This window comes from Pleurodeles waltl, chromosome 7 (assembly GCF_031143425.1).
Source record: "Pleurodeles waltl isolate 20211129_DDA chromosome 7, aPleWal1.hap1.20221129, whole genome shotgun sequence".
In the NCBI taxonomy this organism is placed as follows: domain Eukaryota; kingdom Metazoa; phylum Chordata; class Amphibia; order Caudata; family Salamandridae; genus Pleurodeles; species Pleurodeles waltl.
In genome coordinates, this window is record NC_090446.1 from 1,326,593,101 (window position 1) to 1,326,737,279 (window position 144,179).

Here is a 144,179-nt window from a genome sequence, read left to right on the forward strand (position 1 = left end):
TGACTTCAGTGCTTTTTATGGAAAAGTATATGAGCATCCATGCACCAACGAAAACACGCAATTGCAAGCCAAACCTTTCAGCATTTTGGTACTGTAAAGACCTAGCAGACAATAAATGCTCTATCCTCAAACAGGAAATAAATTGGGAAAACAGAACTCCTAATGACCTCATGATACTGAAGTCCCTCTGCTTAACACACAGACAGCTCATCACATCTGCAAAGGAAAGGTACTGTACCTACACCATCAATAAAGCTGGCAACAGAAGCAGAGCACTTTTCAAGACAATTATGTATTGCATTCCTCTTCCTGACCCACCTAACCCAGTTTCCACAGACAAGTGCAATGCCATCAACCTACTTCAGTTAAAAAATAAAGGTAATCCAACACAGACAACACCAAGCCTACTTCTCCTCTTACATCCACCCTTCTTATAAAATGCATCAGAGATCAACCTTCAAGTCCTGTGTCCCTCATTTCTCACTGATATACTCAACTCCCTCAAATCCAGCCACTTCCTAGGAAGATGATGGGTTATCCTTGTCCTTCATTTGGGCTTTCTATGTGGAAGCTCTCTCCCCTACTTACCAGTAGCATGGCCTCCCACACTGAAGGCATCTTCCCACAAGCCCTCAAGACAAGGCAGAACCTCCCACTCCTAAAGAAACCTACTTTACAAAACGATAACCTTTTCATCTACTGCCCCATTACTCACTTACCATTTATCAGCAAAATCATTGAAAACTTAGCCCATTCTTAACTCTAATGTCACATTAGTGTTAACCGTCTCTTGCATGACTACCAATCTGGCTTCAGATAATGTTGCAGAGACTGGCACCTTACACATCCCTCCTGACCACGATGAAAATTACCCTATCTCCTGACTTTACAAGACCTCTCAGCTGCCTTTGATACCGTCAACCCTCTCACCCTCATCCACACCCTGGAGACTCGAATAGAATTCACTGGCAGTGTCCTTCTCTGGTTCTACTCCTGTTTTTCCTATTGCCACCAGTTTTATTGCACACGGGCACCTCCAGGTCCCAAACATTCCTCATCACCAGAGTTCCATGCTGTCTTCTGTCTTCTTCAACCTCTACATGGAGCCCTTTGAAGCTCTACTCACAAATAAAAATCATCAAGATTCACCAATATGCCAACGACAAATAACTCTACCTGAAAGTCTTTTCTGCTCCAGGCATCCAGAGCCTCAAACACTGCCTTCACATCATCCAGACCTGGATGTCCAATACTTACCTAAAGTTCTACCCAGCAAAGACAGATGTTCTGTTATTTGCCAAGAAAAACAAGCAAGATATAGTACAAACCTGGCTCAACCGCATGAATCTTGAGGGCTGCAAACCCCAACTCTTACAGATTCACTTTGGACTGAACTCACCTGACAGACTGCACTCAATTTTCATCTTGGGTACCAACCTCACCCTCAAGAAACACAAAGACAGACAGATACCAGCTCTCTCTTCTAAAGAAAGAGAAACGTTCTTCCAGAAAGCTACTCCAAAGCTGCTGTTCAAGCTCTCATACTCTTGTATCTGGAAGGTGGTAATGCCCTGCTTTATGGCCTCCCAGATTCCACACTGGTTCCCTTTAAGGACCCCAGTACGTCTCTCCTAGGGCCAGAAGAAATTAGATCACATCAGTGCTATGCTAATAGAACTCCATTGGCTTTCCTTACCAGCCCACTCCCACTTCAAAATCGGCCGCAGCATTTACCATGCCATCAGGACCAGCACTCCACTTATCTTGAGGACAAGCTCATCATCTCTGGTGGCACTTGACATACCTGAAGTCAGGCCACCATCAGACTGGAGACAAAGAAGTGTAAAAACAAACAACAAGGCTGAAGGTATTTTCCATCTATGCACCAAGGATCTAGAGCATCATTCCTCTATTTATCAGGACTGCCCCACGCAGTTTCCTTTTGGGAAATACTTGAGACACCTCTTTCAACACATCACAATGCAGTAATATTAGAGTTTACAGCTACCTAGCATTTAAATGTATGCTTGCTTTCGATCCTGTGCAGTGCTCTGCTGCCTTTTCAACTAGCTTCGAACGGTACAAATACCACATTAATGAATACACACATACATGCCTACACGCATACATACACTCATATATACAAAAATACATACATACATATATGCATACAGCGTTTAGAAGTAAACATTCACAGTGCCTATGGTGGCAAAAGGCACTGAGTCAATCTGTAATATTCTCCAGTACACAGTGCATCAGGCTAGCACAAACAAGAGTCTACAGGGTTATTGAGCAGCATATCCAGTGACAAAGGAAATGTTTGTGGGTCATTGCCACCTAATAATCTGTGTGTGTACAGTGCCCTTTTACAAATTCTGAGCACTGTAAATAACAGGTGTTTCTGTTACCCACTTTAATAGTACTGAATTTCTCAACCTCAAAATGAAGGAAGGCTAGTGTGCCTTACCGGACTTCAAACTTGTAACTGGCAGATTATTGTAGATGTAAGCAGAGAGGGTTTAACTCACTGAGTAACTTGCCACATTGCTGATATTGAAAAAGTTGATGTCAATGTGCATAATGACACATTCATATAATAAAAAAGGAAATCGCATCACTATTATCAAATTCACCCTTCATGAACTCTCCATCAACCCCAACACAGAAATACGTGGTCAGGCTGACTGTGAGACCTAGGCCCAACGTTACTGATTAACGGGTCACATGTGGAGTGGCACGTAGCCGACAGAGAAATGTGTAAACAATAAACGCAGATCAATCCCACAGACAGGCGCATCAACACTAAAATGGTCCATGGAGATTGGCCCCAATAAAGCAAACATGGCCGGAGGGGTGCGCGTTCTCAAAACAGTCAAAAAAAGGCAGATGCCACACAAAGTTAGGAACACTCAGCCTATCAGAACACAGCACACACAGTACACACAGTGATCATGTGCCCATCATGCCAGGCATCTGAACACGTTCCCCACTGGCCCTCATTGTGCCCATGCAAGGTCGAGGCACACCTGCATTTGTTATCAGAAACCTTATTTACTACTCCAAGACAACGGCCCACATCCTCTACCTAAATAATGCTAAATTGTTTTATGATGGCCAGAGAAAATGTATAAAACACCACTCAGATCGATTGTACTTTGAGACAGTCCTCAGGCCCCGTTTCTGTTACTGTTCTCCCGGCCATAGTTTTTAATTAAAACAACTGTTCCTGTTTTGCCAAATGCTTTTTGTCTTTTGTTTTTTTAAGGTAAATTCACATTCGAGCAACATTTTGATGAGCCAGATAGGAGCTGATTTGTCCCCAGACCCGACTACAGCCAAAGGAAGAAGACCCTGCCCGGACGGATTCATATTTGCGCAAAAAGGAAGGTGAGCAGATGCCACAATTGATTTGAAGTTCTGCTGAACCCGCAAGGCGGAGGTACGTCTTGAAGCTGCCATCAGAAGGGTAAGAAACTACATCAGAACCTTAGCCCCAGTATTTGGATGCCGCAATTGATTTGAAGTTCTGCTGAACCCGCAGGGTGGAGGTACGTTTTGAAGCTGCCATCAGAAGGGTAAGAAACTACATCAGAACCTTAGCCCCAGTATTTGGCATATGGCAAACTAAGAAGAAGTGTAAAAATTTAACTTGAGCACCCTGCCAATGACAGAAATCTGGCATGTTACCTATTTTAATGTGTCCGAACCGAGTAGTCGCAAGGCAGCCTTGGAGGTGTTCCAGTGGAAGTCACCTTTTTTCAATAGACAGCACGCTAGGAAAGGTGAATGTTGTTTGTTGCTTAGACCGCTGGGTGTAACACAGATGGTATGCTTGTCCCCTGGGTATGATATAGGGTTGAGGCCTCACTGCTTGGACCACTGGGAGAAACACAGATTGTATGCATGGGCCCTTTGTGTGACATAGGGCCGGCTTAGATATTTGTCACTTGGACCGTTCGGGGTAACACAGATGGTACGCATGGGCCCAGGGTGTGATATAAGGCCGGCACCTCAATCTTATTTTTTTAAGGGTTTTCTCAGTGCTACTGGGTTCTTAACACTGTTGGTATCTGAAAGAAGTGAGAGGTGTTGTTTGCCTGGACCTCTGGGTGTCACACAGATGGTACGCTTGTTCCCTGGGCATGATACAGGGTTGAGGCCTCAACGGTTGGACAGCTGGACGTAATACAGATGGTACACATGGGTCCTGGGTGTGATATAGGGCCAACACCTCAACCTTACTTTTTAGTCTAAAAGGATTTTCTCAGTTCTACTGCTTTCTTAACACTGTCGGTATCTGAAAGAAGTGAGGGGTGTTGTTTGTTTGGTCCACTGGGTGTCACAGAGATGGTACGCCTGACCCCTGGGTGTGATATAGGGTGTGATTCAGACGTTGGTGAAAAAGATATGGAATTGGGAGATTAAGTGTAGCTTGTGTAGCCAAGTGAGGCCTGTGGTTGCAGAGTTGTTCCTTTTCTCTGCATAAATTGTTATTATCTTTGTCCTGGAGCCGATATTGACAGACTATCAGGCTCACTTAGTCCTGTATAATGACCAGAACTTCTCCTGGTCTTAGGATAGCATGTGCTAGGAGTGGGCTACGGTATTTTTGACAAAGTATTAATTTTTTCCCTGTCAGTTTTATTCTTCATTATAGTTAAAAATTGATGTATCTTTGATATTGTGGTGCTGGTAAATGAATGCAACATATTTTGTCTTGAGTATTGTGTTTTGTAGATGACTCTATGTGTTGTATGAAAGCACTGCTATTTTTCACAATCACTGTTCAATACCAAAGTAAAGTTTGCTATTTGATGCCAAATGTAATTGAATTAACCATTGCACTTTCTCCTAGGTTGTGACCCTTCATATGCATTGCTTTTTGTGTTTGTGAAATGTTCATGGTGGTGCATCTGAAAATAATGCTGAGCTCATAGTAAAGTAGCTGGAACTAGCAATCCCTATGTATATAGTTCCCCACGACTACAGCAGAACCTAAAGCTCCATAAAACCAGGAAAGCTAGAGGTGTATGTGTCCCCTATAAAAAACTGCCCAACATATCATGGAGTTGGCACGAAAACACATGAAAACCAGATTCCCCACGCAGGCTAAAAAACTTAACATGATTTGCCACAAATGGCACACAAACACCAAGGCACATGTTTTCCCTGGCTAAAGGACGGAACCTTTGGCACTAACATAATCAAACACATGAGCAAGATAGACAAACTGATCCCAAGAGAGATAGTGGCCCAAGAGGAAGGTTGGAGCGTTGCACGGCCATTTTGTCACCTGCTAACCCACTAGACCGAGGTAAGAGACCTGTACAATAGGCCCTGGTGGGAGGAAGGATCCTTCGAACCAGAGGACATAGCCATTATGGAAGACTGCATCTGGCATGGAGGGGGAGATCCAGTCGCGACTCACTGCGCTCTGAAGGGGCGAGATGGGGCGGGTGTGGCACACGGGGCAGGGGGATGCGGGTGGGACCAACATAAAAAGAATTTTACAAATAAAAACTTACCTGCTCCACTGCCGCACTGCTCCTCTTTCCCTCGTCACTGCAGACAGGCACAGGCTTCCAGCCTGCCCTGCGGCCAATCCTGACGCTGCTCAGAGCAGCGTTAGGATTGGCTGGGAGCGCCCAACCAGGGTGCTCCCAGGCAGACTGGGAGCCTGTGTCTGCTCTCTCCAGCCCGGACACACAGTGCCAGGCTATGTTTGGTTGGCTTGAGACGGCCAGACAAATATACATGCGCACTGAGGGGACTACACAGTGCACTCCCCTCATCTCCATCATCCCCCATGGCCCCGCCCCTCTCACAACAAAAGGATAATAAACATAGTTTATTATCCTTTCGTTGTGAAAGTTTTGCAGCTTCTGCTTCTGGTGGGGGAGCTACGCTCATCCCAAGTGGAACTTCCCCTACATGCAGGATTGTCAACGGAGATGGGAACGCTATATTATGGAGAAACCAGTCGAGCTACCCAAAGCCAAAATATGCCTGCTACTGCAGAAAGGCACATCAGGGACCATCTATGTGCCAGTGCTCAGACAATGAAGAAGGGCTAAGGAGCAAATTGCCACCATTGTTGGATGGGGCAGAGAAATTGATCTCAAGTTTTGAGAAGAACACCTCAGGAATAAACCTAGCAATAGACAATGCCAAATGTCATCTAAGCAGTCTTATCGGAGAACAGACTAAAATGGTATTCGCCCGAGCTCACTTCCCAGCAATCACTCTGACAAACACAAGCATGACGGAGCCACATTCAATTTGTATAGGCACCAGATATGGACAGCCCTGAGGGAAATGTTACCTAACCACCCAGATGTAAGAGGGTTAATGGGAGGCACTATGAAACCTAGGAAGACTATAACCGATTTTCTGGATAGGATGAGCGATTGATGGGGAAAAGAGAAAGGAAGCCATGGAATGATATGGGCCCCCAGGTCGCACTCTTTTACAATGTCCTCAAAAGGGGCTGCCCTCCAAAATAGAAAGCGGATTGGACAGCATAGTGGGGCTAGATACCAAACCCTAGCAGGAGATATAAGCTCACATATTACACTATCACAAAAAGAAACAAGGAAAGGACAGGCAAAGACAGGAGCAAACCCAGAGAGACACCGCTAAGTTGGTCCAACACAAATTGAAAAAGACTGCCCTTGAGGGCGCCGCATTGGCTGCGAGCATGTAAATGGCACCAGTTCTGAAGGGAGCTCCACCGCAGAACCCCAAAGTGCTTCACCCTACCTATAACAGCAGAAACCAAGGAGGATGGCAGCAGCCAGACCTTAGAGATTGTTACTATTGCCACAGAATAGGCCACATGACCAACAGATGATGGCTAAAGGCATATCACAAACAGAGGTCGATGAGCCAGGGCCAGTCCCAGCAAAATCTCCATTCACAAAACCATGCATAAGGAAACCCGAATTCACCTTACACTCCTCCACAGGGAAGTCAGTCCACCGTCTCACCACTGCAACAGGAGTCAGGTAATTGGACAAACACATTGCAACAGCAACCACAGACAGGGAACCCAGCCCATCAAAGACCAGGGCCACAACAACAGCAGGGAGGGGTAACCGGGAAGTAACGCCTTTACACACACGCAGAACCTAAATGTGCAGTAAATTAAAACCCCCAATGCGAAGAATCCATTTCACATACACACCTCAAAAATCACTGTACCAAAGCTCAAAAGAAGAACCAACAAGACAACATTAGGAATTCAAGCCTTTACTTGTGTTCGGGAAGCTCAAGGCTGCTGTACTTGTTTCGTCGATTGGGTATCCTCACTAGAGTTTGCCATTCAGAGTGCCTGCAGGAGCCTAGTCCCCACTTTGCTGCTGATCCCCCAGAGTGGAGTTGGCTGGCCACGCCTAAGGGGGAGGGTAGTCTGACAAGGGGGGCAAGGTGGCTCCCAGACCAGTGCTTAAAAGCAGGCACCCAGGTCCCTGCACCCACAAGTCAAATGGGACGGGTTCCAATCAACAGGTTGAAAAGTCCCATACTCAGGCACCCAGCCCGGGACCAAAATTCCTTCATGGCGTGTGGTCCCAACAGCACCCCCAGAAAGCGGGTTGCCTCCAGCCAAATGGAGGCCTCCCCTTTTAGTTCCAAAAGCTCCAGTGTAGGGAGCCAGGTTTCCCATACGCCTTGGATAGTGAAGACTCCATAACCTCCACAGCACATGCATGAAACCCACCAGATTATGAAACTCTGCATGGTGCCGAGTCAGTAGAGGGGATTCACCAGAACAACCAGCCCTCCCTGTCAATTGCCATCATTTGGGCAAAATTTTATGAGTTTTTGGCCTTGCACTGGACTCTCCATGCAGCAGTATTTTGCCTCCTCCTTTCTCTCAAAGTTTTCCAAGTAACCTAAGCCTGCTCGCCGGGTCATGCCCCTTCAAAGTAATGAAAGAAGCACGTCACCAGTGAGATGTGCCTGGCCATAGCCAGGAACCGCAGGTCCAAACATACTGGAAAAAAGCTGGTCCGAGGGAGAAGGGGAACAGAGGAAAGAGAGTCCGAAAAGACCTATCAAAGGCGGAAATATGCTCATCCCATATCAGGCCTGGCAATGAGCCAATACATGACAATTGAAATAACAGATGATATGAAAATCTAGGGAAGCCCCCAAGACCAGTAAAAAGAAGCCCAAAGAAGTCTCTAGAAAAAGGGCGTAGTCAAGACACCTGGCGCCACTAAGGAGGGTCACATTGCATGCCACATGCCAGAACTAGAGGGGTATACATGTGATCTCATGACATGTTGCGATCGCCAAACAGCAATCAGTTGCGACTCTCCTCCTCTTCATATATTGCCCGGCACACATTTAGGGCAAAAGACACCTCCTGCACTGATGGCACCCTCATGCACACACCAGGATACTGGAGGGCTGGTGACACCCACAGAGTGCCAGTTAATAACTGAAGTTACCCTGATGCTCACGAGATCACCCTGTAAAAATGCTTTTCCGCCATAAACACAGTCAGTCGCGGAGAGAGAGGAGGCCCAACAATAACCCATTTTTAAAAAATAGATTGCACAAATGAAGTGTGGAAGAAACACACCCCCAACGAAAAGCACAGGAACCCCCCTAAAAAATTATTCGCAATAACACATGCAAGGATGCAATGTCTTCTAAAATAACAAACCAAACCTATCTCTTATCCAACAGGTCTGCAATCGAACCTTCACAGCGGACCATCACTTTTTCATCGACCACATCAATAATCCCAACAGGATCAAGAATTGCAAACTGCACTGTAAACTTGTTGTCTTCAACTGTCAAAACTAGAAAGAAACCCATCACCAGAGGACTACAGACATTTCCCCTGGATTTATCCCAAGACCTGCAATGTTCAATAAGAAATGTATCATTGCACATTTGTATACCTTCTGTTTATTATGGGTGCTGCCACATCCATTAATTGCCAAAGAACTGCCTAGTCAAGTTAAGTCCACCCAGAAATTGTTACAGCGCTTGCGTAGGGACCTCTCCCATGTCACTCATATTTACACTGAATCCAACACCAGCATTCCACACAAGCTACACTGCACCCTCTTACACAACACATGGTACCAACACATAACCGCTGTGGATTCCAAGACATCAGCCATGTCATGTTCACTGATACCAGATGCAGTAGGTGAAGACAGGCTTTACTTGTTCCTAGAGATAGCCTCTGAAAAAGCGAAATGCCTTCTCCACCTCTAACTATGTAGGATTAAGGCCAAAATAGAACAGAATAGAACCCCAAAGAGTAGTAGTATATCTGCCTCCAGAAAAGAGATACTTAGAGGTAGAAAAACCACCAAACCAATGCACGAACACATCGGCTCCCGCTTCAATCTGTGGTCCCAGGCTGGCCCTTAGTAAATCTTTGGCTGTCTTCCTTATAACAAATGGACCCCAGACATGGAGTTCCAATGAAGGGGACCCAACCATCTTGATAATATGAAGGGAAATGAGGCTTGTAAGGGATGGTTGAATAACAGCATAGATACCGAGCGTCAGGAAATCTGGTATACTGTGGTGGATAGATATACATGGCTAGAAGTGAAGGGGCAGCCCTTAGTTGTATGGATACTTACACTGTATTCCTTGTTTTTCAGAGGTAAAGGAACTATTCCACTGGGAACAAATGAAAACGGTGGCACAATCCTGCACATTCCAGACATGCAATGGAGCACTTGAACACTGATGGATACTTACTGGCAATGTGGAGAGTTTGCCTACAGTCAGCTTGTCCCCAGATGCATGGTGCTGGAAATGGTTCTTTGTGCAGTTATCCCAAAACTTTTTGCCTTCCTCCTCCTATTTTTCTGACCCTCTTTTTATTGGCCTTAGGACTCTGGGCACTTTACCACTGCTAATCAGTGCTAAAATGCATGTGCTCTCTCCCATATAACCTGATATAATTGGTTTACACCTGGTTGGCTTATTTAATTTACCTTTAAGTCCCTTGTAAAGTGGTACACCATGTACCCAGGGCCTCTAAATTAAATGCTTCTTGTGGGCCTGCAATGCAGATTGCGCCACTCATAGAAGTAGCCTTTCTATCTTATCTCAGGTCTGCCACTGCCTGCCTGAGTGCACAATTTACTGCCACACTGACTTGCAAGTCAAACTGCTTGCTAAGGCCTAAACTCCCTTTTTACTACACTTAAGTCACCCCTAATTTACGGCCTAGAGAGCCCTGTTGGCAGGGCGCTGTGAATGTAACAGGTAGGACAATTGTTTTTTATGTGTTCAATGTCCTAGTAGTGACAAATAGCCTATTTAGTTTCTCCCTACTGTGAGTGCTGCTCCTCTTGTAGGATTGCATTGGAAATTCCCTGACATATGTCTAAGTACTATCGTCTGATCTATAAGGAGTAGCATGGGCATGTTTAGTATGTTTGGAATGGTAGTGAGAAATGCTGCTTTTTGTTGAGGGTGGCTTTTTTATTACTATTTTAGAAATGCCACTTTTTGAAAATGGACATTTCTCTGTGCTTATAACTCTAGTGTTTTGCAGCCTGACTCCAGCCCACTTCTGAAACAGAGTGACAGCTCCACTTGGTGCATACTTTTCAGACAGCCATAACACAGAAGAAGCTGGATGTGACAGAAGAGGCATCTGCATACTGATAGTCATCCTGGGCTGGGGAGAGGGAGGGTCATTCACACCTTACATATCAATAGATTGTACCCTGCCCTCACACAATGGAGTGATTACCCCCTACTTATGTCTGGAGACAGGGCTGGGTTAAGAGGGTGTTGTGCTTCACTTGAAAGGGCTCTTTTGAAGTTACCCCCTGAACAAAGGCATTTCTGAGTATAAGTAGAGGGGCTGTAGCCCCCTGATTTAGAGAGTACTTTTGGAACTGGGACTGAATGTCTGCCTGAAGGACTGCTGGACTGCACAAAGGACTCAATTGGACTGCTCTTCTGTTGTCACCCTGCTGCCTGGTGTCTGCTGGGTGGCATAAAGAACTCATCAGGATTGCTTTTCTGCTTGTTGCCCTGATGCCAGTACTCCCTGACTTTGACATCGCTGGCACTGCTGGACTGCCAGGAGGAACAGCCATTGTCTACCCTGGTGTGCTGCCATCCCAATTGTTCTCCAAGGGGCCAATGCAGGGTGTTTATCCTTGAGACTCTCTGGCCCCTGCATGCCTCTGGTTCATTGCAGCCAGCGTGGGGTAGACATGGGTTCTTTGCCCTGTGTTTTTGGAGCATAACGACTTATGTTTCATAAAAACTAGCACGTAGAGAGCGTGTCGCTTTTCACTTCCTCATGAGTGACCCAGCACGTGAGGGGCGCTTTTCTATTCTTTTTTTACCCAGCGCATGATGAAGCAGCTTTCACTTTCGCCGTAGGGGGTGTATTACTGCAACACCAAGGATGGCCAGTAATTGGGATTCCCCCTTCCAGTGAGGGGACAGCAGCGTTCAGTGACTGAGGGGGAAGGGCAGTCTAGTGGCACCATCCCTTCTAGTTTGACATTATGACCGACCCTGTGGAAACCCCCAGTGGGGCCGCCTTCCATGTGAGGAAGCCACCGTGCTGAGGAGGAGACACGCCCTGGAGTCTGGTGGACAGCCGCTCTCCCTCACGGCAGCTTCTCCCTGAGCCAGGAACAAAAGAAGGGCTTCTCTTGCTGTTCTGTGTGATCACGGATAGCCAATCCCCATGAGGAGGACTGCCAGGATTGGGTGAGCCCTTTGGACACACCGGCGTCCCCTCCCGCACGGGAACTGACCGGCTGGTGCACCACTCGGGTAGTTGCCCTGCGGCATAGAATGCAGGCAGCCTAGATAGAAGTTGGGGACATGGTCTGCCCCCGCATCTGTACACGGGTGCTCTCCCCTCCCCCACAGAGAACTTCCCTGCCATCGGCAGGGGAAACCTTGGGTGATGACCCTGAGGAGTAGTGCGGGCCACCTTTAGGAAAGCCCTTCATACATTCAGAAGCCACACTATTTTATTCTAGGTATAAGGAGCCCTGACGCATGGGTGTCCTACCTCCACCCAACTCCCTAGGAAAAGTACTGTTTTCCTGCTAATAGGAAAGGGGCAGGTGTTCCTGTCATCATGATTGTGTACTGTACAATGTGGGTTTCTCTGTTGTATGTGTAATCGTGATGAAGGTGCCTCATGCACCATACAATGACTTTTGCTTCCGTAGTGGGAGGCATCTCCTGGTCTAAGTTACCGATTTGGAGTGCAGTCTACATAGAACCTTGCCTTATCAAGACCTTTGGTCCTATTACTACAGTTACGTCTTATGCTCAGGACCCAGGCTGCATGTATTTTGGTCATATGATCTTGCTACTAGTCTCGCAAATTCCTGCATTACCAGAATGATGAGTTCTAGGCCGGTCCTTGCATGTTATGCTCCAGGTTTATGATTTTGCTACCGTATCTGAGGTTTACAATGTTTTTGGTCCATGACCTACATTTAAAATATAACATTTATAATTGTATAATTCCCTGTGGAGTCTCTTTTGTGGTGTATTTAATTGTGTTGCTGGTGTGTGTTGTGCAAATGCTTTACACATTGCCTCAGAGGATAAGGCTGACTGTTCTGTGCCAAGCTACCAGGAAGTGAGCACAGGTTATCTTTGGTGTGTACCTTACTCACCCTGACTAGAGCGGTGGGTTCTGCCTTGCTGAGGTGCATATCCTAGCCAACCAGAAACCCCATTTCTAACACGTGGCCTCTGCTCCCTTGTCACCATACACACCCGATGCTGGTCATTCCCGGGGAAGATCTGTCAGAGTTCTACCAACACCCAATAAAGAAGAAGACGACACTGTTACTTCAGACTAGAGAAAATAGATCTGCTGATTATTTTGGCTGGGCTCAGTACAAGGACATTACAGAAGATTTCAGACTGTTCTCTGATGCACAAATATCAGCGGGAGGGTCCATACCTTTCTTCACTGTGCAGACAAAAGCGAACGCCTGAGGGTTACAAATAATAGGGTGGGAAATGCTACAGATGATGACCAGCACCTCGGTCTTAATTAAATCAAGGAAGAACTGAGAGCCATCCGCCTCCTGGTGATACAACATAGATATGCGTTGGACTTAGTGACTGTAATGAAGGGAGGGAGGGGTGTGTACAAAGATCAGTGCATATTACTGAACATTTATCCCAGGCAATGACATGGACAACAGGACTCTGACTTTTGACAACCAAACATGGCACCATTTACAAAGAGACATGCGTGAGAAGGTAGGTGCCCCTGAGCAGGGTTGGTTCATGAACTGGTTCCCCTGGCTCCACCTGTGGCTGACCGGTCTGTGCACGTCATTGTTGCCTGCTTTCATATTATTATTGTTTTTGTCCTGTTTCCTGCAAGTGGGGGTTTCCTGCTGTAAATAAGTCGTCCTTAAATTGGGCAGAATGCAAGTAACTAGGGAAGTAGTAAAAGCTGAAGAACAACAAGCCCTCAATAATGTGACCTGTCATGAAGTATAAGTTAGATTGAGCAGTTGAAAATTCAACTAGAGGGTGGAATGTTGATATTGAAAAAGTCGATGTCGAAATACACAATAATTAATTCATATATAAAAACTAAATCACCATTATCGAATTCACCTGTCATGAACTATCCATCAACCATGGTCAAAATGGCTCTGAGACCTACACCCGAGGTTATTGATTGACAGGTCACAGATGGGGTGGCACGTAGCCGACAGACAAACGTGTGAACAAGAAACTCAAAACAATCCACAAATAGGCGCAGCAACACCACAATAGTCCAAGGAGATGGGACCGATAAAGCATGCATGGCCGGAGGGGTGTGTGCATTCCCAAAACACCATAGAGTCAAATGCCACATAAAGTTAGCGATCACCCGCCCCTCATGCCGGACATCTGGACACGTTACTCACTGGCCCTCATTGTGTCCACGCAAGGTCAAGGCCCACCTGCATCTGTTATCGGAAACTTAATTTATGACTCCAAAGCAATGTCCCACACTCTTTACCTAAAAAGGAATGCTACATTGTTTTACGATGTCCAGAGAAAATGTATAGAACATGCTCAGATCAATTGTACTTTGAGACAGTACTTAGACCCTGTTTCTGTAATTAAACCACCTGTTACTAGTGTTTGCCACACACCTGGTGTCTTTTGTTTTGTCAAGGTAAATTCACATTAGAGCAATAACATCTAGTGCACATTGTGTCTGCCTAGAGTAGGCGCTGAGCTCATCACTCTCTCCTGCTGAATGGGGTGCACCTGGTCGCATGGGACACTGCAGACCAGATTTACTAACGCTTTGCACTGGGTTTGTGTTACTTTTTTTTAACATAAACCAGATACAAAGTGATATGCTAGGGTTTATTATTCAATGCAAATCGGGATTTGCGTTGGAAAGTTCCCCAAAGTAACGCAAAGCTTCACTGCTTTGAGTCATACTGCCTCTGGGAGGCGTTCCAAGGGAGGTATATGGATGTTTCCATGTAACCACCGACAGGTTTTGACTCAATTCCATATCTACAAATATTCATAGACAGGGATTTGTGCCAAAATCTCACACCTCCTCAAGGAAGGCGTAATGAGGAGGAAAGTTTTAATTTCCTCTCTTTTTTTCTACTTTGCATGTGTGCTGCATTGTACAGCACAGATATAAAGCAGGAAAAGTGTTAAAGGATAGTTTTTGTACTGGAAGGGTATATTTCGGCCTTGATATGCAAATGTCTGTCTTGTGCACACATGGGATCCTCCTCCTTATCCGCCCAACACAGTCTTGGCAACATCAACCCAAGCATTCTCCTCTCCTGGAGGCAAACTACACACACCCTCACAGAACATGAGCCAGCCATTAGCATCTCTAGAGGCAGAGCAGATGGGTCCGTGCCCCAGCTCCATTTGTTCTGGGCCCCATCACCAAGCTGCTGAGTGTCACAGAACAAAACAGACGTCCAACCTTGCCACAGACATTATTGTATGTATCCAACCACCTGTCACTGCCGGAATTTGAGAAAAAACATGTTTACACAAAGACTTTCAATATGCCTATGTGTATATCTATGTATATAAATATACACACACACACACAAAAGATCATATTTCGCACAGAGAGACATGTTTACTTAAAATGGGACTCTTCACAATCGCCCTTTGAGGTGGCCATACCCATCTGCAGCCCATTGTGTACCCTCTCTCTAATACTTCCTTCTGGAGAGGGTACAGAGCCTGGGAATATGAGAGGGTGAGAGAGGACTAATACGGCGGGTGGGAGTGATGGGATTTGTGGAGAGCTGGAAAAAGAGAGTGGTCAGAAGAGTGGACGGGAATGAAGAGATGATGAATTAAGATGCTTGACCAGCAGGTGAATACGAGATGAGTGAATGCATGGCTTAGGGAGAGGCGTTTCTAAGGGTGTACAAGAGAGGAGTGAACACAGGCAAAAAGAGGGGCGTGTGGAGGAAAGCCGAATAAGAGGGGGTGAAGCGAGGGGTTAGGAGTAATGGTTGAAATAATGGCGAATACAAGGGAGTGATGACTAGGAGCATTATGAAAAGAGGCAACGAGAAAGAGAGTAAAACATGAGTCACATGAGAGATGAAAGGTGAAAATATAGGTGTAAACAGAGAGTATTGGTAAAGGTTATTTATTTATCTACGCATTTTTATATAGCGCGGACATCATGCAAAAGTACTGAAGAAGGGACAGAAAAGACAAGGGAATAGGGAAGGTGAAGTAAATAAGAGGGAGGGGCAAAAATCACACGATCTGGTGGAAGGAGTAGGGTCATCTTTAACAGGAGGTTAAAATGAAGAGGGTGTGAAAAGGAAGAGCGAAGAAAAAGAAAAGAAAATAAGAGAAGAGGGGTGACTAGAGAGAATGTAAGGGCGATGCGCACAGAATGAGAGTAGGTGGGGGTGAGTAAGATGGATTATCTAGACAGAGAATGAGAAGGGAGTTTAGGAGGGAAGAATACATGTGAGTTTTGAAAAGAAGGAATAAGGGTGGAACGAAAACACAATGCTTATTTAATTCTGTGTGTGATATATAGTGCTCTAAATTACAAACGTGGCGCACAAAGTGGCACAGGATTAGCGGGTTCGCGAATCGCCTTTCTTGGCTGCTTCTGTGCCAGGCAGTAAGGGCCACATGTACGAAGATCAGGTTTTGCGACTCACAAATTGCGAGACTTAGCAACTCACAATTTGCGACTCGCAAACCCTTTTTGTGATTCGGTAAATAGATTACCGAATCGCAAAAATGGTTCTGTACATTCCAAAATGCTTTTTAAAGGGTACATGTGGACCTAGGTTTCTGGTCGCCTTGTGGGGCTCCAAAAAAACACAAGAACGTCAGGAGCTTCCTCTCTGTAGTTTTCTCATTAAGATTCAGAAAGTCGCTAAGTACCCTGTACTCATGTCTTAGTATGCAGGGCAGTGTCACCCTTGCTGGCCGGGCCACCCCTGGCACAACCTCGGCCGGATAAAGCGCAAGGCATAAAAAGGGCGAGGGCGAAGGGTGGGGGCAGGCGAGGGTGTGTAGGTTGTACGGAGGATGTGTCTGAAGGCGCAGGACCGGCCCCCTTTTTAAACAGGACTCAGCAGCAAGGGCTCTTCAGAGAAAAGGCACTCGAGAGCGCAGGGAGGCACCCAGAGACACGGGGAGGCCACGCAACGCCACCTCAAGATCCCCGAAGACACGAAGAGGGCACAAAGGGGCACCTCGAGGCACCTAGGGCAGGGCACCTCAAGACACCCCGGGCTGAGGGCACTCGCCAGCACCCGAGAAATCAGGAAGGAGCTGAGGAAATCCCCTTAAACGGCGAAGTCCCCGTCAAACTCGCGGTAAGGCTGCACACAGATTTTGTTTCTAAATGTGTTTTTAATTTAGCACCACGTGCTGCCTGGGCGTTTCAGGGCGCTCCGGTGCATTAGTTTTGGCTGTGGAAGACATTTGATTCTCGCATAATACATTAACTCTAACACCGTGAACATTATATATCTCTTCACCATCTCTCCACTCCTTTATTGCTCTTTCCTTCCACCATCTCTTTGTACTTTTATCTCTATCATTGACGGACCTGCTAATCTTAACTCAGTGCTGTAACAGAGGCGTGTTTTCCCCAAAACTGAACACTCCCTCCCCAAAGTATACCCCTCGAGGGACTTTAACAGAACCACGAGCAAGCAATTAAGAGAATAAATTAGTAAAAAAGAAACTGACACTGACGCAATGTCATTGCTTAGGATAGAAAGAAAGAAACATTGATGGCCGAGCTCAGAGGATTACGTTACATGTTATTTAGGACAAAGACTTGAGATAGTTTTGGTGGCCGACACAATACAAGCATTGGCAAAACCAATAGGTCTCGCCTATGTAACAGCTATTGGCTTGGCCAATGACTTTTAGCCATGCTGCACAGCAGTGTGGCTGTTGTTCTGCATTGGCTAAAAGTTAGTGCCATAGCGTAGAGGAAAGTATCTCAGAGGATAGTGGAGTAGTGTGGCGCAGAGTGAAGTGGAGTATAATGGAGTGACTTAAAGCAGTGTAGAGTGGATTCCAGTGGTATACAGTGCCATAGAGTGGAGTGGCATTGGCTGGAGCAGTGTAGTGTGGAGTGGCATAGTGTAGAGTGGAGTAGGGTGGTATAGCATATGGTAGGGTGGCTTAGAGTAGAGTGGAGTGTCATACAATAGAGTGGCATAGAGTAGAGTGGTGTAAAGTGGCATTGAAGTGACAGAGTAGAGTGGTGTAAAGTGGCACAGACTGGAGTGACATAGAGTAGAGTGGAATAGAGTAGAGTAGCATAGAGTGACATAAAGTGGAATACAGTGGCATTAAGTGGCATAGAGTAGAGTGGTATAGAGTGAAGTAGCATAGAGTGGCATTCTGTCAAGTGGATTTGGATTGAGTGGTGTAGCCAAGTGGAGTGGAGAGGCATGGAGTGGCATAGAAAGGCACTGTGTGAAGTGGCATTGCATTGTGTGGAGTGGCGTGAAGTTGAGTGGTGTGGAGTATAGAAGAGTGGGATAGAGTAGAGTGGCATATCATAGGGTGCCATAGAGTGGAGTGGCATGGAGTAGCATAGAGTGCACTGGCATAGAGTGGAGTGGTCTACTATGGCGAGAGTAGAGCGGAGTGGCATAGAGAAGAATGCTATAGTGTGGCAAAAAGTAGAGTGGAGCAGACTGGCATGGAGTAGAGTGAAGTGCGTAGAGTGAGTATACAGTGGCATAGAGTGGTGTAAACTAGAGTTGAATGGTGTAGAATGGAGTGGCAAAGAGTGCCGTAGAGTGGCACTGTGTGGGGTGGAGTAGCATAAAGCAGAGTGGAGTGGCATAGAGTGGCCTAGAATAGTATGCATAGAGTGGAGTAGAATAGAGTGCAATAGAGTGCCATTGAGTGGAATGGAAAGGCATAGAGTGGAGTGTCATAGAGCAGAGTGGCACAGAGTGATGTAAAGTATAGTGGCTTAGAAGTGGGTGGCATGATGTAGAGTGGCATGGTAGTATAGAGTGGAGTGGCATAGAGAGGAGTGGAGTGGAGTAGGGTGGCATAGAGTGGATTAGAATTGTCCAGATTTGAATGGGGTAGGAGAGACTGGCGTGGAATGGGGTGGCATTGTGTGGAATGGGAGTGCGTAGAGTAGAGTGTTGAGTAGCGTGGAGTGGTATAGAGTAGAGTGGGTTAGGGTAGTACAGCCACATGGAATTGAATGACAAATAGTGGATTCACAAGCAGTGGACTGCAGTGGAGTACAGTGGGGTGAAGTGGCATAGAGTAGAGTGAAGTGGCATAGAGTTGAGTGGTGTAGAGAGGCATAGAGAGGAGTGGCCTAGAGAGCTGTAGTATGGCATTTTGTGAAATGTAGTGGCGCAGTGGAGTGGTGCAGAGTGGTGAGAACTGAGTAGAGTGGGATAGAGTGGAGTAGCGTAGAATAGACTGGTGTTGATTTGTACAGTTGGTGGGGTAAGTAACCAAGCAATCAATCGAGATGGAAGAAAGGGTGAAAGCAACATAAATAAGAAGCTGTATGCCTGTGTTAAAAGTAGGAAAGCACATTCCACATCCAGGAATAATACTGAAAAGATGATCAAATAAAAATAGTGTTTTGCAAAAATATGAGCAAGAACAAAGTTGAGGAAGAACACACGTACTTGGTCCATGCTCCAAGGATAAGCTAACACAAGAAAGGAAGGGAAGTCTATAGGTGCTAAGCAACCAAAAGATTGAAAATGAGAGTGACAATGAAAAATATAAATGGTGTGCTGTGGGCGAGTTCTAAGCCCACTAAATTGTAAAGAATATGTCTCTCAGCAAAGTGCTTGAGGTATGTAGGCGAGACCTAAAAATATCCATAATGGTTTTAGAATAGACAGAGATTGTTTCCTGGGACAGAAAATGTGGGTAGATCACATACTTTTGAAAGAGATGCATTGTGTTCCTTCTCAATTTTAAAAGCACACTCATCTCAATTTTTAGGTCTTACTTTCAGACAGCTTGAGCTGGCTCTGAATTACAGACCTACTGTATCCAACATACTGTACCGTATACTTCAAGTGGATTTTGTGTGAGCCCACTCGAACCTCTGGCCTATTATGTTTTTCCTGTTTCAATCATTGGCATCAGACATTGTCAATTACACCTCAGTTCAGTCCACAGGTCCCTGCCTCTCTTACCTCCAACTGTTTTGTCCTTGTGCCTCCTATCTAGCATATTTGCATTGCAGTGCATTAGACTATTTTCTTTTCCTCTCTGTCTTGCTCTTTCTTAGCAGTGCTTCACCGTCCCCTTTCCCACCCTGAGCACTCGAGGCTCAATGTATGTGACGGTTTGCTGCCTTTTCCCCTTTCCCTTACCTTCTTGCAATGAGGCCCTGCTTTGTACCCCCAATCATCGCTCTGAATCCCACCGGCTCTGGCATTTGTCCACTAAATTGTATCCATTGTTCCACAGAAAGTCACCACGAGTGTCCTGCAAATGTGACCATCATTATAGTGTAGATTGATCATACCCTCGTCTTGCAATATGTCCCTGATGTATTACAATATATACCCAGCATTGTCCCACAGAATATGGCCAGCACGGTGCAATGAAAGGTGACCAATTATATACTGCAGAAGATTCCTACATTAGCAGTATGGAATGTGACACCGCATGGCACTAGCAAATGCGCCCATCCTTGTACTTTAAAATGTACCCATTGCACTACAGAACATGCCCCTTGTGGTACTGCAGAACATTCCCATTATATTTCTGAAGATAGTGTCCATTAAAATACTGCAGAACATGCCCATTATAGTTCACAACATAGTGCCTATTGTGGTACTACATAATGTGTCCACTAGAGTACCTGCCCATTATGCTACTGCAAATAGTATCCATTACGGTGCTGTAGAACATGTCCATTATGGTATTGCTAATAGTGACCATTATTGTGCTGCAGATGTTGCTTATTATGGCCCACAGAAGATGCCCCTTATGTTACAGCAGAAGGTGCCCATTCAGATACTTCAGAATGTTCCCATTATGGTGCTGCAGAATGTGCCCATCAGGGAAACACAAGATGTGTTTCTCTTTACCCTATCGGATGTCGATATCATTGGTCTATAGAATTTAGCCAGCAGTGCCCTAGAGTCTGGTTCCATCTTTGCCACTAGTATCTGGCCAACACTGTAATCCAGAAAACACCCATTATTTTTCTGCATCATAAGCCCAGCATTGTTTTTGGAGGATAGGGCAAAAGGTGTACTACATCATATGGAGACCGTATGATACAATGAGTCTATCGTTAATATTCTAAATTTTACCAGCAAATGTACTCATCTTAGCCCGAAGCAATTGGCTATTTAGCCAGAAATTATATCATGTGTTCTAATGCACAGAACGTTCAAGTGGTCTACTGAATGCAGCTACTGGGGAAAATGTTAAATAGGGCCACAAAATGGTGATATAGTGATTGGCGGGAGGGAAGGATTTATTATTTTGGTAAGAGAGAGCTGGTGTTGTGGGCCTGAGAACATGATGAGTTGTTTTGTTCCCCTATCCGTGGCGGCGAGAGTGTTCGAAACTGGGCAGCATGTCTAGTGTTTTAGGATCATGACCATAACTGCCTGCATCCCGTAAAACTCTTAAGGATTATCCAGGTAATCTTGCCAAGCCTCACCCTGTGGTGCTGACAAAGATAGCTTCTTGTGTGCACACCAGGTCTCGAACCGCTCACCATGGCTGCCATCTGGATGCCCCTCTCCTGCAATGCCCAATTCCCGCTGGGCTACTACTTAATATCCGCACAGTGCCTACCATCACCCACTGCTATTGCATTTTCTGTAGCTGTTATCTATGTGGCAGAAGCTTGCTGCACACTCTGCCCTCGTTGACTGGTGGAAGTATGTGATGCTTCCGCGGGTGCTATACTTGTTCCATGATGCTTACCCTTCTGCTGCATTTACTGTGCCTTTTTTGTGTGTTCAAGGGAAGCTTGCACTTATGATACCCATGCAGTGCCTGGTTGTGCGGTCAAACAGAAGCGTGCACTGCTGATTTCCATGTGGTGCCTGTTTGGTGTGCCCGAGTAAAGCTAGCACCGCTCTTGCTCACACGGGGCCTGCTCTGTACGCGGGAAAGGATCTTACTGATGTTTCTTTAGGACCTGTTCTGACAAACGAAAAAAAATGATTGGCATTGCCAGTGTTTGTTTGTTTGCTTGTCTTTTTAATAGTAGAGGGTGTAAAGAATGGAAGTGGTGAGGAGATCCTAGGACATGATCTGCAGGCTCATAGTTAAATCAACAAGGCTGGCACGGGCTGTATAGTTATCAGATTAAGGAATAAGATGCCCATGCAAGTGCAAACCATCGCATTGTTCCTCCCACTCGAAAGACCTTGGCCTACCCCTATGGCAATCAGTGGGTAATCGAAAGCACAGCCAGCACAATGTGTTGTGTCGGACTGGCCTGTACTGGATCCTGAGAGTGCCAGAAGGGATTGTCTAACAGGTCAGTGTGTTATCTGCTTTTCGGCTGTTTTATGGCCCAGTGTGTCGTTTTTAGGTCGAGTGCACAAGCGCTTTGATCTGTTGTAAGTATTGTGGGCTTTTAACCACGCCCACCACACACCCATCATTTTCACTCGTTTGGGGGCTTGCCTTTCAAAAATCTTTTATCATCATTGGTAAATGCTGTATGTTTGTCCCTCCTTGGGGACGTTTTGTTGCCGCCTTGCATGGATAATTGCACGACAATTGCACGATTGCCAGTACGTTTGACTATGAGCGAACTTCTTTTATTTTTGTGTCTCTCCTTCGCGCTCATGCTCATGGTGGCCATGGCACTTTGTATCGGCTCCCTTATGTCAACTGTTTTACTTTTCATTTTCAATTTATGTGGCAAGAAAAGTCCAGTTAGGACTTTATAACAGCTCTAACTCGAGCAAATGCAAGACCCATTGCATTGCAAATGCTTGTTTTTTTGTTGATTTACTTGATATCACCATTAACATCGCTTGCAGCAAGCACACATGCATGCAGGCTCCCCAAATTTTCAAAACACCTATACAGCATGTCTTAAAACCTTCTAAATGTTGCTGATTAGCATATGTGGGACACATTTAGAGCTATCTTACTCACTAATGGGTCCACTTTTACGTTGGAGCTCTGGTCTATTTTCTGTCCCAGCCTGACCCTGATGAAGTGAGATTTAGATGCTGCTTCGACTGATGCAAGACTTGCAGTAAAGTATTTTTTTCATAGACTGAACATGTGTTTATTTCTGGTACTGCATGCAGCTGACTTCTTCCTACCCACTGCCAGCTCCTGACACAGCCACACCTCATGAGGGCGCTCTGCCCGGCAGCTCAGGAGGGCCAGCACTTGTCTATCGAACTCTTGGATTAAGCTCCAACCACTCTCGTGGCCTTGGCATAACGACAACCAGGCCCTGCTGGCCAGCTGCTCCTTTCTCCCAGTTGATATTGGAACTCTGTAGTTTATACAACCTATGGGCTGCCACATGTAAGACCAACACGGGTCGGCCGTACAGGTCACTATCCCTTTCTAGTTGGAGTTTGACATGGGCTGTAGTCACAGCCTGTTTTGTCCCACTACTCTCACCCCTTAAAGGAGGTCTCAAGACTTAAAACCATCTGAAATTGCAATATTAATAATTGGAGTATTAATAATCAACTGTTGAGAGCCTTTCCCGATGTCTATGGCTACTGCTCATTTACCCCATTTCAGCTCCTCTTTTCATGAGGCCCTTGGACAGATGTCACGTTTCCTCTGATGCATCAGATAAAACATGGCATCTGTCCAAGAGCCTCATGAAAAGAGCATCTGAAGTGGGATAAATGAGCAGCAGCCATAGTAGTGATCAGGTAACCCATTTGCTAATTTAGAGTAAGAACTAATTCTGCATCACGAAAAAATGCTGCACATAAAAACTGAAACATTGCAATATATAGCACTAGTTATTCCCCATTGATAAGGAAAAAATCCCAAATGCTACAGAGAACTGGATGGCGTTATTTTTAATCTCACAATCGTATGTATCAAGAGTATTAGTCTCTTTTGAATAGTTTAGGCATACGGGAAGGACACGATCCCTTCCGCCTGGGTTGAATTGGTTACTAGTGAAGCACACATCAAGGTAAGACCTATGCCTCTTGGTGCACATGAAGGTATAAACGAAAATACATAAATCTTTTAGCCATCCATTTATATCAACTGATTAGTCATAGCATGGTCATACTTTTCTTGCATATTCCATGCGCCCCACTGTATTTATTCATCATGACTACAGTTTCCACGCATTACGGGGAAAAACCTTCACCAGGGAACTTAGATTAATAATATGAAGTCATACATATTTAAAAACGAAGTACAGAAAAAACAGAACTCATACAGTATCCCTAGAAATAACAAAACTACAAGTAAAGTTCAAATAAAACATTGTCAATTTCATGCAGGGCACAAAGATCACAACATAAAATCAACTCTATATTCAAACTGAAATGGGCCTGCTGCCATTAGAGTTTATGCACTTTGTTTACGGTGGTTTGTGGAATACAAACTCAAGAAAGACAAGAGGTGTGCTAGTTGCTTACCAGAAGGTGGAAGCAGTTTAGTATCGGCGCCTAGAGGCATCTGGGTTGGAATAGTAGGCACCAGGAAAACCGGGGGCCTGATTCACAGGGTAAACTTACACTTTTGTGGAAGTTGACAATTTTTTGATACCCACACATTTTACGAGTAATGTCTACTACTGCGGAGTTTTCTCAGTCTTGGCAGGACCTCTGCAAATAAAAAGATAGGACTGTCCTATTATTTTATGTGCGGAGTCTCCGTCACAAGTGCGAAGACTCCACATTAGTAAATATACTACTCGTAATATTTGTATGTGAATAGCAAAAAATTGTAAACTTACACAAGAGTGTAAGTATACCTTTGTGCATCAGGTCCTGAGGGTTGAAGGAGCAGGACGGTGTAGATGCGGTTCTGCCATGTTAAGATCACATGGGACGCGGTACTTTGCACTGGTCATATTGAACAGACTTCAGCAAAGGTGCTGGAGGGATCACTGCACGGCGCTGGAACAGTTGGCCATGTTGTGGGTACAATAAGTGAGTAGGGAAGTCACCAGACTTATTGGTGTAGAATGGCAATATTAACAAATCATAAGAAAACCGTCGTTGTATCAATGGGAGTATGGTCCATTGCTTGGACAGTGAGGCTTATTTAATAATAATAAAATTTGGGTTCATAAAAAGCAAGACAATTCCATTTGATCATGCATGCTGGAACGTTTTTCTATATCCAGATTTCCCTTCTAGAAACACTTGATTATTATCTCGGTAGTGTTTTCATGATTTGTTCCACAGCCTGGAGCCTTAACTCACAACATGGCAGAGATAATGAACCACACTTCGTTGACCACAACGTGGAGCATCCGCAATTGTGCTGCCCCATGCTCAACCACCTTCTTAAATTCTTCTGTGATTAAGCAGTTGGTGCAAATGAATGTTTAAAGATTTATGTTTTTCATGCCTACCTCTCTATGCACCAGGAGAGACAAGTTATGAACTAATTTGGAGTTCACTGCTAGTCAGACACTCCCAAGGTCATGCTTTAGAGCATGTCCATAAAATCTTAGGGGCATTTCTGGAACGGTATTACAATATTTATTTCCACAATATTCTAAAAAATATCCAGAGATTATGAGGAATACCGCAGAGAATCAGATGGTCCAATTAGTAAGGAACACCCAACTGATAAAGTTCCAGTGTGGAATTGAGAGAGGGGTATGCAACACGCTTTAAGAGATATGCAAGAAACAGTTAAAAAATTGGATACAAATGAATTAATGACTAGATAGAAAAAAGCATGCTGCTAAAATGATTTTCTACCAGTCTTGAAGATCGTTTGACTCTATAGCTAGATAAATAACCTGAGCCAATGTCCATGTAAATGGACACTGGTCACTTTTTGAATTGGTTTGGAATACAATTAAAACATATGAAGAAGATGGATGCTAAAATATGGAAGGCAGACAGATTGTTGACGTGTTCTAGAGGATTCTCACAACCTTTCTGATTTTTAATAGGACACCTCTAGGGATATTTAATTTAGTTTAAGTCCCTTCATGAGTGTTGCTTAGGTAAAGCCTGTAGGAAAGAATGGCTTAAGGAATTTGAATTTCGTTTTTTTCTGTTTCATTGGGTTCGCTGGTTATGTTTCTACAATTATCATTGCATACACTTCAATATTTGTGTGTTGTTGTGTAGTAAAATAATCGAAATGTATAGAAAATGAAAAGAGTAATAGATCGATTGAAATAATTTTGATGCTGCTTAATGGATGTAATGATTTATTTTTCCTTCATTATGGCAGCATTAATAAATACTGTTAACATAACTTTTGAAAAGGTATCATGGAATACACTTTGGATGAAGGTAGATCTTTATTGCAAGATTTTCTCCTTGAGGTGCTCAAGTTCTGGAGTTGATGTATGTAGTGTCATCAAGACTGTAGGCTGTTACAAATTGTGAATTACCTTGTCTCATAAAACTTTATATAGCTTCCTGACACTAAACAATATCTACTGTGGGGGATACAAGACTAATGTTGGAGAACTATAATTAACTGGGGGAGATGGACTATGTTGTTTGCCTAAAACCAGCGTGCTTTGAGTGCAGATTATCCCTGCTTATAGGGGACCCTTGACCTTTTACTTATTACCTTTTCAGTACCACCTGAAGCCACCCTTCCTCACTCAGTAGCTCTTCTGAAGAAACCCATGTGCTTCTACAAGTCTTGACCCAAAACTGCATAGACCAGAGTTGTCCACAAATGCTAGATCAATACCAGACTTTCAGAATATCCACATGCAAAAGATTTGCATATAGTGGATTGTCAGTTCTTATACAGATGCTCTGGACTGGATCTGGACACCAGTGCCCTAGTCATCTTCCTTCAGATTATCAATGTCCTACACTGGTTTTGACTGAGTCAATCTACAGCATGCCCAATACATGTCTAAAACCCCACACTCCTTCCACCTTTCTTTTTTTTTTTTACGCTACAGTGGCACCACCAATCCCCCACCCAGCGCCCCCTTTTCAAACTGGTTCAATAGTACCACTGCCCCAGTTTGCAAAGCCTTGCGCCACATTATATCTGTGCCAGGTATAATGTATGCAAGGTAGGCATCCCCCCGCAAAAAGCCCCGCAGAAATGACCCAGTGAAAGCTTCAAGACTTCCATGCGCCATTCTGAGCCGTCACAGAATCATTTTTTTAACGCCTGCTCAATGCAGGTATTAAAGTGATGATGTGCTGTTTTAAATGGGGCCCCCTTAGCATTGCTGGACTAGCGTCAAAATGTTTGACACTAGTCCAGCAATGCTAAGGTTTAGGGCCACAACTGACGCAATTGTGGACACAGTGCGCCATGGATCAGTGTACTATAAATACAGGGCTTCCATGGCGTCGTTAGGGCGGCGCAGGGCAGCACCAGAAAACTGGTGCATCAATCACAATGCGCCAGTTTCTTCTAAATGAGGCCCTAAATGGTTCCACACTGTTGACCTCGTGCCAAGCTCCCCATCCAGAACTATTCACAAATTCATTGCCTGTGTCATATCCTCCGCCAGGCATCAAACAGGACCCCGTGCCCTACGATTACCCTGAGAATCCTCATTAGCACTACTTCATATACAAGTGTACGGAGAGCCTGTCATCCCCTGTGCCTTGCCTTTGTGCTGCATCCTCTAGCGTCTCTCCTGCCTTCATCTGTTTGCAAATCTGGCACTGTAAGGTCATAGCAATGCAATACAGCATTATCCAGTGCCGTAAGTGGAATAAAGAGGGTGGTGTGTCTCCAAAAGGGGCGTGCCCAAAGAGGCATAACTCCGAATCTTTTCCAAGAGGCATAATTTATGTAATTAAGGTTGTGGCTTATGTGAGTTTTCTGTTACTGCATCCAGGCATAGGGAACAACAATGAAGATAAGCCAGATCTATTAGCTTTGCCTATGCTTCTTAGCAGTATCAAGCAAATGAGTAAGGCTATTTAGTTATAAACAATTAGATCTGAAAACGTTTCAGATCTGGAAATATGAAATTGTGAATTTAATATTACTAAATCTTTGGAATGTGTAGTGGTCTTCGGAGTCTCAGTCAATCCTGTGCCCCCCTTCACTACACGTTCCTACTCGGTCTCTTAGTCACTTACATCCGTTTTCTCCCCACAGTTTTCTGATATCCTCCATCTGCATATGTCACAGGTCATCACCTTTATCGCTGTCTTTTCCCTTTGCCCTGCTACATGTTCTTCCACATGTCACCCCCCTTTTCACCACACCCACTCTCACACACACACACCCTCTTTCCTCGCCTCTAAACAAAGCATTCTCTTCTCATTTGGCATGGTCCGTATTTCAGACATTCTTCCAAAGAATCGTGCTTACAGCTGGCAGATGTGTGCCCACCACTGTGCTCTGCAGAGAGGCCAAGGATCTGATGAGCCTCTGTGACTCAGTGACAGGCACTTTGGAAAACTCGCACTGCATTCATCCTCAAAACAAGAGATCATAATTGGGCCCCATCATGAACACTCACTCACAAGTTGAACACACTCATATACTTCAAGGCGACTCAGTTAACAATATTAGCTATACAAAGCAAATACTCTGAGGGAATGCAATATGAAGTGAAACGTAAACATGGAATACATAATACATCCATCACATGGTTTACCTTAATGGTTTTTACAGTCATTGTTGAGAAACTTACCAGTGTTTTGCTGTAAAGGCAAATAAATAAATATAGGAGTTAGTAGGGTCAGGTTTGACAGTCAGTTTTTAATTACAACTCGGTCTGAAACCTGGAAGGACCCTCCCTACTTAAAGTCCTGGAGCTGTATAAATCTCTGTTAACATAACTAAACATATCACTTCTGGAACCACTGTTTGCTCTAACTCTTTAACCATAGCCTGCTGCACCTTCTCCAGCTCTTTGTTCATTGCAGCCAACAGCAAAGCCTTGCTAGGCTCTCCGTTGCTGCCTGCTTTCTGTTTTCTCTTCTTACAACATGACAGAAACTTCCAGTGATAGTGTAGAAGAGTCCTGGGCCGATTTGAGGCATGGGGAACCTGAGGAATCGCCAGGACAGCCACCTCCGAGGGCCCCCTTAAATATGTATCTTCACTTAAAAAAAACAAAAGTTACAGGGACGCCATAGTTAGGCTCACATTTTAAATGTACCACACCATGGAAATTCCTGTGGCCATCCTCCGCCAAGCACAGCCAAAGGCCATGTGCGTTGTGGCGTTGGGTGGCTGTAGGGGATTGGCTGCAGGGCCTGGCCACTAGCCAGGCCCACGGCCATGCACAGCCTTTGGCCGTGTGCGGCAGTGGTTTTTTTATCGTATTGTAATGAAAATGACTTTACGTTAAAAAAAATATAAATTCACTGAAAAAAACAAAGGTTACAGGAAAGTTTAATTAGGAAAAAGAAATTGAAAAAACACAAATTCAGTTAAAAAAACTAAGGTTACAGGGAATTTATAGCTATGCTCACATTTTAAACATTCAAAACCATAGAAATTCACCTGTTGTAGTTAGATTTATCTCAAGTAACTATAATTTGTGCCCTAAGGTAACTAGAACGTGTACCCTCTCCATGCACTGCTAATTACCTCACAAATTACCGCACTCATGATAACTTTGATAACATCATTGATTATATCAATTTAATATTTGCAGTAAAATTTTTGACAGAAAAACTGTGCATGGCAGGGGCACGAGTTATAGCTGCCCTAGTACACAAGTTTTAGTTTACTTGAGATATCTCTAACAGGTGACTTTCTATGGTTTTATACATTGAAAATGTGAGCCTAACTATAACGCTATAACGTCCCTGTAACCTTTGTTTTTTTATTGAATATAAATATATATATATATATATATATATATATATATATATATATATATATATATATATATATATATATCATATCTGTGACTCCTGTTATTTGTCAACCTCTGAACGCTCAAGTGGCATGACAGAAAATTAACCTGATGAAGTCCTTGTGTTGCTGTTCCAGCACCACAAGGAGGAGGCTGGATGCCAGTGCTTCATGGCTACCCTACACCCCAATACATATAAGCTCCGTACTACCCCCGAAGTATCTCCCACAACGAGCTGACGAGCTACTCGAGGGCAGCCTCACTCAAGGGCAGCTTCACTCCAGCCCCACCTTACTACAGGGCAGCCTCACTCCAGCACCCCCTTACTACAGCACCGCCTTACTCCAGGGCAGCCTCACTCCAGCACCCCCTTACTACAGGGCAGCCTCACTCCAGCACCACTTTACTCCAGGGCAGCCTCACTCCTGCACCGCTTTACTCCAGGGCAGCCTCACACCAGGGCAGCTTCACTCCAGCACCGCTTTACTCCCGGGCAGCCTCACTCCAGCACTGCCTCACTCCAAGGAGCATCATTTCAGCAGCGCCTTGCCTGAAGGCAGCCTCACTGACATTGACACCCAAACCACAGCTTTACATGGGCAGATACTATCAGGTACTCCGCACCTGCCCTCCTTTAATTTGGAAGGGGTAGCACCTACACTTCACAGCGCTGCTCCATTGCTGTAAAAGAGAGGGTAACAGGACTTTCGGGAGCAGACTGGGGCAAGGAGTGCCTGCACTTCTATATTTCCATTTTAAGCAGCGACCATACCCTCCAACAGTATCTCACTCCGGGCCAAACCAGCTGGCCCCGTACACTATAAAGCGGGGGGTAACGCAGGCTCTACAGCCGCGCGGGGCGCCCTCCTTCCTCCCCCCCCCCCCCCTTCCCACCCAGCGGAGGGCCCTTTCCCATCAGGAGGCCCCTATTCAGCCCCTATTCAGCCCCATGTCTATAAATGTCTGTGAGATATGAGAGACCTAGGGGGCCCTTACCAGTTGCCAGGGCTATAAAGGGATCTTTGTCGGGACCAAACTCAAAGGCTCCATACATACTGTTAGGAAGTCTCTCATGCAGGAAGCATTATTTTCTGTAAAACGCGTCTTTTAGCGGGGACGTGGGCACTTGCCCCCTTTGAACTCTTGTGTTAAGGCACCAGGTACTACCACACTGAACGCCCTGGCGCGCGAGGCCTTAAGCTAATATCCGAATGTTTCTGACAGGGCTTCTCACATCTGCAGCCCTCCTCCAAGCCTCTTGCAAGCTTTCCCCCGAGAAGAGGACATCTCAAAAACCACATCCTGGAACCGAACAAACACAAGGCATAAATAAAAGGATATGTTAATCAGTGCACCAACCACGTGCACTCCATCATGTGAATGTGGAAGTGAAAGCGGGCTGCTGTTTGAGCGCATCTTTCTGTTGCAAAATCCCTTCAAATCGTCTGAGACGCCCTGCTCAATATTCAAGACTCCCCAATTTTTCTTTCCTCGTCGTAGCTCAAAAGACCATTAGGTTTCTATTTTTAGTGCAAGCTTCACCGTGTTGGTGAAAAAAATCTCGTGCAGTGCTGGGAAGGGGCTCACCTGCTAGAGTCCTGTCACACTGACAGCACATGGCTTGAGGCCGCACACTATGAAGTACTGTCAGTACACTTAACAGGCACTCAGAGAGATAGCTCACTCTGCTGGAGTTCTGTAGTACCCACAAGGCACTTATGGAGGAAGCTCACACTTCTTGAGTCCTGTAGTACTGACAGGTCACTCATGGAGGAAGCTCACTCTGGTGGGGTCCTGTAGTTCTGGTAGGCCACTCCCGGAAGAAGCTCACACTTCTTGAGTCCTGTAGTACTGACAGGGCACTCATGGAGGAAGCTCACTCTGGTGGGGTCCTGTAGTTCTGGTAGGCCACTCCCAGAGGAAGCTCACACTGCTGGAGGTGTATAGAACTGACAGGGCACTACTGGAGGAAACTCACACTGCTGGAGTCCTATAGTACTTTTGTTACACCACTTGAGGACTGTCACGCTACAATGCACTCAGTGCAGTGCTTGGAAAAAGCGAACAATGCTCGAATCCTATAGTACTGACAAGGCACTGCTGGAGGAAACTCACACTACTAGAGTCCTATAGTACTGTTGTTACACCACTTGAGGACTGTCACGCTACAATGCACTCAGTGCAGTGCTTGGAAAAAGCGAACAATGCTCGAATCCTATAGTACTGACAAGGCACTGCTGGAGGAAACTCACACTACTAGAGTCCTATAGTACTAACGTCGCACCTCCTGAGGGCTCTCATGGTGCAGTGCTCTCAGTGCACTGCTTGGCGAAAGCTTACCATTCTGATGATGTCCTATAGTACTGGCAGGGCACAACTGAAGGACTCTAATGCTGCTGGTGTCCTTTAGTGTCAACATCGCACCACTTCAGGATGCTCACTCTTCGGTGCAGTGGTTGGAGAAAATGTACAATGCTGCAATCCTGTAGTACTGACAGGATGCTGCTGGAGGAAGCTCACACTGCTGAGGATCTATAGTACTGACATCGCACCACTTCAGGACACTCACTCTGCTTGTAGCACTCTCAGAGCAATGCTGGACGAAGCTTGCACTGTTGGAGCCTTATGCAGCCCTGTAGTACTGACAGGGCATGGCTGCAGAAAGCTCATGAGGCTTGCATTCTACAATCCTGACAGAACAGTGTTGGAAGGGGCTCCCAATGCTCAAGTCCTATGGTAGTGGCAACACTCCACTTTCGGATGCTCTTTATGCTGGAGACTTACAGCACTTTGAGAGCACTGCTGGACGAAGCCTGCACTGCTGAGATTCTGTAGCACGGAAGAGAGCTGCTGGAAGGAAGCTTGATTCCTGAACCATTGGTGAGGCCTACTTTTCTGGTTTACACACTGTCTGAGTCCTATAGCACTAAAAGGTCACTGCGCTGAGACATCTCTAAATGTTGGAGTCCTATTGCACTGACAGGTACCTATCAGGGAAGCTGAGCTACTAATAGCTTATCCGTCAATTAAAAAGGATGTCTAAAGCTCGGCAAATCACCCGTGAGCGTCTAAAGGCGCTGTAGTTGCTAGCTGCTTGAGGTGCTCTGTTCATTGGTACAGCCAGGTCTTGCGTCCTTTCCTGAATTCCCAGAGTGATGAGGCAGTCCTAAAGTGCAGGGGAAGATCGTTCCAGGCTTTGGCCTCCAGGTGGGAGAAGGAGCGTTCTCTGCTGTTGCTGCATGGAATAGAGAGAGGAAAAACGCAGGAGTCTGATCAGTTGGTGCAAGGCTTAGAGCACTAGCAGGGCACTGGTGAGAGAGGTTGCCACTGTTACAGTTGCATATTACTGACAGGGTACTGCTGAGGGAAGTCCCTACTGCTACAGTTGCATATTGCTGACAGGGCACTGCTGAGGGAAGTTCCCACTGCTACAGTTACATATGGCTGACCGGGAACCGCCGAGGGAAGTTTCCACTGCTACAGTTGCATATTACTGCCAGGGCACTGCTGAGGGAAGTTCCCACTGCTACAGTTACATATGGCTGACCGGGAACCGCTGAGGGAAGTTTCCACTGCTACAGTTGCATATTACTGCCAGGGCACTGCTGAGGGAAGTTCCCACTGCGGTAGTTGCATATTGCTGACAGGGCACTGCTGAGGGAAATCCTCACTGCTACAGTTGCATATTGCTGATGGGCACTACTGAGGGAAATCCTCACTGCTACAGTTGCATATTGCTGACAGGGCACTGCTGAGGGAAATCCTCACTGCTACAGTTGCATATTGCTGACAGGGCACTGCTGAGAGAAGTTCCCACTGCTACAGTTGCATATTGCTGACGGGCGCAGCTGAGGGAAATCCTCACTGCTACAATTGCATATTGCTGATGGGCACTACTGAGGGAAGCTCCCACTGCAACAGTTGCATATTACTTTCAGGGCACTGCTGAGGGAAGTTCCCACTGTTACAGTTGCATATTGCTGACAGGGCACTGCTGAGAGAAGTTCCCACTGCTACAGTTGCATATTGTTGACAGGGCACTGCTGAGGGAAGTTCACACTGCTAGAGTTGCATATTGCTGACAGGCACTACTTTTTTATTTTATTTTATTTATTTAATGCGTTTTTATATAGCGCGGACTTTACCCGAAGGTGTCAGAGCGCTTCACAATAGGCAAAGTAAAGATACATGAAGAGAAAAATTACAAGTGTGCCTGTCACTACTGCCACTACTGCCACTACTGAGGGAAGCTCCCACAGCTACAGTTGCATATTGCTGACAGGGCACTGCTGGGGGAAGTTCACATTGCTACAGTTGCATATTGCTGATGGGGCACTGCTGAGGAAGTCCCTACTGCTACAGTTGCATTTTACTGACAGGGCACTGGTGAGAGAAGACGTCGCTGCTACAGTTGCATATTGCTCACAGGGCACTGCTGAGGAAAGCTCCCACTACTACGGTGGCATATTGCTGAGAGGGCACTGCTGAAGGACGTTTCCACTGCTACAGTTGCATATTGCTGAGAGGGCACTGCTTCGAGAAATCTTACAATACTGGAGTCCTGTAGGACTTATAGGGTACTATTAGAGGAAACCTACATTGGTTGACTCACATATTCCGCACAGGGCACTGCTGGAAGAAGCTCACACTGCTAAAGTAACACAGTATGCATAGAGCACTGCTGGAGGAAGTGTGCAGTGCTAGATTGGTGTACTAATTACAGGGCATTTCTGGAAGAAACTAATACTACTTGAAAGAAACTCACACTACTTGAGTTCTATAACACCAAAAGGGCACTACGTCAAGGACGCTCACACTGCAGGGGTCTTACAGCACTCTGGCGCTACTGGAGGAAGCTTACATTGCTCTAGTCCTATAGCACTGGCAGTGACTTAACAAAACTGGAGGGGTGCCCTTGCAAAGAACATGGAGAGCCCCCCTCTAGACTCACTCGGGCTAGGTGCTGTGCTGAGGTGTTCCCTGGTGTTCAGGGCCCCCCGCACCACAGGGGCTGCAGGAACCTTTGTTACACCACTGAGCACTGGGCGACCACTTCTGGAGGAAGCTTGCACTGCTCTAGTCCTATAGCACTGGTAGAGCACCACTGGAGGAAGCTTGCACTGCTCTAGTCCTATAGCACCGGGAGAGCACCACTGGAGGAAGCTTGCACTACTCTAGTCCGACAGCACTGGATGTGCACTGCTGGAAAGATGCTTACTGTCCTTGGGTCCTGAGTCATTGATGGGGCCTAGTTAGGTCGCAAGCGCTCTGACCTGCTGTAAGTCTTGTGGGCTTTTAACAATGCCCATCGCACGCCCATCACCTCCACTCGGCTTACCTTTCAAAAATCATTTGTTATCATTGGTAAATGCTTTACACTTGTCCCTTCTTGTGGCAGTTTTGTTACCGCCTTGGCCATCAACCCTGTTACTTGGATAATTGCAAGTTTGTCGATAGGTTTGACTGCGAGCGAACTTCTTTTTTCTTTTGTGTCTCTCCTTCGCATTCAGGCTCATGGCAGCCGTGGCGCTTTGAATCGGCTTGCTTATGTCAACTGCACTGGCAGGGAGGGCACTGGTGGGCAGAATATAAAAGTACCCTCAAAGATCTTTTGTCTTTGAAATAATTGCCATTTGCACATACAAGAGTTGTGTTATGCTTCATCAAAGTCGATGGCACGCGGGCAGAGAGACGCATCTGACACTGCCGCGAGGAACCTCGCACCACTGCGAGGATGATTGGGCCACTCCCCTGGCCATTGGCATGCCTCTGCTTCCTGCTCAGTCCGCGCGCTGCCCTCCTTCGCTCAATACAACCATTCATTGTGCAGCAGGCCAATCAGAAGAAAAACAACGCTAGGAAGCGGCAGAGCTCGAAGGGGGCCTTTGTGGGCAAGGGTCGTCATTGAATGGGGCGTTGCTGGGCCAGATCCGGCCGGGGACCGCCTGACTTCGCTCCTTATAAGGTTGCACTGGATTTGCTCTTGTCCCCAGTCAGAACACTGCACTAACCACGATTCCGCTCTCTGGGTGCTCTTTAAATGGGCCGGTACTCTCCGGTACTGAGTACCGGCACTTTTTTATTTTGAGAGGGAGAGTACCGGCATATCTCAAGAAAAACGTAATACTTTTAATTGGAGAGTACCGGTACTTCTCAGAAACAAGCAGGTACTCTATTACAGAGTACCTGCACTTCTATTTTTCCATTTAAAGCACTGTCTGTACTCACTGCCTCACTAAAGAAATACACCACCCAATTCACAAGAGAGCACCAGCTGAATCCAAAAAACATACACCTACATAGAAGTCTTCACAGAAACTCAAATCTGAAGAGGAGGGCTCTGGAATCGGAATTTGGGCGCGCACAAGAGTTTTGACCCGCCTCTAAATTTAGTTTTTTGGTGGTAATTACATCAGCCACTGTGTTTTCCAAGTACGATTTTCACCAGGGTAAAGCTGGTGTGATTTGTGCAGGCGAAACTACATCATTCCGAAGTTTTAGTCCCATGTAGAGTTGCGTGAAAACACACACTATTAACACATTGTCATGATACCGTAACATAGCCCAGCGTACATACTCCGCCCAAGGTATTGGGAGTAACCAGGCATGGTATGACCACCAGTGGAGACAACAGGACAACTGTGGTGAGGCCCTTTAGAAGAGATACGAAAGACAAATAGTCAAGAGACGCTTCTTGAGGTGCCGTGGGCTTCCGCTATTGTCACTGGAAAGTAGTTTCGCTTAAAAGTCACAAATTCCCTTCTACCAGGCAGTGCAAGGCTCACTCACCCGAAGCGCACTTTGACTCCCGTTGAGATCAATTCACTTTAATGGAGTCTCTAACCTCTGAGTCATCATTTCTCTGTTAAAACAGGAGAAAATGGAGCTTTTGTGCGCTCCTGGCAGCTTCCCGAGGCCTTATGGGTAATAGTGCCCGCGTGCGCTTCACATTGATGTTGAAGGTCTTTGGAGGCCACTTGGCCATACACAGGTCTATCAAACAGCTTTTTCATCACGGCTGCCATATAACAGGCCATTCATTGAAACTATGGAAGGAGGGAGGCACCATGTGCACCGAGGAGGGGGTTTTGAAACCCACAAGGGTTGGGCTGTTGAACATGCGGCCTTCCTTCTCTGCGGTCTCTCTTTTTAGCAAGGTCTCTGGGGGTCTGCGGACTTGCAGCTGGAATTTGTTGATGTTCGAGTGCGAGTAAAGAAAGTGTTCTGCTTCTCTGATCGACATTTTTAAAGTTGGGAGTCAATTATTTTAAAGTTTTGAATAAGGATCTATATAGTCTCAGATAACTTTGGTGTTCCTCTGGAACTCGACAAGAACATGCCCAGGCGCTGACCTTAGGTGGGTTTACAGAATCTGGGTGAATTGCCAGGAATCTAGTTCCAATACAAGGCGAATAGGACATTTAGAAAATCACCTGATACCTATGGAAAATTATATAGCTATGAGATATATCAACTGGTACCCACTGAAGAATTATAGGCGAGTGGCACAATCTGACGGTGCCCACAAAAGTGATGTAAGGCTGTAACTAAATAAAATGGTGCCCATAGAAGGATTGTAAGACTGTGTCAGACTGAGGTAGTACTTATAGAGGAATTAAAGACAAGGCCACTGGAATTATGTGGCACCGAAGTACCAAATTATGCAGCAGGGTTGAATAAATTATGTGGCAAGAAAAGGCAAATTATGCACCATAATGCAGCACATTTTGTGTTAGTCACACTCAAGTACAGAAGTCGGCAACAGAACGGCGACCCGTCAACCTTTGAGAAGGGCCTTCTACTACACAACACATTTTGCCTTGTTGTTAATAACTTTTGATCCATTTGAGCTAGAAACATCTTTTTTTGTTGAAATTTCCAGATTATGCAGCCGATGATAGATTATGTTGCAAATACTGTTATAAACAACTTTGTCGACCTTGACACCTTGACCCCTTGTGAATTGCTCATTACATGTATAAGGGCTATGATGTGTCTTTGTTGGAATGTGATTATTAGATGTATATATTTTGTCACATATTTGCCTTAGTCTGTTGTTATTGATCGTTTTCCCCCTTACATTTCTTTGTGTAATCTAATTGCTAATAAAATATATATAATTATTGTTTATTGGGCTGTGCATATGGGTATGATTCTTCTGCCATATGCGTATATATATTTTTTCAGCTCTTAATTAGGGACCATTGTTTCTTTAATATTTTTAAGTTGCAAATACGAGAAATCCATAATTTGTGGAAAATTCACTGGCTGCAAAATTGCATAATTCTAGTGGCCCTGGTTATTGGGCTATGACAGAATTGGCTGGAATCCATGGAAAATGTATAGGTATGTGATAGAATTGTCAGATGCCTGTTAAAGACTTGTAAGTCATTAACATTATTTGCTAGTCCAGGCGAAAAAACCTGCATGCCACTGACAGAATTATTATGCTATTATTATGTGTATGTGTAAAGCGCACTATCACCTACAAGGGTATCCTAGCGCTGAGCAGGTGTGTGTGCCAAGCCCTGTCTATGGTAGGTTGGATAATTGAAAAAACAGGTCTTCATCTTTTTTGCGGAATTCAAGAAAAGAGGAGGAGGCAGGCTGTAATGTGGAGTGGGAGCTTGTTCCATGGTTTAGGAGCGATGTAAGAGAATGTGCATATTTCTGATCTGGTTCTTTGTATGTATGCTAATGGTGCAAGTAGCAGTCCTGCGGAATGAAGGTGTGTGGGAGGCTGGTGGAAAGAAATACAACTGTCCAATAGCTAGGGCCTGATTTGTGTAGTGCCTTGAAGGTGTGTTTGAGGAGTTTCAATTGAGTGCGTTTGTGTATCAAGGGCCAGTGTAGTTCCATGAGGTGTGGTTCTCTGTGAGTTCTCGGTGAGAGGTTGAGGATGACTCTGGCTGCCGAGTTCTGGGTGGCAGGTGTGTTCTATTGAGTTGCTTGGTGATCCCAAAGTAGAGTGTGTTCTCAGAGTCCAATTTGCTGGTGCACAGGGCACGAGTGAGAGTTTTTCCTGTGTTGCTTGAGAGCCATTTGAAGATCTTCCTCAGCATCTTCAGGATGCAGTGATGGCGTTGACTTGTTCAGTCATCTCCAGTTTGCTGTCAATGACTATTCCGAAGTTCCCGGCATGGGTTCTGGATGTGGGTCCCAGTACAGCCAGGAACCAGCTGAGGTGCCATGACGAGGTGGAACTTGCCAAAGAACACTACTTCTATCTTGTCAGTGTTGAGCTTAAAACAGTTGGCTTTCATCTAGTTAGCAACTTTGGTGATGCAGGCAGTGAACTTGTCTCTTGTGTTGGGGGTTTTGAAAGAGAGGGAGAGTATGAGTTGCATGTTGTCTTCATGGGAGAGGATGTTGATGTTGTGTGCACAGATTACATTTGCCAGAGGGATTGTGTATGTGTTAAAGAGGGTTGGGCTGAGCGATGAGTCTTAAGGCACTCTACAGATGAGTTTGTGGGCTTCTGAGGAGTAAGGTGCCAGGCTGACAGATTGTGTTCTATCCTTTAAGAAGGAGCAGATCCAGAAGAGGGCAGGCCTTTGGGTGGAAATCTTATGCAGTAGTCTGATGAGGATGGGCTGGCTGTGAGACTGTGACAAATGCTGTATAATAACCTAGGAGAATGAGGGCTCTATCAAGGATTATGTGGATGTCACATGTGGCGGCGACAAGTGCTGTTTCTGTACTGTGGTTGGGCCTGAATCCAGACAGTGTGCTTTGAGGACCTGATAGTTGCTGAGGTGGTCAGTGAGGCGTTGGTTGATTAGTTTCTTAAGGACCTTTTCCGGGTATGGTAGGAGGGAGATGGAAAGCGTGGCTGGGTTAGCGAATGGTTTGATGTTGGTATGTTTCCAGGTGTCTGGTAATGTGGCTGTGTCGATGGAGACATCGAGAATAGATGTTAATGCTTTTCTGTTCAGGAGGAGCCCCTTGGTGAAAGTGTAGTGTGGGAAAGAGTCAGATGGAGCCACAAAGTGGTTGGTCTTCATAGTAGGAATAATTTCTACAGTGGTGATGGAAGACCACAAGGTCAGTGTTCGTTCATCGGCAGTGATGGGAAATTAAGTTACAACTGTGTCGGAGTCCAGTTGAGGGTTGAAGTTGTTGTATATGGAGTGAATTTTGTTACAGAAGAATTCAGAAGCTTGTTGCAAAGGTCTTTTGACGAGGTGATGTTACTATTATGTGCTGGAGGTGTGGTGACATTTTTGGATTAAAATTGGGTAGTGCTTAAGGAAAGCTTAGAGGTCTGTGACTTTGGACAGATTATAGTGCTGTGACAGAATTATCTGGGTGCTATGGAAACTGAATAGGATGATGATAGAATTGACTGTTCCCTAAAAAGTGCTGTGATAGTCAATCACTGGGCACTGCACGCAAAGGGGCCTTGGACCTCTCCTTCATAATCTATGAACAAAAGGGCCATCTCTCCTCTTTTCGTGTCTGGGTCACACTGCGCCCACTAAACAGGTATTTGTGCCAATGAATTGCATTTTAACATCGTGGTGCTGTGTTGGACTATATATTGCAGTGTATAGTGCTGAGTACATGTACAGCTGCAGGTAAGGATAGATTAATGGGAGAAAGGGAAGCGAATGAGCTAGGATATTGCTTAATAAAATGATAAAATAATCATTTTTTCGAAACTGATCATTTTAATAGATATGCCAATGTGCTGAGCAATTTATCAGTTAGTGTAAATTACGATTCAACCTCTATTGGTATCAGTACTATAAACCAATTAATACCAACTAAAATAATTTCGCCCATAGAGATGCCAGCCTCGGAACAAACAAACAACTCAGGTTCACTGAGCCACTGTATTTTAATGTGTAAAAGTGTAGGTATGGAAGGCAGAGTGACAGGCAGTCGCTGCTCGCTGTGCGTTAAAGGGTCTGGGCGGCGCAGCGTGTGGCAGGAGGGGGACATACAAAACAAATGGGACAACTTTAAAATTAAACAAAACAAAAACTTGCCTTACTGCAAGCTGCCGCTTCACACGTGCCGCTCCGCTGGCTCCACTTGCAGGTAAAGGCTCCCAGCCTGCCCTGCGGCCAATCCTAACGCTGGTCTTATGCTGCTAGCACCATGTAAGCAGCGTTAGGATTGGCTGGAGTTCCCTGGCTTGGAGCTGGGAGCCTCTGCCTGCTATCCCCAACCCAGCAACACAGTGCCGGGTTGGGGACAGCTCAGTGCGCCTGTGTGTTTGGCCGGCCTGAGACAGCTGGCCAAACACACTTGCACACTGAGGGGAGTGTTGTGTGCTCCCCTCCATCCCTGTCACACCCCATCGCCTTACCCCTTTAACAATAACACGATAATAAACACAGTTTATTTTTGTGTTATTGTTAAAGGTTTGCAACTAGCGGTCTTGACTGTGTCTGATAAGAGTACTTGGCAGTAAAAGATACATTGGTGTGCCCAGGATCACAAACCTTTAGCTGAATCTGGTAACCTGGTAACACAGACGAAAAAAGTGTCAAATATGTTATTTAGACCAGATGTTCTATAACTATTTTAACAATTCTTATGATTACATTAAGCTGTCGATTTTGAATAGAAAAAGGGATAGTTGCACTGTTTCAAAATGTCAGGGAGTAAGTGAGCCTACAGTGTAACAAAAACATTAAAAGCCAACTCATTGAATATATGAAAGTGATGGAGGAAGATAGTGCATAGAGAAAAAGGGAGATTTGGAGAACGAGTTGATGGGAGGAGATATCGCAAGTCATTTTCCCTTCTCAGACATTCGATCCTGCTCTGCCAGCCAGCCTTAGCGTCAAAGCCTAGAGCTCATCCACATATGAAAATCTCAAATGAGCTAGAATAAATGTATATATAATAAATCAGACGTGTATTTTGTGTTGCATGCTGAGATTTATAGTCTGGTTTAACACATTATAAAACCATGACTAAAATTCCCCAAATTCAAAGAAAATAGCTGGATCGAACGGGCTACTCATGCCTGAAAATAAGAACCCTGATAACTCTGTATTTAGGGTCAAGGATTTTTGTAGCATACGCACTGACATTTCGTCACCGGCAATTTGAGGCCTTGTTTTGACTTGGCATAACGCTAGCTCTGACTGTACTTGAAAGCTGTAGTTACTGGTTTACATTTTTGGTATATGTATGCATTTAAATATTTTATACAGCCCACAAGCCCGAGTACTAGAGCGTTGCTTACCATTAGTTGGCTTCATCAACATTCTCATATAATTTTTTGTTGGGGGTCAGCACGGGAAAGCTTCCCTTCCTCTTTGTGCCCTTTCCCCTCCTATGGAGCATGGCTTAGGTACTGCTTCTTTTCCAAGTGAGTGTCTTTCTTTTGCTCACACTTTCATGGCGAGAAAACAATTTTCTTTTGTGCAAGCATTCCATAAAAGGGTATCTGTTTGTAGGTCATGCCCTCCCATCCCATTCTTCCTTCCTCCGTGCCTCTTCCCCCACTCTTCATTTTCTTTTATATAGTGAGAAATCGTTCAGAGAGCATTGGAGCACTTTAAATATGCACCAGATTACATTACACAAGATCAGAGATATTTTTTCAGTGTTTTTATGCTACTTTTGTTGCTTGTCTCTTCCCCCTCCTGCTTGTTGCTTGCCCCACCCACCCTGAAAAAACACTGATCTATTGGGTTTGTCAATGGTTTTAGCCATTTTGCACTGCATTTGCATGGCTAAAAGCTGATTTAAAAAAAAAATTGATATGACACAGCTGAAGCTTGTTGGGCATGTCCAAGGCTTTGTAGGTCTTGCGTGCAACAGAGCATGCGCTCTTGCATGTGGGCGATATTGAATACAACACGGGGCTTGCAGCCCCTGATTGCTTAACTTGCATTGACTTCATTGTCATTCTTATTTACTGCCTAATAATAATTAATTAATAAAGAGCACTATGATACGGCAAGTGCTGGCCGTATGTTGGAAATTGTGGTACTGGATGAGGGTGTTGAAACCCTACTCAAGCATCATCCACAATTCTTGTCAGGGTGAAACACAAGCAAAACCCATATTAACCTGTGGTTAACCCCCTGGTAACTTAGCAAAAAGCAGAAAGGCTTAACTTAAAAGCAATGTTCACAGTATTTATGCAGCACATATTCAGCAAGAAAGTAGAAACACAACACAAGAAAAATTCCACACCAATTAGGAAAAATAGAGTAAAATTTAATAAATTATTGAGGGCAAAATTACCCAAATCCAATCGGTCAAACTGAAAATATGCATTTTTAAAGATTTCAGGTAAATAAAGCATCTAAAAGCACAAAGTGCCACTTGCCGTATCTCGGCGGCAAGACTGGATGAACACAACGAAGCACAGGCCGGATACAGGGACCAGGTTAGTCTAGCTGAAAGAGTTACCTTCACAGTCCACGCGAAGAATTCCTTTCTCGGAGGAAGAGGCCATAAGGAGCAGGGACAGCGTTATGGATGATCATTGTGTAGAACAAAGAGCAGGCCGTGCATCGCAGACAGTCGTCGCAGTAGTGCTAAGATCCTGTCAGGCATCGCTGATGGTTGTTGCTGTAGCTTTGCATGTTGGCGGTCATTGCGAGCTGTTGATGCTCTAGCACGAAGTGCAGTTGTTGCTCTCCCAGGTGTCATAAGTGGTTGCTGTAGTGCAGAGACGGGTTCTTCGTAACTTTGCATTGGCAGGCAGCGCGGGTGGCAAGATCTTGGCACGAAAAGGCCTGTTCGTGTTTGCAAAGAGTTCAAAACTTCAGGAGAACTCAATTGAGGCCACACCAAGGTACCAGGGTGGAGGAGCACCACTTGGGGGTAAGGATTTCACTCTAGCAAAGGTCAGCAGGGCTCAGGCAGTTCCAGTCTCCAGGTCACATAGGCAGTTGCAGGGAGCCTCTGGAGCTTGGTATGCCCCGGTTGCTCAAAATAGGAGGTCAGATGGCTGACCTTTTGATGCACTTCAGATGAAGTCTGAAGGTCCAGTCTTCTCAGCAGGCAGGGCAGCAGGCAGCAGAGTAGCAGGCCAACAGTCCTTCTTCTGTAGTATCCACAGATCCAAAAGTTGGGTAAGAGGGTCCATTATTTATACCTGGTGCCATTTTGAAGTAAAAGGTTCTGGAGGTTTCCAGCCCCTGCGCTGACCCAAACTTGCCTGTGGACACTGATGACTAGTGACAAGCCCTTTGTGATGTGCAAGTGTGGTAGTTGACAACTCCGCCCCCTCATTAAGTCAGAGTGGCCCATCCTGCCAACACCTATCTTCCCTTTGTCTCACTGTCTGGGAGCAATACACAAAGACCAACTGGCTGTTGCACCTAGTTAGGTGACTCAGGGATGGTCTGCAGGCACCAAACTTTTAGGGAAAAAAATGCAAAATGTCTGAAAGTGGGATTTTCAGATTTGTCACTTAAAATCCGACTTTACCATTAAAGAGGGCTTTACATTACAATTCTTTAGACACCAAACGCAAACTGTCTACCTACTCCCAATTGAAAGTTATCACTTATTAAATATAATAATAAAAAACCTCAATATTATCTTATTGGAGAGATAGGCTTTTCAGTCGTGATAAACAAACATAAGAGTTTTTCACTACCAGAACATTCAACCCTTAAAGGTACGTCTAACTTTTTAAATACACTGCGCCATAACTATGGGCGTGTAAGGCCTACCCTAGGGGTGACATATATATTAAAAAGAAAGGTTTAGGTCTGCCATAAGCTGTCAAAGTGCCAGTTTAAAACTGCACATACAGGCTGCAGTGGCAGGTCTGAGACATGTTTAAAAGGGCTACTTAAGTGGGTGGCACAATCAATGCTGAAGGCCTTATAGTAGCATTTACTTTAGAGGCACTGGGTACATGTAGTACCACATTACAAGAGACTTACAAATAAATTAAATGTGCCATCTGGGTGTAAGCCAATTTCACCATGTTCAAAGGAGAGAGCACAAACACTGTAGCACTGGTTAGCAGTGGTAAAGTGTGCAGAGACCTAAAAGGCAACAAAAACGGGTTCAGAAAAGAGGACGGTGAAGGCAGAATTTTGGGGATGACCCTGTAGAAAGAGGCAAGTCCAACACTATGCCTTTTTTATTTGAAACCTGTCAGCCATGTTGCACAGCAGCCACGCTGCTGTGCAACATGGCTAAAACATTGACAGAATCCAATCACTTATGTAGGTGAGAGCTATTGGTGTTGCTAACGCTTGTTGAATTTGAAGTTGTTTGAAGTGACACTGCAACTGACAGGAATAACAGATTGGGGGTAGTTCAGAGAGAGATGAAAGTGTGGGCTTTTAGATGTTTTCTGATCCCAGCACCCCCACTCTGAAAATGGGTAGTATATAGTTGAAACAGGCAGACAGGATAAGTCTAGAGGCCATGTGTCCTGGGAGACTCCTAGATTCCCCTGATGGAAAGTTTCTGGATTGTCCCCATGAATAACACAGCACAGATATCGCGCAGGTTTGGCAGCACACTGGCTTCTTGTAGCCTTTCCTTTACAAAAGGCCTGTGTATGGGAGCTGCTCCCCCGCGAGGCACGGAGACCCGCCTGGCCATGCACTGCACTGAGCTGCTGAGCCAAAGCACGCTGTAATGCACTGAATCAGAGACCGCTGCCAGCTTTGATCAAGGCCTTACGCACCAAACGCATATTTATACCTCTAATGAGCAGCGCATTGCTACCACTAAACACATTTTGCAATGGTAACAGCAGGCGTAGGTTCTGCGACTCCATGTGCCTGAACATCCCGAGGTCCTTTTAGCTTGTGACTACTGGCCTCATTTTCAAATATTTATTCAGTTACATTAACAAGTTTTGGCAAAGCCAGTAGGTCTAGATTAAAAATGAAAGTGCTTGGAAGCTTCCATGCTTGCTGTCACTTATTTATCTGTCCATGTGCTCAATAATTCTTCATCCTTTTACTCATGTATCCGTTCATTCACCCATTTTATGTATGTGTTATTTCTTTAGTACAAACCAAGCCAAAACTCGATGGAGTACTAGGGTACTAGGGGGATACTAGGGGGGTACTAGGGGGTACTAGGGTCAAAGACCAGCATAAAGTCAACAGGTGACAGTGAAGGTGGCTGGGCTATAGACAAGTAATGCATTGTGATGTAAAGATCTTTAAAGAGGTGAGTCTTCAACTCTCTGCTAAATATGAGCAGCATTGTGGCTGTCCTGATAAATATAGGATGTAGTTTCAGATTCTGGGTCCAGGGATGGAAAAGGCTTGCTATCTTGTTTTTTTCCTCTTCTTAGTCTGCAGCCTGATAGTGTCAGGGCTGCGGGTGTATTAGAAACCACCAGAGATGGTGAGCTTATCTTCAAGACAAGTGACGGTGCGGGATATGATGGCTTTGTAAACAATGCAGCTAGTTTTTGAAGATGGTGCAGGAGTTCCATCAGGATTGGGTGATGGGATGATCGTATTTCTTTAGGCTCATTCTTGCATTCACCCACTTACCCATCCACAATATCACAGACACAAACTCACCAATAAATAGAGGCACTTTCAATTATCTGCCAGACCTATTGACCTTCCTGCTAGTTTAAAATGGAGTGAGAGTGCTTCTAGTAGTGTGTGACTGCTAGGTTGTGAAGGTGTGAGAGTGCTGTCTGTAGAATATGGCTGCTGAGAGGAGTGTGAGGGTTTCTTCAGGTAATGTGTAACTGCTAGAACACTGAGAAGTGTGAAAGTGATGCCAGTGGTGTAAGACAAGTGTGAGAATGCTGTCAGAATTGAGGCTGCTAGTCTTTGATGTTTGAGACTGCTCTCTGTATTGTCTGGATGCAACTTTGTGAAGGGTGGGAGAGTGCTGTCAGAGGAGTCAGGTTCCTACTCTAGTAGTGATGTGACAGTGCTTTCAGTAGGATATGCCTGTTATTCTGTTTGGTGTGGAAATTGTTGTTGGTTATGTTAGACTGGTAGTATCTGAGAGATATGGGAACTATGTGAGGTATGCAAGAGTGCTGCAGAGAGTGTATAACTGCTTGCCTGTGAACGGTGTGTGGGCAGTGTCAGCATTTAGTGTGTTTTACTTTTCTGCCATAAAGGTCTTAATAATTCCCATTGTGTTTCTGTGGAGGCCCTGACTTAAGGCAAGCATTGACTTATTTTTTGATGGAGTACTCATATTCATGAAACAAGGCTGCAACATTCATTACTAAGAGACAACCTCTTCCTCCTCTTCGAAGCCTTGATGATCTGTTTTCCATAATAAAGCATCTCAACGATTGTACAATATCAGTCACCCAGACTGCAGGGGCGTAATACAGGCCCCAGCAGCATCTGAGATGCAGGGGGTCCCTAACCCTTCAGGGGACTCAAACTCTACAGAGGGGCCCATTGCCACCCAAGGGGAATGAAAATCTGTGAATATAGGAGAATGAGGGGCTGCTCTTCATATTCGGCAAGGGGCCCCTTTCATTTTACGTTAAGCCACTACCAGACAGTTAATTTATTCACTTTTGAGAACTCTTGTCCAGTAACTGATAGCATAGTTCCCCCTCTCACCAACACAAATCGCTGACACCCACATCATGTGTACAACTGGGTTTGTTTACTTGTGCCATCAAAGACCAGCTACAACAGTGAACAGAGTTCCACTCATTGACTTCAGTTCACCAAAATGCCAGGGGCAGCGGAAGTGACATCATGCGTCCTTTGGCCTCCACTTTCACTCACTCACACACACATACACATGCACACAAATTCACACTTACACTCTCTCACATAAATACTCTCCCCCGCAAGCATGCACACAACATACATTTAAAAGCATTTCTACTTACCTCAGCTGCGATGGAAGGGCATTTTCCAGCTAACTGTACCATATTTCTATTACACTAATGGTGAATAATATGTCAGTATACAATTGACAGAAAACAGAGAGAGTGGAGTCACAACTGACTTCCATAAGGACGAGCTACCTCTGTGTTCTTGGCACTGATTTCTGCCACCAATGTTGAAATGACATCTGCAGGCAATCGAGCACCATCAGATGTGCCACTTTGAAAGGGTCAGTGTGGCAATCGTTTATTTTTTGGTCCTATGGGTTGTGACTGGACCAAAAAAGCCAGTCAACACACTGGTCCTTTCAAGATGGGCCGTGTGCCTTCTACTCCTACCAGGGCCGGCTTTTGGGTGGTGTGAGCGGTGCGACCGCACCGGGTGCTGACCTCAGGACACAGCCCCCACTTTTGGCGGCAAGTCCAGGGGAGATAATGAGAAAAACAAGGAGGAGTCACCCACCAGTCAGGACAGCCCCTAAGGTGTCCTGAGCTGAGGTGACCCCTGCCTTTAGAAATCCTCCATCTTGATTTTGGAGGATTACCCCAATAGGAATAGGGATGTGCCCCCATCCCCTCAGGGAGGAGGCACAAAGAGGGTGTAGCCACCCTCAAGGACAGTAGCCATTGGCTACTGCCCTCCCAGACCTAAACACACCCCTAAATTCAGTATTTAGGGGCTCCCCAGAACCTAGGAAACTAGATTCCTGCAACCTGAAGACGAAGAAGGACTGCTGACCTGAAGCCCTGCAGAGAAGACGGAGTCACCAACTACTTTGGCCCCAGCCCTACCGGCCTGTCTCCCCACTTCAAGAAAAACTGCAACAGCGACGCGTCCCCCAGGGTCCAGAGACCTCTGAAGCCTCAGAGGACTTCCCTGCATCTAAAAGGACCAAGAATTCCCGAGGACAGCGGCCCTGTTCCACAAAGATTGAAACTTGCAACAAAGAAACAACTTTTAAAGGACTCCACGTTTCCCGCCGAAGCGTGAGACTTTCCACTCTGCACCCGATGCCCTCGGCTCGACCTGCGGAGAAACAACACTACAGGGAGGACTCCCCGGTGACTGCGAGCCCATGAGTAGCCAGAGTTGACCCCCCTGAGCTCCCACACCAACGCCTGCAGAGGGAATCCAGAGGCTCCCCCTGACCGCGTCTACCTGCTTCAAAGAACCCGACGCCTGGTAAAGACACTGCACCCGCAGCCCCCAGGACCTGAAGGATCCGACCTCCAGTGCAGAAGCGACCCCCAGGTGGCCCTCTCCCTTGCCCAGGTGGTGGCTACCCCTTAGCGCCCCCCCTAACACCACCATGTGTGCGTCATATTTAAAATACAGTGCACCATGGCGGTAGTTAGGGGACTAGCATCAGAATTTTTTAAGATAGTCTGGCACTTTGCAGGATTAGCATAAAAAATGTTGACGCCAATCTTGTAAAGCACCCAGAGACCCATTGTAACCAATGGAAGCCTCCTTTTAATGCCTGCTCTAAGCAGGCATTAAACATGCTGGAAACAAATGCCGCAAATAAACCTGACAGATTTCTGTGCATCATTTTTTTGGCCCCCTTAACGGTGGGAATGCCACCTTTGCATACATTATGCCTGGCACAGGTGTAATGTAGTTCAAAGAGATACAGACTGGCGCAATGCATGCATTGCGCCACTTTGTAAATATGGCACAGCATTTTTGGCCTTCTTACTCCACATTAGCGTAAAATAAATGATGCTAATGTGGCGTTAGAATAGCGCTATGGGTTCTTATATATGCCCCTTTATTGTAAGTGGCTAACTGAGTGGATTAGTAAAGCCAGCCTTTACATGTGCTTTAAAACACATGAATATGTGCTGGGTGGTAGTGAGTGAAACCGTGGATGAGGTCATGGGGTGGGGGGTGCCACAATAAACTGTCGCACAGGGTGCCACCAGTCCTAAAGCCGGCCCTGGCTCCTACCCCAGAGCCACCCCAGCTCCAAAGCAAACTCACACATATTCTGCAAGTAGTGAGCCTGACAGGAACAGCTGGTTCACTACCAAGCAGGATCATTGTCCTGCATATATACCTAAGAGCACATACTCGTGTGTGCACTGTAGAGCGCCATATTCACGCACTAGTTAAACCAGCACACTACAGCACTGTCCCGACGAACCACAGACATCATCCACTGAGATGAAGGGCAGTGGCTCTGAGAGAAGCCTGTAAGAGGTCAAAATAATCCATAACACAGTCATAGAAGAGGGAGGGATCAAATAAGGAGCTTGGTTGTTATTTACTGCAACGCACAGCCTCCAAGAGCCTCCTCTGATGCGTCATTGTGGTTGATGCGGTAGCAATGTCAGGAGCAGGGAATTCCCAGGGCATCATGCAGTGTTGTGCCAGCCTTGCTGTTTTATAAACAGCAGCGACACTGCGCCTCCTGGAGTGTGTGGTTCTGCGACAGGCAGTGCTGGGGAAGGTGCACCGTAGCAGTGTTGTGTCCTTAGGGAAGTGGACAATAACATTGCACCTCCATGGCAGATCATGTGGGAGCTGCTTTGGTGGGTTCCAGTGCAATTAGGGGCTACTGGGCCCCAGTTTTGAAAATCAAAGTCTTACTATAAGAGCCAAATTGAAAACCAAGCACCTCCTGCCAGCAGCTGTCCCTCTGAATAACAAGGTAGTGCAGTGAAAGACTTCATAGGAGAGGAGTGTGGCTTAGAAATTCGGTGCTCTGGATAGCTCACAATGAAACTCAATAAATCAATTTCTACCCAGTGATTTTATCTTTAGAAAGAAAAAAAATAATTGAATTCACATACAACTAAATACTACATAAAAAACTAATGTACTCAATAAAAACGACACTTTCTGAACCAAACATCTGTATAAGAAAGTGAGAGTTAAGCGATATGAAGTCCCTTCTTTTTGTGTTTGTCTTGGAGTTCACACTGTAAAAACCCTTCCTATTTTGCCAGAGTTTACAACATAAAATCTCTTAATATTGTTTTTGTCAAATAGTTTACAATCTGAAACCCGTTAGTATTGTGGTTGTCCGAGAGCTCACAATTTAAAGCTCCTTCCTCTTGTATTTGTCAGAGGTTTGCGCCATGCAAAGCACCTCCCACTGTGTTTGAGCAGAGTCTGCATTAGCAATGAACGTCTCTGTCACCTATGAGCAATGGAACTATTCCACAAACTAGCTAACGCCGCTGCTGCCCAAATAAATGCTGGGAAAAAAGATCACCAAAAGGGAAGATCCAAATCCCCTCCCTATCCACTGTTTATTCAGTGCCTGTCTATTTTTAGCCAGACCTAAAAATAGTCCATAATGTATTTACATACAAACGTCTTCCTGGCCCTCCATGGGTTCATGGAAAATTCGGTAATAGGAAAGCCAATGGTATGAAAAGGGGGCCCGGGGACTTTGGAGTGCACGAGGCTTGCAACCTTACTCGAAAAAGAGAGGGGCGCAAGGGAGCATATGACAAGACAGAAATGTTGGCCCAGATTCTTAAAGCTGCCAGGCAACACAGCACAGCGCCCAAGGATGCTGTGCTGCGTTGCGTGACAGGGAGAGAGCAGGAGAGCACCATATTCATAGAGATATGACTCTCACCTCCCCTCTTCCTAGCACCGGAGCTGATTTGTAATGCTGGGTGCCAGGCACAAAGCCTAGCACCATAGTTCTAGGGTGCGTGCCTGAGTCTACCATAGTATTTTGTACAGAAAGGGTACCCTTCCTGTACAAAATACTACGGCTAGACAAGTTTAAAACCTTTTCCTACTTTGTGTGCTGTACAGTGCAGCACACATACATAGCCGGAAAAGGAAGAAGAAATGAAAACATTTCTCCATTTAACGCCTGTTTTTAGCGGCTTTAAATTTTGGTGCTAAACCCTGTCTACTAATGTAAATAAGGTTTAGCTTCAAAACGCATAGGTGGTAACATGGAAACGCCAATGTAACGCCCATGTAACGCTCCATTGACACAAAGTAATGCAAAGCATCGTTTCGCTCTGCTTTACACTAATTTTCTAAACAAACCAACGCAAATACCAATTTGTGTTGGTTCGGTAATCCCCAAACAGGTTTAGCGTTGGTTTAGCATTAAAAAAGTAACGCTAGCCCAACGCTAAACCTCTGTGAATCCGGTACACAGAATTATGACATAATGCAACGAGACACTGACCTGACATAGATAGTGAAGTTTATGACCCCGTGTAAAGGGTGCTTAAACCCTTACACAAAAGGACTTTAAACCGACTCAGAAAGTGACGTTAAGACGTCACACAAGATGTTATTAACTCATCAGAAAAAGAGATGTTTACAGTGTAACACGAAGGGACGCCGATATTTTTAAGGAACGTTCCTGACGTAATACATCATGACATTACATCAAGGAACCCTTATGGCGTCACAACACGGAGCATTTTAGCATCACAGAAAGGGGGCTCCTGGCATCGCACGAAGGGACATCACCCAAGGGGAAGTTCATGACGGTATGTATAGGTAGTAATTTGATGTTGCTTACAAGCGTTGTAAGATCACAGAAAGGAATGTTTACGACCGGGTGTCCAAAGTAGGTGCAGGATGGAATGATCCTTGCCAGATCGTCAGGATTTAATTGTAACTAAAATAACATAACAAGTTGAAAGAGCTTTTTAAACCTCCCTGTAACACGAACAGCAAAGAACCTCGTACATACATTTAGTATCAAGGGCTTCATTTATTTAAAAAATATATACTAAAGTTTTTCTTCAATTTGTCGATTGTGTCACTAGAAAAACTGACTTTTATCCCAGCTTCCTTATTTGACCCTAATCTATGTTCCTGGCAATCACTCCAATGTCCTCTGACTGAATTCCTTTATTTGCTAAAGATGGGTTAACCTCTACATACGATGAGCATTGTACTGAGCGCTACATAAACATTTAGCATAAACAGCCTCCAACGCCTGGCAAATGCCCCAAAGTCGTGTGGGGTCCTTTCAGTCAACTGTGCCTGTTTAAACAACATCACTATGAATTTGGGGATTATGTTCTATTTTATCCTTTGAATATTTGGGGTTCTAAATGGCAGCCTTCACAGAGCTATTGGTGAAAGAGCCATGGCAGTGGATAGTGTCATACATGGCCGAGGCCCACTCGGCAGCTATAGGGACTTACATCTGAGTTGGTTTTATTCTGGGTATAGTTTTATTCTCCACCAAGTCTTCAATGCCCTCCAATTCTAGGTAGCTGTGTAATACAAAGAAGGCTCTCTTGCCAAAGGTGGTACGTGGAATTTGAAAATAATGCATAAGCCAATAATTCTTGTATTTGTGCTTCATTTTACCTTCTCGTTTCATTTTTTTTATTGAAGAGGGCAGAGGTCACCACCAGATTGTCTCTTGTCATCTGTATTATAAGTGCCGACATTGGCACACTCACGCTAAGGGGAGAGAAAGGCCCATTTGGCTCCGCCATTATCTCAATATGTAAAACAATGGGGCACATTTACAAGCCACTTGCGCCACCTTAGCACCGCAATAGTGTCATTTTTTTTACGCTAAGGCAGCGTGGACGTGGCTTTTCTGCTGTGCCGTTTTTACAAAGTGGCACAATACATGCATTGCGCCACTTTGTAAACCCTTGCGCCACATTCTGCCTGTGTCAAGCATAATGTATGCATGGGTGGGGGGCGTTCCGGCGCATGGAGGTCTGAAAAAATGGCACAGTGAAATTTACATTTCACTGCATAATTTTTTCCATCGTTTTTAACGCCCGCTCAGAGCAGGCATTACAATGACGCACCCATTATATTGAATGGACCTTCATGTGCTTTGCTGCAGTAGCATTAAAAAAGATTATGCTAGTGTAGCAAAGTGCCACAATACCGTCAGAAATGTTGATGCTATTTTGCTAATGAACACCATGGTGTGCCGTATTTTAAATACGGTTCAACCATGGTGTCTTTAGGTGCCAGTAAGGGGGGGGGCGCAAGAAAAGTGGTGCATCAACTATCTAAACATGCCCCAATAGCTCTTTCTTTTTTCCAATGAGCTATCTCATTAGCTGTTTTAGGTCATGGTAATTTTACAACCAGATATTCCCCATTCACCTGTGGTACCCAAAGTGGTCCACTTGATGAAACAGTGACATGCTAGGCCAACATTTCATAGCCCCCTGGGCTGCTTGAAAAACATGCTTTACATATGGGCAGCTCACCTCTGTGCTGGCTACACGCAGGGGCAACAGTGGCACATAGGGTTGCCATGTATCCCACTTAAGTGGCCTCCTGTCGTCCTCTGACTCCTGGCCCTCCACCAGCCACCAATAGGCACACCGCCACTTTCTGCCCTTCCAAAGATTCCTGAATTCAACCTTCACGGCCTTCTTTCTAGGTGTGCTGCCCCCAAACTTTTACCCTTTCACCTTCCAGACCCGCTGCACTAGAACGCATTACGCTTGGACTTCATCCTCATTCAATACTTCAAAACATCACTGAGCAACCATGTGATCCAATTAAAGAGAGAAGGACAAATACTCCTCACTTTACAGGAAATAAGTAGCTTCACACCAGTACCTATCCCACTCTCCTTACCCTTATCCTAAAGTTCATATCCTTATTTCCTCCAGCCATGTTTGTGTTTCAGCATTAGTTACTGGGTTTTTGTTGTCACTCTCAGCCACAGAGGTGGATCAATGAACCCATACAATGATCTGTTATTTGAGTCTAAACTCTTGTAACTGATGTCATGCAAAACGTTTCCGGTCGAAATTATGATGCTGAGAAATAAGTGAGAGCTGCCCACTAAACGTGGCATGACTCCCACTGCAAGAACTCTGCAGTTCTCTCATTGTACTGTACTTATCATCCAAATACTGTGTCTCTTGATGCTGAAATAATAGGTGTTACTACTCATGTCAATTATATCAACTTATTCTATAGACATTGTATGGCAGTGTTTTTGATGTTGCATGCTTAGGGTGTATGCCTGTCCTACATGTTGGGTGTGAATAGAAAACCCATCACTGCCGCACATCCCCACCACCACCATTTTCCAAGTCTGTTTATGTGCACAACCATTGTAAAAGAGAGGTCCAGAGTGAACCCCAGATATTGCACTGTAGAAGTTAGGGAGGTGGGAAATCTTCTACGTTTAGTTCTTCGAGGAGCACTGGGTAAAATGTGTCTGGTGCTTTGGTTTCAAGAGAAGGAATTCAGTTTTCTGGGAATGAGCTCCAGAAAGTTGTCAGCCACGCCTAGACTGGGGTTTTGCGAGGGTGATGTATATGAAAAAGATGTAATAGAAGATGATTTTAGGTAGATTTTGCAGTAATCTGCATATTGGTGCACAAGCACTCGCTATCCCTCTAATAACACTCTCAGCTGCTGGGGGGACAGATTCAACCGAGTGGGCGCCATGATGGGATCCTGAGGTACGCTGCAAGGCATTGCAACTCTCTGTAAATAGTGGCTGCCAAAATTCACCAAATGAGACCTGTATACTGTAGTCGCCTTTTCCCATATGGTACTTTCTGGCAACTTCCAAGCCTAGAGCTGTGCTAGCATCCTTACTGCATCCGGTTGTTTCCCCATGTTAAATGTTTGTCAACGAACTACGCGCTTTGCTGAGCATTCAGATGCATTGTACGCATGCGCACGAACAGGTCCACACTTTCACTTATCCCGCAGTCCCATAGCTAGGGCAAGGATACCATCAAATAGAAATCCACCAAATATCTGAAGACTAAAGTTCAAATAGTAAACCTATTTGTATTTGGTCCTAATTTTATCCTTCTGTCAGCTTTTGAGAATAAGCACAGAAGGAGCCTACTTCTTGAAGGCATACGTGTAGGGAAAATGGCTGCTGTTGTGTATGTTGTAACTTCCCATCTGGTTCTGCCCACAGCCTCTGCGGACAAGAACATAAATAAGGGGAACCCGGGGATTCCCGAAAGCCTATTTATGTGTCTTATGAGAACACAGTGATTACCTCGGATTTATGATGGACGAACCAAAGAATTCTTAGCAAAGAACTGAAAAACTCATTTTACCATGCTACCCACAATTTATCAAAAATAGCACTATAATTGAATTTAAAACATTGTTCATCTGATTTTATTTTCTTCAGTAAGTAATTTCTAGACGATGTAGGTGCCCCATGTGATATCGCAGTGCTAGTGAATGGGGACGTAAGTGTAAACGTGCACAGCTGAGCAGTAAAAAACTAATGGAAAGTTGCCTGGTTTCACAGTTTGTTTTCATACATCAACTACAGTATTACGTTCGGGTTCATTGATATTGCATTAAATGTCCAGTCAGCTTACTGTTATGTCGACGTTGTGACCCCAGTTCAGTTATTTACAAACAGTGGCTTCATCAGGGTATTGTTTTGTAACATCCTCAAGAAATATTGTAATTGAGTCAGAAAGATAGTTTTGTAAATCCTTTCTCTAACCGATCATAGTATGCTTTTCAACCTAACAGGACCAGTGCTTAATTTGTAAATAGAAAAGTGCCGGTGCTCAGAGATCTCCTCTGAAACACGCGGCTGCTGCATTTAAATGTGCGAGCACGGAATACTGAGGCAGCTTAATCCTGAAGCCATCTCGGGCCTCTTTAATCCATTTAAAGCCACTCCCAGCGCTTCAGCTCACTCTTGCAAGCTTTCTGCTTTCTCCCATTGTGACGCTTTTTTGTTTTTTTCTCTTCCTCCGTCTTTCCCACGTGTGTCTTCTGCTCGCAGCAAAAATAAGTGCCGGTGCTCCGCACCGGAAACAACAAGCACAAATTAAGCACTGAACAGGACACTACTCAAGGTCGGCATGGTTACCACATTGACAGATGCAACGTGTGCACCGCAGCTCGTGCACAAGATGCACCTCAATAAGGGCGCCATATTTTTACCCTGTCCTCTTTGCTCTCATCCACCACTTGCAGAGCGCGTGCTCTCCAGCATCGGACCTATTTGAGGACAATCTTCTTTTGTATGTCCCATATGCACTTTTAGTACAATATTCTATGCCCGGTGTTAGAATAGTAAATTATTATTTTCGCCGCAATTTAAGGGTATTTCTATGTTTCTCCTTGGCTAGTTGACTTTTGAGAGAAGGCACGCGAACATGGGTACTTAGGTCACGTGCAACATTATTTCTGTGAAAGGTCTTAGCTTTGGAGAAGAGACATTGATATACGGCGAGCCTACCCCCAAAATATGCCGCAAGGTGGCATTCCTACCACTCCACTTTCGAAAAGCGGGATATATATACACCCCAATACTATAAATATAGGATGCAGCAGCAGTGGTTCAGCCCCCGCCCTCAGCCCACCACCTTTTTTTCTCGGAGACATAGAAACACAGAAGAGGTCAGGCGGCTGGAATACCGGCTCTGGGGAAGCTTGCTGGTGCCGGCGACTCAGAAAAGAGCCGAGTGGAGGAAGCCTGAACCTGTGCTCACTACAGCTGCTGTAATTGCAAACTCCTGGCCTGCGAAGGGAGGGTCTGGGTTGAAGCCTGGCTGCAGCGGATGTTGGGTGTTGCAATCAACACCAGGCTGCCAAAATGAGGTGTTTTAAGGGCCTGGCTGCTGCGAGGTTGCAAAGGGAAAAAAAAAAAGACTAATCAGCCTGGTAAGTCTAAAATGTCTAAAATGTATATTCTAATACATAGATAATAGCCTGAAAAATAATCTAAAAATCCAACCCAACGTTTTTTGCAGATGAATGCATTTTGGAATTTTCAAAGAATTTCGGAAGTACTCTTAGGAAGTCACACTAGTCGGGCACTCACGTGTAGTTAGTCACGCAGAATTGTAACGAAAGGGCAGTAAACCAAATGTCAATGGGGGTGTTCTGTGGCTCCATCAGAGCTACGAAGCGCTATATACATACAATAACACCGGTAAATGCTAAACATAGTTCACTTGCACATCCTAACTTTTTTTCCACAGAAGCAACAGGCACAGAGAATGGAGACAGATGAAAATTGGTTAATATAGGAGAGAGGACAAGATGAAGATGAGGAAACTGAAGGTGGGTGAAGGGACAGAAGAGAGGCGAGAGAAAGAGATCGAGAGGGGAGCAAACTAGATAAGTGGCAGGAAAAGATAGAAAGGAAACACACGTGAAGGGGCAAGGAAAGAAAAGAAAGGAAAAGCAGGCGTAAATAAACATGAATAAGGGGAAAGCAAGAAAAGAAAGAGACCACGGAGGAAAAAAAAACGTGAATAAGGGAGGAGACAGAACCTGATATAACGAGACCAGGAAGTGAAAAATGCTTCAATTTTCTTGCGATAATGGCATTACTCCTAGTCCTACTCCCTCGCCTTCCTTTTAAACCAATGAGGCCTCCCGCCTCCCCCCTAGACCCTCCCTTCCCCCTTTCAAACCCCCCCTCCACCCTTAACTCCTCCTGTACAAAAACCAAGCCCAAGCAGCAACTCGGACAGTCTGTACCGGGAGGGTGGGAGGGAACGGAAAAGGAAGGCGAGGGAGTAGGACTAGGAGTAATGCCATTATCGCAAGAAAATGGAAGCATTACCTCCTGTCCCTCCCTCGCCTTCCTTTTAAACCAATGAGACATAGCAAGAAAAACACAGGAGACGGACACTGAGTTGCAAGAACCTTTATTCATATCCTGCCTCAAGGACACCAAAACACCCTACCCCTATTACCTCATAGAGGATAAGACTCGGTGACCTAATACCGACTCCAAACTACCCAAGTCCGACAGCCTATAATGACGCACAAACGTCAAAGGTGAAGCCCAAGTGGCGGCCCTGCAAATTTCCACCACGGAGGTCCCTTGTAGTTCTGCCACTGTAGCTGCCATCCCTCTGGTAGACCGACCCTGAATCCCTTGAGGAGGAACCACCCCTTTCAAGGAATAGGCCAACAGAATCAAAGATCTCACCCACCGACTCAAGGAAGCCGTGGAAGGTTTCTCACCTTTACCTGCCGGACCGAAATTAACAAAAAGCGAATCCCCTTTCCGAAAAGAAGCCACCACCCGCAGGTACTCCAATAAAGCCCTGCGTACATCCAACGAATGCAAACGGACCTCCTCCCTTGAGGAGGGATCCGGACAAAATGAAGGAAGGATAACCTCCTGACGGGAATGGAATGAAGAATTGATCTTCGGGATAAAGGAAGGAACCGGAACCAGAACTACCCGATCGGGAAAAAGCTTACAAAAAGGAAAGGAACAGGCCAATGCCCCCAATTCCCCTAACCGACGAGCCGAAGTAATGGCTACCAAAAAGAACGTCTTCAAAGACAGATGGCGTAAATCACAGTCCCCCAATGGCTCAAATGGGGCCTCCGTCAAAGCATCCAAAACCAAAGAAAGATCCCAGGAAGGAAAGGAACGTACTGGGCGAGGAAACAAATTAACCAGCCCTTGAAAAAATCTAGGCATCAGGTGCCCTTCATCCTGAAGATTACGCCACGGACCTCTGAATGCCTGAATCGCCGCCCACTGTACCCTTAGAGATGCAACCGACAAACCCAACTGAGCGCCGTCCTGCAGGAACTGCATCACTTCAAAGATAGACGCGCAGGTAGGATCCAACTCATGATTCAAACACCAAGAAGAAAAAACCCGCCACTGTCTACCATAAGAAAGTAAAGTGGAACGCCGCCTGGAAGCCAGTAATGTAGAACTCAACGCTACAGGTACCCCAGACCAGTCAAGCCCCGTCGTTCAACTTCCAGGCCGTCAAGTGCAACCTCCTCAACGACACCACTGAGAGGCAGGGAAACTCCAGGGGGGATGGACAAAGAGGCAGAGGCCATATCCTCCCTTCTGCCATCATCCTTAACAACGGGAACCAATTTGCTCGCGGCCAAAGAGGTGCAATCAGGATAACCCTGGAGCCCAGATCCCTCACCCTCAACAGAAAAGCCCTGAGAAGTTGAAACGGAGGGAATGCATACAACAGACCCCTCGGCCAAGGACATGACATCCCGTCCACCTCCCAGGCCTGGGGACACCGAAACTGGGAGCAGAAGCGATCCAACTTCGCATTTTCTGCGGACGCAAACACATCCAACACTGGAAGCCCCCAAAGCCGAACCAGATGCAGAAACAGAGACTTCCGGAGGGAGAAAAGTTGAGATGAAGGAATCACCCTGCTCAGAAGATCCGCCCGAACATTGACCACCCCCGAATGTGCGTAGCCCTGAGAGAAGGAACCCACTCCTGAGCCCACACAAAAATCTCCCTGGCTAGACTGAACAGAGCCCTTGACCTGGTCCCTCCTTGCCGGTTGACATAAGCTTTGGCCACTAAGTTGTCCGTCCGAATAAGAACCGCCGTCCCCCTCAGGGACCCCTGGAAATGGACCAGAACCAGAAAGACCGCTCTCAATTCACTCCAATTCGATGACCGACTCTCCTCCTGAGGGGACCAAAACCCCTGAACCTGAGCCGACCCTATCCACGCACCCCAACCGGAGAGGCTGGCATCCGTAGTCACCACCACGGGCCTCAGAGGAGACAAAGACACCCCTACCCGAAGATGATCTGCATCCAACCACCATTGCAACTCCCTGCGAATCAATATGGACCCCGGAACCCTGTCCTTCAGAGAACCGGACCCCGGAGTCCACCTTTTCAAGAACCACGTCATCAAGCACAGGAGATGGAAACGCGCCCAAGGAACCAGAAATATCACAGATGCCAAATGACCCTGCAGCCTCAACCAAAGAAGAGCTCGTGGCGCAGTCAGTAATACAACCTTCTTGACCAAGGCCTGGAGTACACCCAACCTCTTCTCTGACACCGACACCAAGCCTAGAAGAGTCTGAAACCGAGCCCCCAGAAAAACCAGATCCTGGGACGGAACTAAATCTGATTTCTCCCAATTGATTAAAAACCTGTGGTTTTGCAGGACCCCCAGAACTTGGTCCACCTGTCTCTGCAACAGGACCCGCGACTGGGCATGAATCAAAATGTCGTCCAGATATGGATGAATAAACACCCCCTCTGAATGTAGCAAAGCCACCAGGGGGGCCAGCACCTTTGTGAAAATTCGAGGAGAAGATTTCAGACCGAAAGGAAGAACGCAAAACTGGTAGTGTTCTTGATCCACGGCAAACCTCAGGAACCTCTGAGAAGATCTTGCCACAGGCACGTGCAGGTAAGCATCCTGCAGGTCCAGCGACACAAGAAAGTCCCCTTGCCTGACCAATGGAAAGATAGTCTGAATAGACAGCATGCGGAAATGCACCGTCCTGATCCAAGTGTTCACCTCCTTCAGATTGAGCACAGGTCGAAAACCCCCTGAAACTTTCTGCACAAGAAACAGAACCAAATAAGTTCCCCGACCCCTTTCCACCAGTGGAACGCGGGAAATGGCCCCCTTGACCAACAAGTCCCTTACTCCGTCCAATAATGCCCTTCTCCTGGACCCTCCTGAAGGCAGAGGGGTGGGACGCACCCCTGAATCTGCAGGAACCCTCACAAAATCGATGACATAACCATTGGCCACAATGTCTAGCACCCAACGATCGTTGATACTCTCCTCCCAAGCTGAAAGAAAGTGACTCAGCCTTCCCCCAACCGGCCCTATGCCAGGCCCACAGTGATTGTCAGGACCCCTTCTTGAAACCACCCCGGTTCGCAGGAGCAGCCTTCTTAGGAGAAAAACGTGGCTGAAAACGCTGTTTCCTAAATGAAAAGGATTTGGCCTCCCTATTCGGAGAAGATCGGGAATGCTTCTTCCACCCTTTACTAGAAGTAGAACCCCCTTTATAAGGTAAGGCATGTTTCCGTTCCTTAAACGCCTTGGAAAGCATGGATGGCAATTGCTCTCCAAACAAGTTACGACCTTCAAACGGCAGTCTCAGCAAGGCCGCCTTCTCCCCTGGGTCAGCCTTCCAGGAACGCAACCAGAGGGACCTACGAGCCCCAATAAAAGCCCCAGAGGCCAGCGCCGAAGTGCGGACCACATCCGAAGAAACATCCGCCAACAATCTGGCCTGTTGTTCCATAACAGCCAGGAGCTCTGAACATTCCGCACCTTCCTGAACAGCCACCGCCAGCTTATCAAAGTCTTGCACCAACGACTGGACCACATAAGCAGAATAAATACCTGCCCTTAGCGCCAGATTCTCACCGGCAAATGCCCTTTTAAGACCTGAATCCACTTTGCGATCCGTGGCATCCGTAGGCACACAATCCTCCGGTTTTACTGCCGTTTTGCCAATCAGGGTAGCTAAAATAGAATCCAGGCGGACCGAAGGAGGTAATACCTCCTCACCCTCAAGTAAATACAGTTTCTGCAGGAATTGTGGAACCTGAGCTTTATCCACATCTTTCCATTCACGAAACACCATATCCTTCACAGGTCCCTGAAAAGGCATGGCAAACTTGGAAGGGGTCTGATATTGAGGAAATAAGTGAGAATCCGAGCTTGAAGGATGAAACACTGGGAAACCCAAATTGTCCCGAACATGTGCCATCACCTCCCACATTTCCTCTCTGGATACATATTTTCCCCCAGATGACGTAGACGGGGCCTCATCACCCTCACTGTCTGACGAGGACTTCCTTGTAGCAGCCGATGAATGAGAAATCTTAGAGTGACCAGTCCTGGTCACCCCTGCTTGAAGAGCCCTGGTAACAGCCACTTCAATCATCTCCTGCACCTCCTCCCTGGACATGAGGGGAGTGCCCCTATCCTGTAACTGTGAGCCCCCAGGATTGGAAACACTAGCAGCACCCTCCTCCTCCGAAGAGGAAGATGAGACAATCCTACGCCTCTTTGCCTGAACCTTCGGCATGACAATATCCAAAAAACACTGCCTTACATCCCAAATCACTCCTCATATATAGTGACAAGGATCCCCCCCCTAGAAATAAACCAATCCCCAAAAAGGTCAAACATTTCTGGCCAAACCATAAAACTGCGGGCAGAACGCCCGTCCTACCCGTCGATTCGTGGAATCTCAGCCCAAAAATCTCCATCCCGCAGTTCCTCGCTGCTCAGCAGCGCGGTAACCCGGAAACAAAGCCCCAGCCACAAAGGGCCGGTCGACCCGTCAGCCGGCCCTCCTTCCGCGTAGTTCTGAGCAGCCCGGCTGCTCGCTTTCAAACGCAATCAGCTGCCGCACTCCTCGCGGAGCTCCGCACCCCGAGGAGTGCCTCCAACGAAGACCTCCAGACCCCGCCGTGCAGGTAAGGGAAAGAAAAACATCTAGCGTGGGCTAGACAAAAGAAACAAGAGGAGTTAAGGGTGGGGGGGGGGGGGTTTGAAAGGGGAAGGGAGGGTCTAGGGGGGAGGCGGGAGGCCTCATTGGTTTAAAAGGAAGGCGAGGGAGGGACGGGAGGTAATGTGAATGAGGTGTGTGTGGGGGGGGGTTAAAAAAAGTCGTGAGAGAAAGAAAGGTAGGAATGGGGATAGGCACTAAGATCTGAGACAGAAATAAAGACAGAAATAAATAATCACAAAATAAAGTGGAAGGGGGTAGGTGGAGATTGATGTGTAGGGCCCTGTGCATTCCGAAGTGCAAGCGGGTGTGTAGTGTCTTGTCTAGAAATTTTACAGAGGTGACCTACCTTAAGTTTCTCTGCTGAGGAACAGAGTAGCCCTTGGCATGCAGGCTGAGGACTTCTGAATTAAAGACGTTTCTGCGATCTCCTGCCAAGCCAACGACCTGTTCTATTTCAGGTATCAAAGACCTATGTATGCATGGCTGAGCTGGTGATGTGGGAGAAAAGGTGTGGGCCAGAGGGTGGCTGTTACAGATGAATAGAGGCACTATATACATATATATATATATATATATATATATATATATATATATATATATATATATATATATATATATATATATATATATTTGTCTGAGCAAATCATCCCATGATCATGGACAAACTTACTCACTTGGTTCACCTGGGGTATGAATACATGTTCACATGTTTCAGGCTCGCTTTTAGGTCCCAGTAGACCACTGCTTATATGGCTTACTCTTCAGAGATAAAAGCCAGCACAAGAGAGTGAGGAGAGAAGGTATACCTTAGTATCTTCCCAAAATTTCAAAACCTAATCAACAAAAGCAGGTACACAGTCATGATGCTCAGCATCTATTTCTGGCTTCCCTACCCACCGATCTAACTGGTGGCATGCTTCATCATCGGGGTCCCACCCGGGTGCCTAATGCGTCAAGAACCTTGATCTTACATTAGGTATAGGAGTCCATTATTGCTCCAAGAACATCACACACACATTTTTAACCATGTCAAAGAGAATACTATAACAAAGTGGTACGAGTACAAGGGTGCACTCTAGACAATGTTAACATCACATTTCTTTTCAGTTGATGCACACTTCACGTAGGTGCACATACACAAAAATTATTGACCCCCTCTGCTGTAATCAGGCGTGGAAGCACACCACAGAGGCATTAGGCATCCGGGGTGGGACCCCGATAATGAAGCATGCCACCAGTTAGATCCGTGGGTGAGGGGTCTTTTACAAGAACAAAAAGATTCTTTTAGAAACACAGAAATAGAGGCTGAGCTTAATGACTTTGTACCTGCTTTTGTTGATTAGGATGTTATTTTATTCTGTAAAGAGCCAAAAGCAGGTATTAGTTAGGAAAGCTCTGGTGTTGACTGCAGAGGATGTACCCCCTGCCCTTCGTGCAGGGGCGGAGCTTCAAGGGGGGTGTTTGGGGTGTTACACCCTCCCTGACAAATTTATTTTCTTAGAAGTAGTTCAGTACAAATACTTTCAGTCGGATATTGTGCGATGTCAGTCGGATTTCAGGAGGATTGTTTCACATACACAGACAACAAACGCACACAGTGTTTGAAAGTCCTCAAAAATATTGGTTATTTTACATAATGTTGTGTTTTCACTGTTATTACTTCTACCAAACCTCATTCCTCTCCCTGTCCCCTGCTTCTTAGGCCATTCCGGTGTGCCCTGCTTGTCCTATAATGCCTTTGAATCTTTATATTCCAGTCTGATTGTCGGAAAATCTGAGGCCCACAGCCCCTCTCCTCCAATCTTACTGACCAAGCTACGCCCCTGGGGGCGTAACTATAATTAGTGCAACGGGTGCAGTGGCACAAGACCTCAGTGGCACGCTAACCCCAGTGCACTCCAATCAGAGCTCTCTTTCACTAAAGAGGGATCTTGGTGGCCCGTTTCCATGCATCAGGAGCCATGGCAGTCGCTCTTCGTTACTTCTTTGCACCGGTAGGAAAGTGCGTCCTCACAGCTGCTGAGGTAAGGGATGGCGGCGAAGTGCAAAAGAAAGGAAGATCGTAGAAAGTAAGCAGGGGTTGAAGAGAAGAAAAACGATGGGAAAATGAATACAATGGGAAAGGAGAGGGATGTAATGTAAGGCAGGTAAAAACTGTAAAAGCGGTTAAAGAAAATATAAAGGAAACAGTAAAATTAGTAAATTAAAACCACAAAGAAACATTTCACCATTTGGTTTTAACTCCAAATAAAAACACATTTTCAGGGTGGAGACTGCGCCCAGTCATGCCTGCCTAGGGCTTAGGGTGAAAAACAAAGTCTGGCAATTCTTCAGGGTCTGAGCTTAAAACGGCGCTGCTGCTGCCAGGGCGGCTCACGCGCTTTCATTCTACTGTTTATGTCCTCGAGCGCTCTCCGTGTTGGCGCAGCGCAGAGGCAGCTGGGAACAGACTGGTCTAAAGAGGAATCCAGTAACTTCTGGAGAAGCAGGCACTGCTGGCAAGCATCGAGTACATGTGCAGCCCGATGTATGACTGACCCTGTCCCAGGCCTGCCGCCTTTTCGGGGGCAGGCCATCTAGGGACGGCTCCCAGATTCCCTCTACGCCAGTGGTCCTCAATTTTTTTTATGCCCCCCACCCCCATGCCACCCCCTTGCGCCTCCCTTGTAAAATAATTAATTAATTTCTTCGGGCAACCCAACATGACACATTTTGTACTCACAATTGCTGAATTAAAATATTACTTGTTTTTTTGTTGTTGTTGTTTTTTTTTAGTTTGTAAAGCGCCGACCACTGGGTTGTAGCCTGCCTCAGCCAAGTCTCAGAGGAAGCTACAGCTTGCATTGGTATAGCCATGTTTTTAAATGCCGCTTGAAGTTTAGCAGATGGAGCATTTTTCTCATACAGAGAGACCTGGCGTTCCGCCATCGAGGGATCGGGAATGAAAAGGTCCTGCCGCCAAGTCTCGAACTAGCGGTTTTGTGAATATGCAGATGTAGGCTATGATTGGAGGTTTCTAGGCAGAACGTGTTTAACTAGTGGTTCTGCAAAGTCGGACCTGGAGAGCCGGTCCATGCCAGATTTTTAGCATATCCACATTTAGAAAACTGTAGATTTCTGAAACATCTTTTTTCTAAATGTGGATATGCTAAAAATCTGGCATGGACCCCGCTCTCCAGGACCGACTTTGCAGAACCCTGATTGTGTAGTTAGCTATTCTATGGGCGATGCATAGCGCCTTGAAGAGGATTCTTTTGCTCAAGAGGAATCAGTGTAGGGTGTCAGAATGTTCTGTGATTAATGTAGCTTTTGATATATCATAAATTAGTACTGGCTGCTGCATTTATGTATATATATACACCCCGATACAAGGAATTGTCATAGTTGATCTTCAACATACTCAGTGGCCTGCAGCACTACTGCGTTAGAATCAGAGGAAGAATTTTGCTGAGTGCTTTCAGATTAGCGAAACAAGGTTTCATCACCATTTAGTTTTAGGTAGTTGGTACTCCTCCACTGAATTACCTTGGTTATAAAATTGACGTTGTTTCATGTGTCTTCACAGTTCTTTGTTATGGAAACAATCAGTTGTATATCATCAGCATACAATAGTAGGATGATTGTATATCTAGGCATACCTTCCAACTTAGGGCGACACACTGAAGGATACAAAAAGTGATGGATGGAATGGTTGAATTAATCTCAGCCACTGGTAATTACTCAGCATAGCATACAAATCCATCCTTGTTTTGCTCACTATGCCACTTCAGTTTGGGCCCAGCCATATGCAATTCAGTCTTGACCTTGCTTCTTGGGAGCAGCCCAGCCCAAACTGCAAGGCCAGGTCCTCCCTTAACCAGAACACAACAACCTAGGAGTGGTTTTGCCATGATTAGGGCTTATCAGCCAGGTATAGCTTGGTTCCACTGACACAGTGTGCAAGGGACGGACATCTGGGCATGTATGTCCCACTTAGGGCAACACACTGAAGTATACAAAAAGTGATGGATGGAATGCTTGAATTAATCTTAGCCACTAACCTCTATGACCACTTCACTTATAGGACCCTATGTTGGCATATTTTTGCAAAGTATTCAAACCAATAAAATTCATTGGGAAGAAAAAATAAACTTTTGGGAGGTGCATCCATGGACCAAGTTGCTGCTCTTATGATATCTTATAGCTGGCTTTACACAAATAAAGCTTTGGATACCATGAATCCCTTGGTGTAATTATTGTTAGAAATAGGGGTCTTTATTTAGCAGTGGTTTGCACTCTGCCCAATTAGGGACCCTCACTGTAGTCAGGGTAAGAAAGCCACACAGCTAAGATAACCCCTGCTCATCCCCTTGGTAGCTTGGCACAAGCAGTCAGGCTAATCTCTGAGACACAGTAACAAAGTGAAAACACCACAAAAGTACTTCACACCAGTTTATAAAAATAGCCAATATTTATGTGAGTAAAACAAGGATAAAAATCCAATATACACAAGTAAAGATAAGAATTTTTCAAAGATCAAATGTTAGAATAGCGCTTAGAAACACAATAGCTCCAACTGGGGCTAGCACAACTTTTTGACAGAGTCGCTCCCAACAGTTCAACGCCACTTGTGAGGGAGTGCGGGTCGGTCACAGAGTTGAGCGGTCCCTTAGAAAACAATGAGGAAACAAAGGCATTGCATGGAGCCGGGTAGGTTAGGCGTTGCTGGTTCGGTGTCTGTTCCTTATTGGTACTGGGGAGTTGAGGCGTCGGTTCCTTACTGGTAGGCAGGTGAGGCAAGGCGTCAGTTCCTTACAATTGCAGGGGAGGTGATGCAGCATCGGTTGTGAGGCATCAGTTCCTTTCGATAAGGTGGGGTCCATGAATCCAGCAGGTCAAGATGTGAGGCGTCGACTTTGAGGTGTCGCAATCACACCACAGGGCCACAGGTGCTGTGGTGGAGTCGGGAGTCATGGATGTTGGTGACATGATACTCGGGACCCATTCTGTGGCGGGACTTCGGAGACGCTGCAGTGGTGTCAGGCCTGTGTTGCAGGTTGTGGTCGTTGCACTCAGCAGGGACCATGGCTCGGGTGCAGGCAGTGGCACGTAATCGGACAGCGGCACCAGTTACAAAGTCGCTCTGGATTTGGTGTGGTTTCTTCTTGTTTGTACCAGAGCTCACTTCCAAGGGCACAGGAAGTGCATTTGCCACCACTTGGCAAGTCAGGACTCTCAGCAAGAGAGTCCAGGCACTGGCAGATGAAGTCTTTGATGGCAGTTAGATATCTAAATAGGAGGCAAGCTCAGTTCAAGCACTTGGAGAACCTTGGAAAGCAGGATGTAGAAAGCCAAGTCCAGTCATTTCACTCCCAGGACAGAAGCCACAAGAAGCAGGCCAGCACAGCAAAAGCAAATCAACAGGCAGCATTGGCTGCCCCTCCTACAGCATCCAGCTCTTCTTCCTGGCAGAATGTCCTCAGTTCAGAAGTGTTCTAACTATGTAGTGTCTTAGGTCCAGTGCTTATATCCATTTCTGTCTTTGAAGTAGGCAAACTTCTAAGAGACATCTTTGTAGTGCACAGGACCCTGCCTTTCCTGCTCTGGCCCCAGACACACTCCAGGGAGTTTGAAGGTGCTTTGTGTAAATACAGGCACATCCCTATTTAGGTGCCAGTGTCATCTCCTCCCACCACTCTAGCTCAGGAAGACCCATCAGTCTGGTGATGTGCAATCAGGATATGCAGGGCACACCTATGCTCCCTTTGTGTGACTGTCTAGAGTGAATACACAAACAGCCCAACTGTCATCCTGACCCTGGCGTGTATTCCACAAATCAAATCAAATCAAATCATTAGCATTTGTAAAGCGCGCTACTCACCCGTGCGGGTCTCAAGGCGCTAGGGGGGAAAGGGGGGGTTATCGCTGCTCGAACAGCCAAGTCTTTAGGAGTCTCCGGAAAGCGGAGTGGTCCTGAGGCTGGTGGGGAGGGAGTTCCAGGTCTTGGCCGCCAGGAAGGAGAAAGATCTCCCACCCGCCGTGGAGCGGCGGGTGCGAGGGACGGCAGCAAGTGCGAGGCCAGCGGAGCGGAGGGGGCGGGTGGGGACGTAGAAGCTGAGGCGTCTGTTGAGGTATTCCGGTCCCTTGTTGTGGAGGGCTTTGTGTGCGTGGGTGAGAAGACGGAAGGTGATCCTTTTGCTGACTGGGAGCCAATGCAGGTGTCTCAGGTGTGCGGAGATGTGGCTGTTGCGGGGTACGTCGAGGATGAGGCGGGCCGAGGCGTTTTGGATGCGTTGCAGCCACAGACAGGCAGAGGCACAGAGTGCTTAAGCAAGAAGATGCCCACTTTCTAAAAGTGCCATTTTCAAACCTACAATTCAAAAACCAACTTCACCAACAGATGTATTTTTAAATTGTGAGTTCAGAGACCCCAAACTCCACATCTCTATCTACTCCCAACGAGAAATTACACTTAAAGGGTATTTCAAGGCAATCCCCATGTTATCCTGTGAGAAAGACAGGTCTTGCAATAGTGAAAAGCAGGCTTAGCACTATTTTACTATCAGGGCATGTAAAACACACGAGTACATGTCCTACCTTTTATATACACCACACTATGCCAATGGGGCTGCCTTGGGCCTACTTTGGGGGTGACTTACACGTAGTAAAAGGGAAGGTTTGTGCCTGGCAAGTGACTGCACTTGCCAGGTCGAAACTGCAGTTTAAATCTACACACACACACACACACACTGCAGTGGCATCATTTGATTTACAGGCCCTGGGCACTCATGGTGCACTATATTAGGGACTTACTAGTAAGTCAAATATGCCAATCATGAATAATCCAACCTCCAATACAAATTGGACAGAGAACACTTGCACTCTAGCACTGGTTAGCAGTGGTAGAGTGCCCATAGTCCTAAAGCCAGCAAAACGAAATTCAGCGCGGGATCAAAAACAGGAGCCCAGAAGCAAAAAGACAGGGGAAACCATGGCAAGAGCGGGCAGGTTTAACAATGAGCCTCAAAAATTGATGTGTCCAATGCCTGGCTTTCGCATCGCCCATCTAATCAGCGTAGGAGACCAAACCAGGCCAGAGGGGTTTCTAAAGAAAATCAAAAGCTGTTTAACCCCCTTCCGCCCTCAGTTGCCCCTCCAGTATGTAGGGACCTTGTGACACTTTCATATTCTTTGAGGCATATTACCACACACAAATTCTGTTAATCAAGAAAAGTTCTGATAAGAAATGGATTGGTTGTTGCTCTTAGTTCTTATGGCTCTGGTTAATGTAATACCAGACGGAGTAAACATCCTTCAGCTAATATTTATCAATCAGACACCCCCAGGCATCAGACAAACGTCTGCATTACAAAAGACACAGAAGCATTGTTCTCTGCATAGATTCTCATTCAGCTACCACAACAAGAAATGATTATATAATCATCCTAGAGGTGACTGCACTTAGGCGCATGAGGTTTTGGAAGGGCAATACCTCTCAACAGTTTACATATCAAATGCTGTTCCCCCACATGCTTCTGTCCACCATTAATTGCTCTGCAGAGATTACAGAACTAAAATAATTGGATGCCCTTTAGGTAAAGCCTCCTTCACCAGTTCAGCTAGAAAGTGTATATTGTGCCAGTGTCTGCCCCATGGCATCCAAGTTCCATTGCAGACACCAACTGCTCTATTATTTCCAGACAGAGCAATATCCTATTTTGGTGCCCCTTGACCAGGCCTGACTAATTAATCTAATAACTAATGAATCTTGCAGCTAGGCATGGAATACCTGGGACCCACTTACAACTGTAGAAATCCTTTATACCAAGAGATATAACATCCAATCAGTAACATGGAGTGACACTGCAGTAAATGATTTACCTAAAGTGACAGAAATTCGGAGAGATGGGTTGGAAAATCCAAGTAAACTTCCAGCATCGCTGGAAACCCCACTTGTATTCTCTAAAGGGATGTCACTAAAACCAGATCCATCTCTTACAGAGATAAGACATTACCCATGTAATGAACAACTGAATAATACAATTTATCAGGAGCACAATGTCATTAGTCACCTTGCTTATTTTTGTGTTCTAATGATTGATTCATCCTTCAGAATTCTCATCACAAAGAATTTAGTTGCCACACACATTGACCATATCTATCTATCTATCTATCTATCTATCTATCTATCTATCTATCTATCTATCTATCTATCTATCTATCTATCTAGTCGCCAGACCTCCCTATATATTTGGCACAGTTTGATGAATCTTTACGAAATTTTCCCAAAAAAGTGCCCCTGTGATTCTTGTTGCACATGGAAGAGCTTGAGGTGGTCCGTCAGTCGGGGGCTAAGAAAAAGGGGTGGTCAAAAAAGTTGCATTTCCCATGTTAATTCCCACAGGACATTTAGACACGACTAAGCTAGCTTTCGGTACACAGATTGTGCTTTAATTTATTTGGTGTAAATCCAACCCTGAGGATCACCACGTCCTCAGGGTGTTTCTGTGATTATGTGAGGGGGGCTGAGTGCCGCCCACACAGCCCCAGGGACCATCACCTCACCCAGGCATTCCTGTGATTATGTGCGGGGGGTGCACAGCTCCCCAGCCCGCAGCCCCAGGGACAACGACCTCCTTGGGGCGTTTCTGTGATTATGTGCGGTGGGGCGCGTGTTCCCCCCAACACCCCGTCCCTGCAGCTCCGAGGACCACCACCTCTCCTGGGCAAATATTAGAAAAAGAAAAGGGGGTTTGTTTCAGATCCCCACAGCTCCGGGGACCACCACCTCCCCGGGGCTAAATAGATTGTTGGAGAGGGGAAGCTGCATGTCCCCCCTCAAATAGCCAATGATGGCCCTCGGGAACGCCACCACCCCAGGGCCGATTCCTGCTATGTCCCGGGGTGCCCACTTCTGGGACATAGCTGTTTGCTGTGGCTTGGCTGCAGCTTGTCAAACTCGTGCCCTTGCCATGCACTGCTAATTACCCCAAAAATCACGGCACTCATGACATCTTTGATAACATCATTGATAATATCAATGTAATATTTGTTGCAAACTATTTGATGAAAAAACTGTGCATGGCGGGGGTGTGAATTATAGTTACCTTAGAGCATGTGTTATAGTTACCATAAACGGTGAATTTCTATGGTTTTGTACATTTAAAACGTAAACCTAACTATAGTGTCCCTATAACCTTTTATATATACACATATGTAGATAGATAGATAGATATGGTGTTGCTTAATGAAACTTTTTAATTAACTATTTTATTGCCAAAAACATGTATTTTCTTTAATTATGCTCCCCTTTGTCACATACACATGAACCTAAATACAGTACCACTCCACAGTGGGCTGGTAAACACTACATTATTCTGATTCATTTTTTGACATAGAGTATCTTCTGTGTTATCCTGAGCACCTCTTCGAAAAATGATCTTTACATTTTTGCCACCTTCTGGGCACATGAAACAAACCCAACCTTCCATCACTCCAAGATGGCACCCAGAGTAAACCAGGTGTGACTACCAGGGCCCCAGTCATGTGACTGGAGGAACAAGACAGATGGAAATGCCCTTTTTTTAAAAACCAAAATCAGAAATTCTGAAAAACAGACCCTAAACATAGATAGGGCCTGTGACACTGAACTCTCTCATACATTTATTTTTCTTTCAACCATCTTGTGAGCACATGAAATAAACCTAACTTACCTCCACTCCAAGATGATGCCCATAGTAAACCAGCTGAAGCTGCCATGTTCCCAATCGTCTGACAGGCGTGTTAAACGTCCACACCTGTAATGCTGACAGGCACTTACAGCTGCTTGCTATCTACTTATTAGCTGGACAGTTTAAATAGCACAGATGTTACTCCAACAAGCTAATGCCCCACTCCACCCCAATCTACCCCATTCCAGTCCAAGCCATCCCACACCAATCCAGCCCAATCCACTTCACCCCTCCTCACTCCACCCCGATCCAATCCTCTCCACCCACCCCAATCTTCCCCATTTCAATCCACTCCACTCCAATCCAATCCTCCCCACTCCAGGGCAAACCACTGCATTCCAATCCAACCCACCCCAGTCCAGTCCAGTCCAATCCACCCACTCAAATCCATTCCATTGCACTGCAATCCAATCCACCCAACTCCAATCCAATCCACCACAACCCAATCCACCCACTGCAATCCACCCACCCACTCAAATCTATCGCACTCTAATCCAGTTCACCTTAATCCACCCTACTCAAATCCAATCCAGTCCATTTTAATCAAACCAATCCACTCAAATCCAGTCTACCCCACTCCAATCCAACCATCACATCTAATCCAAACCACTTAATCCAAAACACCCCACTCCAATCCAATCCACCCCACTCCAATCCATCCCAATGGGGTCCAGTCTACCCCAGCCCAAGCCACCCCAATCCAACCAACCCCAATCCAGTCAATTCACTCCACTCCACCCCACCCCACTCCATCCAAGTCCAATCCATCCCACCCTTTCCACCCCAATCCACCTCACCCCATTTCAATCCACCCCACTGCAATCCAATCCAGTACACCCCACTCCAACCGAACGCACTCCACTCTAATCCACCAACTCTTCTCCAATCCAATCTACTTCACTCCACCCCACTGTACCCTAATCCAATCCACCCCACACCGCTCCAATCCAATCCACCCAACTACAGTCCAGTCCACCTCACTCCAATCCACACCACCGTAGTCCAATGCACACCTCTCCAGTTCAATCCATCCCAATTCAATCCAGAAATCCAATCCACCCCACTCCAATCCCATAAATGTAATCCACCTAATCAAATCCATCCCATGCCAATTCAGTCAAATCCATCCTACTCCAATTCACCCCTTCACACCACACCACCCCATTCCAGTCCAATCCACCCACCACAATTCAGTCCACGCCCCACCCCAGTCCTATCCCTCTAATTCAATCCACCCGCCCCAATTGAATCTAATCCACCCCACCCCAATCCAATCCACCAAACCCCACTTCAATTCACTCCACTCCAATCCACCCCACTCTACCCAAATCCAGTCCACCCACTCTACTCCAATCCAATCAACTAACACATTCCACTCCAATCCACTCCACCCTATTCCATCCCACTCCACATCACTCTTCATCACTCCACTCTACGACACTTTCTGCCAGTGGGGCCCTTAGGTTTATTTCATGTGCTCACAAGATGGTTGAAAGAAAAATAAATGTATGAGAGAGTTCAGTGTCACAGGCCCTATCTATGTTTAGGGTCTGTTTTTCAGAATTTCTGATTTTGGTTTTTAAAAAAAGGGCATTTCCATCTGTCTTGTTCCTCCAGTCACATGACTGGGGCCCTGGTAGTCACACCTGGTTTACTCTGGGTGCCATCTTGGAGTGATGGAAGGTTGGGTTTGTTTCATGTGCCCAGAAGGTGGCAAAAATGTAAAGATCATTTTTCGAAGAGGTGCTCAGGATAACACAGAAGATACTCTATGTCAAAAAATGAATGACTGTGCCAATGCTTGTTTATGTAAGCAGTTAAGCTGAGGGGTGATACCTGACGGACCCCTAACACACTCCCCTTGAACCTTCTAATTCTTGGTGTTTTCACCCATGGCCTACTTGTCACAGAGGTGCCACCTTGCTGTTAGTTGTTTTGGTCAACGTATGACCGATCCTTGATCTATTTATGTAACAAACAATAATAATTGCCAAAACATCACTGGAAGTAAATGGAGATGCCACAGAAGTAATATCTTTCTTACAATCTGTTTGCCAGCACACACATGTACCCTGATGATTTTATCGTAATGTCTGATTTTGAACAAAGTTGACACAACTGTTTATGATCTACCCATAGAACTGCTGTCTCACCATCCTGTCTTCTAAATTCTAGCCACCATCTTTAAAAGGCTAGATTGAAGGTTGTTTTATACAACATGCAGAGATATTCAGATTTACAGATTTTCAGGAAGAACTAAATTATGCTTTAGTTTTGCCAAAAAACCAGGCGCTGGCCCTTAAAAAGTTAAGATAGCGTTGAGACTTGAGAATGAGTGCCTCTTCACAGAGTCTTTTAAAGCATGAGGGAGAAGGTGTCTTATAGACACAAACAGATTTTTGGGATGTAGCTCCCCTTAAATGTTTGTGAGAAGGATCAATAAAACCACTGGCGATGAAAATAAAGACCGAGGAAATGTGGTAAAAAAAACAAACGCAATAGAAAAATAGAGTACTCTTTGGCATACTAATCTGTACACACGAAAAGCTTACCTTAACCCCTTCGCTGCCAGGCCTTTTCCCCCTCCTGTGCCAGGCCTTTTTTTGCCTATTTGGGGCAGTTCGCGCTTAGGCCCTCATAACTTTTTGTCCACATAAGCTAACCAAGCCAAATTTGCGTCCTTTTTTTCCAACATCCTAGGGATTCTAGAGGTACCCAGACTTTGTGGGTTCCCTTGAAGGAGGCCAAGAAATTGGCCAAAATACAGTGAAAATTTCGTTTTTTTTCAAAAAAATTGGAAAAAGTGGCTGCAGAAGAAGGCTTGTGGATTTCCCCCTGAAAATGGCATCAACAAAGGGTTTGCAGTGCTAAACTCAGCAGCTTCCTAGCTTTCAGGAACAGGCAGACTTGAATCAGAAAACCCAATTTTTCAACACAATTTTGGCATTTTACTGGGGCATACCCCATTTTTGCATTTTTTAGTGCTTTCGGCCTCCTTCCAGTCAGTGACAGGAATGGGCATGAAACCAATGCTGGATCCCAGAAACCTAACCATTTCTGAAAAGTAGACAAAATTCTGAATTCAGCAAGGGGTAATTTGTGTAGATCCTACAAGGGCTTCCTACAGAAAATAACAGCTGAAAAAGAAAAATATTGAAATTGAGGTGAAAAAACCATCAATTTTTCTCTACGTTTTACTCTGTAATTTTTCCCTGCAATGTCAGATTATGGAAAGCAATATACCGTTACGTCTGCTGGACTCCTCTGGTTGCGGGGATATATAGGGCTTGTAGGTTCATCAAGAACCCGAGGAACCCAGAGCCAATAAATGAGCTGCACCCTGCAGTGCGTTTTCATTCTATACCGGGTATACAGCAATTCATTTGCTGAAATATAAAGAGTAAAAAATTGCTATCAAGAAAACCTTTGCATTTCCGAAAAGGGCACAAGATAAGGTGCTGAGGAGCAGTGGTTATTTGCACATCTCTGAATTCCGGGGTGACCATACTAGCATGTGAATTATAGGGAATTTCTCAAATAGATGTCTTTTTTACACACTCTCCTATATTTGGAAGGAAAAAATGTAGAGAAAGACAAGGGGCAATAGCACTTGTTTTGCTAATCTATGTTCCCCCAAGTCTCCCGATAAAAATGATACCTCACTTGTGTGGGTAGGCCTAGCGCCCGCGACAGGAAACGCCCCAAAACACAACGTGGACACATCCCATTTTTTTTAGAGAAAACAGAGGTGTTTTTTGCGAAGTGCCTACCTGTAGATTTTGGCCTCTAGCTCAGCCGACACCCAGGGAAACCTACCAAACCTGTGCATTTCTGAAAACTAGAGACCTAGGGGAATCCAAGGAGGGGTGACTTGTGGGGCTCGGACCAGGTTCTGTTACCCAGAATCCTTTGCAAACCTCAAAATTTGGCTAAAAAAACACATGTTCCTCACATTTCTGTGGCAGAAAGTTCTGGAATCTGAGAGGAGCCACAAATTTCCTTCCACCCAGCGTGCCCCCAAGTCTCCCGATAAAAATGATACCTCACTTGCGTGGATAGGCCTAGCGCCCGCGACAGGAAACACCCCAAAGCGCAACGTGGACACATCCAAAATTTTGGAAGAAAACAGAGGTGTTTTTTGCGAAGTGCCTACCTGTAGATTTTGGCCTCTAGCTCAGCCGGCACCTAGGGAAACCTACCAAACCCGTGCATTTCTGAAAACTAGAGACCTAGGGGAATCCAAGATGGGGTGACTTGCGGGGCTCGGACCAGGTTCTGTTACCCAGAATCCTTTGCAAACCTCAAAATTTGGCTAAAAAAACACATGTTCCTCACATTTCTGTGGCAGAAAGTTCTGGAATCTGAGAGGAGCCACAAATTTCCTTCCACCCAGCGTTCCCCCAACTCTCCCGATAAAAATGATACCTCACTTGCGTGGGTAGGCCTAGCGCCCGCGACAGGAAACACCCCAAAGCGCAACGTGGACACATCCAAAATTTTGGAAGAAAACAGAGGTGTTTTTTGCGAAGTGCCTACCTGTAGATTTTGGCCTCTAGCTCAGCCGGCACCCAGGGAAACCTACCAAACCTGTGCATTTCTGAAAACTAGAGACCTAGGGGAATCCAAGATGGGGTGACTTGCGGGGCTCGGACCAAGTTCTGTTACCCAGAATCCTTTGCAAACCTCAAAATTTGGCTAAAAAAACACATGTTCCTCACATTTCTGTGGCAGAAAGTTCTGGAATCTGAGAGGAGCCACAAATTTCCTTCCACCCAGCGTTCCCCCAACTCTCCCGATAAAAATGATACCTCAATTGCGTGGGTAGGCCTAGCACCCGCAACAGGAAACACCCCAAAGCGCAACGTGGACACATCCAAAATTTTGGAAGAAAACAGAGGTGTTTTTTGCGAAGTGCCTACCTGTAGATTTTGGCCTCTAGCTCAGCCGGCACCCAGGGAAACCTACCAAACCTGTGCATTTCTGAAAACTTGAGACCTAGGGGAATCCAAGATGGGGTGACTTGCGGGGCTCGGACCAGGTTCTGTTACCCAGAATCCTTTGCAAACCTCAAAATTTGGCTAAAAAAACACATGTTCCTCACATTTCTGTGGCAGAAAGTTCTGGAATCTGAGAGGAGCCACAAATTTCCTTCCACCCAGCATTCCCCCAACTCTCCCGATAAAAATGATACCTCAATTGCGTGGGTAGGCCTAGCACCCGCGACAGGAAACACCCCAAAGCGCAACGTGGACACATCCAAAATTTTGGAAGAAAACAGAGGTGTTTTTTGCGAAGTGCCTACCTGTAGATTTTGGCCTCTAGCTCAGCCGGCACCCAGGGAAACCTACCAAACCTGTGCATTTCTGAAAACTAGAGACCTAGGGGAATCCAAGATGGGGTGACTTGCGGGGCTCGGACCAGGTTCTGTTACCCAGAATCCTGTGCAAACCTCAAAATTTGGCTAAAAAAACACATGTTCCTCACATTTCTGTGGCAGAAAGTTCTGGAATCTGAGAGGAGCCACAAATTTCCTTCCACCCAGCGTTCCCCCAAGTCTCCCGATAAAAATGATACCTCACTTGCGTGGGTAGGCCTAGCGCCCGCAACAGGAAACACCCCAAAGCGCAACGTGGACACATCCTACATTTTGGAAAAAAACAGAGGTGTTTTTTGCGAAGTGCCTACCTGTAGATTTTGGCCTCTAGCTCAGCCGGAACCTAGGGAAACCTACCAAACCTGTGCATTTCTGGAAACTAGAGACCTAGGGGAATCCAAGGAGGGGTGACTTGCGGGGCTCGGACCAGGTTCTGTTACCCAGAATCCTTTGCAAACCTCAAAATTTGGCTAAAAAAACACATGTTCCTCACATTTCTGTGGCAGAAAGTTCTGGAATCTGAGAGGAGCAACAAATTGCCTTCCACCCAGCGTTCCCCCAAGTCTCCCGATAAAAATGATACCTCACTTGCGTGGGTAGGCCTAGCGCCCGCGACAGGAAACACCCCAAAGCGCAACGTGGACACATCCTAAATTTTGGAAGAAAACAGAGGTGTTTTTTGCGAAGTGCCTACCTGTAGATTTTGGCCTCTAGCTCAGCCGGCACCTAGGGAAACCTACCAAACCTGTGCATTTCTGAAAACTAGAGACCTAGGGGAATCCAAGGAGGGGTGACTTGCGGGGCTCGGACCAGGTTCTGTTACCCAGAATCCTTTGCAAACCTCAAAAGTTGGCTAAAAAAAAACACATGTTCCTCACATTTCTGTGGCAGAAAGTTCTGGAATCTGAGAGGAGCCACAAATTTCCTTCCACCCAGCGTTCCCCCAAGTCTCCCAATAAAAATGATACCTCACTTGCGTGGGTAGGCCTAGCGCCCGCGACAGGAAACACCCCAAAGCGCAACGTGGACACATCCTAAATTTTGGAAAAAAACAGAGGTGTTTTTTGCGAAGTGCCTACCTGTAGATTTTGGCCTCTAGCTCAGCCGGCACCTAGGGAAACCTACCAAACCTGTGCATTTCTGAAAACTAGAGACCTAGGGGAATCCAAGGAGGGGTGACTTGCGGGGCTCGGACCAGGTTCTGTTACCCAGAATCCTTTGCAAACCTCAAAATTTGGCTAAAAAAACACATGTTCCTCACATTTCTGTGGCAGAAAGTTCTGGAATCTGAGAGGAGCAACAAATTGCCTTCCACCCAGCGTTCCCCCAAGTCTCCCGATAAAAATGATACCTCACTTGCGTGGGTAGGCCTAGCGCCCGCGACAGGAAACACCCCAAAGCGCAACGTGGACACATCCTAAATTTTGGAAGAAAACAGAGGTGTTTTTTGCGAAGTGCCTACCTGTAGATTTTGGCCTCTAGCTCAGCCGGCACCTAGGGCAACCTACCAAACCTGTGCATTTCTGAAAACTAGAGACCTAGGGGAATCCAAGGAGGGGTGACTTGCGGGGCTCGGACCAGGTTCTGTTACCCAGAATCCTTTGCAAACCTCAAAATTTGGCTAAAAAAACACATGTTCCTCACATTTCTGTGGCAGAAAGTTCTGGAATCTGAGAGGAGCCACAAATTTCCTTCCACCCAGCGTTCCCCCAAGTCTCCCGATAAAAATGATACCTCACTTGCGTGGGTAGGCCTAGCGCCCGCGACAGGAAACACCCCAAAGCGCAACGTGGACACATCCTAAATTTTGGAAAAAAACAGAGGTGTTTTTTGCGAAGTGCCTACCTGTAGATTTTGGCCTCTAGCTCAGCCGGCACCTAGGGAAACCTACCAAACCTGTGCATTTCTGAAAACTAGAGACCTAGGGGAATCCAAGGAGGGGTGACTTGCGGGGCTCGGACCAGGTTCTGTTACCCAGAATCCTTTGCAAACCTCAAAATTTGGCTAAAAAAACACATGTTCCTCACATTTCTGTGGCAGAAAGTTCTGGAATCTGAGAGGAGCAACAAATTGCCTTCCACCCAGCGTTCCCCCAAGTCTCCCGATAAAAATGATACCTCACTTGCGTGGGTAGGCCTAGCGCCCGCGACAGGAAACACCCCAAAGCGCAACGTGGACACATCCTAAATTTTGGAAGAAAACAGAGGTGTTTTTTGCGAAGTGCCTACCTGTAGATTTTGGCCTCTAGCTCAGCCGGCACCTAGGGCAACCTACCAAACCTGTGCATTTCTGAAAACTAGAGACCTAGGGGAATCCAAGGAGGGGTGACTTGCGGGGCTCGGACCAGGTTCTGTTACCCAGAATCCTTTGCAAACCTCAAAATTTGGCTAAAAAAACACATGTTCCTCACATTTCTGTGGCAGAAAGTTCTGGAATCTGAGAGGAGCCACAAATTTCCTTCCACCCAGCGTTCCCCCAAGTCTCCCGATAAAAATGATACCTCACTTGCGTGGGTAGGCCTAGCGCCCGCGACAGGAAACACCCCAAAGCGCAACGTGGACACATCCTAAATTTTGGAAAAAAACAGAGGTGTTTTTTGCGAAGTGCCTACCTGTAGATTTTGGCCTCTAGCTCAGCCGGCACCTAGGGAAACCTACCAAACCTGTGCATTTCTGACAACTAGAGACCTAGGGGAATCCAAGGAGGGGTGACTTGCGGGGCTCGGACCAGGTTCTGTTACCCAGAATCCTTTGCAAACCTCAAAATTTGGCTAAAAAAACACATGTTCCTCACATTTCTGTGGCAGAAAGTTCTGGAATCTGAGAGGAGCCACAAATTTCCTTCCACCCAGCGTTCCCCCAAGTCTCCCGATAAAAATGATACCTCACTTGCGTGGGTAGGCCTAGCGCCCGCGACAGGAAACACCCCAAAGCGCAACGTGGACACATCCTAAATTTTGGAAAAAAACAGAGGTGTTTTTTGCGAAGTGCCTACCTGTAGATTTTGGCCTCTAGCTCAGCCGGCACCTAGGGAAACCTACCAAACCTGTGCATTTCTGAAAACTAGAGACCTAGGGAAATCCAAGGAGGGGTGACTTGCGGGGCTCGTACCAGGTTCTGTTACCCAGAATCCTTTGCAAACCTCAAAATTTGGCTAAAAAAACACATGTTCCTCACATTTCTGTGGCAGAAAGTTCTGGAATCTGAGAGGAGCAACAAATTGCCTTCCACCCAGCGTTCCCCCAAGTCTCCCGATAAAAATGATACCTCACTTGCGTGGGTAGGCCTAGCGCCCGCGACAGGAAACACCCCAAAGCGCAACGTGGACACATCCTAAATTTTGGAAGAAAACAGAGGTGTTTTTTGCGAAGTGCATACCTGTAGATTTTGGCCTCTAGCTCAGCCGGCACCTAGGGAAACCTACCAAACTTGTGCATTTCTGAAAATTAGAGACCTAGGGGAATCCAAGGAGGGGTGACTTGCGGGGCTCGGACCAGGTTCTGTTACCCAGAATCCTTTGCAAACCTCAAAATTTGGCTAAAAAAACACATGTTCCTCACATTTCTGTGGCAGAAAGTTCTGGAATCTGAGAGGAGCAACAAATTGCCTTCCACCCAGCGTTCCCCCAAGTCTCCCGATAAAAATGATACCTCACTTGCATGGGTAGGTCTAGCGCCCGCGTCAGGAAACACCCCAAAGCGCAACGTGGACACATCCCATTTTTTGAAAGAAAACAGTGCCTACCTGTGGATTTTGGCCTGTAGCTCAGACGGCACCTAGGGAAACCTACCAAACCTGTGCATTTCTGAAAACTAGAGACCTAGGGGAATCCAAGGAGGGGTGACTTGCGGGGCTCGGACCAGGTTCTGTTACCCAGAATCCTTTGCAAACCTCAAAATTTGGCTAAAAAACACATGTTCCTCACATTTCTGTGGCAGAAAGTTCTGGAATCTGATAGGAGCCACAAATTTCCTTCCACCCAGCGTTCCCCCAAGTCTCCCGATAAAAATGATACCTCACTTGTGTGGGTGGGCCAGGTGCCTGCAACAGAATAAGGCCCAAAACCTGAAGGGATAGAAGGGATAGCACAGCAAGTTTATAAGGGCATATTCCTTTATACATCTTTAGACAGACTCTGCTTTGGGGACGCACATAAGTGAGGTGTCATTTTACTTGGGAGACTGAGGGGAAAACTGGGGAGTAGGAATTTTGTGCTGGAGCGGTGATCCTACTAAGAAAAATCAGGAAAATATGCTTTTTTATGCAAATTTTGAGGTTTACAGAGGAGTCTGGGTAAGAAAATGTTGGGGGAGCCACGCAAGCCACACCTCCCTAGACTCCTTGGGGTGCCTAGTTTTAAAAAGTTTCTGGGTTTTGTAGGTTTCCCTACATGACGGCCGCACCCAGGACCAAAAACATAGGTGGGCCCTCCACCCCAAACACAGGTATTTTTGGAATATATCACTTTGATGTGTGCACATACGTCCGTGATGTGCCAAACACTAAAATTGTGAAAAGAAACACACTTAGGTTATGTGAAGAAGACCCCTCACCCACCAACCAAGTTGGTGGCATGCTTCCATCATCGGGGTCCCACCCGAGGCACCTAGCGTGTCTCAAGTGTGCTGCGACGCCTGATTACAGCGGAGCAGGTTTTGTCATTTGTACTACACATACTGGTTGGATTTGGCACGAGGGTGAGTGATGGTTCAGTAGATCAAATTTTATTAACAAGAGATTTCACAAAAGTGAAATGCACTGGTAATAACTGAAAGGCCAAAAAACTGAACCAATGACTCACAGCTCGTGAGCTGTAAAGCCACGACAAGGCACCAACCGCTTTACAGTCCATTCACACACCTTTCATACATGACATGCACTAGACCATTCACGCCGCCAGCCACGGGCCCAGCACATTACAAGACTCGCATCCACAGACAGCGCCAGTCAAGGGCCCATCACTTTCATACGCCCACATGCCTGATACAGCAATCACACCAGCTGATGAGTGTGTGGACTGGCGTTTGGCCGGCACTGCCAGCCAAGCGCCACCCCACACACACCGCCAGCCAAGCGCCACCCCACACACACCACCAGCCAAGCGCCACCCCACACACACCACCAGCCAAGCGCCACCCCACACACACCGCCAGCCAAGCGCCACCCCACACACACCGCCAGCCAAGCGCCACCCCACACACACCGCCAGCCCAGCGCCACCCCACACACACCGCCAGCCAAGCGCCACCCCACACACACCGCCAGCCAAGCGCCACCCCACACACACCGCCAGCCAAGCGCCACCCCACCCACGCCGCCAGCCAAGCGCCACTCTACACATGCCATCCCCTTTTTTTTGTTTTTAAACAACAAAGAAACCACTAATCATAAATTAGTACAAAACTACAAACACAAAAGCTCTAACTGAATACATGACTAATGCCAACCGTGAAACCGAACATATAAACATATAAAACACCAGTTTACGCTCACGGAATTTCCCAATAATTCTTCTGTGTGTGGTAGCTCCTGAAACAGCCACCCACACACAGCCCAGGCTTTGAAGGACAATCAGGGCAGTACATCCTAGTCTCCTTCCTGATACCTCTTCGAGCACAGACTCTACATCTCTTAGCAGGAAAGTTTTTTTTGGCCGTGGGAGGAATGTGCTCAGCAAAGTGACGATCTTTCAATCTAGCCACATCCTCCACCACTGCTTCTCTAGGAACTCTTGCCTGTTCCAGCACAACAAGGCTAGCTATGATAGACTCCTGAAATTTCACAAATGTCATCCTTGACTCTGGAGAACTATCCTTAAACACAACAAAAGCATTAAAAGTTGCCAAGTGGAACAAGTGAAGCGCTAATTTCTTATACCACACATAAGACTTACGAGCAGCAGTGTAAGGTTCTAACCTCTGATCTACTCTATCAACACCACCCATGTGCTTATTATAGTCTAAGAGGCACACAGGTTTGCGCACTTCGGCAACCTGACTCCAAACAGCCACAGGTGAAGTACTCTCATCATGGATGGTGCTTAGCATGTATACATCCCTCTTGTCTACAAATTTCAGAGCTAGCAGCTCATCATTCCGCAAGGCACTGCACTGTCCCTTCTCAAGTTTTTTACAGACAAGCTCTTTTGGATAGCCTTTCCGATTAGAGAGGATTGTGCCACAAGCAACAGTGTCCACTCTGAACAACTCCTTGAACAACCGAACTCCAGTGTAGAAGTTATCTACATATAAATGGTGACCTTTGTTAAACAGTCGTCTACCAAGTTCCCACACAATTTTCTCACTAACTCCAAAAGTGGGAGGACAACCAGGGGGGTCAATATTGGAATCCCTACCAGTGTAGACCCGGAAATTATAAACATATCCTGTACTACTTTCTGACAGCATATACAATTTAATTCCATACCGTGCCCTCTTGCTAGGAATGTACTGCCTAAAAACCAAACGACCCTTGAACAGGACCAAAGACTCATCTACAGATATTTCTTTCCCTGGAACATAGATCTCTGAAAACCGATCTACCAAATGATCAAGGACAGGTCTAATCTTAAAAAGACGGTCAGAATCAGGATGATCTCGTGGCAAGGCTAAAGCATTATCTACAAAATGCAACATCCGAAGAAGAAGCTCATACCGGTTACGACTCATGATGGCAGGAAATATAGCAGTTGCCATCAAGGGACTAGTAGACCAATATGAAGACAGCGACGGCTTCCTTATCAGCCCCATCAAAAAAGTTAAACCCAAGAACTTTTTCAACTCTTCCAGATTTGTGGGAATCCACCGGCTAGCTCTAGAGTGTGGCCTAAGTCTGGCAGCGTTGTCCCTCAAAAACTGCTCTGCATACAAATTAGTCTGCTCAACAATCTCTTCCCAAAATATATCGTCCATAAACAACTCAAAAAAGTTGACGGGCAAAAAGTTTTCCGTATTAACTCGACACCCTGGAAAACCAGTAAACGCAGGTAACTGTGGCTGCTCCATGTTTGGTGCAACCCATGCGTCAGGTCTTCCAATGGGAAGCCTTTCAGCCGCTGGCTCCTGCACCATTGGCATATCACTGTCCTCCTCTAAAACAGGCCCTTCATCAGCACTGAGAGTGGCTTCATCATCAGATGATTCATCTCTGACAGAAAATTCACTTCCAGAATCCTACACTTCCTCCTCTGCCTCAGATGCAGAGTCAGTCTCATATTCATGGTCAGAAGATGACTCAAAAAGCACACTAACAACCTGCTGAGCAGTCATCCTACGGCTGGCCATGATCCTTCCTACAAAAATTAACTGGACAAATACACCACCAACAACCAGCACTGTGTAAGATAAGTAACAAAGTATAGGTTTATCACTAAGAATTATAAACTCAAAAACTATCCTGCTCACTTGCCTGAAAAAGCTTGACTCACCAGCAACTACTCTGCACAGCCACAGCAATCACCAACGATATCCCACTAAAAAGAGAAAAAAAAAAGCAAATTAGACATAAGACAACACAATAATCATTGTGCATAACTCTAAGGACAATTTCACACACAATCCTGCATTCAGTACACCACCAACAAACGTGTCATTCATGCATTGCAACAATACTCACTTGGAGTAAATTTATTTACTTACCTAAAACATGCAACTACGCAAACCGCAGGACAACTACTGCCAAAACTGCAACAAGCCACAGCAAAGTCAGCAAAAGCTTTGAACTAGAACAAAAAGGAGAAAAACTGTTATTATCATAAAAGCAAATACTTCGCCAGTTGACAAACACTCCGCCACTAACCATTTTTTCATTTTCCCTTGTGTCTAGTCTTCTCTGCTTGGGGGAAGATGGGCCTAAAAAAAAATAGGCCAATCTACCCCCAAGGGGAGGGGTCAGAAATCGCCCAGATTACATTGCACCCTTTGGGGGGGCGACCCTTGCCCAAGGGGCCACACCCCCACACAAAGCACACACACACACACATATAGTATCCCTGGCGCTATGGGGATTCTGCCCCCCTTGGGGACAGAAAAGCCTAAAAAATAGGCATATCTGCCCCCAAGGGGGGCAGAACTGCCCAAAAATACATGTGAGCCCCTGGGGGCGACCCTTGCCCAAGGGGCCGCCCCCCAACACAAAAAATAAAAACCAACAATAAAATCCCTGGTGTCTAGTGGCTTTCTGCCCGGCGTAAAAATAGGGCCAATCTGCCCCCAAGGGGGGCAGAAACGACGATAAATACATTGCGCCCCCGGGGGGAGCGACCCTTGCCCAAGGGGCCACCCCCCAACACAAAGCACACATACAAACATATCTTTCTGGCGCTATTGGGATTCTGCCCCCCTTGGGGGCAGAAAGGCCTAAAAAAAATAGGCCTCTCTGCCCCCAAGGGGGGCAGAACTGCCCAAAAATACATGTGGGCCCCTGGGGGCGACCCTTGCCCAAGGGGCCGCCCCCCAACACAAAAAATAAAAACCAACAATAAAATCCCTGGTGTCTAGTGGCTTTCTGCCCCCCTTGGGGGCAGATCGGCCTAAAAATAGGGCCAATCTGCCCTCAAGGGGGGCAGAAACGACAATAAATACATTGCGCCCCTGGGGGGAGCGACCCTTGCCCAAGGGGCCACCCCCCCAACACAAAGCACACATACATACATACTATTTCTGGCGCTATTGGGATTCTGCCCCCCTTGGGGGCAGAAAGGCCTAAAAAAAATAGGCCTCTCTGCCCCCAAGGGGGGCAGAACTGCCCAAAAATACATGAGGGCCCCTGGGGGCGGCCCTTGCCCAAGGGGCCGCCCCCCAACACAAAAAATAAAAATCAACAATAAAATCCCTGGTGTCTAGTGGCTTTCTGCCCCCCTTGGGGGCAGATCGGCCTAAAAATAGGGCCAATCTGCCCCCAGGGGAGGCAGAAACGACGTAAAATACATTTGCCCCCAAAGGGGAGCGACCCTTGCCCAAGGGGTCGCTCCCCCACACCAATAAACACACACACACATAACGAAATCCCTGGTGTCTAGTGGCTTTCTGCCCCCCTTGGGGGCAGATCGGCCTAAAAATAGGGCCAATCTGCCCCCAGGGGGGGCAGAAACGACGTAAAATACATTTGCCCCCAAAGGGGAGCGACCCTTGCCCAAGGGGTCGCTCCCCCACACCAATAAACACACACACATAACGAAATCCCTGGTGTCTAGTGGCTTTCTGCCCCCCTTGGGGGCAGATCGGCCTAAAAATAGGGCCAATCTGCCCCCAGGGGGGGCAGAAACGACGTAAAATACATTTGCCCCCAAAGGGGAGCGACCCTTGCCCAAGGGGTCGCTCCCCCACACCAATAAACACACACACACACACACACATAACGAAATCCCTGGTGTCTAGTGGCTTTCTGCCCCCCTTGGGGGCAGATCGGCCTAAAAATAGGGCCAATCTGCCCCCAGGGGGGGCAGAAACGACGTAAAAAACATTTGCCCCCAAAGGGGAGCGACCCTTGCCCAAGGGGTCGCTCCCCCACACCAATAAACACACACACATAACGAGATCCCTGGTGTCTAATGCTCAGAGACATCGAGGGAAAGGAAAACCCTTTCCTTTCCCTCGATGCCTCTCTCAGAGCACCCCCACCCCGCAGGAAGGTGAAATACTCACCTTCTCCCTTGACGTGCTGGAAGCAAATGGCTTCCAGCGCGTCATTCCCCCTTTCCATGAAATCAGCGCGCGATCGCGCGCTGATGTCATGGGGGGGTGGGGGGGAGGTGGGCGTGAAAGGGGAAGGGATTCCCCTTTCAGCCCTGGCCTGGGGGTGTTGGGGGGCGGCCCTCGGGGGAAGCGCTAGCGCTTCCCCCGACTGCCAGTCCCAGGACGTAATGGTTACGTCCATGGCGCCACACGGGCGCTGCCATGGACATAACCATTACGTCCCTGGCGGGGAAGGGGTTAAAACACAAGTCTGTAAATAGTAAAGGCTGATATCAGCCCGTGAGCAGTCCATAACACCCGAAACACTTGTCTTACATAAACATGTTTACACTCTGAAGTATGTTTGGACGTATAATATTGTGATGGGTCAATTCCTATATTATAAAGCACACTCTAAGGGGTACTCTACATATTACTTACCATAACACTAGAAATATATTCATGATCGTTTTATGAATATATTAATGTATTATGTATTTTAATACTATGCAATCACCAAATTATTTTCTGGCCTGTAATTTATGAATTATCTACATAAATATTTAAAAAATTGATGTTGGGCGTGGCCTAGCCAGGAATGGAGTAGGATGCGTCTGGTCCTTGCTCCGAATCCCCCCGACCTTTTAAGCCTGTTTCTACTTGACTTGCCACTCCAGATCCTACCTGACTGGGTTGCGTTTCCTGCCTTGGGGTCTTGGGTGTCCACAGGTCGAGCAATTAAAGCCCAGGGAGGAGGCGTTGGGTTGACCTGCCTTTGGAGTCTGTGAGCTTCCGCCATCTTGGACTGCTGATCGAAGTATAGCAGGAGAAGTACCCCGTGGAGACTGCTGAAGTTTCGACCGCTTGTGCACAGTGGGGACAGAAGGCTTCAGCAATCCTATAGTTGCGGAAGCAGGGACATCTGCGGACGTCTGCATTTCTGCCAGCACCCCCGTTTGGCAGACTCGAGACTTCCTGACCTGCCATCTTATGCCCGACTCGTGGCGAGTGGCTGGGACCCTCCGTGTGCTGCATACATGAATCTATAAATGACACAATGCCATGCCACCACTGTACTCCTGGTGATCTATTCCTGATGATCCAGGTCTGCCCTTGGTAACACAGGCCTCGTGCACGACAGGGAAAGTGGTGGGGAGCCACACAACCTGTGATGCTGTTGGGCCTAGTGGAACTGGAAGAAGGCCTTCACCCTGGACAGACTGCTGCCATTTTGCAAGGATTCGCAGTAACAGCCACAATGCCACGTTCCTGGGAGAGTGTCTGCTGTACAACCCTGCTGTACAATGTGGGGCTTTGTGACCCCTTGATGAGACCCTGATGTACCCCTGGTGATACTTGCCATGCAAGCCTGGAGGCGCAGGGCGATGGCCCAGTGGCTGGTGGCGATCTTGAGGCGGTGTAAATTTAATTAGAGCCTCCCATCAAGAGTGATTTCCTAGCTATGGAGAGCGTGGGGCGGGGGGTGAATACTGGCACGGAGAACTCCTGCCTTTTTTTTCTCGTAATTCTGGTGTCACAGTGTGGGGGACCTCTGGGTTCCATCCCTGCTGACTGCTGCACTTCGAATGGCCGGAGACTCATTGGTTTAGACTTTCTGCACTGCAGACCAGCATGAACTGCTTAATGTGTGGATTTCCATGCTTGCATCTTGCATCGCGGGGACACTGGGGGTGCTGTACTGGCAGGAATCCCTTGATGTGCCTCTCTTTCAAACTACTGTTCCCCTCGGTTTAGAGCTCTACATAGCTCACCTTTCTGGTCCTACCAATTGCCCAGGAAGGCCTCCTTCTTGGATATTTGTGGGCCTATCTGATTTGGCAACACCTGGCCTGTGTTTGTCCCTCTGGTTCCCTCCTTCGTGTCTGGCATTAGTTTGACCCCGCAATAATATGCAGAGGGGCAAGCCCTCCAAAGACAGCTTTGTGGTGTCCTCCCCATCAGTCATGCCTACTAAAGAGGAACATCCACACAGGCTCCTAAAGCCGTGAAGGCCCAACCGACCACTGAAGACTACATGATCCAATTTCTCAATGATATTAAACAAGAAATTGGCTCCCTTAAAGTGGATTTCAAAAGCTGCATGCAGAGTTGGGCACACGTGTGGACGACATTGAGTGCACAATTAACTTTTGCATGGAGGATCAGGAGATGATCATGCGTTGCCTTCTTGCTCTGGATGACCAACAAATTGACCGTCAAGCTAAACAGGAAGATTTGGAGAACCAGAGTCACAGAAACAACTTCCGCATCTAGGGTAACCCTGATCCTGGACTGAGCTCACTGCATTGCTGCCATGGCAGGCCGTACGGACACTACCCCAGACATCCTAATGAGAGTCCACCTTTTTTCAGGAGAAGGAGGCTATCCTGAGAGCGGCTAAGGGTAAGGCTGACTTGATCTTTCGGAGCCACATACTTCAAATCTTTCAAGACCTCTCTCCAGTGACACTTAAAAAAGGGATTTCAAGAGAATTACAGAGACTCAAACATCAGTGGACTCACCCTGCTCTACCAATGGAATGGTGAACAACGGCGGCAGATGGAGCCCCACTTGAAGCATGGTTGATATCCGGGGGTGGCTTGGGGAAGGCAAAAGCCCTACAAGCAGCAAGATACGACATCATATCCCACCCACAGAACATGAAGCAGGAGTCCTCTCATCTCTCTGGAGCAGACACATGACTGTTGCCTGAGTGATCTACGCCAAACTTACAGTTTCAGCTGGAGCACTCCATCTAGGTAACCTTTCTTTTTCCTTTGAAGGCCCCGCGGCCTTTGGATGGACTTCTTTGTCTGACCTTTAGTAGAGTTTTGTACTAGTGGGCTAGTTTAGTTACCTGTATGTGCCCCCAGGCTATTTATTTCTGGCTGTTATTTTCCTGTCTGGTCTCTCCCGCCCATTTGGGGCACTTCTTCGCCTGAGGGGACACCTCTTCAGACTCTGATGGGGCTTCTTATCAGTTCACAGATCAGGTCCCGGAGAATAAAAAATTCTCACTTTGTTGAGCCCTGTTGGTTGTCTTCTGGTTATCAATCCACCTTGCATGCTATAATGTTTGACTGCTTGAGAAGCGTGGTACTGGTTTGGGATTGTTAGCTTCCTGGGACCTACCACCATACTCTGGTGGCACTGTTACTGCAACCACATTGACTCCATTCCCTCCTTCTCGCTTTCCATTACATAGGTTATGGGGACTCTGACCAAAACCAAACTCCTCTACCTAAACGTGAAGGGGCTCAACTCTCCCAGAAAGCGGAAGCAGATATGGCACTACTTCCTCCACCATGACCCAGACAGGAGACCCATTTGCTTAGGGAGGATTGTCCTCGCATGTCACATCCTAGGTACCCATTCTAATACTGTGCATATACCGAGACTAAAATGTTTGGGGTGGGCATCATTTTCAAGTGGGGTTTCTTCACAAAGTTGACACGTGTAATTAGAGATCCTAGGGGGCGCTTTCTGATGTTACTATTTGAGAGAGGGTGCTTTACCCTGTCTTTTCTCAGCTGCTACGTGATCCAGTAGATAGGGCTGCTATCCAAAATGCGATTCAAGAATATTTTGAACTCAGTGCTCTGCCTGACACCCCTTCTCATATGCTATTGGATGGCTTCAAGGCAACTATATGGGGTGTCATATCTTCCACAGTTATTGCACAGCCATGTGAAGCACTCCTGTTTGAGACCAAACTCACCAACGAGATTCGGGCCCTGGAGGGAACAGATATATGCAATCCCTTGGGGAGTAATAGATGACACCTCACCCTACTACAAAGGAAATTGCGGGCACATCGAAATAACAAAGCAGAGCGCTCCCTTTTGGCTCTCAAGCAAAAATATTATGATGGGGAACAAACTTGGCACTTTATTGGCATGCCGGCTTCACCACCAATGTGCTCGATCCCATATTGTAAAATTATGCACTAACACCTCGGGCTACGTGAGTAGGGAATCAGATAAACAAGAGGCCTTAAGGGATTATTACCGGGCACTCTATACAGGCGGGGGTAGAACCAAAGATGCCTTTCATGCTTATCTTCGGGACAACTTAGGGATGCCCCTAGAGCTACAGATCACTCAGGACAGGGAGGTGCCTTTCACAGCAGTGGAACTTAAAAAAGCTGTGGGAGTGCCTTCGGTGGGGAAGACCCTGGACCCAGACAGTTTACCAGTCTTCTTTTATAAGATTTATACACTTCCGTGAAGGACGACTTGCTTGGGCTCTTTACTCTTTCATTGATAGTACTTGTCTAACTCCTACAATGTCGACGGCGGAAATCTCTCTCATCCTTAAACCTGGCAAGAATGCTACTCACTACTCTACTTACCGGCCCATAGCACTGCTAAACACTGACAGTAAGATTTACCCTAAGATGCTGGCTAATCATCTCGAGCCTCTTTTGTCTGGGCTGATTGACCATGATCAGGTGGGCTTCATAGAGCACCGATAGGTAGAAAAGGCCCATCATAACATCCCCACCCTTCTCCTGTCCTTACACGCAGAGAAGGTGCTTGATAGGGTTAGCTGGGACTTCCTGCGAGCAGTTCTCGTCCAGATAAGGTTGTGTCCTAATATAGTTAGTAAGATATGGGCTTCCTATACTGCACCAACTACCACCATCTGGGTGAACTGTCAACCTACTACACCCATTCCGCTGCAGTGAGGCACCCAGCAGAGATGTCCCTTTTCCCCTCTTCTTTTTGCTTTAGTTGTAGACCATTAGCTATCCACCATCATCAGGCATCGGACATTGCTGGCATTACCTTTGGATGGTGGATTGTGGGAACATAGGATCCTGTTCTATGCAGATGATCTTTTACTGACTCTGACCGAGCCTGCCACCACTCTTACGGCAGTAGTGTAGAAGTTGCAGAAGTTTGAGTTAGCCTCGGCTATAAGATCAGTATGTCCAAATCTCAGGCACTTAACCATAAAATTTTACTGCAACACCTCTTGGGTCTGCAGGATTTGGCTCCTTTCCAATAGGCTATGCACTCTATCCAATATTTGGGCCCTAATATTGCAAGCTCATTGCAGACTTGGTCTCAGGCTAACTGGCTCAACTATTGTAGGGCCATCCTAGAAGATCTGCGCTGGTAGAAACTATTACACATTCCCTGGTTAGGCCGGGTCAGTGTGGTTAAAATGAATAATCTACCTCACTTGCTCTATTTTTTCAGACCTTTCTGACCTCTGTCCCAGCTTAGGATATTTTCTAAATGCAGATTGGTCTCGTTACCTTTACATGGAAAGGAAGGCAACACTATATTTCCAATACCCTACTCATGCTCCCTAGAAATTGTGGTGAACTGACGTGCCCTAACCTTCTCGACTCCTATTGTGCTGCTCATTTACGGTGGGTAGTTAGGTAAAGCAAGAAGCACTGATTCCATGTGGACCAGGTGGTGGCCTGCAGGCCTCTGTGGGATTTGGCTTGGTTGCCGAAGTGCCATCCCCCTCGCAGCGCGTACCTCGCAGCCCCTACCTGACCAGTGCTGGAGATATAGGATAAAGTGGCCATTGTGTACAGCTTGACCTTATTCCCTTCCCCCATCACACATAATCCAGACTTTATACCTAGGCGCAGCTTGGGATCCTTTCCCGCTTGGGAGAAGTGTGAGTGTAGGGTTCTACAGGATCATTTTCAAGGACAGCAGATTAAATTATTTGAGTAATGCAAGTTGGATTTCAGTATTCTTGACAAACTTAGGCATTATTACTTCCAGCTAAGACACTGGGTGCTCCATCCCCCCAAAAAAACCCATTCTAGAAGTTAATTCGGCAATACGAGGGATCAGGGGGCCTGATTTCCAGGACCTATAGTGTCCTTCAACCATCTTGGCTACTTCCTAGCCACCCGTACCAGATGAAATGGGAGTCGGATAGTGCGACAGAAATCATGCAGCAGCAATGGGACCTTTTTGTGGAGGAAGATCCCCAAAACACATAGAAGCATTTTAAATCAGGAGTTAGCCTATAAACTGATGTTCCAGTGGATTACAATGCAGCCCCCTTCCAAATCGTGTTTCCAAAAGCTTCCGCTGCTTGTTGGCGATGTGGGGCGCCAGACGGGGATTTCAAGCACATTTGATCGACATGCCCACAGCTCACAATCTTCTGGTAGGAAGCTCTGGGACACATTTAAAACACTATATGGTTCGCGATTCCAGCAGACTACTGCACAATTATCCTAGGCCTCCGCCTGATCACACTTGAAGGACGGATCACTTCATTTTCTTCCCCTGTTATCCGCTGCTGTGCCCGCTGGGCCCCTTCCCTGTCTTTGGGACGATACCAGTTTGGAGAGCCACTGTGGTCCAATCTTCATGCTGTTGTTATTTTTCGAATTCGCTCTGTGGGAGGCCGACCTGAACACACACACAAACCAGATACTGTACTCTGCCTATCACGTGTGTAGGGGGGAAATCAAGACCTGCCCTGTCCATAATGTTATATTCTATCATGAGACTGTAAGGGGGACCTGGTTGATGCACAATGTCAGGGTTGTCATACAGATGCTTCTGGATTGTGCTCTCTCTATATATTTGACTCTCTATACTTCTCCCTATGCTTGTCTCATGACCTGTGATATGGTCAATCTATATGATTTTCCCTCTATATTGCATACTCTGTTGGCTTCACATATTGTGTTGCATGACCAGTATTCATGTATGTTACTGTTGAAAATTAATAAACAGATTCTGAGCACAAAAATGATTGTAGTATATTGAAACATTGGTTTGCAGCGATGGAATTCAGTGATACATAACTGACGGATCTGCTCATATGTGGTATTTTCTGTAGATCGCTACCCACAGCTGATTGGACGATGAGTCTCCTCCTCTTTGGCGTTTCGGCCCTTCATATCATCATTCTGGTGCTTCTTTTGGTAGCAACGCTAGACAAGGTAAGCCAGCGGCTGAACAGAGGACGTATATGGTAAACCAAAAGGCACAATGTTTTACCAGAGACCATGGGCCATATTTATACTTTTTGACGCAAAACTGCGCTAACGCAGTTTAGCGTCAAAAAATTTAGCGCCGTCTAACGCCATTCTGAAGCGCCATGCGGGCGCCGTATTTATTGAATGGCGTTAGCCGGCGCTACCAGACCGGCGCTGCCTGGTGTGCGTGGAAAAAAACCACGTACACCAGACAGCGCCGGCGTAGGGGGAAAATGGCGTATGGGCGTCTTAAAATGGGGCAAGTCAGGTTGCGTCGAAAAAATCGTCTTAACCCGACTTGCCCCATTTTTTAACGACGCCCATCCCCCATCAACATGACTCCTATCATTGTAAAGATAGGAGTCATGCCCCCTTGCCCAATGGCCATGCCCAGGGGACTTCTGTCCCCTGGGCATGGTCATTGGGCATAGTGGCATGTAGGGGGGCACAAATCAGGCCCCCCTATGCCACAAAAAAAAAAAAAAAAAACTTACCTGAACTTACCTTAATGTCCATGGGATGGGTCCCTCCGTCCTTGGGTGTCCTCCTGGGGTGGGCAAGGGTGGCAGGGGGGGTCCCTGGGGGCAGGGGAGGGCACTCTGGGCTCATTTTGAGCCCACTTGTCCCTTAACGCCATGCCTGACCCAGGCGTTAAAAAGCGGCGCAAATGCGCCGTTTTTGGCCACGCCCACTCCCGGGCGTCATTTTTGCCCGGGAGTATAAATACCACGTAAAGGCCTGGGAGTCATTTTTTAAGACGGGAACGCCTCCCTTGCATATCATTAACGCAAGGAAGGGGTTCACGCTAAAAAATGACGCACACTCCGGGCACTTTGGCGCCCGAAGCGTCTAACGCCATAGTATAAATATGGCGTTAGTTGGCGTTAGTTTAGCGTCGAATTTGCGTCGAAAAAAACGACGCAAATTCGGCGCAACCAGAGTATAAATACGGCCCCATATACCTCTCACTAGTGGCTACCAGGGGCTTTTATCATTTGCACTGTCCACCTCTTCAATCAATTAGCCTAAATAAATGCATCCGAAATCTGCTACAGAGACTAAAAGATAAGAAAACTATAAATATTCTCTGGCCATTATGATGGCTTAATTCCCTTCCCGTCCATCCGTGGTCCAGAAAGGAGAGATGTAATTCATTGGTCATTATATATATATATAGGTTTAGATTTGTGTCAAAAACCCTAGTGCAGGGTAATTCCCCAAAGCATTTCCCAAGACATATAACTAAAATGATATAATTCACTTAGCCCCCAGGAAATATCTTTTGTGCCAGAGACAGCCTTTAAACTTAACCCTGGCTGCGATTGGTAGCCATTTTAAATCTTAATTGGTAACATGTGGAGGATTCTCCCATTGTTCTTAACACAGTAGACTGTCTGTGTTTTTAAGATGTTCAAAATTTAAATCGGATTTTGGGAGTCAGATGTACATAAACATTATGATATGACAAACCATGCGAGTTTTTGGCAGATCGCACAGTCTCACCTGCCCTTGCCCTGCAGGCTTCAACGCAAACAAGGACATCACACGATCAGAAAGGATTTTTCTCGGCCGGCCCTCAGTACCTAACAGTTAACTGTATTAGGCCTAACAAAGGAGATCAGGGGGGCTAGGACATTCTCCTGGAGAGCCATGCATGGTATGGGCTGGATTTCAGGAAGGTTGTAATGATCTCCCTGGATTTTGAGTTCCTATCCTTATTATCAGTGGTGCTCCTGATGGGTTGCTATGACTCCCAGAAAGCCTGCTGGTGTCCACATGATAATGGTTATGTGCATGGCTATGACGGGATCTGGCATCCATGTGACTGGGGTGACCTCTTGGCCAGCTTGAAGTAGGTGCTAGAATGTAGCTCACTCCCAAAGTTGTTTTTTACTCTTGGTGCACTAGTTCAGGCACGGGGCATCCTGGTGAAGGCAATGATGGACTCCTGTGGGGCTGGTGTAAGCTCCTGGTTGAGATTAGGGGTTGTGTGGGAAAGGACACATCAGCTGGTCCTCAAAATCATTTGGGGTGAAGTTGATGAACTTTAGCAGCATCTCAAGTTTGTCTTACTTCGATGTTTCTGAACTCTCTTGTCTCCTCTCCATAGTCTTGGTGGATCTTGTCAGAAGATGAAACATTGAATCTCTGGTATGACTGCCTTTATGACAACAACACAGATGCCTGGCTGTGTTCTACGGTGTCAGACAATGGTAAGTGGCATGGTGGGTGTCTGTATTCCTTTTCACTTCTTTGTAGATGTTCTAGGAACCAAGGAACGGGCCGGGTGGCACAGGAACTGGCAGGCATTCACAGGTACCCATAAGGCAAACAGTGTTAAAAATAAATTGTGGGGGGATGAAAATAAACCACACAGACTCACACATTATATTCCTCCCTGTTATAATAACGAAAGTACACTTTGGGTCTGATTCTTAAAGCCATCTGCATGTGTAAATCTCACTTACAATCTTAAAAGGCCTGATTTACACGTACAAGATATTCATAAAAAGTGGACTTGTGCTCCTAAACCCATTTACTTATACCTAATAAAACCTCACAAAAGCATAACATTGTGGAGCAGAAATTCCTATACCGAAGTTTGTGCAAACTGAGGTGGCAGTGGGTGGCATCCCTTGAAAAGCTTGGGAACACCTAACCAACCCATTCCCACAATAGAAATGATCAGAAACTTACTCCGGCAAGAAATACAATTCTGAGGTCGGAGTGGGAAGGGACCACCACCAGAATTGCTAAGGGTCTACAGAACGGTGTTTCTGCACTGATAAAAATGTTTTCCTTGTTGAGGAAAAAAGGATAAAAAAAATTATGTGCTGTTGCAAACATGCGATTGCACTTAGTAGTATATAAATTTGCCCATTTGAAAATGCCTCTGTGTAGGAGGCTGGCCTGGCTTGTCGTGGGTACCAAGGGGTACTTACACTCTGTATCAGGTCCAGTTATCCCTTATTAGTGTAGAAGAGGTGTTTCTAGCAGCTTAGGCTGATAGAAGGTAGCTATAGCAGAGCAGCTTAGGCTGAACTAGGAGACATGCAAAGCTTCTACTATACCACTGGTGTCATATGCACAATATCATAAGAAAACACAATACACAGATATACTAAAAATAAAGGTACTTTATTTTTATGACAATATGCCAAAAGTATCTCAGTGAGTACCCTCGGTATGAGGATGCCAAATATACACAAGATATATGTACACAAAACCAAAAATATGCAGTAATATCAAAAGGAAGTAATGCAAGCAGTGTAAAGTTACAATAGATTGCAATAGGAGCACATAGGTATAGGGGCAACACAAACCATATACTCCAAAAGTGGAATGCAAACCACGAATGGACCCCAAACCTATGTGAGCTTGTAGAGGGTCGCTGGGACTGTAAGAAAACAGTGAGGGTTAGAAGAATAGCCCACCCCAAGACCCTGCAAAGTAGGTGTAAAGTGCACCTATAACCCCCCCAGAGAGCACAGAAGTCACGATAGGGGGTTTCTGCAAGGAAGACCAACACCAGCAAAGCAACAACAGTGGATTTCCGGACATGGGTACCTGTGAAACAAGGGGACCAAGTCCAAGAGTTGTAACAATGTCAAGAGTGGGCAGATGCCCAGGAAATGCCAGCTGAGGGTGCAAAGAAGCTGCCACCGGATGGTAGAAGCTGTGGATTCTGCAAGAACGAAGAGGGCTAGAAACTTCCCCTTTGGAGGATGGATGTCCAACGTCGTGAAGAAGCCTTGCTAGCTGCAAGGGTCGCGGTTAGGGTTTTTGGATGCTGCTGTGGCCCAGGAGGGACCAGGATGTTGCCACTTGGATGAGGAGACAGAGGGGGCGCCCAGCAAGTCAGGGAGCCCTCACAGAAGCAGGCAGCACCCGCAGAAGTACCGGATCAGGCACTTAGAAGAGGAGTGAACCGGAGTCCCCCCAAAGTCAGAAAAGGGAGTCCCACGACGCCGGAGGATAACTCAGAAGGTTGTGCACTGCAGGTTAGAGTGTCGGTGACCCAGGCTTGGCTGTGCACAAAGGAAATCCTGGAAGAGTGCACAGGAGCCGGAGCAGCTGCAAATCATGCGGTACCCAGCAATGCAGTCTAGCGTGGGTAGGCAAGGACTTACCTCCACCAAACTTGGACTGAAGAGTCACTGGACTGTGGGAGTCACTTGGACAGAGTTGCTGAGTTCCAGGGACCACGCTCGTCGTGCTGAGAGGGGACCCAGAGGACCGGTGATGCAGTCTTTTGTTGCCTGTGGTTGAAGGGGGAAGATTCCGTCGACCCACTGGAGATTTCTTCAGAGCTCCTGGTGCAAGAAGGAAGCAAGTTACCCCCAGAGCATGCACCACCAGGAAACAGGCGAGAAAGACAGCAGGATGAAGCGATACAAGGTTGCAGTAGTCGTCTTTGCTACTTTGTTGCAGTTTTGCAGGCGTCCTGAGCAGTCAGCGGTCGATCCTTTGGCAGAAGGTGAAGAGAGAAGTGCAGAGGAACTCTGGTGAGCTCTTGCATTCGGTATCTGTAGAATTCCCCAAAGCAGAGACCCTAAATAGCCAGAAAAGGAGGTTTGGCTACCTAGGAAGGAGGATAGGCTAGTAACACAGGTAAGAGCCTACCAGAAGGAGTCTCTGACGTCACCTGCTGGCCCTGGCCACTCAGAGCAGTCCAGTGTGCCAGCACACCTCTGAATCCAAGATGGCAGAGGTCTGGGGCACGCTGGAGGAGCTCTGGGCACCTCCCCTGGGAGGTGCAGGTCAGGGGAGTGGTCACTCCCCTTTCCTTTGTCCAGTTTTGCGCCAGAGCAGGGCTGGGGGATCCCTGAACCGGTGTAGACTGGCTCATGCAGAGATGGGCACCATTTGTGCCCATCAAAGCATTTCCAGAGGCTGGGGGAGGATACTCCTCCCCAGCCCTGACACCTTTTTCCAAAGGGAGACTGGCTGGACCCCAGGAGGGCAGAAACCTGTCTGAGGGGTTGGCAGCAGCAGCAGCTGCAGTGAAACCCCGGGAAAGGTAGTTTGGCAGTACCCGGGTCTGTGCTAGAGACTCGGGGATCATGGAATTGTCTCGACAATTCCATGATCTTAGACATGTTACATGGCCATGCTCGGAGTTACCATTGTGACGCTATACATAGGTAGTGACCTATGTATAGTGCACGCGTGAAATGGTGTCCCCGCACTCACAAAGTCCGGGGAATTTGCCATGAACGATGTGGGGGCACCTTGGCTAGTGCCAGGGTGCCCACACACTAAGTAACTTTGCACCCAACATTCAACAGGTGAAGGTTAGACATATAGGTGACCTATAAGTTACTTATGTGCAGTGTAAAATGGCTGTGAAATAATGTGGGCATTAATTCACTCAGGCTGCAGTGGCAGACCTGTGTAAGAACTGTCAGAGCTCCCTATGGGTGGCAAAATAAATGCTGCAGCCCATAGGGATCTCCTGGAACCCCAATACCCTGGGTACCTCAGTACCATATACTAGGGAATTATAAGGGTGTTCCAGTATGCCAATGTGAATTGGTAAAATTGGTCACTAGCCTGTTAGTGACAATTTGTAAAGAAGAGAGAGCATAACAACTGAGGTTCTGGTTAGCAGAGCCTCAGTGAGACAGTTAGGCATCACACAGGGAACACATACATATAGGCCACAAACTTAAGAGCACTGGGGTCCTGGCTAGCAGGGTCCCAGTGACACATAACAAACATACTGAAAACATAGGGTTTTCACTATGAGCACTGGGCCCTGGCTAGCAGGATCCCAGTGAGACAGTGAAAACACCCTGACATATACTCACAAACAGGCCAAAAGTGGGGGTAACTAGGCTAGAAAGAGGCTACTTTCTCACACTCTGCATAATCTTAAAGGCAAATTTGCAAATGTTTAAGTGGAATATGCCTGAAAACCTTAATCTGTCTCAAGTTTCCAGGCCTAACTGGGACAGCTACGTGAATTCCAGAAATGTATAAATATGCATCGATAAGGGTCGGACTGGTCTTTTATTCCATCGGGCATTTCATACGAGGAAATGGGGTTTATGGGAAGGGGGAGCTGGAACCAATGTACATGAATTTGAAACCCATGCCTCTGTTGCTGCCTCCGTAAGTTCCCCAGCCTCCTGAGGTTAATTGGAGAAGGCAAGGGGAGAGAGAGAGAGAGAAGAGAGGAAGGGAGTAGAGCTGGTTTGAACATTTTTGATAGGGTTGCTTTTTGTCCCCAGGCCACCCTTGACAAAGGTTGAGAGGGCACATTTCCGTATTTTGCTGTGATTAGGTCCGTCGTGGAGGTATTGTTACAGAAACCTTAGAGTGTGGTGTTCTTGTCAGATTTGTGTTGTATCTTGTGTTGCTTAGTGTACGTGGTCGTGTTGTGTCTTGTTTTTTAGTTTTTTTTCTCCAGATTTGGGATATAAAATGCCCGGAGGGTCGGCGCTGGTGCTGTTATTATTGGCACTGTGCTCAAATGGTTTGCCTCCTTCCTCTCTGATAGATCCCAAATGGTCAAAATTGCAAACAGTCTTTCAGCTCCTTTAGTGGTCAGGCAGGGTGTTCCTCAAGGCTCCATACTTGCACCCACACTGTTCAATCTCTATTTAGAACCGCTGGGAAATCTCCTGAGTAAATCCGGGATCCACTATCATCTATATGCGGATGACACTCAGATCTACCTTAAGGTGGCCTCCACTCACGATCTCTCCTTCCTTAGCTCTACTCTCGACTCCATTCAAAACTGGATGTTAACTCATCAACTGATTCTGAATCCCTCCAAAACAGAATTCCTCCTCCTCTCCTCCTCACTTTCTCATCCCCCAGTGCAATCATGGATGGATCAGATCAATCTAATGAACAATAAACCCATCATTGTCGAGAGCGCAAAATCCCTTGGTGTCATACTCGACAAAAAACTCAATCTACTCTCCCACATCGACTCCATTGCAAAGTCTGCTCGACACCAATTGCGCCTTCTTTGGGGGATTCGTCGCTTCTTCCCGGAGCACGACCTTAAAACCCTGGTCCAATCGCTGGTTCTCTCCAGATTGGACTACTGCAACTCTCTTCTTACTGGCCTTCCCAAATCCCACCTTTCCCCCCTGAAGTCTATTCTCCATTCAGCAGCTCGTTTCATATATGGGGCCAAAAGAAGCGACCACATCACACCCATTTTATCCACCCTCTGTTGGCTTCCCATAGAGGCAAGATCTATCTACAAAACTGCATGCATCACCCACAAAGCCTTGCACGCCTCCTCCCCTCGCTACCTGGTGAATAAACTGAAACTCTCTGGGGGCTCCAGACCATCACGTAATGCAGAAAGGTTATTACTTGAACCACCCATTTTCAAGAAGGAAAGATCGATGGCCCAATCCTTTTCAGGCAACGCGGTGAGAATCTGGAACTCACTTCCGCCTCAGCTTCGGACCACCACCTCTTCCCAGGCCTTCAAAACCAACCTCAAAGCTCTCCTCCTTCAAAGACACTTCCAAATTTAATTCAAGCCCTCTGTTTTCTGAAGGAAGTCCTTCCATTATAGGAAAATCTGTTCTCCATGCCTATAGAAGTGCCTTCCCAGGGTGTTTTTGTGTTTTGAGTGTCTGCCATTTAGTGCAGTATTATACCTCTACCTGTATTTTGTACTCTTTTGTAACTTGCACACAGCACCTTTCCTTTTACAACGTATCATTTGCTACCTCTTATTTCTTGTGTGCTTTTGATATATGCACAACGGCCACCACTGCCTCATGTAACGTAACTATAGTTTTAGTGTTTTGAGTGTCTACCATTTATTGCAATTTTATTTCTTTTTTTACCTCTACTCGTACTTTATTTGCTCTTGTATCCTGCACACGTCACTTTTTCCTTTCGTAACGTATCGTTTGCTACCTCATGTATTTTTTTGCTCTTGATACTTGCACAATTATCACTTGCCTCATGTAATGTAACATTTGTTTTTGTGGCAGGCACACTTGTAATTTTTCTCTTCATGTATCTTTACTTTGCCTATTGTGAAGCGCTCTGACACCTTCGGGTAAAGTCTGCGCTATATAAAAACGCATTAAATAAATAAAATAAAAATAAAAAATTATTCCTGAGACCAGAGGGCCAAGGAGGAAGGAGATCAATGCTCGGGATGGCCGGAGGGGGGCGCTATGTGTCAATGCTGAGAAGATACTAGTATTTGGAATAGACATGCTTTACATTCCTCTCTTCGATTCCCAGTTATAATGGCGTGGTCTTTGAAGTAACAGTTCTGACAGCGAGTTTACAGAACATAAGCGAAGCAGTTCAGCTGCTTTTCGTTACTGCCAGATCTACAACCCTCTCTCTCCCAGCAGGGAGCGGGGCTCCCTCCAGATGGTGGTCTCTTGTCCCTGCCCTTTCTGAGTCATTTTCCTTGGCCTGTAATTTTCCGGTCTTGTGTTGACCGCAGCAGGGCGCGACTGGCCACCTCCCAGTGAACACGGGCTCTGCTCCGCTGCGCTGCATGTTTAGGAGTTGGGATCAGCTTCTAAAAATGCGTCTCTTACCGAGAGGTTGCAATTCATTTTAAACAAACATTGGCAAAGCCAATAGGTCTCGGCTATGTGAGAGCTACTGGCTCTGCCAGTGTCTTTTAGGCATGATGTTCTGCAGCGTTGCTGCTGTTCAGCATGGCTGAAAGTTAGTTGCGTGACGTACAGGGACGTTTTAAGGATTTCTGGGGCCATGGTCAAAGCGTATTTTGCGGCCCCTGTACCGAACTGTTTTGCATTTATGGTCCAATTTTAGCTCTTTTATGCCATATTTGGCCAGGTCACTGACACTGCACAAGCACACTGGTTCACATTCTAAACATGTCTACATCTAATATTTAGAAATAGGGATGTGTGTCTCCGATATTATAACACACCAGCAGCTCACTCACAGTGCAAAGTAATCTTTCTGAACCCCGTCAATTTCTCATATGTGAAGTCCTGATTTGATCCGAAAGAAACATTTTATAGTTATGTACATTGTTAAAAAAACAACCATTTCTCTGCAAAATGTCTGTAATAGGCTCATATACGGCACCCACATTAAAATTAAAGTAAGGGAACATGGTATTTAAAACAATGTGTGTAAGAAATAGTCAAGATCATCAGGGGAAGACTCTCTGCAGAACAGAGCACTCCTTATTAGGGGCCGCCATGAATGTCTGGGGCCCTGGGCCAGGGCACTCTTTGTCCATGCCTTAAAATGTCTCTGGTGGTGTAGTGTGGCATGGACTATAGTGGAGTGAAGAAGAGTGGAATGGAGTGGCATAGAATGTAGTGGAGTGGAGCAGCGTAAATTGGCATAGAGTGGTGTAAGAGTGGCATAGAGGCGAGTAGAGTAGAGTAGAGTGGCCTTTAGTAGAATGGCATAGAATAGCATAGACCGGAGTTCAGTTGCGTTGAGGTGAGTGACGTGGGATAGGATGTCATAGAGTAGAGTGGAGTGATGTAGAGTAGAGTGGTGTAGAGTGGAGTGGGACAGAGTAAAATGGAGTAGAGTGCTTAGAGTGAAGTGGAGTAGAGGGACATAGAGTGGAGTGCAGTATGGTAAAGTGTAATGGTGTAGTGTAGAGTGGCATGAAGTGGCGAAGAGTAGAGTGGATTGGTCAGGAGTAGCGTGGCATAGAGTGGTGCAGAGTAGAGTGAAGTAGAGCACCATAGAGTAGAGTGGTTTAGAGATGGCAGATAGGGGGAAAGCAATGTGAATAAGAAACCATTGCCCATCTTTAAAAGAAAATGACGGAGTGAGACGCTGCTCCAAAATTGGCGGCGTCGCACTCCTTCATTTTTATAACACAGGGATGCACTGTACTGAATTGAATATAGCGCACCCCTGTGTTGTCGTCTGCGCTGGCGCTAAATTAAGCTGCCTGTGCCAACGCAGGCATCCTTCACCATCGTGCAAGGATGTCTGCGTTGAGGGGTTTGATTGTTTATGTGTGGGAAGGTGTCCCTTCCTGCATATAAACATTCACTAATGGCGGTTTGGCACTTCTGTGTGTGCTGCAGAATGCAAAGCGTCATTTTCAAATGATTGTTTATGTGCAGGAAGGGACACCTTCCCACATATAAACAATCATGTCTGGCATTTTGCTCTTTCTATGCATGCTGCAGAATGCAACACGCATAGAAAAAGCAAAAAACAAGGAGGAATAAAAGTATTCCTCCTCATTGCGCCTTGCTAACGCCACCATTGGGGTGTCGTTAGATTTCGGCACTGCCTCAGGTTTACGAAATCTCATAAAACTGAGGCAGCTCAAAATGCAATGGCTTTTGCTGTGGCACGCCCACAGCAACACCCATTGCACGCCCCTTCCACACAAAGGGCTGCGTGTAAAGGGGCTGTATTTACAAAAGTGGATTAACACCACCTTGTCAATACGGCACAGGGCAGAGCGTCACTAGAAGTGAAACTCCGGTGGCAAAATAGCTCTTAAATATGCCCACACATGCCTGAAGTAACAGTAGGTAAGCACATTGCTTGTCCAGGAATAGTAACGCAACTTTTTTTAAAACAAAAGTATGTTTCAAAAAGAAGAGGAAGAACACATATACTTGGTCCATGATCCAGGGAAGAGCTCATGCAAGAAAGGAAGGGAAGGCTTCGGGAGCTAAGCAACTGAAAGTTTGCAAATTAGAGAGACAAGGAAAACAACTAACGGTATGCTGTGGGCAGGTTGTAAGCCCACTAGTGAACAATACATCTCGCAGCACAGTATATGGACTGTGTGAGAGAGACCTAAAAATGATTTAGCAGTTTTTAAATGAGAAAAGCTTGCCCAGCGTATCCCCTGTCCCATCACTTATAAAACTTCAGAACACTACCGAAAAACTAGGGAGATTTAGATTTACAATTTAGTACACAAAATGGATATATAGGATCAGAAAAAGCAACATACTTGCGCATAAAGGTACACACGGTTGTAAATAGCATGTTCAGTCCATGTGGATTCTTGGTGACAGATGTTTACTCAAACGTTACTTTATGATATTCATTTTATTGCCCCTGGAAAGATGAAAGGCTGGCTGGATCCTCAAATCTATAACTAAGAGCTCAAGAACAGATCTCTGCAATAGAACCGTTCTACCAATGAGCCATCATACCTGGTAAAGTACATAAAAAGTCGTACCCACACCACTACATACACGTGCACTACTGGTGTACATGTATATTATACACATTCATATAGAATAATTGGGTACTCTTATCTGTCTTTGTGAATCAGCCCCAAAATAGCCAATACTCTTATCAGTGTAAGTAGCAAAGAGGGCATTGTCTTTTCTATTTGCACTAACTTTGTATGAATATTCCTTGATTGCAAGAAATTGGATTATTAATTAGGATCGTTGGATACCCATCTCAAGGAATAATCACAACTCATGTCAGGGTGAACCTGGAAAATCACTAATTTAACCTAATTTAACCTAAGCTCAACCACTGATAGCTCTGGCACTGAAAAGACAGGCTTAAATTAGGACAATGTGTAAAGTATTTCTGCAGTACCAAAACAGCAATAACGTCAAAATGTAAACCAATAAAACTCCCAAACCAAATTGGAAAAATATAGTAAAATTTACTAAACCAAATGACTGCAAATTGACAAACATCCAATAAGGAGAACTGGAAATACGATTTTATAAAGTATTAAGTAGGAATAGGGCCAAGAAGCACAAAGTGCCAATGAGAGACCAGGACTTGGGCTTCATTTGATGCTGACCATGATAGAGTGTGGGTCAAATAAACAAACCAATTTAGTTGTGGTCAAAGGTTTTACCTTCTGAGTTACTGCCTGATTACGAGTTTTTGGCAGTCTTGACGCCAGACCACCAATACGACTGCTGGTAGGATACACCCAAGTGGCATCCTGACTGCCATATTACAACACTACTGCCGGGCTGGCAGTAGTGTCGGCAGCGGTGTCATTGTGGCAGCATGCTTCGGCTAAGAAAGGGAGCCTGAAGCACAAGCCGCCACAGTGCAGCACCAGATGAACCTCCGGCGCAATATTGTGCATGGCAACAATGTGGACCGACAGTTTAGTTTCAGTTTGGGGCCCCTTCTCTGCGTTTCTGCCGAGCTTTGCATGGTGGGGTCCCCACCATGAAAAGCTAGGCAGAAACGCAGATCATGATCAGCATGGCAGTACCGGCATCGGCACCGCCACAATTGACCATGGCTTTTCCCATCGCCACTGCCACGAGATCCAAGATCCTGGTGGTTGTGGCGGTCTTGTGGTGGCCCAACCACCATCCCCGTAATCTGGCATCTACATTTATGCCAGGCAGAACCTAGTGAGTGGGAATGACTCCTCGGCAAGCCCTAACCAATGGGATACAAGTTTCTGGGCCCATACGTACCCACACTGAGCATTTTCAAGATGGCAAAAGTCTTCAGCCACACTGAACTTGGGCTCTGAGGACAGAGGCTGTGTGTAATTTTGTAATCCTAATATTCACCCACATCTAACACTAAAATCCAACTTGGGCAGCCACTGTACCTACATTAGATACAGAGACAGAAGTCTGGTAGAACAAAAGTCAGGGTATCCAGCTGCCAGATAGTGGGTACACAAGAAATGTTTCGGTATCCTGTTTTCCTCCCTTTTTAATGCACCTGCAGTGTTATTTATAAAGCCCAAAGACCTAAGCTTGGTAAGACAAAGCAGGTTCTTCAGCAACCAGACGGTGGAGACACATGAATAGTTTTGCAGTCCTGTTAGCTGCCTTTCTGTGCGCCCTAAAGTGTATTCTACTTATTTAGAATTTTTTATATATATTAGAATATTCCAATAAAGTGTTTATCTTTCTCAGTACTCCCATCTGGAGTGGAAGAGTGCTATGACCTTGTGTTAACAACTACTTACACAGCCCTGTGTAAAATGGGAAGTAGCCTGCCACTGCTGCCAGCTGTGCGGTGTTGACTGTTTGGGTCCACAGTCTTTCTCTGCTGCCACTCGTAGGTCAGAAAACCACAGATAATGTTATCCATCCCAAATCATTGGTGATTGAGAGTTCTATATTGGCAGGAGCCACAGAGAACTAAAGAAGCTTCCATATATAGATAATGCAGTAGGCCATGGGACACCCTACTTTCTGAGTATTGCGTAGAATTTAAGATGACCCAAAGCAGCATAGATTAACTCATTCTGTTCGAGTCCGGTGTTTTTAGTTCTTTCCCACAGGCAGCTTTTAATGTCTGTTGTCAGCTTTTGTAGGCCAAAGTAATACTTACAGAGGCCTTTTATGTCTGTCCGTTGCCTACTAGTGGCTGAATTTCTTGTCAGTCTTGCTTGTTTTTTTATTACACAGCATTCCTTTCTCTTTTTGTGTTTGCCCCTACACTGAAGCATACCTTCTTTACCATTCTTCTGTTTGGGTGACTTTTATCCTTTCACTGCTTACATTCGTAGAACTAATTGTTTCAGCACTCATACATTGGAGTGGATGTGTTTCTTTGCTCTCCCCTCCTGTGTTGCATCCTCACTTAAAACCTTCCTGCAGTCTCTGTGTCACTTCCCTCTAATCCTCCCAGCAGATCAGTTGCTTCTCCCACTCTTCCCCTCCCGCTCCTTTCTCCTCTCTTACTCTGCTCCCCAACTCTTCTGGTGCAGCTCCCAACTCCCCTCTTGGGTTTTCTAACTTTAAAAAAGTATATTATCAATGTAATTATCTTTTTAATGTTTTTGGAAGGTCAGGCAGCTGCAATTTTCTGAGAGGTTGATTTGTCACACTTTATGTTTTTTGCTCCAAGATCCGTCTAGCATCTTGGAATGGTAAATGAAAGATAAAAAACAAAATGACCACCACCTTGTGATGCATGTGCAGTCACTATTATGTAATCTTCATACGAACTGCATCAGTTCGATCGCTTGTGTTGATAGTTTGGAGACTGCAAAAATGATCGATAATCTTTACAAAGATGGCGGCTGTTCTGGCACGGATTAGCAGCTCAACACACCCACCATTAAGAAGGCGTCTGCCGAATATGCTGAGCACAGCAAAGGGGAGTTATTGCAGAGCAACTACATATGTAGAATACAAACATTGTTTATTGGAAGCACTTAATATCAAGGAATATAATGAGACTAGCTACACAGCAGGCACACTTTAATTGAAATATTTTTAGTCAGAAAAAGCAGACAAATTATGAACATTTAGGGGCATATTTATACTCTGTTTGCGCCGGAATTGCGTCGTTTTTTTTACGCAAATCCAACGCAGAGCTAACTCCATATTTATACTTTGGCGTTAGACCCGTCTAGCGCCAAAGATCTTGGAGTTTGCGTCATTTTTTAGCGTGGACACCTAACTTGCGTTAATGATATGCAAGGTAGGCGTTCCCGTCTAAAAAATGACTCCAAGGCATGTGCGCATTATTTAAACTCCCGTGCAAAAATGACGCACAGGAGTGGGCGGGTCAAAAAAAATTACGTCCAGCCGCTTTTGCGTCATTTTTTAACGCCTGGTCAGGGCAGGCGTTAAGGGACCTGTGGGCTCGGAAGGAGCCCAGAGGTGCCCTCCCATGCCCCCAGGGACACCCCCTGCCACCCTTGCCCACCCCAGGAGGACGCCCAAGGATGGAGGGACCCATCCCAGGGAACTTAAGGTAATTTCAGGTAAGTAATTTATTTTTTATTTTTTTGTGGCATAGGGGGACCTGATTTGTGCCCCCCTACATGCCACTATGCCCAATGACCATGTGGGCATGGCCATTGGGCAAGGGGGCATGACTCCTGTCTGTGCTAAGACAGGAGTCATTTCAATGGGGGTTGGGAGTCCAAAAAAATGGCGCAAATCGGGTTGAGGCCAATATTTTGCCTCAGACCTGACTTGCCCCATTTTTTGACACCCAAGCTCCATTTTCCCCTACGCCGGCGCTGCCTGGTGTGGGTCATTTTTTTTTACGCACACCAGTCAGCTGCCCCGGCTAACGTCATTCCATAAATAAGGCGCCCGCATGGCGCTTTGGAATGGTGTTAGCCGGCGTTAAAATTTTTGACGCACAACTGCTTTGGCGCAGTTGTGCGTCAAAAAGTATAAATATGGCCCTTAGTGGTTATGCTGAGGGTGCCATAAACCTATGACGCATATGTGTAAATGCGTGATGAGAATTCTGCGTTTATGCAACAGCACACTTTTTTCTGGTGCTGTTTAGCTTGGGGAATAACCATTTGTTTGTTCCTGTTGACGCTGTACGGAACCGGCAAAAAACATGTTTGCAAAGCCAATAGGTCTGCACTGGCAGTGCTGAAAGAGGAGGCTTATTGACTTTGTCAGTGCTTGTTTATTACATTATGGGTTTAATCTCCCTGTACTTATAATGGGAAAGGAAACTACTAGACCCGCAAAGCAAAATAAAGGGAACTGGATAAACTCTATGCGCCTGACTAGGACATTCTGAGAGCACTGGTGCTGATCTTTAAAAGATGAAATTGTTTGAATACAAACTCATGAAACTGAACAGGGTTCATTTCCGTGCAGATTGGTTCCACGCGGTTCAGGCCCTGATGGTGATTTCCGTCCTGTTCTCCAGCTTCTCCTTCATCCTCTTCATGTGGCAGCTCTACACCATGGCCCGAGGAGGACTCTTCTATGCTACGGGCCTCTTCCAGATCTTTGCAAGTAAGGGTTCTTTTGTGCCTACGTCTTCCTATATTATTTTGTTAATTTTCAATTTCCTGTCCCATTATACACTTAAACCTCGCAACCCTGAACTTTCAATACACCCACCTCTCCACGGCCACACCCATTCTGGTATTTGGAATATTCAAGGGTTGGATGCCTGTGCAAGTCAGCAACTACAAATTTTCCTGGCTAGTCACCAAAAAGGTTTGGCAATGTCAAATATTTTGTATTCCAATATTGAATTTGACACACACTAATAAGTAGTACAATTATATTCCGCTCTCAACAAAGTGTCTTAGGTAACGTATTATTTGACATATTACACAGACCAGTGACAGTGCAGGAGGTTAAAAGAGATACATGTGATTTTCCCAGGGTGTGGAGGAACAGGGGGTGGGGGGATTAAATTGGGATCGCATGAATGACAGAAAATAATTAATTTATGGTAACCGCATAGCAATTAACAAAGGTCAACAAATGATTTTAATTAAGGTAATTATACCCCAGGTGTGGAGATGCTTCATCTCGTAAGAATGGTATGGTCACTTACCTGGAAGGCAAACAAACTAAGGATGAATTACGCCTGTTTCTGCTTCATGCTGCATTAGTACTGCGCAGTATTGTTAAGTGACCACTTACCTTTCTGTCTTGTTGCAGGCCTGTCTGTCTTCACTGGTGCTGTGATCTATGCTAGCCACGTCTCTGAGTTCCACACGGGTCGGCAAAAGGATGGCTACTTCGGCTACTGCTTTGTGTTGGCATGGGTGGCCTTCCCTCTCTCCATGATCAGCGGCATAATGTACATCCACCTACGCAAGCGGGAGTGAGGTGAATAGCATGACCTTCTTTGCCATCTGAAAAGTTTTTACATATGAAGGTGCACGGTGGGCAACATGACCTCCTCCAGCTTGTCTGTCGCGATTGCTTCCTGCCTTGGATATCATTGCCAGAATCATGGACCAATTCAGAGTGATATTGACTCTGTGATATGCTCAGATCATGTTGTCAACACCAATTGCCCTTCCAAGTTATCCTCCAGGGTTCACTGCTCCTCCATAGTACAATGATTCAGCTGAAGGAGTGCCAGTTTCATCTTGTGCCAACTTCAGGTAGTGACATCAAGATCAACCACCAGACAAAACAAGACGGACATTGGAACAACCCTTATGCCTTAGCATAATGACGAAAGTGACCTAACACCTTCCATTCTCAGAAATATTATTTTGTTCTCCAGAGACGGTCTGACCATCCAGCAATACTAGAAACCAGACACAGACCTGGGAAACAGAGTCCAAAAGCCCATCAGGACAGGGTTGAAGAGCGCCAATAGAGGGAACGACATAGCACCCTTTCTTTTCTAATCACTGCCAATACAAATTGATTTACTTTTATCAAAAGAAAGAAAACTTCACCCACAAGAATCCTGCCATGACTAAGAAGGATCTCAGTCCAATGATGAACAGCTGTTAGTGATGCAATGGTCAAAAGTGCATAATTCTATTAAGGAATACCAGTGCGGTCTTTTTATCTCCTTCTAACACATTAATCTCATACTTTTTTATCCTTAAAACCGGTTGCATCTGGTGGCATCTTATAAAAAACTGTATTTTTTTATCTACGTATTTGTTCGAAGATTCCATTATGAAGACATTTATCTTACAAAATTACTTACATGTAATTTTAAAGTATACATATAAATAAAACAAATAATCTTTAAGGTCTGTTGGAGAGACATCCCATTATTCATTGTCAAATAAATGTGTCTGTGCTCGGGGCGGTGAGGTGGGTAGTCGCTAAACTCTAAATATGCATCCCTCATATGTATTTAGAATGGGTGTCAATGTGGTAAGAGTCCAAGAAAGTTATATAATTCTGTAATCCTTGCACAATTCTCTTCAATTAAAACAGTTAGCCCCTCTTGTTCCAGCACAGATTAGAAATTCACATGTTCCTCTCGTTAAATGGGGTAAGTGATTGCAGTCCCATTAAAATAGTGTAATACAAACATTGTAGGACTGAAGTACGTAGTGTCAGTGAATATAATGCGAATGATTTTGGGGCAGGCATGCTACCACTAAAATGCTTCTTACTCAGAAAAAAAAGCAGATATATTATGAATATTTACTACTTGTATTAGGACACTAATCTAGATTTCATAATAGAAAACGGATATAGTGATTTACTGCAGTAATTTACATGTAAAACGTACCACAGCTGTGGCAAAAACAAACACATTCAAAAGTTAGAAAATACGCAATGTCTTAAATGCAATGCAAGCATTTTTATCTTGCACGATCTACAAAATTATTAATTTAGAGGGTTAATTTATCTAAGAAATATTGGGCACGAGGAAGTCAGAGAACTGATAACAGCAAAGGCTACTATAAAAAATATCTCCTACCTTAACGACCAGCTTTCTTATTACCTTTGGCACCTACTGTAGTTTAACCAACTCGTGTGCCTGGCATAAGGTGGAGTTTCCAAGCTTCTACTGATTGTTTCCAAACGTTGCTAAATCCATCCTCAGTAATTAGCAGTTTCTGTTTAGTACCTAGGGCTATATTTACAAGAAAGTGGCACATCAGAAGTGATGCACCACTTTTCTTGTGGCCCCCTTGCGTCCCCTAACGCCACCATGGTAGTGTCGTATTTACAATACGGTGCACCATGGCACATTTTAGGGGCAATAGCGTAATTTTTTTAATGCTATTGTAATGCTATACTGGATTAATGTAAAAAAAAAAAAAATGACACTAATCCAGTATAGTGTTAAGAGGCCCATAGAAATCAATGGGAGTCTCATTTTAACACCTGCTTTAAGCAGGCGTTAAAAATGATGCTAGAAATGGCGCAATGGACCATTGTGCCATTTTCAGTGACCCTCTAACGAGGGAACGGTCCCCTTTGCATACATCATGCATATATTATGCAGGATGTGGCGCAAATGGTTTACAAGGTGAAGCAAACCTAGTTTGCGGCATATGTAAATATGGTGCTATGGTAGTGGCCCGTTAGTGGCTCATTTGCGGCAAACATTTTGCCCAAATGTGGCGCTATGGGGGCGCAAGGTCCTTGTAAATCTGGCCCCTAGTTTCCAGTGTACCTTGTGGAACCTGCTCGCTGCGCGCTCTCCCTGACTCCGTTCTCAGGTGACTGTTTCGCTGGGATGGGGATCCGTGCCAATGCCACCATTTTATTTAAATAATATAAGTATATTTATTAGACGCCTATTAATAAAATCTATGGACATCTTAAGGTTAACAAGTGAAGGGGATTCGTGCAAAGGGGCTGCAATTGTACCCCTGGTGTCCCTCTCCTCTTTTTAGTATCCATGGAGACATAGCTCGTAGATCTGTATCCGTGGCCAATTGAGTACCCGGGAAAGAGACCCCTTCATAGAAAGGAATTGATAGGGCTACAGCAACACGGAAAGAGCTCAGCCCCTCCAATGTGTCTCTTTTTTAATGATTAGGTATTCTGAGACCATATATGGTCTCATAGTTTCCGTCACTTGATGACAAATGAGACTGCTTAGTGCCTCACCATCTTCAAATCACATTATTTGATATTGTTCACAGTATTTGAATGCTCCTGACGCTGCAACCATTACATTTTTCTTAAATATATAAGGATAGCACGTCTTTCTTCCTCTGTCTTAAATAATTTTCTTAGTTTCCTAGGATGTGGGTTCCACAAAAATGTGATTGACTCATTTACTATATATGTATGTGAAAGGAATATGAATGTCCGTGAAATTTCTCAGATTCGTCACTGTAGTATATCCATGCTGAATTACTTGATGGCGTTTGCTTTGAAGTAAAACAGTCATTATGGGAGTCCTTCTTCTCTGTTAATGGCACTTCGGAAATCGTACAGTTTACTGCGCCTGACTGTTCAACCCTAACGCTTGCTTTATCTGTAACTTGCAGGTCACATGACTTCAGTTAAATCACCCTCACGCGCGAATACACAATCTGAACAACTTAATCCACATTTGACCATATTCTTAAGGAAGCACTTATAAACATAGTTGCAAACTATGACAGTATCTAATTTGGGGTTGAGCGTGGCAACACAATTGTCAAGGCCAGGATATCATGAAGAAATACCAGTGCCACTCAATCCAACAGAGCAGCCCACTTGGTGGAAAGGAGGGGTGATGCTCACGACCAAGCATCACCCGACACTGCAAAAGAAAAATGAAAGCAAAAATAAAAACATGAAAAGAGGTTCTCCAGTGTTCCTGCAATAAGAGGGCAAATATTTTAAAAGGTAAAAGAAAAGAGTTCCAGGGAAGTCCAGGAGAGCATTCCCAATGTTTACATTCAGACAGGATATTAAAAGGTACCATTTTGGAGCACTCCTTCAACCAGAAAGGGAAGATCTGCAGGATCAGTGGGAGGCAATGTGGATTCCAAAACGTGCCCAAAATAATTTACCAACAGGCTCTCACCTGGTCTTTTTGTCATTAGATTTACTATGTAGTCAGGTAAAAAAGATGCAATTGTCTAACGAAACAATACACAATCCAGATTACAAAATACTTAATCAAATAACTAGGTCACTTAGAATAAGTAACAAATTCTCTACTCAAGGAAAAAAAAAACGTATCCCCAGAGACAAAGAGTGTGTAAATTTTGCACTTGTTGAGCAAGTTTGATATTAAGTTAAAATAAGCCAAGAGTGCAATTGTGCCAAGTAATTTAAAGTAATAATGCGGTCAGTAGGGCCCTAAAACAAATAATATCACAAATATGCAAAATATGAGAAATGCGTAAAAATTAAGCGTTCTAGAAAAATAGCTCCAATTATAAAAAGCATCTCAGACCAACAGAAACCCGAGCAGAATGAAGTTAAAATAGAAAATGATCCCCGGTCCCCCAATAGTAACACGAACATTTCGACTCTGTCAAGCAACACACGTTATACAGGACAAAACTTTGACATGTTTAAATACATAACATTAAGTCAGCAACGGATTTAGTAAATGAGATGTTACACAAAAATAACAACATTTCTTTTTTTTTCCTTCCGGATACATGGATCGTTAAAATACAAAACACATGATTAATTTCTGTGCAGTCATTATTTATATATTCTTTCCACTAAAAGTAAGAAAAAGACTTTAAAATTAATTGCATTAATTAATTTCGTTCTTCCTGCGCGCATCATGGTGAAGGAAACATAACAAAAAATGAAAACACTCACTTCTGCCAAGAGGTTGCAGTCTTCAGCCTTGAAAACATACATTTTATCAGTTAAAGGAAGATACAGAGATCATCAGCAAGATCAGCAGACGAAAATGAATTCACAATATTTTTATGTTTTACAGAATGAGATAACCCGTGCACATTTATTTCTGTGCACGTAATTAAAATGCCTACAATTAGCAGCACAAAAATGTCAAGCGCATTTTTTAAGTTGTTAATTTGCTTTCTCGTCACAATAGGTCCCAAACAAAAGGCAAAAATCTCCATAAAAAATTACAAAAACGGATCCAGAAATATGGTCAAAAAGCAATGTGGGTTAAAAAACACACCACAAAAAAAAAAAAATCCAATAGCAAAACGAAGGAAAAGAAAACGAGGGTATCACTCCAGGGGGAGTCACAACAAGCTGCATAATCAGACCCCAAGAGCAAGGCCATAATGACAGCAAGCAGGGGTCGAGACCCACGAAGCAGACAGTCGGTGCCGCAGCAAGCAGTCTCCACCACAGCAAAACATCTTGTGAAGCACGATTTGTAGCAATCTTCTTCAGGGCAAAAATACCTAATCAGAAGTTTCTGTACCTAGAACAGCTGCACCTATTCGAAATCTTGGTACAGGCAGGACCTCAATATCCACAAATGCAATGACCTCCACAAGCATGCCTACTGCACCAACATATACAATAGTACAAGCAATATGGTGAGAACCACTATCAACACCGACAACTAGTCCTGCAAAGTACTTCCCCTGACACCAGCACCACTGAGACATGCACCTGCAGTGTCACCAACACAGACTTCAAGCCTAGTGCTGCCAACTGCATGGCAGACAAAGCCAAGGGCACGAATTGCAATACCAACATGTGCATTAGAACCCACACACACCAAGACAGCAATGATGCAAAAGAACACACTTATAAAGTCCAGTACAAATGTCCAATAACCTATGACTTGGTTGAATGTGTTCCTTCCAGCCCACAGTTCGACACAGGATGCTTGCTCCAAACAGGTTGGAGGCTTATCATGGCCTACCAACCATTCACGTGAACTTCTGATGTTTTGAAGTTTTTTCGCACCAAAGTCGACGCTGCATTACTTCAGGATTCTCCCCCCGGGACACTTTTAATGCATTGAAGAAATACATCCAATTCTACCTAGGAGTTTCTTGAATTCCTCTCGGCCGCATATTACTACTGAGTTTATGGAGGGGGGAGGTCTTATTTTTTATACAATATGGTTTGGTCCACAAAGATTGAGTTCAAGCCTTGAAAAAATCATTGTGTGATGAAACACGTGTCCGGTACATTTGATATGCTAAATGGTTCACAATCAAGTCATATGAAAACTGACGGACTGAAACGGAATTAAAGACACCTGGTTTTTCTGGCACTCTACAGCCTATTGGACATTTTTACTGGACTTTATAAGTGTGTGTGCTTCTGCATCATTGTTGTCTTATCCTATGGCCAAGAACTTACATTTCTCTGGTCTCCATACACCCTAAGGTAGCGGCATGTAGATACCATGTGAGCACAAAGATACTCTGCAGATCATCAGCGAACCCAACCTCCAACTCTATCACCTATTCAATAATGAGTCTTTAAAAATGTATTATGCAAATAACTGTAAAGCATATCTAATACCCAATCCTAATCAAGAGGCCCGTGAAAGCATTAGTAGTTACAACTACTGTGTTAACCCCATTTCTTTGCATCCTCTTTGCTTTCTACAACATTCCTACAGCCTCTGGCATCAGGCACTACAACAAAAAACCAAATACATACATACCTACACCAGCGACCCGTACACGGGTAAACAGAACACATGGGAGCAAGTCACAAGGAGGCAGACACATGAGGAAAGGAAAAGGCGCCAGACACGGGGGAAGATGGGGAGACATGGATATGGGATGGTAGATATGGGGAGACCGAGAGAGAGAAACAGACACGGGAGGACCCACACAGTGACACACCAACATGGGAGAAGTAGCCACGAGAAGACAATAAAATAACAGACTTAAAGAAACCTGGAAAGAACAAGATAAAGAAAAGCGTTATCAGCACAGCAGATACCAGCCGGACTACTGCTTTCCACTTTACTTCGCTTCAGTAGCATCTCGGTGATGCTGCCAAGGTCTAGGGGAGGGCTGCCTCACACATGATTTTTTGTTATCATACACTATATTGAAACTACTGAGTCCTCCTGTGTAATGAAGCCCGATGTCACCCGCGACACGTGACCAAGACCTTACCCTGCTCATCCCATTCACTCCCAGCCGTTGGTCTCCTTCCATCTGTGTACCACCTTTAGACAGCCCCCCACCGCCCTCCCGGGGAAGCTGCACTCCCAAGCCCCACAGGAAAGGGGACTTGGGAGACCCATTATTGAGGTGTATGTTGCTTTCCTTGGGTTGTGCAATCAAAGCTTCGAGGTCACACCATAACCCCATTAATGAAGTGTCTGTACTTTCCCATGGGCATTACTGATTCTGGGTGGAATGTGTCGGAAGTGTTTTTTCCTGGGTTTCAACCATCACCGCTTCTGGTTGGATACCAAAGACCGATTACTGTAGTATCGGTGCTTTTCCTTCTATTGTGCCTCCTTGCTTCTAGGTGGACCACTGAGATTGTCATTAGGCTCGTGCTTGAATCCTTGAGCTGCAACACTTTTACCTCTAGGGGTACCACGGGCGTACCACATAGATCCGTACTCTAGTACTATGTGTGTAGATTCTGTACACCTCTCCAAGCAAACCACTGAGGACAATTAGGAATGCCACGATGCCACGCTAGTGGCAGTTGAACGCTATACAACTACTAGGCACATAGCATACCATATGGAGCAGGTTTTGTGGCACAAATCGTTAGAGATTTCCATGTATTGCGCACGCCTGCCATCTAGTGGTTATTGTGAAAAGTGCATCTTATTTTAGTCAAACCTGTTCACTCTAGTTGTGGACTTAAATGTTGTATGTATAGTCTCGTTGTGGCAGCGCCTAGTCCTCCACAATACCCCACCCATTAACAACTCAGCTTTTCACTCTGTGCTTTTATGCTATTGAGCGTACGGTACTAGAATATCATCTCATATGTCATTTAAGCCCATATTTATACTTTTTGATGCTGAACTGCTCTAACGCAGTTCAGCGTCAAACAGTTTACCGCCGGCTAGCACCATACCAAGACGCCGGCTGGGCTTCAAATTTATGGTATGGCGATAGCTGGCGGTAAGGCCCGGCTAGCGTCATGAAAACGGACGAAGGGGAACAGGGTGTTTAGTGTCAAAGAATGACGCTAGTACGGGCAGAGATATAAATATGCCTGTGACCATACTAGCATCATTTAGTGACGTTGAAACCCCATGGACATGATTCCTGTGTTAGTGAAGACAGGAGTCATGCCCCCAGCCCAATGGCCATGCCCAGGGGACTTGTGTCCCCGGGACATGGCCATTGGGTACAGCGCCATTTAGGGGTCCCCAAGTCAGGGCCCCCGAGCGGGGAAAAAAAATACATATATATTTACCGGTACTTAGCTGGGATGGATTCCCCCATCCTGTGGTGTCCCTCTGGTGTGGGTGGGTGAAGGTATCTCTGGGGCCATGGAAGGGCACCTGTGGGCTCTTTCCATGGTCTCTAACCATGGACAAAAGGCCCACAGGCCCCCTAACGCCTGACCTGACCCAGGTGTTAAATAATGTCACTAAGGAAGCTTAGCGCCATTATTTAAGTCCTTCATCCCCGTGCTTGTTTTTAGCACAAGGGATAAATATGGCGCTAAGGCCATATCGTCAGTTTCTGGACGGGAATAGCCGCTGTAAGAATTAGGGCTGGCGAGTGGGCCTCCACATCACAGTTTGGCCTATTTCTTTCTGGAATCGACAAGGGCCAAGATATGGCATGCTTATAATTTGTGTAAATGTTGCGGTCCACAAGGTTCGTCTTTGAATTATGCAAAAAGCTCAGTTTAAATGTTGTTTTGGGATTCATTGAGAGTTTCTACGGAGAGAAAAGCACTCTTTGGGCAACTTGGGCCTTGCCCTGGACTTTGTAAGACAGTTACTGAGCTTGTGGAAATTCGGCCCTTTAGACACTTCTGATCGCGTATAGAGTCAAATGCCTAGAACAAAAGCCAAGCCTGGGGAGGAGTCTGCAGGGTTCCATGAACATGCACCTTTCAAATAGAAGGCCTGATCCCTGACGAACGGAAGTATCCTTCGCCACCAACACGCAAAACAGATGTTGATGCACCCAAGGTGAGGATTACCATTAAAAACAGAAGGAGCCTCCAAGCCTCGTGAACATGTTCCATCGAAAGAGAACAGCGGCCATATGCAAAAGCAGGACGCCTTCCAACACTGAATGATGTGACTAACACAGTTGGAAATCCTTCAACATCGAAAGAGGATAAGATGTTGGCTGGCACGGCGAAAGTGACATATATAAAAAGATAACTAAGTAACAACCGTGGCGATGTTAAGTGGCCTATCATGGATAACGATTCAAACACCCTTTCCAATGTTTACGTCCTAACCCCACTTGAGCCCTATGCACCTATGCATATCCATATTTCCCTATTTGACTCACTCAAAGCTCTTTTTTGTTAAGGATTGTAAAGCTCATATTAAAAAGACAAAGCAAAACCCATGCTACATGGTACAGAAGGGCGAAATCTTATTTAATATCAGTGGTCAATAGGCATAAAGGGGTGATATAAAAGAGGCCAGAAGGGCAAATGACATATTGTCAATAGATACCAAGACAGCATGGGATGATGCAATTGGTGTGATCTTTTGGAAGCATCAAAGGATAAAGATGGCCATTCCTTCGGCCATATAATAGTATAATAGCACATGGTTGGCTGCGGCGCATCACGGTACCCAAGTACTATATATGGGGCCAGGGACGTTGGGCAAATACTTTACAGATTTGCATTCAGAATACTAAGGCACTGGGTTACAATTTTCGAGCAGCATATCCAGGGTTGGACTGGGGAAAAAAAAATAGGCCTGGGCCCCAAAATACAAGTGTCTCACATTAGCAAAGCAGATAGCTAGAAAAGTGGTAATATCAGGGAAATCAACAGTGAACCGGCCCAACTGGTGACAAAATCAGCCCACACCTGCTAAAAATGGCCTACACACCAATCAGTCAGACCAGCCCATCAGGCACTGGCAGAGCATATCTGATCCCAGGGGGATCACTGCTTAATAATAAACCCTCTCTGAAGTTATCCGTCTAAAAGACTGAAAAGGCAATTTTGAGCCCTTGAAACCAGTGAAAGATCCAGGAAATCCCTGCTGACTTATACAGATCAGAACCATTGTTTTGTCCTTCTTATATTAACTTGCTGTGAAATGGCACAGACATTCCGCCATGTACAAAGAGGGGAAATAATCCGATCCTTAACCCCTTAGCTGCTGGGCCTTTTCCCCCCCAGTGCTGAGCCCTTTTTTGGCTATTTGGGGTAGTTCGCGCTTAGGGCTTCATAACTTTTTGTCCACATAAGCTAACCACGCCAAATTTGCGTCCTTTTTTTCCAACATCCTAGGGATTCTAATGGTACCCAGAGTTGGTGGTTTCCCCTGGAGGAGACCAAGAAAATAGCCAAAATACAGTGAAAATTTAGTTTTTTCCAAAAAAATGGGAAAAAAGGGCTGCCGAAGAAGGCTTGTGGTTTTTTCCCTGAAAATGCCATCAACAAAGGGTTTCTGGTGCTGAAATCACTATCTTCCCACCTTTCAAGAACGGGCAGACTTGAATCAGAAAACCAAATTTTTCAACACAAATTTTGCATTTTACTGGGACATACCCCATTTCTACTATATTTGGTGCTTTCAGCCTCCTTCCAGTTAGTGACAGGAATGGGTGTGAAACCAATGCTGGATCCCGGAATGCTAAACATTTCTGAAAACTAGACAAAATTCTGAATTCAGCAAGGGGTCATTTGTGTAGATCCTACAAGGTTTTCCTACAGAAAATAACAGCTGAAATAAAAAAATATTGAAATTGAGCTGAAAACAACAGCCATTTTTCTTTATGTTTTACTCTGTAACTTTTTCCAGCGATGTCAGATTTCTGAAAGCAATATACCGTTTTGTCTGCTGGACTCTTCTGGTTGCGGGGATATAAAGGGCTTGTAGGTTCATCAAGAACCCTAGGTACTCAGAGCCAATAAATGAGCTGCACCCTGCAGTTGGTTTTCATTCTATACTGGGTATACAGCAATTCATTTGCTGAAATATGAAGAGTGAAAAAGAGGTATCAAGAAAACCTTTGCATTTCCAAAATGGGATCAAGATAAGGTTTTGAGGATCAGTGGTTATTTGCACATCGCTGAATTCCGAGGTGCCCATACTAGCATGTGAATTGCAGGGCATTTCTCAAATAGACGTCTTTTTTACACACTCTCTTATATTTGGAAGGAAAAAATGTAGAGAAAGATAAGGGGCAATAACACTTGTTTTGCTATTCTGTGTTCCCCCAAGTCTCCCGATAAAAATGATACCTCACTTGTGTGGGTAGGCCTAGTGCCCGCGACAGGAAATGCCCCAAAACACAACATGGACACATCCTATTTTTTTTATAGAAAACACAGCTGTTTTTTCCAAAGTGCCTACCTGTAGATTTTGGCCTCTAGCTCAGCCGGCACATAGGGAAACCTACCAAACCTGTGCATTTCTGAAAACTAGAGACCTAGGGGAATCCAAGGAGGGGTGACTTGCGGGGCTCGGACCAGGTTCTGTTACCCAGAATCCTTTGCAAACCTCAAAAAGTGGCTAAAAAAACAAGTTTTCCTCACATTTCGGTGACAGAAAGTTCTGGAATCTGAGAGGAGCCACAAATTTCCTTCCACCCGGCGTTCCCCCAAGTCTCCCGATAAAAATGATACCTCACTTGTGTGGGTAGGCCTAGCGCCCGCGACAGGAAACACCCCAAAGCGCAACGTGGACACATCCAAATTTTTGGAAGAAAACAGAGGTGTTTTTTGAGAAGTGCCTACCTGTAGATTTTGGCCTCTAGCTCAGCCGGCACCTAGGGAAACCTACCAAACCTGTGCATTTCTGAAAACTAGAGACCTAGGGGAATCCAAGGAGGGGTGACTCGCGGGGCTCGGACCAGGTTCTGTTACCCAGAATCCTTTGCAAACCTCAAAAAGTGGCTAAAAAAACAAGTTTTCCTCACATTTCGGTGACAGAAAGTTCTGGAATCTGAGAGGAGCCACAAATTTTCTTCCACCCGGCGTTCCCCCAAGTCTCCCGATAAAAATGATACCTCACTTGTGTGGGTAGGCCTAACGCCCGCGACAGGAAACGCCCCAAAGCGCAACGTGGACACATCCAAATTTTTGGAAGAAAACAGAGGTGTTTTTTGAGAAGTGCCTACCTGTAGATTTTGGCCTCTAGCTCAGCCGGCACCTAGTGAAACCTACCAAACCTGTGTATTTCTGAAAACTAGAGACCTAGGGGAATCCAAGGAGGGGTGACTCGCGGGGCTCGGACCAGGTTCTGTTACCCAGAATCCTTTGCAAACCTCAAAAAGTGGCTAAAAAAACAAGTTTTCCTCACATTTCGGTGACAGAAAGTTCTGGAATCTGAGAGGAGCCACAAATTTTCTTCCACCCGGCGTTCCCCCAAGTCTCCCGATAAAAATGATACCTCACTTGTGTGGGTAGGCCTAACGCCCGCGACAGGAAACGCCCCAAAGCGCAACGTGGACACATCCAAATTTTTGGAAGAAAACAGAGGTGTTTTTTGAGAAGTGCCTACCTGTAGATTTTGGCCTCTAGCTCAGCCGGCACCTAGTGAAACCTACCAAACCTGTGTATTTCTGAAAACTAGAGACCTAGGGGAATCCAAGGAGGGGTGACTCGCGGGGCTCGGACCAGGTTCTGTTACCCAGAATCCTTTGCAAACCTCAAAAAGTGGCTAAAAAAACAAGTTTTCCTCACATTTCGGTGACAGAAAGTTCTGGAATCTGAGAGGAGCCACAAATTTTCTTCCACCCGGCGTTCCCCCAAGTCTCCCGATAAAAATGATACCTCACTTGTGTGGGTAGGCCTAGCGCCCGCGACAGGAAACGCCCCAAAGCGCAACGTGGACACATCCAAATTTTTGGAAGAAAACAGAGGTGTTTTTTGAGAAGTGCCTACCTGTGGATTTTGGCCTCTAGCTCAGCCGGCACCTAGGGAAACCTACCAAACCTGTGCATTTCTGAAAACTAGAGACCTAGGGGAATCCAAGGAGGGGTGACTCGCGGGGCTCGGACCAGGTTCTGTTACCCAGAATCCTTTGCAAACCTCAAAAAGTGGCTAAAAAAACAAGTTTTCCTCACATTTCGGTGACAGAAAGTTCTGGAATCTGAGAGGAGCCACCAATTTCCTTCCACCCGGCGTTCCCCCAAGTCTCCCGATAAAAATGATACCTCACTTGTGTGGGTAGGCCTAGCGCCCGCGACAGGAAATGCCCCAAAACAGAACGTGGACACATCACATTTTTTCATAGAAAACAGTGCCTACCTGTGGATTTTGGCCTCTAGCTCAGCCGGCACCTGGGGAAACCTAGCAAACCAGCACATTTTTGAAAACTAGAAACCCAGGGGAATCCAAGATGAGGTGACTTGTGGGGCTCGGACCAGGTTCTGTTACCCAGAATCCTTTGCAAACCTCAAAATGTGGCTAAAATACCAAGTTTTCCTCACATTTCGGTGACAGAAAGTTCTGGAATCTGAGAGGAGCCACAAATTTCCTTCCACCCAGCGTTCCCCCAAGTCTCCCGATAAATATGATACCTCACTTGTGTGGTTAGGCCTGGTGCCTGCGACAGGAATAGATCACACAACGGTCAATGTTGGTCCTTACGTGAGGCAGCTGTTGACCCTGGGGTGATCCATTCCTGACACAGGCACTAGGTGTAGGCACTCAAGTGGGGTAGTGTTTTTATCAGGACAGGTGAGGAGTCACTGGGTGGTAGGAATGTTGTGGATCCCAGCATATTGCTGTAGTTTGTGTGACAGAAATGCGAGAAAAATAGAGTTTTTTTTCAACATTTCAGCTTTGCAGGGTATTCTGGGTAAGAAAACTTTGGGGAATCCACACAAGTCACACCTCTGTGGACTCCCCCGAATGTCTAGTTTCCAGAAATGTTTGGGTTTAGTGGGTTTCTCTATATGGCCACCGAATCCAGGACCAAAAACACAGGTGCCTGTCTTACAAAACCAGTTTGTTTTGCCATAGACAATTTTGATGTCTCCACAATATGATTTGGGTGGTGGAATTTGGGGCTGAACTAAATTGGTGAGCTCCCAAGAGAGCACTCTCTCTCTGCTTGCCGCCGCATTCACCTGCTCTCTGGGTTGGCCTAACCCACTATTACCCAGTTGCACGAACAGCTTGCGAAGGGACAGCTGGACTGTCCTCATCACCTCCCTCATAATGTACTGGAAGAGGAGTTTTCGAATGGGACTCCTCTGACTGAAAAATCACTCCCAGAGTCTGCGCCATTGTCCTATCCCTCAGATGCTGTCTCAGTATCTGATGTCTCAGTCTCTGATCCTATGTCAGCGCGGTCCTCTATAACCCGAGTGCAGGCAGCAGTCATCCATCAAGATGCCATCTCTGCTATTGGCTAAACTGTTGCTCTAAAACACTAGCCTACGTAGACAGTCACAAAATCGATGGTGTGTGTGAGATACGTGCAACAGTAGAGGCCACCTTACCTGCGCTTCTTCCCTCAATCAGCACGTACTTTCAAGACACTCAAAAAACACCTTGTCACATACCATTCGTCACAGTCTTTAGCACCTCCTGCGCCCAGTCCAACAATCATTATTGGTGCTCCCACTCCCTCCTCCTCGGATTCCCTCATTACCACCCAGCAAAAGTGCCCTTCATCTCTCCATAGACTTTACTAATGTACTCAGCTATTTACATAAAATACAGATGTGCTCTTTGCAGTAGGCATATAAACCTTCTGCGCTTCTTTATGGCACTAAAACTGCCACTAGACAAGTCAGACCCTTTTCCCCCCAGGGAAACCACACACATATTGACAAAAGTGATGTATATATGACAGCCAACCACCTGAAACTCAACTCAAGCAAAACCGAAATAATCCTCTTTGGCCCACACAAAAACACCCGGGACCCCCAATGGTGGCCCACCACGCTAGGCCCTGCACCCACCCCCGCCAACTACGCACGCAACCTCAGCATCATCCTAGACTCCTCCCTCTCTATGACCCAACAAATCAACGCTCTTACCTCCTCATGCTTCAACAAACTCCGTATACTGAAAATCATTCAAATGGATCCCCACAGAGACCAGAAAAACTGTCACTCACGCACTCATCAGCAGCAGGCTTGATTACAGAAACGCCCTCTACGCCGGCACCACTCTAAAACTCAAGTGCAAACTACACGCATCCAGAACTCAGCAGCACGACTCATCCTCGACCTCCGCCGACACAAACACATCTCTCCACACCTCAAATCCCTCCACTGGCTCCCCATTGACAAAAGGATCACCTTCAAGATCCTCATCCTCGCACACAAATCACTCCACAACACAGGCCCTGCCTACCTCAACGAGAGTCACCTTCCACACCCCCACACGAAACGTCCGCTCAGCTGACCTCTCTCTCGCCTCTGTCCCCCGCATCAAACACACCACCACCGGGGGCAGATCCTTCTCCTACATTGCACCCAAAACCTGGAACGCACTCACAACCCACATTCGCAAGACCCAAAACCTACTTCTTTTCAGGAAGGGCCTCAAAACCTGGCTTTTTGAACAGTGAACATCCTAGCCCCTTTCCCTCCCCCCGTCCCCCCCCCCCCCCAGCGCCTTGAGACCCTCACAGGTGAGTAGCGCGCTTTATAAATCTCTTTGATACAGATCTACCTATATATATATATATATATATATATATATATATCTACATAGATATATCTATAGATATATCCATGTACCTAGATATATCTATCTACATAGATATATATATATAGATATATACATATATTTTTTTTAGTTGTTGTATGGTTTCCTTGGGGGCCAAAATGGCCCCCAGGGAAACCCTACAACATCTAAAAAAAAAATTGCCCCCACAGGGGGTCACCCTGCCCACGGGCGACCCCCTGTCATTTCATATTTTTTTTTATTTTTATATTTTTTTTTTTGGAGAAAAAAAAAATCCCCTGGGGGGGGCGCGATCGCGCCCCCCCCCCAGGTGGCACCTACCTTTTTTTTTATAAAAAAAAATGATGCCGGGGGGGGGGCGGCCCGTTTTCCAGAGGGGGGCCGCCCCCCAAAAGTGAAATCCCTGGTGTCTAGTGGGGTTTCCTGGCCCCCGATCGCAGCTGTGCTGCGATCGGGGGCCAGGAAACCGTTTCAGAAGGCCTCGTAAGAAAGGGGAGACTCTCCCCTTTCTTACGAGGCCTTCTGAAACTGTTTCTGGCCCCCGATCGCAGCACAGCTGCGATCGGGGGCCAGAAACAGTTTCAGAAGACCTCGTAAGAAAGGGGAGAGTCTCCCCTTTCTTACGAGGCCTTTTCAAAATGTTTCCTGGCCCCCCCGATCGCAGCTGTGCTGCGATCGGGGGAGCCAGGAAACCTGAAAGTGTTTCCTGGCCCCCGATCGCAGCACAGCTGCGACCGGGGGCCAGGAAACACTTTCAGGAAGGCCTCGTAAGAAAGGGGAGTGTCTAGTGGGGTTTCCTGGCCCCCAATCGCAGCTGTGCTGCGATCGGGGGCCAGGAAACCGTTTCAGAAGGCCTCGTTTCAGAAGCTGTGCTGCGATCGGGGGCCAGAAACAGTTTCAGAAGGCCTCGTAAGAAAGGGGAGAGTCTCCCCTTTCTTACGAGGCCTTTTCAAAATGTTTCCTGGCCCCCCCGATCGCAGCTGTGCTGCGATCGGGGGAGCCAGGAAACCTGAAAGTGTTTCCTGGCCCCCGATCGCAGCACAGCTGCGACCGGGGGCCAGGAAACACTTTCAGGAAGGCCTCGTAAGAAAGGGGAGTGTCTCCCCTTTCTTACGAGGCCTTCCCGAATGTGTAAAAGGCCGTTTTCCCCATGAAAGCAGGAAGCGGCCGCAAGGCTGCTTCCTGCTTTCATGGGGAAAACACCTTTGCAACGTCAGCGCGCCTCGTGGCGCGCTGATGTCACAAAGGGGCGGGGGGAGACACGGTAGCTTCCGTGTCTCCCGCAGGGAGTAAAAAAAATAAAATAAAATCCTCGGGTGCGACGCACCCGAGGATTTATTAATGCCCTTCCTGGTGTCGGCCACTGGTCGTGACCCGCACCAGGGAGGGTGTGTGGGCGTCGGCCAGTGGCCGACGCCCGCACCTAAGAGGTTAAAAAATGACCGAAGGATAACCCTGCAAACTATAGACCTATTAGTCTCTTGGACAATCTGCAGAAAATCTTTTGCAAGTAGATTCTGGATAGACTGCAGGAATGTACTGTGGAGAATGTTATTTCTGATCTTCAAGCAGGGGTTCGTCTGAACATAAGTACCACTGATCAAATATTTTGCCTCACTACTTTTTAATGAAACCATGTGGCCATAAAACAGGAATGCCTTTATGTCATATCTCTCGACTTGTGAGCGGCCTTTGATCTGGTATTGAGAGCCTCCCTGTGGAAGGAATTAAAATCACTGAGGATTCCTGATAACATTATGTCAGTTGGGCAATTACGCACAGGTTAGATGGGGTAGCTATGGAGAATTAACCAAGCAAATTTCAATCTTCAGAGGAGTCAGATGGTTTGCTTCCTTGCCCTACGCTATTCTCCTTATACATCAATGGAGTTGTTCAGTCTTTGTTGGCTTGTGTACATGATTCCCTCAAGCTGCAGGCCTCAAAATATCTGTCCACATATTTGCTGCCAACACACTTCTGATCTCCAGAACACCAATGTGTCTACAATCACTACGGAATAAGTTTAATGCATTTTGTGATGAGCAGCGACTAGAGATTAATCCAGCAAAAACAAAACTTATGGGTTTGCTATTGCCACAAGAAATTCAAGAGAGGACATATTGTCCTGGATGGGGTTAAATATTTTGACTACCTAGGTCTGCAATTACCTAAATCATTTTCCTGGACTCAATTTGCAGATAACAAAAGCAAATATGGTATTAACCCACAGAGAAACTTATGTTCTGAAAATGTATAAATTGACCCAGTCCAGCACTGTCACCCACTACTGAAGTTCACTGAATTTGGGTGCTTCTCTTCATGGTGTGAAAATTAGGGGGTACAGTAAAGTGTCTTTATTATCAAAATCAGAGATACATTTTTGAGAACTTTGTTAGATTCTCCCCATAATGCATGTCTTGCCCTCGATACAGCTTGACTTGGATCTACATAGAAGTTCCCACATTGCAAACCTTTGGCTGTTGCTAAACTCGTTATGCATCTGGTCAGTACCAGAACTTGAGGTTTACAGATAGACATTGAATGAACTGGTGAAGTTGGATAAGGTATGTTCAACTCCATGGTTAGCGTTTGTAAAAATTGATTTTTTTAGTTGGGTGGTAACGATTTTTGGAATAATCCTGGCACTACATTATGTAAATTTAAAGGCAGGTTAAAGAGAAAATACCGGGCCTAAATGATGGGTAGTTGATTACAGAAGCTTCGGAAAGGGGTTGATTGACAATTTTTTGTCTTTCAATTGTTTATTGAAGTTAAAAAAGACATGGAGAATATTGAGCCTTTTATGGCAAAGAACCTGTACCTCAAATTAAGGCCGGGGATTTTGCCTATTAGGTGTTTCGTGTCCAAGTGGGTGCACAATGCTTTGCACAACAATACATGCTTCCAATAATGGCTCGGGGGGGGTCCCTGGATTTCAGTAGTGATTCAGTGGGGGTCCATAGAAGTGAAAAGGGTTATGACCTGCTGAGCTAGATAACTATTGCAGAGGGGGCATTGGTCTGAAACCATTTGAAGAAATGTATTTTCGACTTTACTGAAAAGTCGGATCCCTTAGTGAACTGGGGTTACTTGGTTCCTATCTCAAATAAAGAGGCTATGCTGTATGAGAGGGACATATGCAAATGAACAAGGCAAGCCACTGAATAAGAAGCAAGCAAATACGAGTGTCAATAAAGCAACCAATGGTAAGCATGGGCAGACTTTAAGCCCTCTGTAAGTTCCTGGTAAGCTGACGATAAACCTTTTACAACCAGACTCCTTACTCTGTCTTGCAGGCTATACTTAAAAAGGTAAAATAGCAATACATTCTCATATTTGAGGTGTAAGTGATTGAGCAACAGTGCACTTAATTTGAAATAATAGCTAAACCTCTACATAAAAGCCATGCTGATGTCAAATGTGATACCTTCAAACCAGTTCCTATTTTTAAGCTACACCATTTTAACTGCCAGCATGCTAAGTGATGTGGCTAAAATCCAGTTGCTAACTGTAGTATCCTGCTTTTGTTCTTTGCTTTTTGTCATGTTACTTTTGCCTTCCACATTATAAATGCAGCACTACTCTCAGAATTCCAAGAAAAACATCTATAACAGCTACCCATTCTTGACAAGAGAAACCTAAAATTCCTGCAAACTCCACCAAAATTCAGCAAGCAAACTTTATTACATAAAAAGAACACACAGCAATACATTTTATGGAGTGCAGTGCAGAAGATGATGAATAAAACTTACATTACGCACCCCTTTCCACGAAAACACAATTGAATAATATTAGGTAGCAGTATCAAATGGTCTTGCCTTGCTCAAGTGCTAAAACGTGCACTGTAAGCAGACTGACAGCGTTCCCACTTTCATCCAAAGGCATAAAGTATGTCCATGCAGGGAAGGGAACCCTTTATGTTGGCCCCATTCACACTAAGAGGTCTTTATTTCTATGACATATGAAATCTCAGGGCTTACACTACATTTTGTGCATGGCAGGCCCATAATCATATATAACACTACCTCCTAGACGGCCAAGATGGCGGACTATCTCTAATGGAGCTTTGTGCGGCAATCCCGTCATCCAACATAAACTAAGCATTACGGGCTGCCATTGTCCCCCGACCCCCCCCCCCCCCCCTCCACCTGTGAACGCTGCTGGAGGTGATGAGGGTGACATTGAGGCAGGAACCAGTCTTCTGGGTGTCCATGAGTGGAACAATTTAAGCTGTGACGCACAATGACTAGCCACGTTACCTGCCAAGGTCTGACTGCAGGGGAAGGCTTGGATCTTGCCTATGGGCAGCGGCCACCGTTTCCCTCATGCTGAATGGAGGACCGCAAGGCTGTTGATCGGGCACCGGAGCTGTGTCTGACAGCAACCGTGTCCATCCCCCAGGGGTCCCACAGAGAGGGAGGCCCTGAACACCTGCCCGCTGCAGATGCAGCCCTGCCAGGGACAGGAGAAGGAAGATAGTGAATTTGGCTCCTCAGGGGGCCACAGGGCCCCGGATAGGATCCCTGATCAAGCCTGAGCATTTCCTGAGGTGACGGGGGAGAGCTGGATGGCCGCCTGATGCTGGCAGACATGGCCTGTGAGAGATACCTGTAAATGTGGCTGGCAAAGTGGGGGTTTGCGTGTGAAACAATGCAATTGGGTGCAATCTGGACAGGGGGTACGACTGGAAGTATTGGCATAAGCCAGGGACGGGCAAGGTCTGGTGCATAACACCCCCATTCCGTGAACCGCTCACATGAGTTGGGAGCATGCACTGGTGGACATGGGGTGACTCTCACACTGCTGTTCCTCAGAAAAGAGTTGTGTGTCTCGGCCCTCTGCGAGCTCCAAAACTCATATCAGATGCCCTCCACTGCAGAAGGAGGGGATCTATCCTGTGGAGGAAGACGTCCTAGTACAGTTGTCCTTTATGGGACAAGAACTCTGGTGGCTGAACCCTATTGCAGCATTGCGTCGAGGTGCTGTGCTTATCCTGATGAAACTCTTCCTCCCTTGGGAGGCGCAGCCCCTTTGCGACCGTTGGTATGGCATTTGTGCTGCCTGGCCGTCAGACCCAGCAACTACTGTTCTACTGGCTGCTCATGCTGCAAGGTGCCACAGCACCGCCTGGCACTCGCAAGCGGGTCCATTCAAGAAGACAGCCATTTCACCCTGGACAGAGTGGGGGGATCCAACGCCAGTAATGGGGTGCCTCAGATCTGGAAGTATTCAGCAAGCCATGGGTCCCGCAGACCATCCTGTTGGACCTACCTCAGTGGAGGGTAAGCTTAATGTGGTAGAAGCAGCTATAGAGCATTCTTGTGTGTCCCTAGAGAATAAAATAGATGCAGTAGGGCCGGATCTCACTCTGCTGTGAGCTAACCATCGTAAGCTCACCAACAGGGTCCACAATGCAGAGCAGTCACTGGCAACAATTCATCCACAGACCCAAGCCGCACAATCTTAATTCACACCCTAAGAAAAAGTGTTCGCTCACTGGAGGAGCCGGCAGAGGACGCAGAAGGCCTTTCTTGAGGAAACAACATTAGTTTGGTGGGCTTACCTGAAATGCAGAGGGACAGGATGTAGAATCCTACCTTGAGTCATGGATCCACACTACATCCTGCGTGAGACCAGCAAGCTAGATATTTTGATAGTAGACAAACTGAAAGTGATAATGTTCCCAAATTATACACTTGAAGTCCAGCACCAACAACACACTTTCCTTGTGGCCAAACACACACTAATTAACCTTAACATCCAGTAATCACTCCTGTTTTCGGCCTGTCTCCGGGTCCAGGCAGACAGCAAGTTGCATTTATTTACAGACCCCAAGGAAGCATGGAACTAGGTGGAGAGTTGTGGGTCTGCAGGAACTACCTCAAAGCAGAGCATGTCCAAGGACTTGAGGCCCACTGGTGAGGGTCAACAGAAGAGCGGGGTTTGGGGATCGGAGGCTGCTCCACAGAGGCCCTGTTCCCCAAACCTGGAATAGGTTATACAGAAGAAGAGAAGGGAATTGAAGGCAGATGCAGCATTTCAAGACCCCACCCCACCCCACCCTCAGGGACAGATGGCTTCAGATGAGAGATCCCTCCCTGACATCTGAACTTTGCCCTTCAGGCTCCAATACGCCACTTAGTGTAACCCCACAAATTGTGGACAATATCCTTTAACGCACTAGGGTTGTTTTGCTCACATGTGGATCTTTCCTGCTGCTGTAATCCAAGTTGTCCTTTCCCTCCACAACTGATCAGCTGCAGCTCCCTACAGCTGTGGGAGATGCAAACATGCTGCACTGTGGTCTGGGTCAGAGCCTATGGCTTGGTGCCCAAACCACAGCACTTGCAAACCTTTGGGGTTGGGGAGGGTTACTGTGCACCAGTTATACAGACACTTTCTGATTCATGCTAATGCAACCAAGGCTTCTGCGAAGCATCACTTCCCTATAGGCCTACACGATAGCCATGAATGAATGCAGGGGGAGGGCGAGGACTTCCTAGTGTTTTTCTCAGTGAGAACAGTATACACAGGGGAGTGCATGCCCCGGGGTGAGCTCCATTGGTGCACATCGATTGCTTCTCTCCCTTGGCTGCATCGCTGATGACGCGTGGACGCACATCCTCCGGGTTCAGCTGGTGCATCTTCTACTAAACACTTACATGGGGAGTGCAGAAGGTACTTGGGTCCACCAGATAACACAGGATCCCTGCTATGATACACCACCTACACTGTCACCTACCCCCAAGCCAGTTTGCTGACACTGGCACCCATTATACACATGTTTGGGCGGGTACCCGTTGTATTGGAGCTCCCGATGGATTTTAGTGTTGTTTCTATTGGTTTTTTTTCCATTAGTTTGTTGTTTTAGGTGAACCTGCCTAGAGTACTCTCTTCAGGGTGGAGCTGGCACTGCCCAACTGGCAGGAGTCAGACTCTACTCATCCAGATGCTATCATGATGACTGGAACTAACATAATACCATGGAATGTCCAAAGGGTGCACACTCCAACCCAGAGATATGCTGTGTATTCCTATTTGTGCTGCAGGTTGACACATTTAGTATTCCTATGGGAATCCCACCTCATTCAGGTAGAGGCCGCGCTGTTACAGAAGCGATGGAGGGGCCAAGTATACTCTACTAACTCTACTATACTCTATTTACACCTGAAGAGTTTTGGCGTAGATCAAGGCTGGGGTCCCCTTCAATGCTGATCCAGGGGGTCATTATGTTTCTGTGGAGGGCTGACTGGCTGACCGCCAGGTGCTGCTTGGAGCAAATTATGCACCTAATTTTGAGCAGGAGGCATATTTGATCTCTCACGGGGTCTTGTTGCAATGGAGTGGACTCCCCTGGCTGGTGGTCAGTGACTTTAACATCGGCCTTGACGTAGAGTTAGACCTTTCCTTCACACCTCTCTCCCATACTACTGCCACCTAAAATGCCCATACCTTAACCAGCCGGCTGGGGCTATTAGAAATCTAGCACCTGCTAAATGCTACGGTAAGAGCCTACTCATTCAATTCACACACCCACGACCTACACGTCCCAATAGATCGATTTGTCAGTACATGAGAAATAATCACACACACTTTACACATTGACTATCTTGTTAGGACCCATTCTGACCATAACCCACAGCATTTGCAACTAAGCTGGGAAGATGGCCGTTCCCCAATCCCAATGTGGCAACTGCAAGGGACAGCACTGGAGCAACCTCTGTTCCGGGCTTCCCTTAATAATAGCATAACAGAGTATTCCAAGATAAACACTGACACCACCACTTCCCAGCTGATTAAATAGGACACCTTCAAGGTAGTAATCAGAGGACACTGCCCAGGCAACATTCTGAGCATGTGCTGTCAGACTGAAGATGAGGTCTTCCAGGTGGAGCAGAAGCTGCTCCAACTTGAGAATCACGTGCAGTTTTCTGCAGCGGGTCAGAAGCACCTGGTTCGGGCAGGCACAAGCATGCTATGCTACTGGAGAGGCTGCAATGCCTCAACTATGTGGCCCAAACTGCAAAAACACACACTGAGGCAGATAAACGTGCAGCACTGCTAGCATGGCTTATCCGGCAGGAGTAGCTGCAGCATCCCATTCTGTCCATTTGTGCAGACTCTGGAGTCCTATTACATACACAAAAGGAGATACATGCTGCATTCACACACCATTAAGTTTCATCATACACACCGTGACCACGGCAACAATAGGGAAGATCAGGTCCTTCATGGCCAACGTTGCCTTTCCTCAGGTATCGCTTGAGCAGAAAGAAGGAACTCATCAGAGACATTGTGTTGTTTGAGACCAAGGAAGCCATACGAGTGCTAGCCATGGGCAAAGCCCCAACACCTGATGGGCTACCACCCAAAGTCTAAAAGGGCTATGCCACATCATTGGCACCTAAGCCAATGTCCAGGAAAACGCTATACAATGAAGCCATGGCAGCAGCCTGTCGCCCATCCATGCTGCGTTATGTATTGCTTATATCATTGTCGAAGCAGGATAGGGACACAGTGGAGTTGGAATCTTAAAGACTGCTAGTGCTCCTAAGCACTGACTATGAAATACTTGCAAAGATCTTGGCCGAACAGATAGTCCCCCTTGGTCACCCAACTGGTCCATCTGGACCAGAATGGATTTGTGCCGGCCAGGAACACCTCCCTAAACTTGCATCACTTTTTTGGGTACTGGAACATGCCCACAGTCGGGGTGTTTGGAACTTGACCTAGATAAGTCCTTTGGCTCTCTAGAGTGGCCCTATCTAGCCGAGGTGCTTTCTAGATATGGCCTGGGGACCCGTTTTGTCATTTGATTAATCTCCTCTGCACTAATCCCACAGCCAGGGTAAAAAAAGGTTGCCTCATATCCGATATTGAGACAGAGAGGCACTTGCCATGGCTGCCCACTGTCTCAGTTGGTCTTTTTCCTAGCGATGCAGCTACTGGCCCACATTATCTGAGAACAAATCCAGCAATGGGATATACCACTCAGTGATGGACTTCATTCCATTTTGCTATATGCAGAGGGCATACTTCTATATCGTAATGATATCCATGCAGTCCCAGCTACCATAGCGAAACTACTTAATAGGTTTACCGGGGTGTCTGGCCTTACAGTTAATTGGGCTAAATATTGCTTATTCCCATGTTTTACTACTACGCCGGACCCTGCCTTCCAGATCAATGATGACCAGTTGAACTGGCAGCCATCACATTCCGATATCTGGGAATCCAAATTTATCATACACAAGCAGATCTTATTAACGGTAATCTTGCCCGAGCGCTGACTTTCTTGCAGGCGCAATTGTCGTTCTGGCACACTCTGCCACTATCAGTGGTGGGCCAAGTGGCCATTATGAAGATGGTCATGCTGCCTCACCTGCTGTACTATTTAGCCAATTTGCCCATATATGTCACTAAACCCTTTTCCCACACTCTGGAGCATTTAAGAGGTGATTTTATATGGCATGCGATGTGCTGCAGGGTGGCTATCACCAAACTATGGGCCTGATTTATACTTTTTTGCGCTGCATTTGCGTCATAAAATGACTCAAATGCGGCGCTACAAAAGTATAAATTAGGCCCTATATCTCCTGGCTGAACAGGGTTGATTAGGAGTGCTAAATTTCAAACACTACTAACTGGCCTGGTATTTACAAAGGGTGGTGCGCTGGTTCACGGGTTGCGAGCTGGAACACATTGTGACTGTCTCTCCTCCATGGGATCTAGTGTGTATACTACACATATTTCACCTACTCCCAAGAGCGCTGCTGCCTTGATCTTTTCTGATCTGGGTCACATGTTGTTGCTTCCTAGGAGTCTCTTCCTCACCCGATCGGGGAGGAGTGGCGACTTCCTTGAGGGAGATGGGTCCCTGGCATGAGGTGGGACTCTGCAGTGTGGGAGACCGGGACAGTGCCTTCCCTCTATGGAGGAACCTATTGCGGATGCTGGCCTCCTTCTGGGACAATTTTTACTATACACTTCCCTCATCCTGTCACTGAGATAAACCTGGGAGACATTCAGCAAGAACAAACCATGCACCTCACAGTTCAGTACTTACATGGAAAGAGGAGGGGGCAACAACTGACGTGATGGCTTGCCAGCTCTTTGCGCACCCATGCTGCATCGGGACACAGTCACTGACACACTGATTTACTTAGTGCAAAAGGCCATCTATTTAGGACAGGATTGCATGTTATACATAAACATTGTATATACTGAACTTCAAACTCTTAACTTTAAAACCCCAACCCTTTCAACTTCTCCCCAGTCCTCTTTTTCACTCATTCCCTCACTTTGCCTCTGTTCACCCATCTTCCACTTGAATTCACCCACACACACACACCTTTTTCCTTTCATCCTCTGTCTGCTTCGGGCATCCCCCATGCTATCATCATTCAGCTGCTTCTTTCTCCCCCCTGGAAGGGTGGCCAGGCCCGCATCTGACTCTCCGCCCTCTCTCATCTACTGCCACACCTACCCTCATTAGTAACCTGCCCTAACTGGCATCCCCAAACATCCATACTCCAAAACCAAACCCCCATATGTCTACCTTCCATATGTAAGGCAGGTCGGCAGCCAAAACTTCCCACCGTGAAATGGGCTGGCACGGAAGAGGCCGGTCCCTCCCTTCCCCACCCTATAGATCCCCTCCCTTTATTCCACCCCCACGTACCCCTCCACCAATCCCGTCCTGATGCGCCATTGCCTCCTCCCGAATGATCCAGCGGAGAGACTAGACTGCATCTGCTCTCCGCGGGACCCTCCATTGGGACACAGTCACTGACACACTGATTTACCTAGTGCAAAAGGCCATTTATTTAGGACAGGATTGCATGCTATACATAAACATCATATATACTGAACTTCAAACTCTTAACTTTAAAACCCCCCACCCTTTTAACTTCTCCCCAGTCCTCTTTTTCACTCATTCCCTCACTTTGCCTCCGTTCACCCGTCTTCCACTTCAATTTACCCACACATCCCCCCTTTTCCTTTCATCCCCTGCCTGCTCCGGGCATCCCCCATGCTATCATCTTTCACCTGCTTCTTTCTCCCCCTGGGAGGGTGGCCAGGCCCGCATCTGACTCTCCACCCTCCCCCATCTACTGCAACCCAGCACAAACCCGTTAGGTGTTTGCCTGCCCCACCAGCGAGCCAACTGCAACATTTCAAACTTATACCGCTTCTTTGAGCCACATCTTTTTACCCCATGATCAATCGCAGCTCTGTCAGATAATATGCATTGCCCAATTCTGAAAGGTGTACACCATTGTAGGAGGCTGGCCTGGCTTGCAGTGGGTACCAGAGGTACTTACACCTTGTGCTGGGTCCAGTTATCCCTTATTAGTGTGGCAGAGGTGTTTCTATCAGCTTAGCACGATAGAAGGCAGCTATGGCAAAGCAGCTTAGGCTGAACTAGGAGACATGTAAAGCTCCAACTATACCACTTATATCATATGCACAATATCATAACAAAACACAATACACAAAGTTACTAAAAATAAAGGTACTTTATTTTTATGACAATATGCCAAAAGTATCTCAGTGAGTACCCTCAGTAAGAAGGTAATATATATACACAAGTTATATGTACACAAACCAAAATTAGGTAAGTAATAGCAATAAAAGTAATGCAAACAGTGTAGAATCACAATAGGTTGCTATAGGAGCACATAGGTATAGGGGCAACACAAACCATATACTCCAAAAGTGGAATGCGACCCACGAATGGACCCCAGACCTATGTGAGCTTGTAGAGGGTCGCTGGGACTGTAAGAAAACAGTGAGGGTTAGAAAAATACCCCACCTCAAGACCCTGAAAGGTAGGTGTAAAGTGCACCTACTACCCCCAGAGAGCACAGAAGTCGTGATAGGGGGGATTCTGCAGGAAGAACAAACAAAAGCAATGCAACAACAGTGGATTTCCAGACCTGAGTACCTGTAAGACAAGGGGACCAAGTCCAATAGTCGCAACAGTGTCGAGAGTGGGCAGGAGCCCGGGAAATGCCAGCTGAAGGTGCAAGGAAGCTGCCACTGGTTAGAAGAAGCTTGGAGTTCTGCAAGAAAGAAGAGGACTAGGAACTTCTCTTTTGGAAGACGGATGTCCCACATTGCGATGAAGCTTGCAGAGGCATTCCCACGCAGAAAGACTGCAAAAAAGCCTTGCTAGCTGCAAGGGTCGCTGGAGAGGTTTTTGGGTGCTGCTGTGGCCCAGGAGGAACCAGGATGTCGCCACTTGGAGGAGGAGACAGAGGGGGCACCCAGCAACTCAGAGAGCCCTCACAGAAGCAGGCAGCACCCACAGAAGTACCCTAACAGGCAATTAGAGGAAGAGTGAACCAGAGTCTATGCAAAGTCACAAAAGGGAGTCCCACGACGCTGGAGGACAACTCAGAAGGTTGTGCACTGCAGGACGGAGTGCCAGGGACCCAGGCTTGGCTGTGCACGAAGGAAATCCTGGAAGAGCACACAGGAGCCGGAGCAGCTGCAAATCACTTGGTACACAGCTTTGCAGTCTAGCGTGGGGAGGCAAGTACTTACCTCCACCAAACTTGGACTGAAGAGTCACTGGACTGTGTGAGTCACTTGGACAGAGTTGCTGTGTTCCAGGGACCATGCTCGTCAGGATGAGAGGGGACCCAGAGGACCAGTGTTGCAGTCTTTTGGTGCCTGCGTTAGCAGGGGGAAGATTCTGTCGACCCACGGGAGATTTCTTCGGAGCTTCTGGTGCAGGGTGAAGGCAGGCTACCCCCAGAGCATGCACCACCTGGAAACAGTTGAGAAAGCCGGCAGGATTAGGCGCTACAATGTTGCTGGTAGTCGTCTTGCTACTTTGTTGCTGTTTTGCAGGCTTCCTTAGCAGTCAGCGGTCGATCCTTTGGTAGAAGGTGAAGAGGTAGATGCAGAGGAACTCTGATGAGCTCTTGCATTCGTTATCTAAAGGATTCCCCAAAGCAGAGACCCTAAATAGCCAGAAAAGGAGGTTTGGCTACCAAGGAAGGAGGATTGGCTACCAAGCGAGGTAAGAGCCTATCAGGAGAAGCCTCTGACCTCACCTGCTGGCACTGGCCACTCAGAGCAGTCCAGTGTGCCCCCAACACCTCTGTTTCCAAGATGGCAGAGGTCTGGGACACACTGGAGGAGCTCTGGGCACATCCCCGGGAGGTACTGGTCAGGGGAGTGGTCACTCCCCTTTCCTTTGTCCAGTTTTGCGCCAGAGCAGGGCTGGGGGATCCCTGACCCGGTGTAGACTGGCTTATGCAGAGATGGGCACCATCTGTGGCCATCAAAGCATTTCCAGACGCTGGGGGAGGCTACTCCTCCCCAGCCCTTCACACCTATTTCCAAAGGGAGAGGGTGTAACACCCTCTCTCAGAGGAAATCCTTTGTTCTGCCTTCCTGGGCCAGGGCTGCCTGGACCCCAGGAGGGCAGAAACCTGTCTGAGGGGTTGGCAGCAGCTGCAGTGGGAACCCCGGAAAGGCAGTTTGGCAGTACCCGGGTTCTGTGCTAGAGACCCGGGGGATCATCAAATTGTCCCCCCAAATACCAGAATGGTATTGGGGTGACAATTCCATGATCTTAGACATGTTACATGGCCATGTTCGGAGTTACCATTGTGACGCTATACATAGGTAATGACCTATGTATAGTGCACGCATGTAATGGTGTCCCCGCACTCACAAAGTCCGGGGAATTTGCCCTGAACGATGTGGGGGCACCTTGGCTAGTGCCAGGGTGCCCACACACTAAGTAACTTTGCACCCAACTTCACCAGGTGAAGGTTAGACATATAGGTGACTTATAAGTTACTTAAGTGCAGTGGTAAATGGCTGTTGTTAGAAATGGGGTTTTTGGTTGGCAGTCAGGTTACCCTCTGTCCAAGCAAGAACCCTCACTCTAGTCAGGGTAAGTCACACACAATCCAAATGATCCTGTGCCCACCCTCTGGTAGCTTGGCACGAGCAGTCAGGCTTAACTTAGAAGGCAATGTGTAAAGTATTTGTGCAATAAATCATACAATAACACCATGTAGCACCACAAAAATACACCACACAGTGTTTAGAAAAATATAGAATATTTATCTGGATATTTGTAGATCAAGACAATCAAAGATGCAATAAGAATTTGTAGAAATATCACTGAAAGGTGATATAAAGTGTCTTAAGTCTTTAAAAAGCAAACAAAGTCTCTTTCAAGCACAAAGTACCTGGTTTGGAGTGGAAAATCTCCGCAGAGGGCCGCAGAGGAGGAGATGCGTGGAAAAATGGTGTGTGTGCGTCGGTTTCGCCCCTTCACACACGGACTTGCGTCATTATTTTTCACGCGGGGAGACGTGCGTCATTCTGCGGGAAAAAAATGGTGTCTGCGTCGGTTTCACCCCTTCACACACGGACTTGAATCATTATTTTTCACTCGGGGAAGACGTATGTCGTTTTACGGCACGCAGGCCGACTCCTTCGGTGGGTGGCGGGATTACCAGATGTCCCAGGGTCTGTGCGTGGATTCCTCGGCTGTGTTATCCGGCTGCGCTTCGTTCCGGGGAGCTGTGCATGGAATTTTCTTCCTCACCGCAGGCGTCGCGTCGATTTCCTCTCTGGAACTCGGGCGGCGTTGTCCATACGAGGCCATGCTTCAAAGTTCCGGTCACACCGCAGGCGTCGCGTTGAGCGCCGTCTTTCTGGATCGGCGTGCAGCGATTTTCTCACTGCGGAGCAAGCTGTGCGTCAAATCTTTCGACGCACGAGGAGTCCAAATGAAAAAGAGAAGTCTTTTTGGTCCTGAGACTTCTGGAAACAGGAGGCAAGCTCCATCCAAGCCCTTGGAGAGCACTTTTGCAGCCAGACAAGAGTTCAGCAAGGCAGCAGGCTAACAGCAAGGCAGCAGTTCTTTGTAGAAAGCAGACACGTGAGTCCTTTGAGCAGCCAGGCAGTTCTTCTTGGCAGGATGCAGGTTCTGGTTCAGGTTTCTTCACCAGCAAGTGTCGGAGGTGGTAGGGCAGAGGCCCTGTTTTATACCCAAATGTGCCTTTGAAGTGGGGGAGACTTCAAAGAGTGGCCTAGAAGTGCACCAGGTCCCCTTTCAGTTCAATCCTGTCTGCAAGGGTCCCAGTAGGGGGTGTGGCAGACCTTTGTGTCAGAGTAGGCCCTCCACCCTCCCAGCCCAGGAAGACCCATTCAAAATGCAGATGTATGCAAGTGAGGCTGAGTACCCTGTGTTTGGGGTGTGTCTGAGAGAATGCACCAGGAGCTGTCAACTAAACCTAGCCAGACGTGGATTGTAAGACACAGAAAGATTTAAGTGCAGAGAAATGCTCACTTTCTAAAAGTGGCATTTCTAAAATAGTAATATTAAATCCAACTTCACCAGTCAGCAGGATTTTGTATTACCATTCTGGCCATACTAAATATGACCTTCCTACTCCCTTCAGATCAGCAGCTGCCACTTCAACATGTATGAGGGCAGCGCCTATGAAGGGAGCAGGCCTCACAGTAGTGTAAAAACAAATTTAGGAGTTTTACTCTACCAGGACATGTAAACTACACAGGTACATGTCCTGCCTTTTACCCACACAGCACCCTGCTCTAGGGGTTACCTAGGGCACACAGTAGAGGTGACGTATGTGTAGAAAAAGGGGAGCTTTAGGCTTGGCAAGTACTTTTAAAAGCCAAGTCGAAGTGGCAGTGAAACTGCACACACAGGCCTTGCAATGGCAGGCCTGGGACAAGGTAAAGGGGCTACTTGAGTCAGTGGCACAACCAGTGCTGCAGGCCCACTAGTAGCATTTAATCTACAGGCCCTAGGCACATACAGTGCACATTACTAGGGACTCAGAAGTATATTAAATAGTCCAATTGGGTATGATCCAAAGTTACCATGTTTAAAGGGAGAGAGCATATGCACTTTAGCACTGGTTAGCAGTGGTAAAGTGCGCAGAGTCTAAAAGCCAGCAAAAACAGAGTCCAAAAAGTTGAGGGAGGCAGGCAAAAAGTTAGGGGTGACCACCCTAAGGCATGTCAGGTCTAACATGTGTCCCCTCCAGCTGAAAGGTGGGAGAGCTACCCGACCTCCTGGGAGCTCTCATCGCTAAGGCGGAAGTATCTGGAGAGACCATCAGCATTGGCGTGGTCAACCCCTGGGCGATGCTCCACCATAAAGTCCATCCCCTGTAGGGAAATGGACCACCTCAAGAGTTTTGGATTCTCACCCCTCATCTGCATGAGCCATCTGAGGGGCCTGTGGTCTGTCTGAACCCGGAAGTGAGTCCCAAACAGGTAGGGTCTTAGCTTCTTTAGTGCCCAGACCACAGCAAATGCTTCTCTCTCAATAGCACTCCACCTTTGTTCCCGTTGTAATAGTCTTCTGCTAATAAAGGCCACTGGTTGGTCTGAGCCCTCCTCATTTAGCTGTGCTAGAACAGCCCCTATGCCATGCTCTGAAGCGTCTGTCTGCACAATAAATTCCTGGGAGTAGTCAGGGGCCTTGAGCAAGGGGGCCGTGCACATGGCTTCCTTTAGAGAATCAAAGGCTTTCTGACAAGCCTCTGTCCAATTCACCAACCTAGGTTGTTTCTTGGAAGTGAGTGCTGTCAAGGGGGACACAATGGTACCATAGCCCTGGACGAATCTGCGGTAGTATCCAGTGAGGCCCAAAAAGGCTCTCACCTCAGTCTGTGTTCTAGGTGGTTGCCAGGCCTTGATAGTTTCAATCTTGGCCTGGAGTGGCTGCACCTTGCCACCACCTACTAGGTGTCCCATGTACACCACGGAACCCTGCCCAATCTGGCACTTACTAGCCTTGATAGTCAGGCCTGCCTGTTGCAGAGCCTGAAGCACCACCTTGAGGTGGAGTAGGTGTTCCTCCCAGCTGGAACTGTAGACAGCTATGTTGTCCAGGTAAGCTGCACAGTAGGCATCTTTACAAGCTAGGACCCCGTCAACCAACCGTTGGAAGGTAGCGGGGGCATTTTTCAGTCCAAAAGACATCACCCGGAATTGGTAATGGCTATCATGGGTCGAAAATGCTGATCTTTCTTTAGCCCCCTCAGTCAGGCCGATCTGCCAGTAACCTGAAGTAAGATCGAACGTACTCAGGAACTTGGCAGCGCTGAGTCTGTCAACGAGCTCATCAGCTCGGGGATGGGGTGAGCATCAGTCCGGGTGACTGAGTTGAGACCCCGGTAGTCCACACAGAACCGGAGTTCTGGCTTCGCACCTGGGGCAGTAGCCTTAGGAACCAATACCACCGGGCTGGCCCAGGGGCTACTGGATTTCTCAACAACCCCTAAAGTCAACATCTTGGAGACCTCCTCCTTGATGCTGGCCTTCACCTTATCCGACAACCTGTAAATTTTGTTCTTCACAGGGGGACTGTCACCTGTGTCAATGTCATGAACACAGAGGTGGGTCAGTCCAGGAGTAAGGGAGAACTGCTCTAACAGCTCATAGCAGTCTCCTCTCTGGGTTAGAGTCAGGGAGTCAGAGAGAATGACAACCCCCACTGACCCATCCCCTTCTTTGACAGAGAGGAGGTCGGGGAGAGGTTCACTCTCCTCTTCCATGCCCTCATCTGTGACTAGGAGCATACTGACCTCAGACCTCTCAAAGTGAAGATTGAGCCGGTTGTGATGGATGACCCTTAGGGGGTGCCTAGGGGTCTTGAGGCCCACTATGTAAGTGGCCTCCCCTTTACGCTCCCTGATCTCAAAGGGGCCAGTCCAGCGGTCCTGGAGAGCTCTGGGTTCTACTGGCTCCATCACCCAAACTTTGTCTCCAGGTGAGAACTCAACCAGAGTGGCCTTCTGGTCATACCACTCCTTCATCACCTCTTGACTGGCCTCGAGGTTACTCTGGGCCTGCTTCCAGAAGCGTTGAGTTTGGTTGCGGAGGGCCAGCATGTCGCTGACCGCATCCTGGGGAGGTGACTTGGGAGCTTTCTCCCAGCCCTCCTTAACAATGCTTTGGGGTCCCCTGACAGGGAGACCATAGAGAAGCTCAAAGAGGCTGAATCCCACCCCTTTCTGGGGCACCTCTCTGTAAGCAAACAACAGGCAGGGTAAGAGGACGTCCCACTTACGCCTCATGGCATCAGTCAGGCCACCAATCATGCCTTTCAGGGTCTGGTTGAATCTCTCAACAAGCCCATTGGATTGAGGATGATAAGGGGTGATAAACCGGTAGGTCACCCCAGACTCATCCCACTTGGACTTCATGTATGCAGACATGAAGTTCGTGCCCCTGTCAGATACGATCTCCTTAGGGAATCCCACACGGGTAAA

General features: G+C 46.3%; 1 protein-coding gene across 2 annotated transcripts; it reads left to right on the plus strand.

The window, feature by feature from the left end:
• The first annotated feature begins 16,453 nt into the window (after positions 1-16,453).
• On the plus strand, positions 16,454-111,494 carry EMP3 (epithelial membrane protein 3 (MAM blood group)). Of its 2 annotated transcripts, none has more exons than XM_069200675.1 (5): positions 16,454-16,832; positions 93,988-94,090; positions 96,237-96,339; positions 109,630-109,770; positions 110,431-111,494. In XM_069200675.1, the coding sequence occupies exons 2-5, from the start codon at positions 94,013-94,015 to the stop codon at positions 110,598-110,600; spliced, it is 492 nt and encodes a 163-aa protein (XP_069056776.1). In that variant the 5' UTR covers positions 16,454-16,832; positions 93,988-94,012; the 3' UTR covers positions 110,601-111,494. The 2 variants fall into 2 exon arrangements, with proteins under 2 accessions (XP_069056776.1, XP_069056777.1); XM_069200676.1 differs by lacking the exon at positions 16,454-16,832 and adding an exon at positions 64,313-64,426 and having other exon boundaries at positions 110,431-110,733.
• Positions 111,495-144,179: the final 32,685 nt, after the last annotated feature.

What these genes read in the sequence shown, in the direction of transcription:
- EMP3 (XM_069200675.1), top strand. Translation starts at nt 94,013, where the DNA reads ATGAGTCTCCTCCTCTTTGGCGTTTCGGCCCTTCATATCATCATTCTG. An exon ending in TGGTAGCAACGCTAGACAAG is followed by an intron (nt 94,091 to 96,236) that starts GTAAGCCAGCGG and finishes TCCTCTCCATAG; the next exon opens with TCTTGGTGGATCTTGTCAGA. An exon ending in TTCTACGGTGTCAGACAATG is followed by an intron (nt 96,340 to 109,629) that starts GTAAGTGGCATG and finishes ATTTCCGTGCAG; the next exon opens with ATTGGTTCCACGCGGTTCAG.